Here is a 144,179-nt window from a genome sequence, read left to right on the forward strand (position 1 = left end):
ACATTTAGAATGTTTTGGCTATCAAAGTTTCTTCCTTTTTACTGGCGCTGATATGACCTAAATGTATTTCAAGCGCCGTAGGTAACTCTTAAAAACAAACACTACAGACGAATGAGATAATGTGGTAGTGGCGTTGTTAAGATGAAACAAAACACGATGAATGAAATACTACAGACGAATGAGATAATGTGGTAGTGGCGTTGTTAAGACGAATAAACAAAAACATTGATGGGCAGGAAATAATATGCTCCTTTCTAAGGAAGCACGAGGCGGGGAGGAACTGTGTAATGCAGTATAGAAAGTGAAATAAAATAAAGTGTAGACTATTGTTGGAAAATAAATACAATGGAATTGGAAATAAATATACTACTACTACTACTACTACTACTACTACTACTACTACTACTACTACTACTACTACTACTACTACTACTACGAGAACGACGACGACGACTATTACTACCTAACTACTGCTGCTACTACTGCTATTATTACTACTACTACTACTACTACTACTACTACTACTACTACTACTACTACTACTACTACTACAGACACGACGTACTATACTACTAACAACGACGACTATTACTAACTAACTACTGCTACTAGTACTACTACTACTACTAATACTACTACTACTACTACTACTACTACTACTACTATTGGTCCTTTTAAACTATTTTTATTTCCGGTGGACTGAAAACACAGTTCCCAAATTAATTTCGCACCTTTTATTATTTTTATAAATATCTATTTTTCTATTTTAATTCGTGCTTCCTTACAAAGGCGCATACTATTTCCTGCCCATCAATGAAACGTCCATTTTTTTATGTTTTCGTGTATTAAATTGAAGCTTACATTCAATTTCACATTGCTATAAATTTGTGTCTATCATATTATGGTTTCTACCGACTTACACAAAAAATGTTTACTTGTTAAACGTACGGAGTCATATAATTCAAAATTTATTCAGCCAATCAAAATCTAGGGATAGAGATTATTTCTTCTATATTTGGCTGTTATAAACACATGAAACGTAAACAACACGCAAGGGAGCAGCACAAGAACTGTGCAACTTGTTGAGTGGACGTCTAGTACGTGGCACATAAAAGTAAAAGTTCTCCACTTCAATCTTTTGTTTTGTCTTTAATCATTGGTTTGAATATTAAATTGTCTCAAGCTCTTTTTTAGCATAAATCTTCGACAACATTTACGCTAAATGCAATTTAATCAAGAAAGTAAGTCTAACTAAAGAGGAGCTTTTCGACTGGGAACTCGAAGACATCAACGGTGAAGTGAGAGTTCTGACTGTCCGTGAGAGTGACTTAGAACCAGACAAAAAAAAAAATTGTGAGTATTTATATTTATTTAACTAAATTGCAGTGTGAGGACCGGGGATTTAAATGCACCCTTGCATTGGTGAAATTTCTCAAGAATATTAATATTAGGGAGCGTTCACATATTACGTCATCAAAAATTTGCCCTTTTTAGACCCCCCCCCTCCCCCAAGTCATCACTTGTCATCATTGACCTGACCCCCCCCCCCCCAAACAGATGATGACGTCATCTAATTTAATAAAAACTAAAAGATAACTTTCATTTCACAATATTTATTATTCATTTTTCAAACCATAAACATTGATTATCAACGTTTGATAAAACACATTCAGACATTTTATTAATTTCAGAAACTGTTGATAATTTATGTTTTACGATACAATGGGGACATAAAATTTAAATTTGCAAAGATAAAATCTAACAAACATTATTTAAATTAGGCTACTTGGTGCAGGTGCTATTAAAAAAAATTCAGAAAGTGTAATTTAAAATAGTATAGGAGGCAAATTATTTTATAGCATATTAGTCTTTTAGTGGAATGAATTTCTGTTTCAATTTCCAAACATAAAATTAATTGATTCAAAAATGTTTCTGCCTTGGACCTCTGGCAATGTACTATAAATAGTATCATCAATTTCATCTTCATCGTCATCATTTTCTCCCATTTGCTGTTCTTCATGTATGCCGCATTTTCGTGAATGGTCTTTCATTGCTGTGATCGAGAAGTGATACAATGAACATTTAGGGCAAGTTCGCCTTTTGAGAAGTGATACCCCTTTCCCATTTTGTTTCTTGAGAGATGGGCAATACTTATCATAGCAATTTATCTTTAGCTGTTTTGAAAGGAACAAACTTTGAAATAGGCTTAATTTGCCTATGTTTTGATGACATCATCTTGGGTCTGACCCCCCCCCCCCCCCCCCTCCCCCATGTCAACACATGTCAACATTTGGTAGATCCCCCCTCCCCCCCTAGCTGATGACGTAATATGTGAACGCTCCCTTACTAATTCGTTAATTCAAATTGAATTTCAATGCCCAAGCTACTCTTTTGTATTTGTAGACTAGCGGTAGATAGTTATAAATTTTAGTTTTAAGAGTAAGGCAGTAGAGACCTAAGATATATAGAATAATATCTATAGAGGCACACTCGCAGAGAAGGAGAGAGAGTATACATTTGCAATAAATAGATTAATATTTCTTTTTGGTTTTAGGTACCTTGTCATACTTAAATTATTTATCTTACGGACTCTGACGTGAATCTGGTAGTAGTAGATGCCGTCACACATACTGCTACTTAATTTTTAAGTTTAATTTAGTTTAATTGTACTTAGTTACTTAGCAACAAAAGGAAAAAGATGAAACATTCATCCCAAATCAATTTTGTGAATGTGAGTGAGTCAAAGGTCTTTTTAAAGTTTAGCTTATGAATCAAATTATTTTTATCATGAGCAGGTTAAACCAAATTTAATTTTGGTGTACTTCTTTAATTGCATTTATGCAATGAAATGCAATCATAATTTTTGTTGTTGAAAAGAAAAGTTGGAAAATAAAAGAATGAGACAATTCTCTCCATGATTTGGAAAGCTTTTCCGATTATGCATTGGTTTTAATTGATTGTTTCAGACAAAGTTTCTATTTATGAGATTGATATTATTTCCATTTTCTCCAGATCAAGCAAGGCTGAAGAAGTTATTTGATATCACGCCAGAAAGACTTTTCACCATGACATCAAATTCAATGTCAGATAAGAAAAGTGATGAAGTCACAGGTAAGGATGCTCCTATGTAGATATTATAAATTTAAAAGTAAATAAAAGAAACGTATTGTCAATGTTGATAAGAAAAGATGTGTTTGTTATCACAAGTCATACAAAAAAAATTTATAATATTGGCAGAAAAACAAATAACTACAGATCTCGTGAACTAAGTCTTAAAAGTGAGAGGGAATTGAAATTTTGTCTGACTCGTGTTTTTCTTTGCAGTGCAGGTTTTAGTCTAACCTCATATGAGGCCTGATAACCCACAGATTGTACATAGGCCTCAAAACTAAAATTAAAATGATGTGCTTTGATCAGAATAAGTATTTTTTAAAATCTGATTACCTGATCCATCTTACCAGTGAATGTGTAGCGGGATTTAATTATTACTTTGTGACAGAATGATGTCCTTCTTAAAGGGTAGTAAGCAAGTATTTCTTTCCATTTGTTGCCACGGATCAGGACTAAGCATGACCCCATCGGTTTGGTGGTTCTAAAGGATTACCTTTTTTTTACCCATTAAATGATGGAAAATAAATGGATTGGAGTAATAGAGGTAAAAGTAAAATCAAGAACAACACCATAGGTGCAAGATCTAATGATCAGGTATTTTTTGTTAGAGGCATGTGTAAATAGGCAGTCAATAAAAGTCATCCAACTGTTTTTGTCGGATAACTCTATAAAAATATCACCACTTTGATAATAGTTTTGATCACGACCTCCCAGTTTATATTTGTTTAGTAAAACTCTTTTTGGTATCAGATATTGTCATAAACAGAAGATTATCCATCAATTAAAAAAATTTTACAAATAATATTACTCTTGGATGAAATGTTATCGATATTGCTTTTAATGCTAGAAATATTGGTGACTACTTTGACTCTTCACTTTTCATGTCTTTCCATCAAGCATCTTAGGATCATACTCATACCCATTGAAATTAGGAAAATTGATTAAATTTGTCATACTTCCTTTCAACATAGCTTATTTATTAGTTGATGCGTTAGTACACCCTGAAATAGACTACTGTAATTCCCTTTAATTGCCCATACATCGAAAGAATAATTTAGAAGTCTCCATGTTCGACGAATCAATGCTGATGAATGATCTTTGGTAAAGATAAATTTCCACATCTGCGCAAGCTCTCCTTCACCAATTAAGCTGGTTGCCAATAGAAAAAAAGAATTATTTACAAGATGATCACAATTGTCTATAAAACCGTCAATTGCAGTAACCCTCTATACCCTGACCATACATACAGACTTTCCACATGGAGGGAGTGGGACAATCATCCAAATGAAGCGGTTGAAGATCTGAGAGAAAAATGGCCCTATGGAACTGAACTCCCCAGGAATGAACAGAGCACGGGCAAAAATTGGGAGAACAGCTGGAAGCATGAAAAAGTGGGGCACATCCTTAGAGAATGCCAGGATGGGCCCAGCTGCACTGACCATGACCTAAGAGTCTACTCCACAGATGCTGTGGAGTGGGTTCGGTGTTGGAGCGACAAGCTATGATGATGATGATGATCCTCTATACATCAGGAAATTATTTAACATCTACACTCCAAATAGACTCCTCAGAACAATGAATGGCACAACCCTCTCGATAGTTAATCCCAAAGTAAACCGCAAAATTGATGACCAAACCTTTAAATTCTCAAAAGCTTATTACTGGAATTCCTTTCCGCTTCAACTTTGATGTTCTAAGTCACTTGATGCTTTCAAAGTTGGTTTGAAATTTTACATGTTCTCTTTGTAGGTTAGTAATAATAATACATTAATTGTACATTATATGTGATACCTCGTTTTGCAAACAATTTTACTGTATTTTTTCATTTTAGCCATTTAGGTGAAGCGATTTGTTATCTTTGGGGTAAAGAGCCATACAAGTGTTTTATTATTATTATTATTATTATTATTATTATTATTATTATTATTATTATTGTTATCATCATCATACTTTTTGTATTATATGATTTAGAGATAGCTAAGGTGACCACTGGACTGCTGACGTAAGGCCTGCTTGGTTGAGGGATGATGTTTTGGACTTGCTTATCGAAACACATTAAACTAATGGAAGAAACGTGCCCCATCTCTGCTGGACATCTGTTAGCTCTATGATAAGAGCAAATTGTCATGTTACAGGATTTTTTCATGATTACACATAATATTTTAACCATCCCTTGATTCAATATTTGGTCTTAAAACTGCAGTGAAACTATTTGTTTGTTTTTTTTTCATTTTCAGAATCAGCTCAACCGACTGGAGGTCTTTTGTGGCGAATGTCTAGTGGTCTCTATAACACAACTACAGGTGTAGTGGGCGGAGCTGTTGGGTACGGAGTAGGTGGAGTCAAGTGGGTGGCGGGGAAAACAGTGGATGTTGGATCCGCAGTAGCCCATAAAACAGTTGATATGGGTTCTGCTGTTGTCAGTAAAGTTCCTTTGCCTTCCATCCCTGTGCCATTTGTACACAAAAAAGATAAAAAAGAATGAAGGTATTTTTGATTGTTGTAATTATCTTAATGTGTAATATCTTGCAGGTGTGATTTGAAGAAGAAAAAATTGCTTGTCACTTTTTAAATGTAAAAATGAGTTAATGGTGGTAAATTACTGGCTTTCACATTAAAAAAAAAATAAGTGTCAATCAAATTTTGAATTAGTCTTTTTTTTTTTTTAAGCTATTATTTTGGAAATAAAAGTTTTAAACAGTTTTTTATAAGCAGCCCAAAAAATTGTTAAGACATAACTTTTGAAACGAAATATGCACTTTGTTTAAGATTTAAGTTGTGCTGGAACTGTTGTAACTGCCATATAGGTTGTTGTTTGATTCAAAGAAACAATTACATCAGATAACTGCTGATTCTAATTTAAATTTAAAAGCAGGAATGTTGTTGCATTGGCATTGATATGTGTAAAGATGTATAGAAAGTTGGATTTTACGATCAGAGTTCAAAAGTAGTCCTTCAGAGCCAATTTGTCCCAGTTTCTGTGCCATTAAACACTAAATAATAACAATTGCATTATAACTTCAGGATAGGATTATTGCAGAGTGCTTTATTCCAGTTACTGCTGGGTGGACAGAGAGGGATGAGAAAAAAAAATGATCCTCTTAGCCATAGATAGAGAATTGTTGTTTTGCTTGTGGAATTAGAGCATGGGGTTTCATTGTCAAAAGACCCCACACCTGATCCTGACTAAAGACAACCCAAAGCAATCTGAGCTGGTTTGGATTCAGTTACTTCTCAATGCTAGCTTTCCTGATATTTCTAGACAGGCATGTTTCCACATTCCTATGACAGGCCCTCTCATATTTTCTCTCTAAGACAATAGTTTTATATTCCCACCAAGAAATGTTCAATCCGATTCATGTACCTTCCATCAGTCATCAGGGTGAAATTTAATAACTATTTTGTTGTTTTGATGAAGACTTGTTTAACATAGTACCAAGTGATCTATAATCATGAAATTTTTATGTTGTGAATAAATGGCATTATAAAAATGTTAAATAAGTTGAATGAATTTGTGGTGGTCTATCCATAGTTATGCAAAGTGTCTTAAAGGATTCATATTTTTTCTTGAACTAAACAGATCATTTTATATTTGTTACAAAACATATTTTTGAGAATCATTGCACTATGTACATACATATTCTACAAATATTATACATCTTCTCTTATACAACACGATTATTACTTTAAAACAAATGCTTTATCTTTATATATGTTGCATTAAACCACATTTATAACCGTCTCAAGAAAATTCAATGTCAATATTATTTAAGTATTAGTGGTAACAGCAAAGAAGCATATCTGTAACAATTTGATCTCGTGCAGTGTCTCTAAGTATTTTTTTATTCATCCTTCTATCCAAATACTGCATAAGTGTCATATTGACTGAAAAGTTTCTCTTTGACTTTACAGTAGGGTCGTGGGTTCGAGTCCCTATTACCACAAAATTTTATTCTTTATTGTCTTCTGGCACTTTTCTACTCACTTGATTTCTTGTTATTATCAATATAAGTGCCTGCCCCACTCGTTGTTCTGAATTAATATTCACCCCTAATATAGGAGCTTAACCAATGTCTCAATCATCTATGTTATATATTTGTGTTGAGAATATAGCTATTAAGCTTAACTGCTGGCTAACAAACTTTGCAGCAATTGAATGTTAACCCATGACCTCTAGTCAAGAAGTCGGGAGAGCGGCTGAAAATAGACACTACGCTTAATACCACTTTTTTTTTTTTTTTGGAGTAGTGGATGGTGTCGATTGCAGAGCTACTCCCTCATGGCAAGGAGTTGTTGTCGTATCAGTATGGTCATGGGCTCGATTCCCCTAAAGTTTTTATTCTCTATTGTCTTCTGGCACTTTTTTACTCCCTTCATTTATTATTAGTGTTAGTCTCTAAAACCTCGATGGATTTTTTCTATACCCTGAGAATAGTAAAGTGAGCAATAGGACTTTTTTTTTGCTCAAGGACCAAAGGCAGTTCGAACTTGGGTGTCCCAGGTGGAAGTGCAATGCCTTATGCATTTGCCATCTTAGGTTGATTTTATTTTATTTTTTTATTTGTATTTTTTTTTTTTTTTTGCTTAATAGTATCATCATTTTTCCGGGATATTTTTTGTTTTATTTAATTTTTTTTTAGTTTGATAAGATATCTTAGTAACTAATGTGTGCCTGAATAAGGAGGAATCCCTTTTTACAAATCAGTTCAGTAATCAGACAGGCGGTCTGTAACCTTCATGACCTTTTGCCTTTGTACACTCGTCGATGCTCAACGTTGATTGTCTAGATTGGCAAAAGTGAAAAAGAAAATGAAAAATTTTGTGATTTTTAGGGGCAAGAAGGTTACTGTGCAGCCCCTACCTTGTTATTCAGTTGCTCTGTAACTACTCCAGGACAAGAGGGTAATGGAGCAACCAGATCCTAAACACTTTCATCGATAAAAGATTGATGCCATTAGACATATACCATTGTCTCTGCTTTGCATTTTACCCATTGTGGTGAATGACAGAAGGTATTTCATCTGTGACAGAGGATGTGCTCTTTTCGAAGTCGAAGACCAAGTGCCATTACTGTTACCATAGCCATCTTCTCTTTTAGTCATTGAATTGTTGTCATCAGAGAGAAAATAATCAGAAACTATGTCTCTGATGATGTCGCTTTCCCATAACTATGGAGATTTCATTCCCCGATATCATTAAGGTGTTTCACTAGCTTCATTGAAATTTTGTTTTCATAGGTGGTGGCCATTTTTTTTCCCCTAGTTACCATCTTGTTCATGATTTTCATTTTCATTTTCAGATATTGATTTTGACTTTTAGATATCTTATATTGAAACTAAGGGTATAAAATTGAAAGAAGAATGCCTCAGGTCGTATAATCATTTTGCTGATACAAAATTTCACTCAGGAAAGGAAATGGATTGTGGAACGATTGCTTGTTTATTTAACTCTCTCAAGTTTAAACCTCATTGAAAATCGAACAAATTTGTTCGATTTTCCATGCATATGAATTCGAGAGAGTTAATACATGTGCAATCATTCGACCTACTCTGTAGTAGCTAGTATTTATGTGTACTGACTTGCTTTCCAAAGAGTGGACAATGACAAAAAGAATGCAATGTAATGCGTTTGCGTTTGGTAAAACTTTTCATTCTCTGCATTGAATTGAAATCTTCTTCCTCTGAGACAGATTTTATGTGAGTTTTGTAGGTATTAAGCATTGATTTAACTCAGGGAAAAAAATCTAATTGAAAAATTTGTTAACTTCAAATTGTGAAAATTTTTCATGAGAATGTAGTTGGATGGGTTCTAAAAATGATGAAGCGAAAAGATGAAAATTATGCAGATAGCGATTTTTCACTATTCGCTCTCATCTCAAAACTGGCACGTGTGACATTTGACAGTTTTGTCAAATCACCACACATGTTGTAGTTATTGTTTTCTTTCTGGAAAGGGCCAGGTCTGTTGACAAAAATAAATGATAGAAGTTATGATTTTGATAGAAAATTAAACTAACCATTAAATGGTTACCACCTTCTTAAAGAAGAACATTTCGTAAGTATATCCTTTTAAAGATATGTATTTCTTTTATTGGAACAGTTGATGTTTCCTTGTTACTGTATTAAGTGTAGCTTTTTGTTTTCCTGAATCTTGTCTTCATGAAACTACATGAGGGGGAATGGAGAAGAATGAATGAATCATGGGTTTTACTTTGATTTTAGTTTTAGGTAGCCTATTCACGGCCAAGCTTTTCAATGCAATCAATTTTTTTTGTTCTATATATGACTCAGTTCAGATTAACTTGATGTGACTGTATAAAATTCCTTACCTTTTTGCTCTGACAAATAATTTGCCCCCTTTGATATAGTTCATCATATTGATATTATTTTCTAAATATGTTTTTTGTATGGATTCCTATGATATTCATCTGGGTGGTTTTCCTGACCTCCCATAGTGGGCAGGGAGGTACTTACTGTGTCTTCTATCCCCCTAAATCTGTTTTCCAACATGCTGTCTGTCTTTGTCTTGGAATGAGATTACTTGGTTTTGTCCTGGCCAGAAATCCTAGCTGTGAGGGAAACAGTCGGATGTATAGTTATTGTTTTGGGAGATGATATTTTTTTCTTTTGTAAATCATCTCACTGTTATGTACTGTATTAAGTTTTGTTTACATATTAGATATGATTTGTAAACATTTAAGTGTATTTCTCTTCGTGGGGACCTGTGCTCGTGTCTGGATGAGACTTAGGTGATCCCAAACTAAATACTTTGACAGTGTGCTCTTGGAATCTACATCTGTTTCCTATTTAAACCAATTCCCCTTTGCCTTTCCTTTTCTTGGGTGCTTTAATTGTAATTCTAGAAGTGTTTACTGTCCTGTTTTCTTCCATTTTACTGGCGCTGACATGATCTTAATGTGTTGCAAGCGCCGTAAAACCCTTAAAAACAAAACATACATTTTATATTTGTTATCACAATTGAATTGAATTTATTAAGCTCTGACATTAGAGGGTATTTTGATAAAGACAAACGATGAAGAGATTAATTTTTATGTTATGATGGAATATATTGGCATACATAATTAAGAAAGATTGCTTTTCAATCATGCATTTAATTTGTTTTTATCTATACATTACTACGCACATAAAGCTTTATTGATTTAAACTGCTTTGAAATTATGTGTCTTACTGTATTACTGCTAATTTTATTTAAAGCTTACATATTCTATACTTACATATTAAATTCTTCTACATTGATGTGTTCTTATATTAATTTATGACTTTAAAAGGAGTGATAGAAAAACTTTGTCATCAGCATTTATAAGAATATATGAAAATTATTATTATTATCGAGAACTGTTTCCATTAAAAGTTTGTTTTTAAGGCTTTGGTTAGACTTATTGCTTCGCTTACATCAAAACTAAGAACAAGCTTTTTCTGTGTTTTAATTTTAGATTTGTGAACGAGACTCTAAAAAGGAATTTCAGCAGTACAAATTATATTTATGCACACCTGTTGCAGTGTTTATAAGTAATTATAAACTCGTTAAAAGTTTTCCATGTCTTGTGAAATATCCATAAAGCATTCTTTGTTGTTCGGTCACATGATCTTAGCTTCATAAGTATAGTATTATAGATTATGGTGCCCTTTGAAAAAATTACCACGCCTTATATGTTGAACAAATATGGTTTAGGTTTTGAGATGTCAGAAAATGATGATTTGACAGTAATTGATATTATAGCTCATTTGATATAAACTTTTTTTATTTTCCACCATCTAGTCAACTTTTTGATAAATCTTTATTGATGCTACAAATTACGCTTTAATGAAATCCAAAGGATGGATTAAATCTTTTATGCCTTATGTCATTAATTGAATGTTATTGCTGAATGTGTTGCAAGCGCTTTAAAACCCTTAATAACAAGCAAACAATTAATCAATTCAAGATATTGTCATATATCTACATTTGATGTTAAATTTACAATAAGCATGTGCGACTATGTGGTCTATTTGTATGCCACTCGCTTTCAGATCAGAAGGTCCTGGGTTCGAACCTCACTCTGCGCATAGTTAAGTCCTTGGCAAAGACACTTCATTCACATTCTCTTCTCCATACTTGGGTGTAAAATGAGTACCTGGTCATTAACAGTGTTGTGTCTGTCCCAAAAAAAAAAATTGAAATATCACCTAACAGGCGTCATGTTTTGTCCTATGTGTTTAGTGTTGCTGATGGCCAGGGACCCCTTGTCAAGTGCTTTGAGCACGTTTAGTGGATATTGCGCTATATAACAGCTCAAGTTTTTAAGCTCATGTGTAATTTTATGCCTTTTGTTGCAGTCATGGACCCTATTGTTGCAAACAATTTGTAAATTGATTATCAGCTTCTCTCAAACAATTCATGCTTTAGAGTTTAAATCTTTTTTTTCTCCAATTAAAAAGAATATTTGTGTTATTATTATTATTATTATTATTATTATTATTATTATTATTATTATTATTGCTTTTGAAAAGTTTAAATTTTGTTTGTTTGATTGGTTTTTATTTTTAGAGAGAGAGAGAGAGAGGGGGGGGGGGGGGGTTTCTGTGCAATAAAAATAAATATTACCAATTTATTCGTTGAATACTCATGTTACATCACCAAATTTTTGGTTTGTCTAATCATCAAGATTTTGAGTTTTGTGCTAAAGGTTTATTATATAATTCAATACAGCTGTACGTTGTTCTTGTTCAACGAATATAACAGGGTGGGGTTCCCGACCTCCCATAGTGGGCAAGGAGGTACTGCTGTGTCTTCTCTCCTCTTGTATCTGTTTTCCAATTGCTTTCTGTCTTTGTCTTGGAATGAAATTATTTAGTTTTGTCCTGACCCTGGCGGGAGTCCTTGACTGGGAGGAAAACAGTCGAATGTATTGTTATGGTTTTGGGAGATGATATTTTTTTCCTTGTAAATCATCTCTCTGTTATGTACTGTTATTTTTTCATCTGTAACTGTGACATATGACTTGTAAAAATTTGAGTATATTCCTCTTGGTGGGATCTGGTGCTGGTGTCTGGGTGAGACTTTTAGATGGTCTCAAACTAAGTGCGGGTGGTTGGATGGGAGCATCACCCTTGAATCATATACCTATGATGTTCGCATGGGTGTACGATCCGATAGTGATGTCGTTTCTTCTTCTCTTTACTAGCCTATCCTGCTTCTTTGGTTTGTGATTGTATTTTTGACAGGGGATATTTTTTTGCCTGTTTGTTCTTGGTTATTTATAATTTAGCTTATGATATCTTTAGGTTATGCTTTTGATTGATATTTGTACTATTTTTGTTAGATTGCTTGTTTTTTTGTTTCAGCGGTCTCTCATGTAACCTCAATTGTGTTGGAAGAGACCTAAAGCAACAAACAAACAAAATCAAACTAAGTACACTGATAATATGCTCTTGGAATCTACATCTGTTCCCTATTTGAACAATTTTCCCCTTGTTTTATTTTTTTTAGTCCTTTAAATTGTGCATCTAGAATGCTTTTACTATCCAATTTTCTTCCTTTTTACCTAGCTGGGGTTCCTGGCCTCCCATAGGGGGCAGGGTGGCACTTACTCTGTCTTCTATCCCCTTATAGCTGTTTTCCAATTTATTTTCTGTCTTTGTCTTTGAATGATATGACTGGGTTTTGTCCTGGCCCTGGCCGGAGTCCTTGGCTGAGAGGGGAAACAGTCAAATGCATAGTTATAGTTTTGGGAGATGATATTTTTTTCCTTGTAAATCATCTGTTTTTTTATGTATTATTATATTTATTATTTTGAATTTATAATATAAGCATTTGAGTGTATTCCTCTTTGTTTGGATGAGACTTACAGGTGGTCTCAAACTAAGTACTTTGATAGTGTGCTCTTGGAATCTACATCTGAACCCTATTTGTTCCCAGTTCCTCTATTTCTTACTTTTTCTTGGGTGCTTTAATTGTAATTCTATAACTTTTTACTATCCCATTTTCTTCCTTTTTACTAGCGCTGTTATAACCTAAATGTGTTGCAAGCGCCGTAAAACCCTTAAAAACAAAAACAAAAACAATCTCTCTCTCTCTCTCTCTCTCTCTCTCTCTCTCTCTCTCTCTCTCTCTCTCTCTCTCTCTCTCTCTCTCTCTCTCTCTCTCTCTCTCTCTCTCTCTCTCTCTCTCTCTCTCTCTCTCTCTCTCTCTCTCTCTCTCTCTCTCTCTCTCTCTCTCTCTCTCTCTCTCTTCATCGTCATCATGTAAACAGTTATAACCAGATAAAGCTATGATTTAAAAATGGTTCTGTCTCACCAGTCAATTATTGTCTCTTAAGTTTATTATCCAATCCATATTCTGGTGGGTTTTGACTGTGACTTCTGAAGCTATGTTGATTTGATGTTAAACAATCAACATATGAGCAGTCTAGATCATCACATTATTATGTTTTGTCGTAGTCAAGGTTTAAAAAATGGAAACTTTTTTTAACAGCTTACAGAATAGTACAGCAGTATTATTAATTACTTAGTAACATTTTTGTCTATTGCGGTGGTGATTGGATCCATTTCATTTTGATGATTTTAAAAATACATTTCATGTCAAAGACTTTCTATCATGCTACGTTTATGACTGATTAACTGTGTTGTGTTTATGTCCAGGACTATGTGCACCTATTTGCAGATCTGATGACCAACTGCGATTATGTTATTATGTTATGGGGCTTGCTTTAATATTGTTCTAATGAGCAAAATTTTGTATTTGTTTAAGAATATTTTCCCTGAACAACAATGAAACCATAATGCATTAGGCTATCAGACCTGCAAATAAAGTCACGTCGGTCTAGGAGGATGTAGATTATGATATGATATGATATGTATTATATTAATTTGTTTGATAGCAAAAAGATTGAAATGAACCTACGTGCACATATTTGCAGATCTGATAATTTAACGCAATTACGGGCTTATTTTAACGTTGTTGGAATTTACAGTTGTTTGAAACTCCATTATAACAATGAGCCCATAACCAATTTGGTTATCAGACCTGCTAATATGTAAGTGTGGAAATGAACCGATTAAACTTCATAATTAATGAATGAGACCCATGTTTTTTTCTTCTTCTTTTTTTTATTCATCAAAAGTAATACTATTAATTCTCGTTTGTTGCCTTTTCCCCCTTTTTTCTTTCTTCTTTTAAAAGAGATATTACCTGGCCTGGATGGGGTCTTCTGACCTCATAAGGTGGGCGGAGAGGTCACTGAGTATTGTTTTATCTTCTGTCTCTCTTTATCTTTTTTCCTGGAGGGATCCATTGCTTGGAGGGTGGCAGTTGAATGTGTAAGGTTCTGTTTTTATAGAGTTTTTTTTTAAATTTTTCTTTTTTTTGAGAGATTAATTTTTTATTGTCAATCATCTCTCTGTTTTGTACTCTTTTTTCGTTTTTAGTTTTGAATCTATATTTTGTATTCATTTGAGGTTATACTTCATAGTGCAAGTCTTTATATTTGCACTTGCGTCAGTTGACATCATTCTCTGAAAGTGCCATTCCCGGGGTCATGTTAGGTCCTTGTTGGGAACGGGTGTCACCATTTAACAAACAAGAAATAACACACCCTTAATTCCATTATTATATTGGTGTCTCCCTGGGTGGGGTTCCTGACCTCCCATAGTGGGCAGGGGGGGTATATACTGTGTCTTCTATCCCTTTATATGTTTTCCAACATGCTTTCAATCTTTGGTTTTGTCCTGGCCCTAGCCGGGAGGGAAACAGTCAAATGCATAGTTATTGTTTTGGGAAATGATATTTTTTCCCTTGTAAATCATCTCTCTGTTATGTATTATTATATTTGTTATTTTGAATGTATAATGTAAGCATTTGAGTGTATTCATCATTGTTGGATTTTGTGCTTGTGTCCTGATCAGACTTATAGGTGATCTCAAACTAAGTACATTTGGGGTATGCTCTTAGAATCTACATTTGATCCCTATTTGTTTCCAGTTTCCCTATGTCTTACTTTTTCTTGGGTGATATAATTATAATTCATTTTCTTCCTTTTTACTGGCGCTTATATAACCTAAATGTGTTGCAAGCGCTGTAAAACCCTTAAAAACAAAAACAAACCATTATTATATATTTTTGACTGTTTTGATAACAATGATTTTTGGGCTCTGGTGTCGTGTTCATAAGGACGATTTACACCATTACTTCACTCAACACAAGTTTGAAGTGTAAAGGTAGTGATGACAATTTTAAGAATCTGAGGTACCGGGTGGGGTAGGGAGTTACTTTCTGTGTCTTCTATCCCCCTTTATCTGTTTTCCAACATGCTGTCAGTCTTTGTCTTTGTATGAGATTAACTTAACAGGTTTTGTCCTGATCCTGGCTGGATACCCTAGCTGGGAGGGAAACGAGTCAATTGTATAGTTAATTTTGGGAGATGATATTTTGTTTGTCTTGTTAATCATCTCTCTATTATGCACTGTATTATGTTTTATTTACATATTATATATGATTTGTAAATATTTTAGTGCATTCCTCTTAGTGGAGACCTGTGCATTTGTCTGGATGGGACTTTTAGATGATCTCAAACTGAGTACTTTGATGGTGTGCTCTTGGAATCTACATCTGTTTCCTATTTGAACCAATTCCCCATTATCTCACCTTTCCTTGGGTGCTTTAATTATAATGCTAGAGGTTTTTATTAATCCATTTCCTTCCTTTTTACTGGCGCTGATATAACCTTAATGTGTTGCAAGCGCCGTAAAGCCCTTAAAAACAAAAACAAAACGAATCTGAGGTATTGAATATAATCGAGATTTTGATTTAGGTATCGATAGTTTCCCGATATTTACAAATAACGAATAGTACCCATCACTGCTCACTTTGATCACTCTCGCACGTGGGAAATACAAACGAGCCTAAACCATTGCTTCTTTGGAGTGACGTTTGTTTATGTATCGAGGCGATTGAGTGTTGAGTAAAATTTCAACAAAAAAAAAAAAAAAAAAAGTTGAGAGGAACCAGAGTTGAAAAGTCATACTATACATGGTCAAAGTCAAGTCCCTAACTCTAGTTCTATAGTTCTGATTCTATACTGATTGTCTAGTCTAGTCTATGTACATTTCGATAGAAGACTTCAATTCTAATTGAAATTGTAGTTGTAGAGAGATGGGCTAAAGTTGTTTATGAAAAAAAAAATCCCTTATACTTATACTTATATCCTTTTTATCTTAGGCTAAGAAAATTGGTTCTCTGTCTCTACTTTATTCAGTTCGCTCGAGACTTACTTTTACCGATATGCCCAATAAATGCGTAGTTCCAGGATGTAAAACTAACTATAAAGGTTTCACCGACAATGCCCCAGTTTTCCGATTTCCAATTGATCCTGCAAGACAGAGGTTATGGTTAAAGTTGATATCTAGGGAAGATTTTACTCCGACGGAAAATTCTCGCGTTTGTTCCAAACATTTTCTGGACAAATTTTTGACAATATACAATGCAAAGTCTAAGCAATCTTCTAAGAAGAGAGCAAGGCTTACGAGTGATGCTTATCCAACAGTATTTAATGAGCCTTGTGGTAAATCACGAAGAACGATTAGGAAAAGAAGTATTCAAAAACTTATTGATGTTCAAAAAGGATGCAAAAATGCTGTTGAGACCTGGATGTCAACGGACAAAATCAGCAGTTTTTCATCATTCTGTCAAGAGGCCAAAGATTATTTAGGTGGAGACAGATGGGTATATAAGAAGTCCGAGTCGAGTCAAGAATATATTCAGTTTGGCTTTTTGCAAGATTTACTTCCAAATGACAATCAATATCAAAAGCATCTTTTTACTGTCACAGTTTTCTCTGATATGCAGCTAGAGGTGTTTTGCTCCACTACAGGTAATTTGATTTAAAATTGAATTCAATATGACAATATACAGTGTGGAAACCTGACATTGAGATGATGTAAACAAGACATAAATCTCCTGATTCCTGTTGTTTCATAGGAAGTAAAGTCAGAAGCAAGGGAGCGCTTTTCATACCACCACCTCCTCAACATAGATGCTCACTTTGAATTGCAGTTTTATTTATCAAAAAGAAAAACAAATTGCCCCGGGGCATTACAACTCTAAAAAAATAAAACCGCTATTTGTAGATGCAAAATTTATAAAACTTCAATTCCAGGTGAACTACTACGTAGAGAGGGGTGATAGTTTGAAATGGCAATCAGTGGGGATATAGTGTTTTTCCCTCAAAGCAGTGTTAAACCTTCGGTCAAATCCCACAATTTTTTTTTTTTTAATCTCAAGATTCATTTTTCAATATTTATATAGGAAAAATGTCTGCTTTCAAAATATTAAAGTGAAAATGTTCTTGATATATATGTGGGTTGAAAAATTCAGTTTTCAATGGAACATGCTTTTAAGGCATATCTCTCAAACTCAAGTACACTCCAGCAAGGTTTTCTTGAACTCTTCAGGACATGCAAAAAAAGTTCGAAGAAACCATAGTTCTAGGAAGCCGTGTCATAACGGCTTGACAGGAGGGGGGAGGCATGTGGCTCAGAAGTATTGGTATTTGCTTTTTACCTGAAAGATAGGTAGTTCAAGTTCAAGTCGAATATCTACTGCATTATCATTATGTGGCCTTCAGCAAGCCACCTCTCCCTAGCTCAGTTAGTTGCGATGTGCTGTGCTGACACCTGGGTTAATCCAGTCTTCCCTTCAAATAGACTCTTACTCTTAAGTCTAAGTAAGACAAATTTCCACTTAAGGATGAATAAAGGGAACTTTGATTTACTTCAGATATGTTGTTTATATACATGACATGTTACATGCATGGGGTTGATGTGTGTGGGGGAAGTCTATATCATAGCGTTCATTTACCGTTGTAGGCAACCATTAGCATATCATGGCATTCTGCATCGAAATTAGAACAAATGGTGAAGGGATAAGAATAAGCAGAGAGGTTTTGATTATGCGAAAAAGTGATGGAGTGTGAGTGCCTGTGTGTATCTGCATGTGTATCATACTGTATACACACACCTGCAGTGATACATACTGTGTCAATGTCACAGTAAATGATCAGGGGTTGAAATCACCAGGCGCATTAATAAACAGTTTGATTTTTTTAAAATTTTACCCCAGCTGGGTGAAATTAGTTTTAGGAAACAGTGTTCAATGGAATGATAACAAAGAATGATTAAGGAAAAAAATTAGGGACATTCTAATGAGTTTGAGGAATCTGTGTGTACGAGGAAACTGCACTCGAGTGTGGTAATAATTGTACTCTGTAGTCAACAAGAGAACTGGCTTAAAGTCAACACCCGATCGTTTCCTGCTTTGTATTTGATACCAAATCACAGAGGGAACCATGGGTGTCACTTTTTAGGGTCAACCAGGAATTCTGGGAGACGAGATTGCAGATACATGATGTTTCAGGGTTGTAAATTATCACCTATTTTGTTATCATCCTTTATGGTCACTTAGTATACACATTATGTGTGTCTACTTATTACCTTCAAAATGTATGTAGTTGATGTCAAATATAATAAAATAATATGTTGTAATTGTAAGGGGGGTCAACAACTGAGATATTTCATATTATTATGAATGCTACCTCCAATTGTTGATGTTAGTGTGTACTATTGGTTACTCACACTATGTAATTTTGGTAATTTGTGTATGTGTTTGCATGCATTGATTTTGATGTTTGGTGTGTTTGCATTGAGGGGGGGGGGGGGGGGGGGGGTGAGGGCACACATGAGTATTAGTATGAGAGAGGCTGAACCCCGGGTTTCCAGGGTAGGAGTGTAGACAGTCAAATTTTCAGGGGCAGAGATTTTTTGCAATGCACCTATGAAAGGAATTTTGCTTAAAGTCAACTCAAATAAGTAACTGAAATGAAATTGTGAAAAAGGAAGAATTAAATCACAGTATGAGTGAAAGAGAAGCAGGGTTGTTTTGTTGGGTTTCTGCAACAACTCCATTGCCAAAAGAAAAAAAAGTTTTCCTTTGAAAGAGAATAGTAAAATTTAGAGTGAAAGTGCTGAAATCTAGGAAAGCAAATATTTATAAAAGTTACAATTGGGGCATCTCAAAATACTTATTCACATATTTATAGTATAGATGCACCAATTATAGCAAGGCATTGATGTTTTCTTTCAAAATGAAAGTAGACTTATAAAAGTGAAGTTATGGCCTAACAAATGTGTGAAGTGGGGTAATGCAGAAAATAAATTATCAACAAAAGATCGACAAAATTAAATTAATCAAATTTTGCTGGAGATATAACTGTAACTTTTTTGTTCAGTCATATTTTTCCTAAGATTTTCATATAAGCTTCTTACATAACAAATTGAGAAGACTCTTTTTGGAATACCCCATTTTCAGTTTAAAAATTATTAGCCTTTAAAAATATATATGCTCTCTTTTCTTGACAATTTCTCAATACACTTATCATTTAGAATGGTATAATCAGGATAAATGAAAGACATTTTGTCCCCTTCCTAATGATAAACAGTGTTTCTCAAAATAATGACACCATAATTGAGGCCTCCATTAATTCTTTGCTGTCAATGATATTGCAGTTTGTTTCCATGCTGCTCACAATGGGACTCGAACTAGAGACCTAAAAGTCAGAAGCTGAATGTCATACTACAAGACCACAAAGCAGCGCAAAATTGAGTGGCAAGAAAAAAACAGAAAGCATTTCACAATACTGAGCACGTCTTCAGTCACCTGTTTTATAGACCATTTAAAAAAATGTTATAGTTGTTAAGTTATTGTGATGCTGTGTAATGTGGCCCTTTGTAAGCCTTAAAGGAAACAACAATTTTTTGTAAAAATCATATTTTATCAGTATCCGATTTTTATTTTGCAATAAAGTATTTTTTCTTTTCACATTAAATCTCTCTGTCTTTTTAATATTAGGATACATACCGGCACGTTCTTTGAGTGGGATATTTGGGAGTCAATCTCCTCCCATCCTAGTATATTGGTCACAGTTTGTTGCTGTCATTACCCAATGTTCTACTGGTTTCTGGTTCAACAGCAGTGATGTTTGTCCCAGTGTCTGTATTACTGATTGTCACCAGCTTTCTCCTTTGGAACCGGAGTATCAACTCATTGGTGGTAATATTCAATTATGATTTACCAGAACTTTAATCAAAGGCTTTTTTAAAGCGATTTCCTTATGAACAGGTCATTGAAATGGACATAATTTTGTACATTGAATAGAGATATATATATATTTCAATTTTTAATTTTTTGTCACTGATCTTAACTTATTGACACAAATTTATAATACTCAATATGCAAATCAATTTACACATTTTATTACTTTCACATTATCCATACTTTTATCTCCTAATTATTTGCTTATTATCATGTCTTCACAAAAAATTTCCTACGGATGAATAAAGTATTATTATTATTGTTATTATTATTATTATGATTATTATTATTATTATTATTATTATTATTATTATTATTATTATTATTATTATTATTATTATTATTATTATTATTATTATTATTATTATTAATGAAATCATTAAAGATAAAAAGATGAGCAATAATTTTTTAGAGTTGAAGCAAAGCAATTTTATAATCAATTCTGGCTTTAAGAGACAAGCGGCGAAGTTCTAAAGCATTGTAACTATGGATTCTCTTTTTTTTTATTTGCGTGGCTTGGTTTTGTAAAATCCTTAAAATATTATTAGGCAGATTAAAAGATAATTAATAATAATAGTCAGGTCTTGAAAAGATAAAAAAAAGAGACAGCTATTTGATAAGATTTTTGGGTTAAAATATTTGACAAATCAGCCATTTTTCGTAATTCATGGTAAAGAATTTTATAAAGATATGAAACATGTTTTTCCATAGACGTATTGTAATCAAATATGTGCAAGATTGTGAGCTTTGTCTGAAAATGGAATCATTTCATTCTGAACATCCAATGGATTTGATTTGGTCAAATGCACAAGCTTGCAATGCTTTATTATAAATACGACCTCCATTTTTTCTTCCTTCATTTTTAGTTTATTACAAGTCATTCACATCCTCAGCTCTTCCATACATTTCTCCGTCTTTCTCACTTAACAATAATTATCTTGAGGTTTAACTAAACTGAACAGCTTGAGTTGAAACCATGTGAATACTCTTTCCATTAAGATATGTCTTTAGCCTAATACATCACAAATATGATTGGCGCTAAATCTATCGTAGAAAAAATTCCTCCTAGAATTTTTAAAACAACCACCACAGTGCTACAATCCTGGATTTAAATGGACTTTCGCTATTTTAGGCTGTGTAATATTTTTTCTTGTTTTTTATTTTAAACATTTCCAGAATCCAATGAAGAAGATCCAGCATTCTATACATTTACCACAGAAACCATTGATGTTGCTGTTGCTACTGATTGTGAACAAAAGCTCAGAAATGAAAATTTACAGTTGACTCAAAAACTTCATAATGCTGTCTTTCAGAGGAATATGTTGTTAAAAAGACTTAAAACCATACAGGATCTAGCAAGGTAAAAATACAACTGAAGAGCTATGAATGTGACTTAATATTTTTAATTTGAGACAATTTGACTGCAACCTAAAGTTACAATTGAATTCCTTATAAAACAATTTGGTACGAGTGAAAGTAAAAATATAAGTTGTGTATCATACTGTGTTGGATTAAGCAGATCAAAAATACAAGAAAAAAATATCTGTCTAATTAGGTCTGGAGTTTGATCCCTAGCTGATGTATATTAAACCACATCATTGTGTGCCTGCCAAGGATTCAATGATGACTTTGGGCTAGGAGGTGGGAGAGAAGTACCCTGTTCAATTTTTTAGTATCCAGTTAAATTGGTTATAAGATTATACAAGTAATGTAACCTATTTTAAGAAAACATGTCACAGTAAAAAAAAATGTGTTTTTTTTAATTTTTTATAAATAGTTTTGCCAAGACCACTGCTGTCAATAACAGGTTTTTTATATGTTGATTTGAAATACAGTGCAATCCCTGGATAATGAAATCGCCCGGGATCAGAAATTATTTTGTTATTCCAGGGTTTTCAATATCGCGGATAAAGGGGGCACTGTGAGACCTGTGATAATAACGATGCAAACCAGTACCTATGATGATATACGTCCCAATCACATAAGAATGTGTATTTTTCTTGTCAAAAGGTTTAGCAATTACATTTTCACTCTGTGATGTATATTGTCATTGTTTTCAACATAAACAGTGCTCAAATGCCATTTTTCCTCTTTCGTTTATCCTGGCTTGGGAATGTGCAGCTGTTTTATTAAATGACATTTAATAATACAACGGAACACATCTTGATTCTTGATTTGTCAGTGGGGTTGTCACTGATTGGTGACCGGTAATTACAAATGGCAGGTACAAAGTTGTCGTCACTCTCTCTTTGTTATTGTTTTTATGATTAGTTCTCGCTAATTCTATCAATCGATCTATAAATGCTCAAGGTTACACATAGTTTTTTGTGTATTACATCATAACTGACTGGCATATATTGTAAGTATTTTACTCAAACACATAGCAGCAATACCACCAGATCTGCCTGGTGGCCAGAGGTCTTTGTGGTCAATTGCGACTTCAAAAGTGGCCAAATACAGCTTCACTTGGCCAACAGTTACAGAGATTTTTTCCCCTTTTGACAAACTCATTAATTTTGATAAACAGAAGACGACTAGACTAGGAAAACAATTTTTTTTAAAATTAAAGATTAAAACTAATGATTGAAACATCACTGTCTTTGCTGCCATTCTTTGCCAGTAGCCATCTGATGGCCCTGGATAACGCTGTTTACTATGCCTCCGATGACAACACTGATAATGATAAAGTGAATTAATTGGTAGGTAAACACGTGTTCTCATTGGTCGCTAACAATGTGATATTGTTGGCTATGTATGAGTTTTTTTATTGTCTAAGAGTGCGAGATGAAGCTGGAAATGATATTGCCTATTTGGCTAGATTTTTTGTATCAAGCATTGATGTCAATTGCCAATTATTGCTATATATGGATATCGCTAAACAGGGTTTTGCTGCCATTCTTTGCCAGTAGCCATCTGATGGCCCTGGACAACGCTGTTTACTATGCCTCCGATGACAACACTGATAATGATAAAGTGAATTAATTGGTAGGTAAACACGTGTTCTCATTGGTCGCTAACAATGTGATATTGTTGGCTATGTATGAGTTTTTTTATTGTCTAAGAGTGCGAGATGAAGCTGGAAATGATATTGCCTATTTGGCTAGATTTTTTGTATCAAGCATTGATGTCAATTGCCAATTATTGCTATATATGGATATCGCTAAACAGGGTTTTGCTAAAATGTATGTCACTATTTTGGGTTTTTTATTACTAGTAATATATAGGAAAGAAATCGAGACCGATGTCAGATATAGTCGGAAATTCACTTTCTGGGGTCAGTTTTCTTTCACCAATACTCTCTACTTGTTTTTCTTTTTTGTTTGTTTGTGGGAGGGGGGAGGGGTGGTTGTGTGTGTGTGTGTGTGTGTGTGTGTGTGTGTGTGTGTGTGTGTGTGTGTGTGTGAAACTTGATTGGGAGGAGAGATGATGAGCAAGGGTTGAATCAATTCAGCATATATTTTTCATTTCATGTAGCTCTTTAATATTAATTATTACCTCATTCTATCATAAATGATTTAACAACTTTCAGTTGATTATATGACGCTTGTTTTTCACTAAAACCTTTCATAATGTATTGGAGATTTACATATGCATATCAGCATCGAATATACTTTTTGTGTTCTTAGATATTATTCATTTTTTCACAATTTGTTATATTGTGTTTATTAAAAATAAAATTAAATCAACATCTTTGATTAACAGGTATTCAGTCAAAAAAATGAAATAATCATAAAGATTAAACATTAAAATTACTATTTCCCTTTATTAATATAGTATAAGAAATATAAACTCGATCACTTTAAAACATATCTTTTTTTTTTCTTTCTATTTTTTTTCAAGCAAGTTTTTATAACAGTTTCGGTTCAAGAGAAATAAGTATACTCCATTTTTAGGTGTGTTTATGTTGTCAAAGTAAATAGGTGGGGATTTTCCAATATTCAGAGGTTCAATTTACTACAACTACTATTACTTTTTTAAGACCATTATGTTGCATCAAAGGAAATATATATGCAATCGTCTAAGCCAATCTCCCTAATTTTTATCCCAAAACTCCCTCTCTTGTGATGTTCCAGGAGGCAGTTATGCATTACTAAACATCCTAAGTTATTTCATTTGTTTTACAATTGTGCTTGTGTATTGGTCCTTATCTAACTTAAAGCAGTTGAATTCTTTCTGTATTTTGTCTGTTTTTAAAGTGTTGATCTCATTGTGGAAAGTGTTATTTCATAACGATTCAAATGTGCCGGTACTAAACCTCATCATTTGGACTAACCCCTGTCATCTACAAGTTGTGAGGGCTGACTTTTATATGTTGCTATTCGATGAAAGTCACAACGATGATTTCCAAATGGATGCGTAGATGCATTGTTTTTTACATATTTGGGTGACTTAATTGCTTAAATTACAAGGTAGGATTATTTCCATGTCATCCCTTCGTCCCTGGCCAAATGGGCATTCCTTATTTTATTTTTGAAAAGTTGGCAGCTATGTTCAAGTCTATAATAATAATAATAATAATACACATTTATATAGCGCTCATTCTCGTGTAAAACACAAGCTCTGGGCACTTTACAATATAAATATCAATTTTAAGTGAGAAAAATAATAACAACAATAATAATTCATAGCCAAATCAAGGATGCATATAGAGTCAAGAAAAACAAATACAGTAAAAATGTGTCTTGAGATTCTTTTTAAAAGTAGGTAAAGACTTGCACTCCCTCAGACCACGTGGTAGTTCATTCCAAATCTTGGGGCTGAAACAAGCAAACGATCTATCACCAAATTTTGTTCTTGATCTTTTTTCCGAAATTTTCGTTTGGTCATTACATGATCTTAAAGTGTAATTTTCAAATTTACACATGACCACGTGATCTGTGAGATATGCCGGTGCTATACCAGCCAAACACTTATAAACAAGACACACTGCTTTGTAATATGTGCGCTTTTCAATGGGCAACCAGTGGAGAGAGGCCAACAAAGGGGTTGCATGATCAAATTTTTTTTTTGCCAAAAACTAACCTTGCTGCACTGTTTTGCAGTAGTTGTAATTGCTTAATAGAAGCCTGAGGCAAGTTGACAAGCAGCGAGTTACAATAATCTAGTTTCGAAAAAATGAGGGAAACAACCAATGTTTTACATGTTCCAATTGCAATATACTGACGGATCAAACTGATTTTCTTCAATTGAAAGTATAATGATTTACAGAGAGCAGAAATGTGAGTGTGAGCTGACATTCTCATTTCTGAATCAAAATAGACACCCAAATTTTTCACAGTCTTTGAAACTTTGATCTTTTCACCCCCAATCAACACCTCAAGACCATCATTCACCTTCAACTGCCCTCTATTTCCCACAATCATCACTTCTGTTTTTGACTCATTCATTTTCAACTGGTTTGCGTCCATCCAGTCTTTTACATCCGTCACACATTCTTCTACACGTTTCACAATATTTTCGAGATTTTTAGTTTTATCATTAGCATAAAGCTGCATATCATCTGCATAGAGATGATAGCGCGGCCCATGACCAGTATGACATTAGATAATGGAGAAGTATACAAAACAAAAAGAATTGGACCCAAAACAGAGCCTTGAGGAACACCAAAAGACAATGTATGTTGACGAGAAAGTTTATCTAAAATCATAACCTGTTGCTTTCTGCCATCTAAATAAGATTCAAACCACTGCAAGACAGTCCCAGACAAGCCAAAGGTTATATTAAGTCGTTTAATGAGAATACCGTGATCAATGGTATCAAACGCCGCCGAAAGGTCTAATAATGTCAGAAGAGAAACAGAACCTTTATCTAAAACATCAAACAAATCACTCGCAACACAGCACAGAGCAGTTTCTGTGCTGTGGTAAGAACGATAAGCTGACTGAAATTTTTCCCATAGATTGTTTTCATGGAGATGTTGTGAAAGACGTCTGAGTACAACTTTTTCAAGGATTTTAGAAAGAAATGGCAGATTTGAGACGGGACGGTAGTTACTAAGGTCATTTACATCGAGATTTTGCTTTTTTATGAGAGGCTTTACAATTGCATGTTTATAGATATCTGGGACTTGTCCTGAGATAAGTGACTGATTTATAATATAAGTTATACAAGGTATCAATTCAGGAAGACATAATTTCAAAATATTAGTTGGTAAAGGATCTAAATCACATGACTTCGAGGAAGATGAAAAAATTATTTTAGAAATCTCTTCTTCAGTTGTTTCTTTAAAACAAGAGAATCCCTGTGAACCCGAAAAGGGGTGGAAATTTATATCTTCATTTTGCACGAGGTCCAAATTGTTCCGAATTTTCGATATTTTTCCCGAAAAGAAATCTGAAAATGCATCCGGCTGCTTTTCTACCGGGATATTAGTGGGTAGACACATGCCCTTTTCTTCCCCTAAAAGTTTCTTTGAAACAGAGAAAAATTCCTTAGTGTCCCTCACTGATGACAATTTTGTGTTATAATAGTTTCTTTTTGCTCTTTTGCAGGTGGTTTTATACTTATGCTTTTTTGCTATATATATCAGCCGGTCAATCTCAAGGCCCGATTTTCTCCACGATGCCTCTGCATTCCTTTTTTCCCTTTTGGCAGTTTTTTCACTCTGGTTAAACCACGGAGACAGTTTCCTGGAATTTATTATTCTAGTTGTCTTTGGCGCATGCCTGTCGATGACGTTGCGCAGTACCTCGTCCGTTTTCTGTGCTGATGGTATATCCATTCTTCCTAGTTCCTCTGACAGATTGTTTTTGAAGGAATTAATGTCTATTCTTTTAGTATTCCTAGACACTATCTTGACTTTCTTTGCTTTCTCTTTGATGCATTTGAGAGTTGCCAGAATCAGATTGTGGTCTGAAGTTTCTTTTTTGATATTTTTAATTGATTCAACAAGCGAGGGTGTATCAATGATGAACCAGTCCAAGATGTGCCCCAATCTTTGAGTTGGAGAGGTCACTAACTGAGTCAGGCCATGTTCATTCAGCATATTTTTTATAATTTTAACGAGACTATTCTGATCAACATCAAACTGAATATTAAAATCGCCGATAAAATTTTTTCGCTTATTTGATGTGTCTTTTGATACAAAATCTGAAAATTCGTCAGCAAAATCATTCTGTCTCAGTTTGTTCTTTTTGCTTGGGGGTGGTCTGTAGATACAAGTGATTAAAAATGAAATTTGAGGGTAGGTCAATGTGGTTTGGACACACTCGAAACTTTTGAACGAAATTGGCCTGTTTTGTATTTTAGACGAAAGAGCGTGTTTGTATATGATGGCGATCCCCTTGGAATAGAACCGAAGACAAATTTCCTCTCGGGGATGGATAAAGGGAACTTTGTTATTTATTTTCTTTATTGATTTGTTTTGGGAAATAACTTTAGACATGGCCGTGTTACAAGGGATTGGGTGGGTTGGGGGGGGGGGGGTCTCTGTGTCACAGTATTTATTTACCGTCATAGCCAACCATTAGCAAATCATTGTGTGTGGCATTGAAATTGGAACCAAAGACAAACTGATAAGAATATGCAGAGGGGTATTGGTTATACGAAAAGGTGTTGGGGGTTGTGATTGGTTGTATATGCATCATACTGTATACACACAATACTCGCATACATACCTGTCAATGTCACAGTAAACCATTATTGGTCGAAATATTTTTAACAAACGTTTGCTGGGTGAAATTAGTTTGAGGAAGGAATGGAATGATAACAAAGATTAATAAGGAGAAAATCTGGGGGATTTGAATGAGTTTGATAAAACTATGTTCGATTAAACCATATCCAAGTGTACACTCATCTTTTCATAAGGAGACAATAGTACAAATTTTAGGTTTTAAGGTTTTTGGCTAAAATGTAAAAGGTGTTGTTTTAGTGTACGGCAGCATTGATCATTGCATTAAGGCAAATTGTGATATCCCCTCCTACACACATTCAGGGCCTTACAGTAAACTTGTAAAAAATTGATTAGTTAGTTGGATTTTCTGTTAATCAATCAATCATTTTCACATATCAACTTTGCCGCTTATTTTGCTTATACTGTAAAATTTAAGTTCCCATCAACATTTTTTCCCCAAGAAGAGTAGGTATGCAGCCAATAAATGTCTTGCCATTATATAATTGTCCACTTTCTTCTTTAAACACATGCATAGGACATTATGTTGATGAAATACCTGTCCACGTCTGCATTAGACACTTGTCCTTCATACAAAGAACAAACATAGGAAAAAAACCTTCTGTCATGCTCGACTACTGTGTCCATCACGACAAGTGTCTATCATACAAATGTGTTCACCTGAAGAAGTTACTTTATATTCATGGTCTCTCCATAAGCTCAATCTTTATTGATAATCAGTGTTGCCTTTATGTTATGTCTAAATCATTGGGTATTAACTAACATGCTTGCTTCAGGGTTGATTTAGTTCCGAAAACTGAATATTCTATACTGATGCTCTTGCATTTTTTCATTGAGGCCTAGTGAATGTTCTAGGATGTAGGTTCACATATTCGACCCAAACAAAAAGTACATGCAAGCTGTGAAGCTCCAGCAGATTAGTTAAGAACTAAATGAATACAAGAGTGTAAATATATTGAATGTAGTTCTTTAAAATCACTTTGTACCAAAGATCTGAAAAGCAGCATTTTAAAAATATAAAAGTGATAAGAAAAAGAAATGTCCTAAATTTGATAGCGGAACTGAATCAAAATTCGAAAATCTCATTTTTTAAAAACATACTCATTTTTTTTTTTTAAGGCCTTCCATTTGTTATTATTTTTATGAAATTTAAACATTAAATTAAAAAAAATATTCTTACCAATGCATTCTATCATCTTGGCAGTATCGATCTTGACCTGCTTAGTCTAGTTCAAGTCATGGATGGAAACCCAGAAGGTAGACATGAGATGAAAAAGGTTTATGAATTGATTGAAACCATCATGAATACCGATGAGGTGAGTGGAGAGCTTGAGGAAATTAAATATACACCCCAAATTCAAATGATTATAGTTATAGTTTTGATTATTTATTATCATAGCATTAACAGGTCAAAAATTTGCTTTGCAGATGAATTACCACGGGACATACCACTGGCGGTCGGTCAATAGAGCGAAGTTGTTTTGTCCGCCCTATATTTTCCGTAGATTAGCATGTCAACCAAACAAAAAACTTCAATTTTAAAATTTTGATAAAAATTAAAAATTTAGCACATACTGCTTTTTGTTTTGAATTTAATATTTGACGACTCGTGCGTCGCTCCGCGAAGGTAGCGTCAAATCGGCACGTTTCATCTTTCCCCCGTTGCCTGCGCGGGGTGACAATGAGCGGAGGGTGTGGTGTGGTGGGGAAGTTTTTTGTTTGTTTATATGAGCCAGTATTCGTTTGGCCGTCCTGTCCTTATCCTATACTCTGTTGTACCTTGAAGAAAGTTAGTTACCACTCCCCAATCTCCCTCCACCCTCCCTCCCCAACTAACTATTGTCTTTCACTGCTAAAATAATTAGGCCAAGACGGCCAATCTAGCGATGCACGCCCTGAGGTCCTACTTGGGATAAATTAAAACCATATCAGTTTTATCACTGAAAGAAGAGGCTTTGCTTCACTTAGATATACGGATGAAGAGAATGGCAATAAATATATATTTTATCATTGTTGGTTTTGCTTAAATATATTATTAAATATCAAAAAGAACAGTAAACAAAGTATGCACCGAGAAGAGCCCCATGGTACTATAAATAAAAATCCCTGACCCCACGGAGTCCTTCATCCCCGCACACTCCCAACGATCCTACTCAACTTGTATTGTGTGCATTGTCTAATAATAGTATATAAAGATGTCGCTGATTGTGTGTGAAGTTAACAAGTGCTTTGCGTTTGGAATTAAATGTGGATTTTTAAATTCAATTATTCTAAAGTTGTGTGTCATACCGTTAGTATTCAGAGAAAATGTATTATCGCTGTTGTCATTGTTTATGAAACCTACCTGTTTTTATCTTGAATCATTTTATTTTAAAAAGTTATTTCTGTAATTTGTAACCAATCATGAATCATGTTGATTTTTTAATTGATAATCAATTCCGACACTTATCCCCTCAAGAGAAAATCGTGGTGAAAGATTTAGGTCCACACAAACCAGTGAATTTTAACTTAGTTTCTAACACACCGAGGAGACAGCGCCGATTTAATAATGATTATTTTTAAAATGTTGAATGGCTTACTGCCAGTGAAAGCCGTAAAACGCTTCATTGTTTTTATTGCTTGATTTTTGGTGATGTATGCTATAACGGACAACAGGAGGATTCAGTGATATTGCGCACATCTCTCAGGCACTGAAGAAACATTCTGAATGAAATAGCCATGTCACAGATGCTGTTAAATATAAACTTTTCAACGTTGTAGATATATGAAATCAGTTGGAAACAGGACATGCTGCGTCTGTGAGTCGTTATAATGAACAGATGAAAGTTAACAGACAAGTTTTGTCCAAGATAATTGATGCTCTTTTGTGAGTACGTCTCGTTAATATTCTAACACACACACATACACGCACACACAAATACACGCACATATGCAAACAATGCAATACCCCCCTCCACACACACACACACACACACACACACACACACACACATACAAAGTAGGTCAAATTAAGTTAAATTAACTAGACCAATAAAATTTGATTCTGTATTTCGGATTTGTGCCGCCTTAAATACAATGTGACCAACCGCCCCTGGGACATACATAGGAAAATTATAACTTATTGATGATGTGACTTTGTGCTTTTATGATGCTGCTCTTATTGTGATCTGTAGCTCAATCATTCGAATCCCATTTTGGGTTGTGCAATGTTTCATTACTGAACTCCGATTAAAATTGTGTTTTATTCATTCATTCATTCACCATAAAAATAAAATAAAACAAGGAAATAAACATTTTTATATTGCTTTTCAACTTTCCCAATCTGCATTCCACTTTCTATTTGCAGATGACTGCAGAACACGATGTTATTCCACATTGGATTGACAAGAATTCGAAGTTAATTCAAGATGGTAAGTCTTTGCACAATAATATTTTAAAACATTTTAGATAAAACATTGTTAAAAGTTCCATATTTGGGATTTTGGCGCAGTTGCATTAATAGACATATGGTGAATGTAATGTAGTCCTTGTTCTGCTTGTCATTAACTCCTTGACTGCTAAGGTCTCTGGAGACTTCAAACTTCTTGGGGCTGCACATTTTGCCATGTTTTCAAACCCTAACTTTTTATATCACTAAAATGAAATTTGGCCACAATGTAGATCTATCATTGCATAGTTTAAATCTGTATTTTGTATGTAGGTCAAATACTTTTGCGGTTGCAGCTTTCAGAAATCCCAAAACATTCTGCATTAACTGTGGTCTGTATGCAACAGATACCTCAAAAGACAATAAAAATGAAAGCAGAGGTAGTCAACAATCTCAGTAAAAGTCATCAGATTGCCTTCATCAGCTCCTTGGTCCATGTCAAATTGAAAAAATCAAGGGGGCTGGCACATAAAGGCCTGAATGAGAGTTTTTCTATAGTGCAATATCCACTCGAAGTCTCAAGCGCTTTACAAAAGGTCTCAGGCCAACAGCATGACTTAACATGTAGGACGACACATGACGCCTGTTAGGTGATATTACATTCTTTTCGGACAGAACAACACTGTTAACGGCCTGGTACTCATTTTACATCTGAGTATGGTGAGTAAAGAGCCTTTTCCAAGGACTCAACTATGTGCTGAGCAAGGCTCGAATCCAGGAACTTCCAATCCGAAAGCGAGTGTCATACCACAAGACCACATAGTCGCCAATTGATAGATTCGTGCCTTTTTGTGATGCCCACCACCTAGAGCTAAACATAAGCAAGACAAAGAAGCTAGTGATTGGCTTTAAGAGAGTGAAGGAACTGATAGAACCGTTAAAATTAAAGGACCAATTCGTCCAGTGAGTTCCTCACAACAAATACCTTGGTGTCAATGTGCTCTCATATACACTGCAGTCCGCTTAAGATAAACTCTCACTTAAAATAAATTCTGAGGCTCGTCCTGATTTTTCATCTTTTAATCATTAGTAATTTACAACGTTTAAGATAAACTCCGTCCGTGAGCTCGTCTCGATAAGATCAAACTCATCAATCTGTAACTGCACGACTGGGACTGGGATAGGCAGGGAGTCTCCTCATCGCGCAATACATTCACTTGCTGCAATCAAGAAACAACACCAGCTAGCTGTATTATTCGAGTGTGTAGTGTGTGCAAAGATTCACTGAAATACACAAGTATTAGTATGTTGCCACATGATGCACACACTCATATACATGTGGATTTGTGCTTTTGTCATAGCACACTAGAGACTGTGGGTATGGGAGCCAGGGCAATTACAGTACTCGTGAGTAGAGTCTGGGCCAAGGGTCCGCGTAGCAAGAAAGAAATAAGCCATCCCAAAAATTCCGTCTACCTCGACTGGGGATCAAACCTCAAACCTCCTGATTACTGGTCAGACGTTCTACCATTACACCACAGAGGCTCCCGATAGTTGTGAAGAATATAAGTATTGATAGTGTCCCAACTATCGTGAGCCTCTGTGGTGTAATGGTAGCACATCTGACTGGTATTCAGGAGGTCTGAAGATCGATCCCCAGTCGGGGTTGACAAATTTTTTGGGATGTTTTTTTTTCTATTTTTCTTTCTTGCTTTGTCTGACACCTTTCGTACACACTTGTTGAGATCTTTATCTGGGCCAAGGCCTTTTTCTTTCATCCCTGCCCTTCCCTCACCATTGTATCATCTATGCCATGCACATCTCCACTCACCCCTCACTAGGCTAATTTCAAGGACTCACCAATCAGTAATCAGAGCTAGGCCAGCATGACTCTGATAGACAAATAATTGTCAAAAAAAAATGTCACTCTTACTCTTAGCTTAACAAGAAGCTGGGCTGTATTTATTAAAGGATAACATTTAGATTAAACAAATGTTTGTGTTGCTGAAACTTTATTTGAATCAATTAGTCATTGAGAAGAATGGATGCAGTTTCTCAAGCTACCGAAGTTTCAACTTTTTTTAAGTTCCAACCATTTCTACTGTAGATTCAATGTTTGGAATCTGGTTCCCCTTGAGTTTTGGATAAGACAAACTTTTTTTTCTGGTCCCCGGGAGTTTATCTTAAGCGTATTGCCGTGTAATCCATTCTGATGGGTTTGTCACTTTAACTCGTATGTCTGGGTGAATCAAATAAATTTGACTTTCAGGTCTAATTTGTAAAACTTTATTTGAATCAATTAGAGTCATTGAGAAGAATGGATGCAGTTTCTCAAGCTACTAACTTTTTTAGTTCCAACCATTTCAACTGTAGATTCAATGTTTGGAATCTGGTTCACCCTGGCATAATTTCAATGTGAAATATATTTTTTTAACAAAAATAAAATTAAGCATTGAAATAATCAGGAGCAATTTTGCCTATCAATATTGTCACAGTAAAGGTTGTTCACAATTATCTTATTAAATTTTATTTTATTAAGAACTGAATTCATCTCACTCCAGTTATATTTCGGTAGGCTTAGATAAACTTTACCTTCTAATATTAGATCGTCTTTCCTTTTATAGCCTTCCCTCGAATTAATTTCTAATTAGTGAATACTTTTCGTTCTACATTCTGTCACGTAGCCACTTATTATAAAAGCTGATAGGTCTAACATTTGACACTCACTTTCTCTCCACAATCTATGCCGGACGGCCAGTCGCTCTATTCCTATATATATACTGGAAGATTTTTATCTTTTGGGACTTTGTAGATATTATATCTACACCATTAAGACGCCGGAGCTTTTAACTTTGATTGTATAATCTTCAAGGATCAAACCCAAGCCCGCTGTCAAAGGACTACACAATAACCTCTTACCAATTGCCTGGAAGTGGAATTTTACGAGTCCGATCCTGTTATCAGAGGAATAGATCATCCAAGCCCATCAACTGCCTGGAAACGTAAACTTATGAACCTGACATATTATCATAAGTTACGTAAAATATTCATATCTCTATTTGTAACTGCCACGATCACTGGTTATCTCTTTTAATTAAATTTCATCATTATTTTATTTCATTGTAAACAAATCGTTAATTGTTTTTCATTTATAGTAACTAGTAAATTCTGGGGCCTCATTCTACATATATCTTTATGCATAGTCGAGTAGCTCTTTACTCACTTGAGACCATGACATTTTGGAGGGGACACATATAAAGAATTGAATTTATTTAGTTACTTATATCTATTTCATCTAACTTTAAAGTTTAAATTGTAAAACTCTTAATTGCCCCACTTGATCATATTTTAATTGAACTCCCTATTTACAGGATTAATTTTTTTTTCTTTTTCATTTCTTCATTTAAATGGAATAGCAATTTATCCATTCATTCTTTCATTCAAATTGAATAGCATTTTATTGATTCATTCCTTCATCCATTTATTCATTTATAAATCATTCATTCATTCATTGTTTCATTCATTTATTTTATTCATTCATTCATTCATCCATTCATTCGTTTATTCACTCATTTATCCAATCATTCATACATTTATTCCTCCCTTCATTCTTTCATTCATACATTATCCATTCATTCATTCATTTATTCACTCAGTTTTTCATTCATTCATTCATTCCTTGTCCACTTTGTTATTATATCACTCATTTCATTTTGTTGTTTGCCTCATTCATGAATTGTTTTCAATATGTTTACATTCCATAACGATTCATTCACCTATCATCCAATCACTCAGTGTTGTGAACACATTTTGTAACTATTGTAAATCTTACGATATTTTATTGTTTTGTATTTCAGACATCACTGTTAAACACTCTTCAATGCCTAATTACAATTGTTGAACAACCATTGAACAAGAGAGAGGTCCCAGCCACGAACTGAGTTGGTAAATATATCCTTCATTATTCTCTTTTACATGAGTTGGGCATCACATAGTAACTATAGACATCGTGATTTGTTTTGCATAGTGATTTGTTTTAAATACATTTTTGGCATACTACTGTTACCGAAAACCACTTATATATTATGTTCTGAAAAGTGAGTCTTTAAAAACTAAATAATAATAAAAGGAGTCTACTAGCCGTCGTGTTATATTTAGTGATAGATAACTTGGGATTATTTTGGCATCCTATTATTGTTATCACACTCTAGTATATTAGCGTCATTGCGAATAATTGTACACAAACTAACGACGAGTCACACACATTGGTGATACATTTTTCGTAGTAACATAGTTTAGAGTACACGCGATTGACACATTGTTATGGACTCAAGTCATAACTCCACATTGTATTGACACATTGCTTTATAAGATATAACGATAAAAGGCATCAAATTCAACATACATAATAAGTTGAAATAAGAGAGAGAGAGATTTCTAAAAATAGAACAGTTCATTCCAGTAAGTGTAAATAAATAAAACAGTCAGTAACAGTATCCTGTCAATATATATATATAAAACATCGTAACTAATTTATTGCAAAATGGAAGCATATAAAAGATACTTAAGTCTCGCAAAGGACTTAGAAATACCCCAGGAAAGAATATTTTCATGGTGCGAAGAGAAAATAAAAGAAGAAAAAGAAGAAAGAATTCGTAGAGAAGAAAATGAAGAAAGAATTCGTAGAGAAGAAAATGAAGAAAGAATTCGTAGAGAAGAAAAAGAACACGAAGAAAGAATTCGTAGAGAAGAAAATGAAGAAAGAATTCGTAGAGAAGAAAAAGAACACGAAGAAAGAATACGTAGAGAAGAACGAGAAGAAAGAGTCCAAGAAAGGGAACTAAAAAGACAAATAGCTTTAGCAGAAGAAGAAACCAAAAGGACCCAAATGATGCTGGAAATTGAAAAAACAAAAACCGGTCATGAAAGAAAACATAATAATAGTGATGAATTTTTCGTGAAACTTCCACGCATGCCAACATACGATGAACGCTCAGACTGTCTAGAATCCTTCTTACACCGATTCGAAGTTCAGGCTAAAGGTTATCGTTGGCCAGAAAGCAAATGGGCCACAGCCTTGATTAACTGCTTATCTGGAGAACCGCTAAAAGTTTTCTATACCTTAACAACTGAAGATGCAGATGACTATGGAAAAATTAAAGACGCTCTACTAAAAAGATTTAGATTAACGGAAGATGGTTACCAGGAAAGGTTTCACACTGCAAAACCGGAAAGTGGAGAAGACTTTAATACATTCGTGAACCGAATTACTCAATTTCTAAATCGGTGGCTTGAGTTGGCAAACGTAAAACAAGACGACTTTGCAGGCCTTTACTATCTCACGCTGAAGAATCGAATCTATCAAGCTTGCAACCCAGATTTAGTCGCATTCTTTAAAGAGAGAAAGCCAGAAAACTTGGACAAATTAAAAATCTACGCAGAAAACTTTAACAGCGCACATCCATCGACACCCCTTAGCAGAACATTGAAGGAACCATACTACGCTGCTGCTGCTCAGAGTCCAGGTACACCTAAAGTTCAGTACTCAAATAGAACGAGCCGATCAATCACTCGGAACACGCAAGTGAAACAAGATGATCATAGTAACAAACCATGGAACAAACAGTTCAATAGAGACCATAGCCGATCCTATCAAAACAAAACAAGAAATAGCACTGACAATAATACTGAGTATAAGAAAACCAACAAACCTATAATTAAATGTCAATATTGTGGAATGAAAGGCCACACAGCAGACAAATGTTACAAAATCGTGGGATATCCAAAAGAAACTGCAAATGCATCACTCCAAACAAGTGTAAACAATCAGACACGAGTAATGTCAGGAGAAAATATAAATGTGTATTGCGTGAAAGGTATGTCACTTTTAACACAAACTCACAAATCAGGATCGCTATTTTTTTGTGAAGGCAAAGCTAATGGAACTGATTGCAAAATATTGAGAGACACAGGATGCAGTACAGTAGGAATAAAAACATCTTTGATCAATGACGAAGACAAAACTGGAAAAAACGGTACAATGCATCACATTCAGTGGCACAGTCGAAACCTTTGAAACAGCTAACGTGTACATAGAAACCCCATACTATACAGGAATAGTGGAATGCTGTATACTTCCCAACCCCGTCGCTGATGTTATTGTTGGCAATATAAAAGGTCTTAAAGACAACCCAACAGATGTAAAAGAATGGTCATTAACCCAAGAAACAGCTTGTCTAGCAGAAACAAGAAAGATGACTAAGACAACAGAGAAGCCAATGACTATTTCTCTAGAACCACAACAATTTGACAGGAACACGTTCATTGAAGAACAGAAAAAGGACCCGACTTTAACATCATATTTCAATATCGCAAACAAAGGGACGAAATCAAAAGTTGAATACATCATTGAAAAAGATATTCTGTTCAGGTTACATAGGAAAAGAAACAAAATAGCTAAACAACTGGTCACGCCGAGTATTTACAGAAACAAAATCCTTGGAATAGCGCACGATTCAATAACTTCTGGACATCTTGGGAGCTCTTCCACATTGAAGAGAATATCCGAGAATTTCACATGGCCTGGAATTACTAAAGACGTCCGAGAATATGTGAAATCGTGTGACACATGCCAAAGAAGAGTCGCAAAAGGCAGAATACCGAGATTGCCATTAGAGACAACCCCAGTTATTGAAAAAGTTTTTCAAAAAGTTGCAATTGACATTATAGGCCCTTTAACAAAATCAGATAGAAACCATACACACATACTAACACTAGTCGATTACGCAACCAGGTGGCCAGAAGCGATAGCATTGAAATCAACTACATCGGATCACATAGCTGAAGCATTGATGACAATTTTTACTAGAATAGGCATACCAAATGAGATACTGTCGGACAATGGACCCCAATTTACATCACATATGATGCATGAAACCATGAAACTCATGGGAATCCAACACTCATTCACAACTCCCTACCACCCCCAAGCAAATGGTCTTTGTGAAAGATTTAATGGCACTCTAAAGAATATGTTAAGAAAAGTGTCAGCAGAAAAACCAGATGATTGGGACAGATACTTACCAGCAATCCTATTTGCATATAGAGAAATACCCCAAGAATCTACAGGCTACTCCCCATTTGAGCTGATGTATGGACGATCACGTCGCGGCCCGATCAATATAGTAGCCGACATTTGTAAAGGGAATGAGGAGGACAATAACGAAATTATGTTTGCTTACGAATATGTAAGAAACCTGAAAGACAGAATAGAGGACACGTGTAAGCTAGCACAGGAATCCGTCACTAAAAAAGCAGAGAAATACAAGGAATACTCCGATCGAAAAAGCAAGTCAAGAAAATTTGAGATTGGTGACAAAGTACTAATACTCTTACCCGATGACTCGAGTAAACTTTTAGCTACATGGAAAGGACCATTCAAAATAGCAGCAGTAAAATCTAATGTTAATTACGAGATTAAAATTAACAACACAACAAAGACATTCCATGCAAATATGCTAAAAAAATATTTTGATAGAGACACAGTGTCGCAACCTATGTTTACTAATATCGAAGCTTCAAATGCAGGATTGATCATACCGTTGGTCATGGGACACAGACACCCGAGACAGAAAAACAAACAAAAATCGCACAATTGCAACCACCTAAGACAAAAAAAGAAGTACGCAAAGTACTTGGGCTCCTAAATTTTTACAGGAAATACATTTACAACTTCGCGCACATCGCGACACCGCTAACAAATCTGACAAAGAATGGGTCACCGAACAAAATTGTTTGGACAGAAGTGTGTCAGAATAGCTTTAACCAATTAAAGGCATTACTCTGTTCAGAACCAATTCTTAAATTACCCGACATATCAAAAGAATTTGTTGTAAGAACTGACGCGTCTGATAAGGGCATCGCAGGTGTACTATTACAGGAACATGAGGGAACTCTAATGCCTTGCTTATATGCAAGCAGAAAATTATTGGACAGAGAATCACGATACTCTGTAATAGAGCGTGAAGGACTGGCCATCGTCTTTGCTTTAAAGACATTCAGCAGATATCTACTGCTAAAAGAGTTTGTGGTCGAAACGGACCATAAACCACTCACGTACATAAGAAATAACAAAATGAATAATAGTAGAGTACTAAGGTGGAGTCTATTTTTGCAAAATTACACTTTCAGTACCTCTCACATACCAGGCTGTGAAAATATTCACGCCGACCTACTTTCTCGATTAGTATAAACACGTGAGAAGGGTATAACTTAACCTCCCATGCATACTGTTAGTTACCTCGCAAATTATGCCAAATCAGAACGCACAATTTCGATAATTTTATTTGTAAACATGATGACCCAACTTAATGTAACATTGAGTATTGTTTGGATATATATATACCATACCCATTCATGATTTGGGAAATCTTCTCTTTATCTATTATTGTTATGAATTTTCACTCATTTATGATTAATAATTGAAATGTCAATATTCCATTTACATTTTCATTCATTTCATTCAGTAAATTACCTTCATATCATCGACTTAAATCATGCTTCATTGCCATCACTATTGTTTATCACAATGATTTGTAATCACATTGCCATCATGTTGTTCATCACAATGATTTGTAATCACATTGCCATCATGTTGTTCATCACAATGATTTGTAATCACAATCTTTCATTGTTATTGTCACCCATTCATATACCTACGTTAATATAAACATTTCCATGTCTAGTTAATAAATAATTTAATTGTAGCACAAATCATAACAATGGATTAATGCTAGAGTATCATGATAGTAAATTTACTTCCGTTTGTAAAATCTATCTTTCCCATAATGGTTAAAGAGCATATTTTAAACGTGGGTGGGGGGTGTCACAGTAAAGGTTGTTCACAATTATCTTATTAAATTTTATTTTATTAAGAACTGAATTCATCTCACTCCAGTTATATTTCGGTAGGCTTAGATAAACTTTACCTTCTAATATTAGATCGTCTTTCCTTTTATAGCCTTCCCTCGAATTAATTTCTAATTAGTGAATACTTTTCGTTCTACATTCTGTCACGTAGCCACTTATTATAAAAGCTGATAGGTCTAACATTTGACACTCACTTTCTCTCCACAATCTATGCCGGACGGCCAGTCGCTCTATTCCTATATATATACTGGAAGATTTTTATCTTTTGGGACTTTGTAGATATTATATCTACACCATTAAGACGCCGGAGCTTTTAACTTTGATTGTATAATCTTCAAGGATCAAACCCAAGCCCGCTGTCAAAGGACTACACAATAACCTCTTACCAATTGCCTGGAAGTGGAATTTTACGAGTCCGATCCTGTTATCAGAGGAATAGATCATCCAAGCCCATCAACTGCCTGGAAACGTAAACTTATGAACCTGACATATTATCATAAGTTACGTAAAATATTCATATCTCTATTTGTAACTGCCACGATCACTGGTTATCTCTTTTAATTAAATTTCATCATTATTTTATTTCATTGTAAACAAATCGTTAATTGTTTTTCATTTATAGTAACTAGTAAATTCTGGGGCCTCATTCTACATATATCTTTATGCATAGTCGAGTAGCTCTTTACTCACTTGAGACCATGACAAATATCTATGTGAATATTTTATTTATTTCATTCAACAGATGATCTGCTCCAAACGAAATTTCCAACTTTCCACATCAACTCATCTCCCATTTCAAACAAGGCAGAACCCAGCATTGAAGATGATACCAGAGAAACCATTGGAGAGTATAATCATGATGATGGCGTTGATAATATGGCTGATCAGTCTTTGGTTGATAATGTTGCAGTTCCTGATAATGAAGAGTCAAATGGTGATGAACAAGAAAATGGATTAGAGAATGAGAAAAGGGCTAAGACTAAGAGATTCCCTTGTGAATATTGTGGAAATACATTTTCAGGGCAAAGAGCAGTTTCCCTTCATATATTTTATGTACATAATGATAGGGTACTACCTCAGAAACAGTGTTGGGTTTGTGGAAAGAAATTTCTGGACAGGAGTCGTCTCAAAGCACATATTGTGGTACACTCGAATGATAAAAATTATCTGTGTGATATTTGTGGCAAAACTGTCAAACGTTCAGGTAGTTTAGCCAAGCATATGAAATATTCACACAGTGAGGAAAGGCCTTACATATGCTCATTATGCGGCAACTCTTTTAAACGAAATGACTTTAAATCTCTCCATGAGAAGTCGTGTACAGGAATAAAAAGGGAAGTGCTTCATTGTAATTTTTGTGACAAACAATTTACTACAAAAAGGGCATTTGAAAAGCATTTGGAAAGCCATCCTGATGAAAAAGCCTTTCAGTGTAATGTGTGCAACAAACTGTTTAGGTTAAGTTCTTCTTTACGAAGACATTTAATTGGTCACAAAGAAGAGACACCTTTTGAATGCTCTTTGTGTCCTGCAAAATTTAAATTCAGAAATAACTTTAAAAGGCATCAGTTAGAGCATGTTGATGTAGGACATTTTACATGTGATGTTTGTGGTAGAAGATTTAAATGGATGAAAAGTCTAAAGAAGCATCAAAATTTTCATAAAAGGCAAAGAATTGAAAATAGTGAAGAGTTGCATTAAAAGGCAGATGGCAGGACCTGGATTCATGTGTATGCAAAGTCTTAAAAATAAGAACTGCCGAGGTGTTCACGTAAGACAAAGGGAAAATGCAAGTGAATTTTTTCCTAAAGAAGACGAGTGTATTTAACAAATTGTATTGTAGCATGAAAGTGGAATAATTGAGGATTGAATCACACTTGGCACTGGAGGGTCTGTGTCAAGAAAAAACTGAAATAACCCAAGTGTCACATAATAACGATTCACCTTTATTTTTATTAAGGTTTTATTTTAGTAATACTAATACAAACATAAGAATGGAGTTCATCACACTGCAGTTATATTTCGGTAGGCTTAGAAAAACTTTACTTTCTAAAATTAGATTATCCTTTAATAGCCTTCTATTTGAATTCATTTCAAATTAGTGAATATTTTTTATTCAACATTTTATCACGTAGCCACCTATTATAAAAGCTAATTGATTTAATCTTCGTTACTCACTTCTCTCAAGAACTTATGCCTTAATGGCCACAATATTCCACTCCTCATATTACCTATATTTCAAAGGTTTATATCTTACTCTCGAGACTTTGTGGAGCACTTCACTAATTTTGATTTCCGCCATCAAGACGCCAGAGCTGCCTTTATCACCTTTGCCAGTTGAAATGTTGTCAAGATTCCATCAAGCCCGGGTCCTGACGAGCAAGAATTGCAAATACTGGAAGTGGAACCTCACGAGTCTGTGTAACAATATCATCATCTCAACAAGATTAATAATAATAGATCTTTATTGTCCATAAATATGGCGATTTGTCATTTAGTTACACTTGTTATAACGTTAAATGATCACTATAACATTGAACAGATATTTCACTCCTACCTATTTTCTCTCTCTCTCTCTCTCTCTCTCATTCACTCACTGTCTCTCTCTCTTCCTCGCTTTCTTTCACACGTGCGATACACAACATAAACATATTCATTTCGTCTTCAATTTACAATTGTGGCAATTCGACACCAAAAATTATCATCATTATCAATTGGTCAGTTAATCTAACATTAAATAAATTAATCAGTTAATCAGTCAACGAATCAATCCTTGGCTTTTCTGTACCTACCATATGAAATATTCAATATTTTTATTGCTGATGGAACAAACGTTGATTTATACTTGTCTGTCATCTGCATTTTTTGCGGCCGCAAATATCAGGGCGATCCGCAAATTTTGGCAAATTTCCCAAAATTGGTAAATCGTGGCAAATTTTGGGTAAATTGGCAAATCGCGTGACAAATTTTGAGAGAAAAAAAGCGAAAACAAAATAACGAAAAAAAAAAAGTGCGAAACTTGAGAAATGTTGCAGCTTTGCCTGGGCCCAAACCAAGGGAAGCTACTCTCTACGGATAATGATCCTTTAAAATTTTTGTAACAACGCTATTCATAATGTAGCCTCCTTAAATGTAATAAATTGTCTTTTATATTTTTTTTTTCTGTATCGCGTGTTAATTTTTACTGAAATGCTTAGTTCTCCTGGGCAAATTTTTTGGCAAATTTTGGTCTTTTTGGCAAATTTTGGTTTGTTTTTTGGCAAATTTTAGGTCCCAATTTGGCAAAAAATGCAGAAGACAGACTTGTTAGTTCTACATTTAATCTGACAAAACCTTCTCCCAGATGGTATAAAATATGTTTTTATTGTTGGTAATTGAGAATGTACAGGATTGGGGAACTCACGCAGCCTTGGGGACATCCGTTTGACAACGTTCTCTTGTTGGAGATATGTTCACCCAATTTTACACATACGTTATATCATCATATTCTCATTTGTAACTGTGATCACCAGTCATTTATAAGAATACGCATTTAATTAAATATCATCTTTCTATTCACATCATTATCATCTTAAACAATTCGTCATTTGTTCTTTTTTTAAAGTATCTAGTAAATTCTGGGGGCCTCGTTTATCACATTTTTGTTTTATATATAAATGTAGTCAACTCTTGAGTGCTCATCAGACCATGACACCAAGCATCAATCGTAGTGCAGCTCTACCAAGTAGGCAATTGTTATACGACTTGTTCAAGACCAAATAGTCTGACTGGTAGGTGTGTGTTAAAATTAAAACCCTGGGTGGGGTTCCTGGCCTCCCGTAGTGGGCAGGGAGGTGCTCAATGTGTCTTCTATCCCCCTATCTGTTTTCCAACCTGCTTTCTGTCTTTGTCTTGGAATGCGATTACAGCTTACGTGGTTTTGTCCTGGCCGGATGCCCTTACTGAGAGGGAAATAGTCAAATGTATAGATAGTTTTGGGAGATATTTTTTTCCTTGTAAATCATCTCACTGTTATGCACTGTATTATGCTTTGTTTACTTATTATTATTATATATGATTAATGATTTGTAAACATTTGAGTGTATTCCTCTTAGTGGGGGCCTGTGCTTGTGTCTAGATGAGACTTTTAGGTGATCTCAAACTAAGTACATTGATAGTGTGCTCTTGGAATCTACACGTTTCCTATTTGAACCAATTCCCCTTTGTCTTACCTTTTCTTGGATGCTTTATTTGTAATTCTATAACTTTTTATTAACCATTTTTTTCCTTTTTCCTGGCGCTGATATGACCTTAATGTGTTGCAAGCGCCGTAAAACCCTTAAAAACAAACAAAAACAAAACTAAAACCCACTGCCTTCAGTTACATAGAGTAAGGCTGTATTACCCATCGAGGTCACTTGCTGGGTCTTCTATTCTATCCCCCTATATTTCATTTTCCAGATTGCACCTTTGCTTTGTCTTCTATTTCTATCCCCCTTTATCTGTTTTCCTTTTCCGTGTTTTTGCTCTGGATTGTGATTGCTCAGGTGTTTTTTCCTGGTCATGGTGGGGATCTTTAGCTGAGGTGGAAGCAGTCAAATGTATAGTTTATTTATTTGAGAGATGATATCTTTATTCCTTGTAAATCATCTCTGTTGTTATACTGTAGTTGTTTTGTTGGGTTATATTTTTTTTTTGTCCCTATCACTGGGAAACACTATAATTATAAAAATAAAAACAGACCGGGCCTTCTGCTATGCCACTCCTGGCCCAGCCCCCAATATTTATTTTTATGCCTCTATCACCTGTCAAGAGTGATTGTTTAAAACATATTGCAAAAATAGTTGCCCCTACAATGTTTGCGGCTCATTGGATTAACTGGACATTGAAAATAGGTCGCAACTAGCGGCCACTTAACCGGAACACCTGCTTTATTGAAATGATCCATCTGTGAATTATTTTTATATATATAATTTTTCCCATCTAATCAGATGCAGAGAGGCCACTTTTGTTTCGTCTACTATCCCTCTAAAAGCAAAGTTCCCCAGTAAACTGGATTTCAAGAAAGAACTTTTGCTTATCTTACATACATTGTTTTTGCCAATGTTAGAGCAGAAATGTTCTGGCCTGGGTGGGGTCCTGACATACAGTACAGTAGACTCCGGATAAGACGATGCCAAAAATCAACTTGACCGGAGTGTAAGTGAATGAGCAAAAATGCATGTCAACAAAGCGAGCCAAATTAGAATAAATATGGCCCTTCGTGATTCATGTTGTGCTTTCCACTGACGTTGCTTGGTCGCATCAAATTGACCAGAGAAGTAGAGGTCCCTGTACTGTAGTGGTCACGCTTCTTGTAAATCGTCGAGACTGAATGGGCTGGTGTGCCAAATTCCTCTGTGATGATTTTCTGTAGCTTGCCAGAGTTTTCAACTTCACTGATCTTTCTTTTCAGCGATATTGTAGTTGTAGTTGTAGACTTTACTCGAATTCTTGATAAAATTTATACTAATTAGATAGGGTGGCCTGGGTTTTGAAAACTAAAAATAATCTTGACTTGGAATTTGCGATGATGTGAGTGGTGAGAGTGATATCGATAAATCAAACCTATTCCTTACTGCTTATGTACATTGAGCACGGACGCCAGGCAAAGCACCTACGCCACATTGGTGTGTGCCAATCATCACGGACATTTTTAACTAATGAAAATTCTTACTGGTCGATTTTTTTTTAACTAATGGAAATGTTTGTTTATGATTTTATTGTGGGTCTCGAGTGATAAAAGATCATCAACTTATATGGAGTGGGTTTTTTACTAATGTTATATAGGAAGAAGGGGGAGGGACATAATGATATTATTAATTACTTGGTTAAGAAAAAAGTGTTATTCTTTGTTAAACTTCTCGATCTCAGTGCGGCCTTTAATATAATTGATCAACATATTCTTGTGCGGCCTTTGATATCATCTATCAACATGATCTCGTCAGATTAAAACGTGTATATGGCATTGATGGGGCAGTTTTAAATTGGTTTTATTCTTATCTGAGTGGTAGGGGGAAGTTTGTCGGCATAAATCACAAACATGTCTCTGATACTGTTCCCTTATCTTTTGGCATTCCACAAGGCTTAGTCTTAGGGCCTCTTTTATTCACAATGTACACTGCATCTCTTAATGATGTCATTAGCTTTTTTTCTGCTGGCTTTCATTTTTACGCTGATGATACTCAACTTTACTTTCCTATTGACTTGTGTGATGAGCATGAAGTTATTTGAAGGTTAGAACAAGATATGAAGTGAATAGAAAAGTGCCAGAAGACAATAGAGAATAAAAATTTTTCGCGGCGGTGGTGGGGTTTGAACCTGCGACCTTATTGGTACGACAACTCCGCCTGGCAGGTGAGAGCGTGGCTCTACCGTGTGAGCTATCCACGAACACAAAATATTCGTTTCAAATCAAAGTCATTACTAGATCCCTCTCTCACCCACTTCTTGAGACCGCCGATTCATTCGTACACCACCATCGCGAATAATTTTGACCAGCAGTTAAGCTTAGTAGCCAATATTCTCAACACAAACATATAACATAGAAACGATTGAGACATTGAGTATGCTCCGGTGTATGGGGTGAATTTTTTAATTCAGAAAAGTGAGTGGAGCAGGCACTTATGTTGGTAACAACAAGATATGAAGTGAATAGAAAAGTGCCAGAATAAAAATTTTTCGCGGCGTGGTGGGGTTTGAACCTGCGACCTTATTGGTACGACAACTCCGCCTGGCAGGTGAGAGCGTGGCTCTACCGTGTGAGCTATCCACGAACACAAAATATTCGTTTCAAACTCAAAGTCATTACTAGATCCCTCTCTCACCCACTTCTTGAGACCGCCGATTCATTCGTACACCACCATCGCGAATAATTTTGACCAGCAGTTAAGCTTAGTAGCCAATATTCTCAACACAAACATATAACATAGAAACGATTGAGACATTGAGTATGCTCCGGTGTATGGGGTGAATTTTTTAATTCAGAAAAGTGAGTGGAGCAGGCACTTATGTTGGTAACAACAAGATATGAAGTGAATAGAAAAGTGCCAGAAGACAATAGAGAATAAAAATTTTTCGCGGCGGTGGTGGGGTTTGAACCTGCGACCTTATTGGTACGACAACTCCGCCTGGCAGGTGAGAGCGTGGCTCTACCGTGTGAGCTATCCACGAACACAAAATATTCGTTTCAAACTCAAAGTCATTACTAGATCCCTCTCTCACCCACTTCTTGAGACCGCCGATTCATTCGTACACCACCATCGCGAATAATTTTGACCAGCAGTTAAGCTTAGTAGCCAATATTCTCAACACAAACATATAACATAGAAACGATTGAGACATTGAGTATGCTCCACTCACTTTTCTGAATTAAAAAATTCACCCCATACACCGGAGCATACTCAATGTCTCAATCGTTTCTATGTTATATGTTTGTGTTGAGAATATTGGCTACTAAGCTTAACTGCTGGTCAAAATTATTCGCGATGGTGGTGTACGAATGAATCGGCGGTCTCAAGAAGTGGGTGAGAGAGGGATCTAGTAATGACTTTGAGTTTGAAACGAATATTTTGTGTTCGTGGATAGCTCACACGGTAGAGCCACGCTCTCACCTGCCAGGCGGAGTTGTCGTACCAATAAGGTCGCAGGTTCAAACCCCACCACCGCCGCGAAAAATTTTTATTCTGGCACTTTTCTATTCACTTCATATCTTGTTGTTACCAACATAAGTGCCTGCTCCACTCACTTTTCTGAATTAAAAAATTCACCCCATACACCGGAGCATACTCAATGTCTCAATCGTTTCTATGTTATATGTTTGTGTTGAGAATATTGGCTACTAAGCTTAACTGCTGGTCAAAATTATTCGCGATGGTGGTGTACGAATGAATCGGCGGTCTCAAGAAGTGGGTGAGAGAGGGATCTAGTAATGACTTTGAGTTTGAAACGAATATTTTGTGTTCGTGGATAGCTCACACGGTAGAGCCACGCTCTCACCTGCCAGGCGGAGTTGTCGTACCAATAAGGTCGCAGGTTCAAACCCCCACCGCCGCGAAAAATTTTTATTCTCTATTGTCTTCTGGCACTTTTCTATTCACTTCATATCTTGTTGTTACCAACATAAGTGCCTGCTCCACTCACTTTTCTGAATTAAAAAATTCACCCCATACACCGGAGCATACTCAATGTCTCAATCGTTTCTATGTTATATGTTTGTGTTGAGAATATTGGCTACTAAGCTTAACTGCTGGTCAAAATTATTCGCGATGGTGGTGTACGAATGAATCGGCGGTCTCAAGAAGTGGGTGAGAGAGGGATCTAGTAATGACTTTGAGTTTGAAACGAATATTTTGTGTTCGTGGATAGCTCACACGGTAGAGCCACGCTCTCACCTGCCAGGCGGAGTTGTCGTACCAATAAGGTCGCAGGTTCAAACCCCACCACCGCCGCGAAAAAATTTTTATTCTCTATTGTCTTCTGGCACTTTTCTATTCACTTCATATCTTGTTGTTACCAACATAAGTGCCTGCTCCACTCACTTTTCTGAATTTGAAGGTTAGAGTTGTGTATCATTGCCATTGAAGACTGGATGACAATTAACAAATTAAAATTAAGCAATGACAACACTGAAATACTTTAGCTGTAATATCTATCCATATTAATATTGGAGATTGTATTGTAAAGTAAGCATATCTAGAAACATTGTCCGAAATCTTGGTGCTTCTTTTGACAGTAAAATTAATGTGCAAACTCATATTTCTAAAATGATACAAAATTGTAATTTTTATTTAAAGAGAATTGCCAAGTGTAAGATCCATGCTGGATATTGATATAACGAAATTACTAGTATTTTCTCATATAATTAGTAGAATAGATTATTGTAACACTCTTTTGTTTGGTTCTATCGAAAGACTTCAGAAAATACAACCTCAGGTACAGTGGAACTCCGATACAACGTGGATAGTGAGACTAACAAAAAATCCCTGTTGTAGTTGTAGCAGAGTCCCGTTATATCCATGCATACGGAATTTGAAGGGAAGTAAAAAATACAGGCAATGAACACATTTTGAGTTACCTCCCTAAGTAAATTAATCAGACGAGACTGTGACCGTCATTCCTGTAGACCTCCCCATCCCCAAATCACCATACCTCACCCCCTTTCCAACTGCGCTACTGACAACCACTAAGTGCACTTCAGAACGCAAGTAGCGCACAGTCCTAGCCACAGGCTTCACTTCATCATCTCACTTCTCATTTGGCATAGTTACATAATCAGTCAAGAGATGCACATCCCTCTCTCTACGTGTATCGACATGTTGATTGATCAGTCACATGTCTCTTTGTTGCGTTTTCGTAGGTATCCCAAACTAAAATTTCAACTGCAGAAAACTGCTGTTATTTTGAATTGAACAAATACAGATTGTCAAACCATGAACAACAGTCTTTAAATGATTAAAATCGGACAACAAATAAAAAAGTTACGAATTTTTTATTTATTTAATAACTTGTAATTTTCGTACACCAACAGAACAGGCTACCAAACAGCAAGTTTAAGGTGCATCAAAACAAACAAAATAATAACAAAATTGAATAATTTGCAAGCAATCGCAAGCCATGGACATAGAGAATAAGAAAAGTACTCGAACAAATATTCACCTAGTATAATTCAGTTGCTATACAGCATCAAAATCAAGAAAAAACATGACGCGCGTAAAAATAATTTCACCGAAATCGCCAGATGTACCATCTTCGGCACTTTGCAGACTCGTCAGTAATCTAAATTAAGGCATGAAACTTATCTGAGCCTTAGAACTGGCACCATACAGTAAGCCCAATTTTTTTCAGAGAGATAGAGGCAATAATTACTGAGATTTTACGTCTCAAAATTCGAAAAAAGGCCGAAATCGCCAAAGGAAGACATTTTGAGAAAAAAACAGTGTTTCCGCTACAAAAAATTTAAATGATGAGATATAGCTATGAAACTTCACATACAAATGATTTGAGGGATGGGGAATCCAAATTTTACGTCCTTTTCACAATAAGAATGACAAAAACAGAGTTATGAAAAGAAATCAAGATTTAAACTCTCGAAAATCAACAGAAATATATGTCAAAAAGGGGGGAAAAGTCAAAAATTCATACCACGATCTAACACAATAATGGAAGTTAATGCTGCACCTACTGGTGGTGCACAGTCGATCAAATAAAATAAATAAATAAAAAAATTAGACAAAAAAGTCAGTACACAAAAGCATACAATATCCAATGCAACCCATGAACATGAAAAATTTATACCTATCCATACGTACATATTCTGAGACAATCAGCCTAAAATTCAACGCCCTGCCCTAACACATATTAGTTTATATATCTAAGGCAACGGTATAAGGACACGCTTTAATGCATATAAATGCACAGACGCCGGGCAAACCTATCTTAGCGCTCTTGTTACTCATCATGTTGCGAGCAAGCAAGATGGCTTTCTATTATTTCAACATTTTTAACACGCCTGAGTGTACTTAAACACTTTAATATGTTTTTTTTACCCGGAAGTTCGTATTCACACAGGGAGTCCAATATAATATCGAATAACAGATTATACATACGCGGACTCTGGAAGCTGATCATATCCACATAGCCTATAAATTATAAAGATTAATTTAAACACGGACTATAATATTGCTCTTATGGTCGAATAGCCCAACATCAGTATGAGTATAAGGGTTATCATTGGCTCTCCACTATACACATTTTAAATGCATTTATAAAATGTTTAAATAGAAATAGATATTATATTGGACTCCCTGTATGAATATGAACTTCCAGGTAAAAAAAAACATATTAAAGTGTTTAAGTACACTAAGACGTGTTAAAAATGTTGAAATAATAGAGAAAGCCGTCTTGCTTGACGCTAAACATGGTGAGTAAATAAAACAAATGTAATAATCAGAAAAACTACATGATAGGTACATAATTATGAGAAACAACAATGGTTTAAACAAAGCATGTCACTGATCAAATGTAAAGTGATGGAAATAGATACATAATTTCATGAATCAATATAATGTAAATGTTGCTACTCGAAGCGATAAACAACAATGTGAAATTGAATGTAAGCTTCAATTTAATTATAAAAACAGATAGAAGAATGGATGTTTCGTGTTTCCCCTTTACCAACAAACACATTCAACTTAACGGCACTACCACATCATCTCATTCATCATCTATAGGTTTGGTTCATCCTGTTTGTTGACAAATGAGAAACCTGAAACGTCCATTCTATCTGTTTTTGTAATTAAACTGAAGCTTGAATTTAATCTCATAGTGTTATTTAATCAACATCTGAAACCCTACTTCGTTTGACAGCAGTTGACAAAAAAGATGCATCTGCTTCATCATCATTAATCAACCTTAACAAAGAATCATAAAGAGTGCTAATGGTCCCCGTTATCTTTAAATTCTTTTCACCCAAAAATACCTTTCTATATCTTATTTGATTTCTTAAACTTTCAGCTGTGCCAATATTCAGAAGTCTATCTAACTGATCTTTAGTTTTACATATCCCACCATCTGAAATTACAGCATCTAATATATCAGATTTCTGTTGCCTATCTTTTATTATTTTATCACATCTTTTTCTTTTATTTTCACTCATCTTTTCCTTAACTTTTACACGTACATTAGCTTCATCTTCCTTACTAATAGACTGCAGGTTTTCAGAATTCCTTTTAGCTTCCTCTAAAATTTCATTTTGTTTAAATTCGCTTAATGCACAAAACCAAGAAACTGTCTTATTATGCTTCCACATATTAAGTGTGGAGCGTAAATGCAAGGAGGCCCTTTTTCGTTTATTGAGATCATAATCTAAATCCCCAAATAACCTTTCCCCAGTCAAATTGGTCAATGGACATCTATCTAAAATATTCCTAACATCAACAGCAATATCACCACCATACACACCACCGTCAAGAAAGTCATGTAATTGCCTCCTTAAAACCAATATACAATTCCGTACAAAATCTTTAAAAGCCGACAACACTAAATCAATTTGGCATTCATGCTTCACAAAATCTAAAGTACACATGTCATCAAAACAAAAATCATCAAACACGGAAACAAATTCATGTTCATCAAATGAAATCATGGACATAAATTTCTCAAAAATAACATCAATCTTTTTGACATAAGAGGAGAATGACCCATAAGGAATTTTACTTTTCATCAACTCCCAGTATGGCCCAGTGATAGTCAGATTAAACAGTGAAATAGCAGCAACTAAAGAAATTACCCTACTATCCCTCAAATCTGCAACAATACTTTGAAGCTTTAAATTGTCACCTGAAACTTCATTTTCTAAAAAATCAAGAACATGTTTATGATGGTACAAAAGAGCATGAGCATTTTCAAATATATTATTGAAACGATTACTTCTAAAACTGCAAAACTGAGACTTAATATTATTAACTTCACAATAATTTAGCCATTCTTCCCTTGCCCCATTTTTCTCATCCCCCGAGGTCCCAATACTTCTGCAGTTAGTCTTATAGCACGTAAGGCTGCACTTTCTTTACCAATACTAGACTGAAAATGATTAAACTTTTGCTGACTGTCCCTCCCAAGTGAACCCCCCTCTTTAATTACATCCCTCTCAAATTCTAACACAGCACTCTCAACAGCTTTAGATAAACCAAGCAAAAAATGAGCGTTACAATACAAAAAATGTGTACATATATCCTCATCATGCAAAACACTCTTACGCCATTCATGAATTTTTTTATTTAAAAGTTTCATATTTGCCGCTCTATCGGACATAACAGAATTCATTTTATAAACAATTTCTTTTAAAAGCTCATCTCTTTCTTCTTCCTTTAGGTCACTATTAATTTGAATTAAATCATCAAAAACTTTAATTATTTGTTCTAACATACTATTTGCATCATCTGAGGCTATAGTCTGAAAACCCAAGCTAATTGCTTTTCCACTACTAAGAACAATATGTTTTTCCATGTAATGTTTCTTTTGTCTTGAAGTACCATCTGATGCAAAAGTAAAACAATCAGTATTTTTAATTTCATCAACAATTTGACATTTTGCTACATGATTGCCTTCAAACATTATATTTAGAGCAGTAGAAGAGGAAGGTAATTCTTCAAGAGAAAACGAATGTCCAAACAAATGTTTGGCAACTATTTGTACAACTTTTGAGCAATTAGTTGCAGACACATTCGCTTCCCCTTGGAGAGCCATATATGCAATACGGACAGAATTTTTAAATTTATTATATTTGTCACATTTCAATTTGAATTTACTGTCATCTTTATCAAGATTGTTAACCATGTTTAATGTGTAATGCAGAGACTCAGACTTTTCATTCAACAACAAACATCTTTTCTTTGACTTAGACAAATTTTTTTGTAAAGACAACTTGACTTTCTGTAAATCATCACATTCTTTTTAAGGACAGAATTTTTCATTTCCAAGTCCGCAATTTTTGTTGTTAAATCTGAATTAATTTTCCTCAGGGAACAATTGTTCTTATAAGTTTTGGATTTTTTAAATTTAACAAGATCCTGTGACAAAGTTTTGTTCTTTAATTTTAAATTAAAAATTTCTCTCTTTAAAATACTACATTCTGATGAAACGACTTTAGACTTTTTAGATGAAAACAATTTTTTAGAAGAGACAGACTTTGATAATTTTTTAGCATGGTCAACATTAACAATTGTGGAAGGAAGTGGGATGTGGGACTCTGAAAAAGATTCTGGCAATAAAACAGAAGTGATAGGTGCAGGGGTACATTCAGGTTTGGCTGGATTCTGAGTAGCAACAGATGTAGAGGGTAGAGGGGTAGAACCAGATCCAAAAGTGAATGACGATGATGGTAGTGGTGCTGAACATGAATCAGGTGTGGACACATTCTGAGAATTAATATTCACGGAGGGATGAGGGGTAGAACCAGATACAATAGAAATGCAGGACGATGGTGTTGGTGGTGGTGAGCTGAGAATCTTAGTAGAAGTGGACACATTCCGAGAATTAATATTCGTGGAAGGATGAGGTAACGATACATAGAATGCGGATGGTGTTGTGGTGAGTGAGAATCTTAGTAGAGTAGAAGGTTGACTGAGATGTAGACAATGAGGAAATAAACGGTTGATGAGGATCGTGTGCAGTCACGTAGACGAGTGGTGGTGAGCTGAGAATCTTAGTAGAAGTAGAAGGTTGACTTGATGATGGTAGTACAGATGAAGGAAATAAAACGGTTGGCTGAGGACTCAGTGCTGGCCAGTCAACAGTAGACGACGGTGGTGGTGAGCTGAGAATCTTAGTAGAAGTAGAAGGTTGACTTGATGATGGCAGTACAGATGAAGGAAATAAAACGGTTGGCTGAGGACTCAGTGCTGGCCAGTCAACAGTAGACGACAGTGGGGGTGGTGGTGGTGGTGGCGATGATGAGGGTGGCTTTGTGGCTGTGGCAGGAGGAGAGTTTAATTGAATTTCCGTCAGATGACAGGGAAAGAAGGGTTTCCTGAGCCATGCCTGAAGTGCTGCTGGGTCCCTGCTGATACTTTTTATCAGCTTCCCCTTCTTTGTATCTGCAGCGAGATACATGCCTCGTAACTTCTCTCTCGTGCAAATCACAGGAGAAGGCGATATGTTTTCTAGAAATTTATGGAAGTCTCCATAAGTATAACCATGTTTCAGGAGAAAATTGCCGAGGTCCACAGCAATTTCATTTGACACAACAGTCTTTTTAAAATTGTTTTTCTCCAACGTCATGTTTACACCAATGGCATTGAGGGCATCACTGATGTGGTGAAGATCCACAGGTGCATTCAGAAATGTTTTATCTTTCCCTTTTGCCGCCTTCACAACCTTCAAAATTTTCCGCCAGATACTGTTGACTGGATAACTTGAGTCTGGACTCAACTTGGAGAACCATTGTTCCACCTAGAAGGGAAAAAATAACCAAAAAATATTGAAGGGCTTATAACTAATGCATTAGTATATTAGAACAAAAAAAAACAAAAATAGAATCTTATACAAAAAGATAACCCTTGATAATACACCAGAATCCAATAAGTTTTTAAAAAGATAAGGATTAGGTATGAAAAAATGAACATACTTTGCTAGAGAGAAAAACACGGGAATGGTTTAGAATTTAATTGTATTCCATAGCAAACATCTAGTCTTGTCTAACCTAGTAAAGACCTTTTCAACAAGTGCTAATTATACCAACAGCACACTGCCCATTGCTAATTGCTGACTGTTGCAGGCATGCTTAAATATCATAAAGAGAGCCATAAACACGACTTTTACTTGTCTATGTCACTCAGTCACTTGTAACTACAATATTTATCCAAAAAAATATAATGGTGGCCTGTGACAACAAAAAACAGATGTGTCATATATTCATAGAAACCTTACCTCAGACACTGTCGTTTTGGCTTCAAAGCGCAGATGATAAAGCTGGACTAACAGCTTGTTTGTCACTTGCACAAGTGGCAGTGCAGGTCTACGACCTTTCCCCTTCATCAAAAATGAAGCCCTGAGACGACTCATTTGTTCGTCATCTGAAAATGGAGAATTAAAATGTTCAAACTTATTTGAGATGTGATAATAATAATAAATAGTTTCTATACACCGCCTTACCTCGTATTTCAACAAGCTCAACGCGCTAAATGATTACTCATTACCATCAACACTATCTATCAAAACTCAACTGTCAAATTCAAATAGGCAGGATTCAAGAATTTAATATAAATCTAAAATATCTTATACTATACTAACATATCATAAACAAGCAACCATAATCAAGTCAATCCCATAGCATCAAATCAAAACAAGCCTTCTACCAAGTAGTATACAGTAAAAGGTTAAAAGTTAAATTTAAACTGGAGTTTGAGTTACTATAGTATAGTTCCATCATGGCATAATTGAAACTGGATCTTACAAAAACGATTGAAAAACAAACAAGTAGATACCTACTACTCATTGATGACACCTGATGAAGAATGGGGCCGCCCGGTTAAGATTATTATTATTATTATTATTATTAGTAGACGTCTAGATCAAACAATGTGCACTCAGATTATCAATAATTTCTTAATGAATGAGCTTGGTTTAATCTAAATTTCAGAAACAACTAGACTTAGATGTCAATAGTGTGATACTTTCCATTTCCTAGTACTAGTAGGACTCACAATCACAAGCACCAGTCTAGTAGTCAGGACGGACACTGACACTGACACGACCAGTATTTTATTTCTCATCTGAATCTAGAAGTAGCAGTGATAATGACACGTTCATTCTTAGCGAACGGTGGGCTCCGATAATAATAATAATAATAGCCTTCATGAATGAACACGAGTTGTCTAGCGGTTACAAACATTATCATTATCATTAATTCAGAAAAGTGAGTGGAGCAAACTCAAACTCAAACAGTATCATGAATAAGACAAGATAGAGAAAAGCTTCGATCTACTCCAACACCGATCATAATAAAATACAAAACAATAAAATTTACTTACCACATAATTCAAGTAAGTCCATGTCCATAATTGAAATACGTTTGACTATTCTAGATGGCTTTAATGTTTGGAAACGTTTGTGTTACTCCAACTTACAATCGGTCTCGGTCACCGGCAGTTTATCAACTCACGCGTCGGACAGTAGGAGAGAAAGAAAGAGAAAGCGGAAACAGAGGCTTTGCTTTTAAAGATGGCGCTATTTGTTGAATCAAGCCAGCATGCTGGATTTTTGATATTATAGCCTTCAAATGCTGCAGATTTTAATGGTGTAATTTTTTCGCCGTTTATTAACCGTTAAGAGAGTCAAATTTTCACTCAAAAATAGAGCAAATTCAGTTAAATTTTAATAATATTTTTGTTGTGTTTATAAACGAAAAAATTACACCACACGAAAGGGCATTAAAAGGAGATTCTCCCACACTTGATTTCACAGCTGTTGGTCCGTTCAGCTTTTAGCGCGAGCAGATCTTGTGACGAGACCCGAATTTCGGTCGATCGGCACGCAGTTTTCACAGCGAAAATTTGCAATCGGATCTCTTTATGAGGGCGTTTTTGAATAGCTGTTAAAAAGTTCACATAGCTTGAATAGTTTAAATATTTAGCTCATCTTATAGAGCAGATATTGAAATATAATATTGTCCTTTTTTTTTATTAAATAAAGTTTAATTCAAGAGAGACAGATATTAAGACCCCACTTTTTGATCGATCACGGCAAATTCGCCTGCCACACAGCGGTAGTTTGGGATACCTAGTTTTCGTGGATACACAAAGTAGACAGAAACATCAATGGTACACACAATAACTGCAATTCGCACACTCCCACCTCATCTCTGCTCCCTATAAGTTACATATGTGTGCCTTCCTCTTTTTTTCTTGAATACGTAGCTTTTCTCAACTGGGTGCAAAACTTTCAACTTTCAACTCGCAGCCCCGTTGTAGCCGTGTTCCAAGAAATATTTCCCCTTTATAGTCGTGCATAATTTATATGAGTTATATAGGCCATAGAACAGGAATTTTAACATTTCCCGTTGTAGCCAAGCACCCGTTGCAACTGAAGCTGTTGTCGCGAGCTTTAGCAAAATTGAATTTGTAATTGTATGCTTGAAATTTGAAAGAGGGACTGTATCAATCAATAAGGCCAGGACGCCTCTCAAAAATATAGACAATTTTATCATCAACATTAGGAAAGGAAGCTGAATGATATCCACATGATAGATTACAGACCCTATACTAATCAGTTCTTGAAATTTACCAGAATGCCTTGCTTAACCACCATATCAGACTTTCCAATTAGAAGGAAAACACTCACATGTTTTATCATACTTACTACTAATTGTATTCAAATAGAGGGATGATTTACAAGGAACAATTTGTAAATTCCCATCAAAGAACCCCCCCCCCCCCCCCCCCCTCCCACACACACACACACACACACAATCAAATACTTTCACCCTCTTGGTAAGGGATCACAGCTTGGGACAATCACTTTTAATGGGAAAGATTTTGAATAGAACAATGCATCAGCAAAGCAGGCTGCACACACACAAAATTTATACTTAAAATAAAAAAAACAAAGAACTGGTGGTATAAGTCTGTTGCAATGACCTTTATAAATGATCCATGACAACTATATGCCATTTCCCCTGCTGATTACACCTGCATCACCATTCCAATTCCACTTGTCACCCATCATTGTCTCCAGTTTCATCGTCATGGTTTTTTCTTCTAAATTGTTTCCTGACATTTTTTCGAGATTTAAAAGTGGGAACAGAATCATCCTTACCCTGCACGTCATCATTACAATCATCTTGGTTAGAATAAGAAGAGGAAAAACCAGATTTATGCTTTCCAGAATCAGAACGAATATTTTTTAACTCAGCATCTGTACTTGAAGATAAAACCTCATTATCTTGTTCACTAAATGTTTCACCCATTGTTATTGCATCGAGACTTATAGGATTTGATCCAGATTTATCACAACTGTCTGCTTTCTTTTCTTTTGATTTCTTGGAAAAAGATATCATTCCCTTAGAGCAAGCAGCAGTTTCACTTTCAAATTTCACCTCCTCAGCGGGAAGACCAGCATCAAGTCTTTCTTGCCGCTCTCTCTCATTTTTTCTCTCCCACAAAAAGTCTAAGGCAGCTCTTGTGTTTGACTTCTCTGATAAATCCTTCTCAGAAACATCCTCTAAAGAATAACTTGTCCATTTTTCTGGGTGTTTCTTGAAGTCTGGAATTCTTTTAGTTCTGAGAGGCAGTCGTCCAGGACGACGGAAATTGTCTCGAGGAAAGTTTCTATCCCTTCTATCATTGTTGCAAGACCTGGGAGGTCTGTATCTGTTTCTTCTTTGGTGACTGGGCAGAGACGCACCGTCTGTAGAAGTAGAAGACCTGGATTGGTTTATTCTTTGTGTTTCCAAGTTATCACGATCATCGATTACGGGGTCAAGTTTGATAACACCTGTTTTCTCCAAGTCCTGAGATGACCCTAGGGTTTTTTGATGAGCTGCATGTTTTTTTTCAAGAGCTTCAAGTCCACCAAAGATGTCATTACTCCTATTAGAAAATGAAGAACTCTCTGAAGTTATGCTAAAGCTTGCACATGTTCCATCTTTTCCTTCTTTAGTTTTGGAACTCATTTTGATGCTCGACTTTTGACTATTTCCTCTGAAAAACAAAGAAATAAAGAAAAAACTATTAAAGATGAAGCAATCATGACTGCAATTTTGCATTATCACCACTATTCAGTGAATTTTGGATTCAACAAGATAATTTAAATAAAAGAAAAGCTTAGGCATGCCTCATAATCATACCAAAAAAGTTATTTTATCTTTGAAAAAAAATATTAGAAGTTCAATGAAAGAAATACTATCATGAGATATATTTCAAATAATTTTTACTCCAGAACAGAGAATATTTTCATATATATTCATATTTTCATCATCATAACAATAATAATCATAATTTATAATAGTATGGTAATACACTCAAACACGGAAATCTCGAACAAGTCGGGACCGGGCCTATTTGTTAGAGATTTCTGTGTTTTCTATTTTTCCGTGTTGAGTATTTTACAGAGGATATGAGGGAGGTAAATGTGGGTGGTCTTGATAAAAGTCATATTATTATAATGATAGGAAGTCCGGTTGACATGACAAGTGAGCTAGACTCCAACGCTAAAAACAATCTCACTATAGCCACTAGCATTAAAATACTTTCCCTAAATATAGAAGGAATACCAATGGCTAAGTGTGAGTACCTATCACATGTACTAAACAAAATATGATGTTGACGTTGTCCTCCTCCAGGAAACCCATTCTCGATGACACTGCCCCTTCCTCAAGATACAACATTCAGGGCTATCGCATAATAAACAAACAGCCACTGACCTGGGAGGCAGCACAGAAATCAAAGGCACACAAAGAATCACTATTAAATTTGGTGACACTGAAATTACTGATGTATACAAACCACCAAATCGTAACTGGGTCTCTTACCCTAAAGATCAAGTAAATCACCCATCCATAATCATGGGAGACTTCAACAGCCACCATTCCAATGGGATTACAACAAAAATGACACTCCAGGGAATGAGATCTCACAATGGGCAAACCTTAATGACCTAACACACATTTACAACCCCAAAGACAAAGGAACTCTAAGATTGGCCCGTTGGTGCAAAGACTATACTCCAGACCTTGTGTTTGTAACAAAGGACCCAAATGGAAATTCGCTGAAGTCAACTAAAGAAATCCTGGCAGATTTTCCTCACACACAGTCAACATCGTCCAGTCCTTGTTAGAACTGAAATCCAAATTCCAATCATGAACACCCTGCCCAAACCAAGGTGAAATTTCAGAAAAGCAAACTGGAAAGCATACGCTGATGAAATTGACAATACCTGCCAAAGAATCCCCCAAAAGCTGAGAATATAGGGAGATTTAACAAAGTTGTTCTAACCTCCGCAAAGAACATACCCAGGGGTTTTAGAAAACAATACATCCCATGCTGGAATGAGCGAAGCAAAGAATTGCTGAAAAAATATGAGGAGACACATGATGAACAGATAGCAGAAGACTACTAAACACATTAAATGAAAGCCGAAAAGAGAGATGGGTAGAAACTGTTGAAAACTTTGACCTCAGTCACTTCAGCTGTCATGCATGGCAAACCCTCAAAAAGCTGAAGCTCGTCAAACAAAATCAGCCCCCCAGATTGCAGCCGACGAAATTGCCAAAGAAATTAAACAACAGGGACAATACATCCCAAACCATCAATTTGAAAAAGAAAAAAGAAAAGAATATCAATAGACCTTGAAACTTTGCCTGACCATAGCATGTTTTTAAGTGTCCCAATAACGACTAATGAAATGAAAGGAGCTATAAAGAAAATAAAAAATGGCAAAGCTGCTGGCACTGATGGAATATACCCCGACATGATTACTAACTTTGGACCAGAAACAATAAACTGGCTGGCAAATACTATGACAGACATCATGGAAAAGGGCACATACCCACAAATTTGGAAACATGCCAAAGTAATCGCTGTATTAAAATCAGGCAAACCAATGACTGAACCATCCAGCTATAGACCAATATCTTTGTTGCTTACACAAGCTCCTGGAAAGAATCGTACTAGAATGAATCACCCCATATGTAAATCCCTCCATAAAACCAGAACAAGCAGGCTTTAGACCACAAAGAAGCACAAGTGAACAGGTCCTTGCACTGACCTCGTACATTGAAGCAGGCTTTGAGAACAAAAAGAAGACTGGTGCAGTCCTTATATTATCTGCAGCTTACAACACTGTTTGGACTAATGGTTTAGCTTTCAAAAATGATTCCTTGTAGAAAGACGTTTAAACTGCTGTCTACCATGACTGGCACAAGATAATTTCATGTCATATTGGGAGAAAGCAAAAGCAAAACATGGAAAAATTAAAAATGGGGTACCACAAGGTTCAGTTTTAGCACCAACTTTCTTCAATGTTTATGTCTCCGACATGCCAAACTGCGAAGCACTCAAACTTGGAAACGCTGACGACAGCCTTAGTCTATCAATCGAAAAATGGGAAAGAGATTGAAGAAGTTCTAAGCAAAGACACCACCCGCCTGAAACAATACTTTGATAGGTGGTACCTAAAAATGAATACCACCAAATCAGTATCCACAAACTTCCACTTGAATAATCGAGAGGCAACAAAAGAATTGAAGATCACAGCCAGTAACTCAATACTACCCCCAGACCCCAATCCTAAGTACCTCGGGATCATATTGGACAACAACTAAATCATCGCAAACACATTGAGGGAACTGCATATTATAATCGCAAAAAGAAACAGCCTGATGAAAAAATTCGCAAGTACCACTGGGGAGCCTCACCACAGGTACTGAGAACGTCTGCTTTGGCACTGTGCTATAGTGTGGGAGAATACTGTGCCTCTGTTTGGATGAGGAGCCCACATGTAAACAGCATTGACATCCGAAAGAGAATCAATGAGAAGTATGACAGGATGTCTCAAGTCAACTCCAACTCAGTTCAGTGGCTCCCAACAATGAGCGGCATTGCACCACCAAGTCTTAGACGACAAGACACTAATCAAAGGATGCATGCAAGAATTGATGAAGCCACAGATAACACTCCAATAAAAATAATCATAAAGGGGGCACCTTCAACAATCTTTTGTCAGGCGTTTATTTATTAAATTTGTCAATATATAGTAGTATTTTAAAAACTCTAGAACAAACCTTGATATATTTGTGAAAGTTTAAAATTTCCTAATATGACCATTGTTTTGGTTCTCCATCGCCGTTTTTTTTTTTTTTTTTTTTTTTGAAGTATTGAAATGTAGTGGACAGCAGTCCTAGGCGTTTGGGTTGTTTTTTTTATTAGGGTTAGCTCGAGGTCAGAGGATTTCTTTTTTTGTTGTTAGGGTTAGTGAAGGTGCTAGGGTGTTTGTTTTTTTCTATTAGAGTTATATCTTCTAGATAGGTTTTCTTTTTTTTTTTTTAATGGGGGGGGGGGGGGGGGGTATGATTAGTTGAGGGAATATTTGGAATTTGGGTTGTTTCCCTTAGCTCGAGGGGCTTCTTAGTTTGTTTTTTTTAATCTGGCGGTGGTCTCCGCATAAACAAACATTGCACCGGTGTATCAAGTCAAAGCCCTGAATTGAGAAGAAGAAAAGAATGTGTTAAAGTCAAGTAAACATTTCAAGTTTCAATAAGGCAGTTCAGTAAGTGTAGTGTAGTGTAAATAAAGGTAAAGGGGAGGGAGTGTCCATGCCGGAACTCACCATGGACCATATGACCATCCCAATCTCGATTTTAGATAACTGTGGTCCGACTAAAAATTACTAACAAAATTTTACTTTGATGGGTAAGTACTTAAATCTAAAGTTGTTAGTTTCCAATATCCAATCAAGTAAATAAATTTGATTTTGCCATTTTGGGGACAGATGACAGTTTTTGCAGTTTGCAGTTCTCAAAGAGTTGCCAGATTGGGCTACTTTTTCCTGCTGTTTGCGCCAAAATAAATATAAATTTGCGACGCGACTTTTTGGGCTACTTTCTGTAATGGTCTGCGAATTTTGGTCTACATCTTAGATATTATAACTAAATATATTAAGAAAGTGTTAAAATAATAATAATAAAATCATTGAATTAAAACACTTGATAATAAAAAGGCCAAAATGGCAGAATGTATACATACATGAGAATAGAGTAGAAGAGTACCAGAAGACAATCATCATCATTCATCATCCGTCATGGCTTGTTGAGCACGTTGCCGGTCAGCTCTCTTCACGAATCACTATCTTCTGCGGTGCGCATGAAATCTGCGTTGCTTTTAATCATTTTTGGCCATTCTTAGGTTATTTAGATAGCCTATGTCATTCTTTATCTTCCTCTAGCTCTCTTTCCTTCGATCATCCTAGATGTTACCAACTTTTCTATTCCGTCTCTTCTCCCTAAAACCGTAACTGCCCTTTTGATGGTGTCGAGTATCGATCAGCATTCTTCCCTTTCTCACCTTCGTCAACACTTCCTCGTTCCTATCCTTGTCTGTCCATGTTAACCTCATCACTCTTATATATATATATATATATATATATATATATATATATATATATATATATATATATATATATATATATACATTGTGGCGGGTTTTGTGGTTTTATTGTGGGTTCGAGTCCAAACGATAAGCTCAATGGTCTGGATTCGAACTAGTATGCGCGCTATGGCTCTCGTTACCAGCTGCGCCACTCAGCCTACACCACAAACGGCTCAGGTTTAATCTAGGGGTGATTAAGAATAGCCTTAGGGTCCCTTATAACGAATCGTATTTATACAAGTGAGTCAAGACAATACCTGGATACCTATACCTGGATACCTCTGTATAGAGCTTTTAGACTTGGTGTAGTCTCCTTCGCTCCTCCTCATCTATTAATGATTGGACCAATTTTTATAATTGAACTTGTTTCCTAGGGTGTTGCTTATCTCCAACTCTGCTTTGAATTTATTCAAATTTTTTGCTGATACTGTGGTTTCTTGTAGTTTATTCCAGTTATTTACAATTCTAGATGAAAAAAGTTCCTTCTTTCATTTGTTTTAAAACGTTCTTTTTTCAGTTTCTTGCTGTTTCCTCGTGTCTGAATGTTCTTGTTTGGTTTAAGGAATCCTGCCTCTACCCTGTCTATTCCCTTTACTATTTTATATGTTTGGATCATATCTCCCCTTCTTCTCCTGTAATCTAAGGTCGGGAGATTTAATTCTTTCAATCTCTCACAGTATGTTTTGTCTTTCAGGTGTGTGATAAGTTTTGATGCTCTCCTTTGCACTCTTTCCAAACAGTCTTTGTCTCCCTCAAACTTCGGATACCATATGCAGTTAGCATATTCCAGCTTTGATCTAACCATAGTCTTGTAGATGGTAGTCATGTGTTTTGTTTTCAGATTCTTGAAATTTCTTTTCACTATTCCGAGTGTTTTACTAGCCTTAGATTGAACATCTTTAATTTGCTTCTTGAAGTTTAGCTTCCTATCAATAAATACTCCTAGGTCTTTTTCCCCATTGGATTTCTGCAGGGGTTTTTCTTTCATTATATAGTTTGCTTCTCTGTTGTTTTTTCCTAGGTGAAGAACTGCACATTTATCTACATTGAACTCCATCTGCCATATTTCGGACCATTCTTCAAGCTTTTTCAAATCTTGTTGTAAGGTGTTTCTTTCTTCTTCTGTATTAGCTACTCCATAGAGCTTAGTATCATCGGCAAAGATTTTACATTTAGATGATAGATTGTCTGGCAAGTCATTGATATAAATCAGGAAGAGAACTGGTCCCAGTACACTTCCTTGTGGAACTCCACTTGTTACCAGTCTCTCTGTTGATGCTGTTCCATTCACTATCACTTTTTGTCTTCTATCTTTGAGGAAATCTCGGACCCATTTGACTGTCTGATCATTAATTTGATACTGTTCCAATTTCCTGATTAGGCGCCAGTGTGGAACTTTGTCAAATGCCTTTCTGAAGTCGAGGTATATGACATCTAAATTGTTGCCTAATTCCAGGTCTCTCGTCCAGTCATCCATTGTTTCAAGTAGGTTTGTTACTGTAGACCTTCCCGCCATGAAACCATGTTGATCTTTGCTGAATAGTTTGTTCTTGGTCATATGATCAACCATTTCTTCTCTAATCAGCTGTTCCATGAGCTTGCAGACGACAGATGTCAGGCTCACTGGTCTGTAGTTTTCTGGATTTTTTCTGTCTCCCTTCTTGAATATGGCTGTGATGTTAGCTTCTTTCCATTCCCTTGGTAGTCTTCCTTCTTTCATCGACTGGTTAAATATCTTGGTTAGGGGTTCTACTAGCTGCTCTGCTAAGTTTTTTAGGATGTAAGGATGAAGTTTGTCAGGTCCAGGTGATTTACTCTCCTTTAGGTTTTGTAGTCTCTTCATTACTCTCTCTTCAGTAATCGGCCATTGTGTAGTATCTATATTACTTGTTTTAGCAATATCTGGCAAGTTTTTCTGGTTCTCCACTGTAAAGACACTTGCAAAGAAGAGATTTAGCACCTCTGCCTTGTCTTCATCTTCAGATGCCCAAGTGCCATCTTCTTTTTTTATGTCACAGGTTCCCTGTCTTGTCTTCATTTTACTGTTTACATAACTCCAGAATACTTTAGGATTTTCTTTCGTTTCCTCTGCTATCTTGTTCTCATACTTTTGATGCGCTTGTCGGACTATTTTAGTAGTTGCGTTTCTCACTCTTTTGTATTTGTCCCAATCCTCTTCCTTTTTGCTTCTAGAGTATCTTCTATTTACTGCCTTCTTCTTCCGTAATGCCCCTCTCACTTCCTGCGTCATCCAAGGTTGATTTCTTCTCCCAACCCGGTTCCCTCTGCTTTTCGGGATGTTTTTCTCGAAGCATTGGTTAAGTACTCTGGTAAATCTACTCCAGTTGTTTCCTACGGTGTCCTCGATTAGTATTTCCTCCCATTTTATATGCCCCAGTTCCTCTTTCATACTCTCTAGATCAGCCTTCCTATATCTGAGTGTCAGTTTTTCATCTACAGTCTCTGATGTCGCCCTCAGTTTTAGGAATATGGTCGCGTGGTCGCTTTTTCCCAGTGGGTGGCTCAGTCTTAAGTCGATTATGTCATTTTCTTCCTCCATCAATATCAAGTCCAATACGTTGGGCTTTTGGTTTTTTCTCTGTCTCGTGGGTTCTTTTATTTATCTGTTGTAGGTAGCAATCTTCAATGGTTTCTATGAAACTTTCCTCCAGGCTTCCCTCTTTTGGTTCGTCCATCCCTTTCCACTCCAGTTCCGGCATGTTGAAGTCTCCCATAATAATTATCTCTGAATGCTTTTTTTGTGATGCTCTCCTTATCATCTCCAACATTCTCTCATTATTTTCTCCTGTGCTATTTGGGCTCCGATAAATCACTCCTACTAGTATCTGACTTTGTCCAGTTACTCCAATCGAGCACCAAGCGCTCTCCCTAAAGTCGTGATCTGTGAGTTCCTCTATGGGGTTAACCTTGAGGTTCTCTCTCACCAATAAGTATACTCCTCTGCCGGAAGTTTCAAAATCTCTGCTAGCTATTATAGTGTATCCCTCAATACCTAACTCTGCTATGGTTGGGTGTGTTGTTGCATTCTTTGGCTTAGCTTCTGTTATTGCTATTACATCTGGATCTTCTTCTTCTGCCATAGCCTTTAGCTCCTCTCTCTTATTCATCACACTGTCTGCGTTCGTGTACATGAACTTCAGGGTATTTTTCATATTCACGTGCTGCCCCTCCTTATCATTTACTGGTACTTCTCTTTTTTGAATTTTCTTGTTGTCTTCGAGTCCTTGCTCAGAAACATTTTGGGCAATTGGACTGACACGTTTCCAATATAGTCATTCCTCATCCCAATCCCAGTCATTTCCTCCAACATCGCTGTCTCTCTTTCTTATTTGTTCACTAAACTTCTCCCTGAAAATGACCCTTTTCTTATATATGACTACATCTTCCCCTGCTTCTCGTCTTCTCTTCAGCTCCTCTCTTAACTCCTTGGCCTGCTCTCTTTGCATAATTGTTTGGTCTGCTCCAATATACACCTTTTGTAAGCATTCCCGTTTATGGTCTTTCAACTGTTTGCTGTTCCTAAGAGCAGTGTTACGCTGATCCGTTGACATCAGACTTATTTTCATGGGTCTTGGTCTATCTTCTCTTCTGCCCAATCTGATCACTTGCTCTATAGGGTTGAGGCTGTCTTTGTTTCCATGAACCTGCAACTCTTTGAGTACCATTTGGGCTTTTCTTATATCTTCCTTGTTGTCGCCATCTTTAGCTTCTGGTATGCCATACATAATTACATTTTTCACCCTCTTAGCCCTTTCATTTCTCTCCTCTTCTAGTTCCGGGTTCTTTTTCACCATTGCCTGCTTCTTCTCCTCAGTTTCATTGATTTTCCTCATTTCATTTATATCTTGTCTTACTCTATCTGACTTTTCTTCTGTACTTCTCTTGAGTCTCTCCTTAATCTCACTCGCCTCAGACATAGGGTAGGCCTCTATCTCATCCTTTGCTGTTGATTTCACTATTTCTATCATCTCCTCTGTGAATTCACCTTTTTGAATGATATTCACACTTTTATCTACGTCTTCTACTTTTTTCCTGAGTTTATCTACTTCCTTTTCAAGCTGCATGAAATTGCCCAAGAACTTTGAGGCCACTTTGTTGCAGGACTTAGAGCAGTAGTAATGCAGCAGCGGACATTCTTTTTCTGAGTCTTTCTTCAACAGTTGATAGGTGTCATCATCTATCTTTTCACACAAAGTATGAAACCACTGGTCACAGAGCTCGCACTGTAAGCATTTCTCAATCTCTTTGCATACATATTCACATTTTCCGCAAGTCTCAGTCTCAGCTTTTGCTTTTGCCTTATTTGTACCCATCGGTGCAGGGCTTTCTTTCCTACTACTGCCACTACTAGTACTGGCACTGCCAGATCTACCTTTCCTACTACTGCTGTTTAAGCTCATCTTCTTACTTGTTAAATGACCAGATCTATCTAAGTCTTAGCTGTACTGTATCACTGTATCTTGTTGTTCACTCCAATCTGATAAGTATCTAACTAATCTCAACTAGATATCTCAAGTACACACACAAGCCGGAATCCTCTCGAAGGCAGAAATTACATAAATCCAATTCGAAAATGAACAAGTTTTGATGTCCGATATTTAATTCAAGTTTTGTGTTTCTGGTGAGGGGAGCGAGAAGATTCAATATCAATATTGAATAATAATATTGAGTACTATTGTCACTGCCTAAATATTTCTAGAATTTAGATCAAGAAGATTGAATCAGGAGAGAAATGTAAACACGGCCTAATTATTTTTTTATTTACAAATAGATTTCGTTAGTATTCTAATTTTGTGAATTTCTTGGGCTTGACTTAGCGCTTGACCAAGGAGCCGGTCTATGGTGAGATGAGAGCTTACTCAACTGAATTTATGATTTAGTGCAACTGAACTGAAAACTGAAAATGCAAACGACGTTTTAAATTCAACTTATCCTCTTATTGCTACCACTTCCAGTGATATTGACACTGTCATTGCATTTTAACTAACTTGCATCCACGATAAATAAAATTAAGAAAACATTTGGCATACACACTTCGCGGTTTCCCACTCACTATCTACTCTTTACTTTTAGTAAAGTAAAATAGTAACGCCCAATACAATAATAACAATTCTATACATAAGTTTAATTAGATTGTTACAGGAAAAGATAGAGAGAATAAGTGAAAGGTGGAATGAAAATTATGGCTAATGGATGATATATAATTGACAATTTAATTGTTATTCCCGTATTCATTTAATCTCAGGAAGAATGGCTCTAATTGAGTGGATCTAATTTATTTATTTATTTTATTTTATTTTAATCGTCTGTGTCCAGTGCTATGTTTGTGTCAGTATGTGATTCATTTGAAAATGGTATAAGCCCGTTTGGCTTATCCTTTATACAACCGGCTTGCTTGATTGAGGCTAATGACGAGGCTGTATCAGCTAGTTCAAGAGTTGGCTGCTGGTTCCAGGGCTGTTCTTGACTTCACAACAGTGTGTTGTGGCTACGGGCTGACAGGAAAGTTCTGGTGTCGGTGAGGACTGACATCAGGGATTGGGTGCTAGGCAAGGACCTTTAATTAAGAGTTTAAACAAAAAGGTCTTAGACTTAGAGCCAATATTGTTTATCTTTCGTCACCGGGTCGTCCTTGAGCGACACATCATAATAGATAGATTGCGCGAACGGGGCCGATTAGAGATAGACGACGATTGGGATTGTTTGGAAGCTTTAACTCTGCCCATTTGTCATTAGGACATCCGAAATGCTATCGCCGTCTACATCTACGCCAGAATAGAAAGAGAGGGTTTGAGCCTATCATGATATAACATTTTACAGAGCCCTAATTTCATCATAAAAGTTCTGTCCACTGACAGGTGGGTGGATATCGCTTTCCAGATTTGATGTCCTTATATGAGATCCTGAGATTTTTGACCAATCAACGCTTGCGCTTGTCAACATGTCTCAGCTCATCCCTTGATTTATGATCAGGCAGCACAGGCGGTACATGTTGTGTAACTTCAAAGACCACGTTTGACCGAAAGCGACGAATGGTTGTGTAATACCAACAGCAATGTGGCTTGGACCACGAGCCTTGTGTGTATAGTTACGTCACTATCTCAACTATCAAAACCACATTGTTGGAATCAGCTTGAAAAATGGAGAAAATTTGTCTTTGTCTCATAAAAATCGGTCTAGAAATAATCTTATTTTGTAATAGATTTTATTTTGAAAATAGCTTTCTCAAATTTTATAATTTTATGATAATTTCCTTATTGTCTGGTTGACGTTCTTGATTTTTCATTTCTCAGTGAGACGAACGCGCTCGTGTACCTCGTTTGATTCAAGAGATTAAAACACAGATTTCGTTTTTTGATTGTGAGTCCCGCCTTACTAAGGAATTCATGAGCGTTGAGATAGTGACGTAACTATACATACATAGGCAGACAGATATATATATATATAAGAATATAGATAGATAGGCCCGTAGGTCGGTCGGTAGATGGATGGATGGATAGATAGATAGATAGATAGATAGATAGATAGATAGATAGATAGATAGATAGATAGATAGATAGATAGATAGACAGATAGATAGGTACAGAAATAGATACAGAGATATAGATGGAAGGGATGTGACAGTGACAGGATAACTACATCAACATTAGAGTAGGCCGATATTATTTACAAATCACAAATAAAGATCGTGGTAAGTTTGTAATCGTGATAAACAGATTATTAATAGCACTCACGTAGTCAATTAATTAGACTAAGTATTTTCCTCATGACAGATACAAGTTATACATGCACAGTGCGCGTATTCAATTTACTGTCATTACACAAAGGCATTAACAATCCATGGAAATGAAAACAATAAGAAATCACGATGTCAATAATTATAACAATAATAACAGTAGCAATAATAATAATGATAATAACAATAAGAGTAATGCATAGGCCAAGGAATTCGTTTAATTCTATGGCATAGGCATAATAATAAAAGTTCAATATACCTGTTAAATAAAGAAATAGAAATAACACACTATTAAATTTTACTATCCAATAGTTTTATTTAAATTAGGAGCGCTCTCAACGTGAGTCGGAATGACGTTGAAGCGAGGTGCGCCACTAGTTTTATCCTTCCAAGATGTGCGTGGTATATGCGAAGGCGCGTCTCTATTGTCTTCTGGCACTTTTCTACTCACTTCATCTCTTGTTGTATACAGCAAGACGAATAGAAGGAGACCATAACAGAAAGTTCTTTTTTTTTTTTTTAAGGAGTATGAAACCATCATACTACATAACTACTTGATATACCTAGACAAGATAATAAAATAAAAGCCAAACATAAACAAGCCACATAAAAATGCGAGATGGCCTGAAATATAATAATTTTGGCCAAAATTATTTGTCTTCCTCCAGGCATCACTTTTTCTTTCCATTTTCACAGAAAAAGTGATGTCTGGAAGAGAAATAATTTTGATTAGCTTTATTATCTATTCAGACCAGCCTCTCATTTTTATGTGACTTGTTTATGTTTGGCGTTTGTTTTGTTGTTTCAAAATTAATGTGCCCTCCGTGTTACTAACTACAAGAAGTATGTGGCACAACGGGAGTTGAAAGTTGACAGTTCATGGCTAATCATGTTCGGAGTCTGATCGGGTCAAGGTTGAATCTATTCTGTTTCAGCTGTAGGCAGTAATGTTACACACACATAATTTGTTTACCTGTTTGGCACCTGTGTATTAAGTTAAATACAACAAATACACCCCTAAGAGAATCAAGAAAATTATATGATAGTGATCGTTCTATGCTTTCCCCCCATAAGTTTGGATTATCTCACACAGGTACGCACGCAAAGGGACTTACAGTAGGCAGTAGAGGTAAAGTCTAAGGCTAACATCTCAAGTGAGTAAGCCGACTCTCAGTCAGTTGTCGGTCCATGCCGTAGTCTGGCATACTCTTTCACTCAGTATTGTAGTATATATATATCTGCATAGTAGTACATCGAGTGTGAGTAGATATTCTTTTTTGGGGAGGCCTTCCGAAAGCTCCTACATCCCCAATATTCTTGTATTTTATAATTATAATGTTCTAGTAGGGGGTTTGGGAGGGGGAAACTTTTTTTTTTAAGTCTCCCCCCTCCCAAACCCCCTACTAGAACATAATAAAAAAAAAGTTTCCCCTCTCCCGAACCCCCTACTAGAACAAGAATACTGGGGATGTATGAGCTTTCGGAAGGCCTCCCTGATTTCCTTAAACTTACAACTCTCTCTCTCTCTCTCTCTCTCTCTCTCTCTCTCTCTCTCTCTCTCTCTCTCTCTCTCTCTCTCTCTCTCTCTCTCTCTCTCTCTTTCTCTTTCTTTCCCCTCTTCTTTCATTCATTCTTTAACTTCTGCTTCCTCCTCTTCCTCCTTCTCCTCCTCTTCTTTTTCTTCTTCTTCTTCACTCCACCTTCATCTCCCCCTTACCTCCTATCATTGTTTCTCAGATTCTCTCTTTTAAAAAAAATATCCAGTTTACTCTCTATTGAAAGCAATTATTGCTGTCGTGAATAGATTTTAACATCTTATTCAGGATGGTATAAAATAAAAAATCAAAATCTCCATGAATAGGGGAGGAATGTAGTGAACATATTTGTTGTGTACTAGTTTGCTGTAATTTCCAGCTGTGTCGTTGTTGTGAACTGTTTTATGTCTGTGAATCACTGTGGGTTTGTGAGTCTTGCGTGTTGTTTCTTCTTGTGCGGCTATGTGGTATGAAACTCGCTTTCAGATCAGAAGGTTCTGGATTTGAGCCTCACTCGGCGCAAGTCCTTTGATAAGGCCCTTTACTCACATTCTCTCACTGTACTCGGTTGTAAAATGAGTACCTGGCTGTAATGTTAACAGCGTTGTCTCTGTCGAAAAAAATTGTTATATTGTCTAACAGGCGTCATGTCTCGTTCTACATGTTACGTGTTGCTGTTGGTCAGGACCCTTTGTAAAGCGCTTTAAGCACATTTTTTTTTGGGGGGGGGGGGGGGGGGAATTGTGACATAACTGGCCATAAAAGCCCATGTATGCATTCAGTCTTTCTCTCTTGTCTCGTGTTCGAATTGTAAATACTATCGTGTGTCTCCTCCTGCTACTGATTGATATTTTCTATATCTAAGTATGTGTGATTAGGGTATTTTGCGTGCCAGGAAGCATGCTTGAGATAGCCAGAAGATTTATGCTATTGAGATGCCCATATAGCTGCAATATGGAGATTCCCATTGACCTGTTAGTATGTCTTTGGAGATTCCCACTTAATTTTTGACTAGTATGTGATGCCCATTTAGATCTCTCTAATTGGAGATTCCCAACTGCCCATGTCGGTGAAGATTTTATAATTAGTATTTTATTTTATTCCATCATGAATACGATGTTAAAATCTATTCACAACACTGCCTTTGTGCATGATGCGCAAAAAAAAAAGTTGTTGAATTCTTCATATGATGAAATTGCTGAGAAGTTATTCTGTTATTGCCATTGCATGACTCTCTGATGATGGCTTGTAAAGTAAAAAAAAAAGAGTACCATCTACATTTACACACCATTAGTTCACAGTTATGAAGTTTCCCAATACAGTAAAAACTGGATAATCCTAAAAGATCGCTAAATCGAAAAGCAATCAAAATGTCATTTTTTCCTCTATGCTTTTGTTACTCAGCTAGCAATAAACTGAAAGCCATTACGACCAAACTATTGTTAAACCGAAAAGAAATTGCTGAATCAAAGGCTCAAAATAGAGTGGTGTGTGAAGCAACAAGATGATGGGTTCCTTGCAGCATACACATGATTTTTTGTTTGTTTTTTCTTTTATTCATCTATTTTTGTTTAGGTGATTTAATTTGATTATTGTTGTGTGTAATTTTTATTTACTAGCAATAAATGTAATATAAAATATGGTTAGATAGAATGGATTTCAGTATTAAAAAAAAAAAAGAAACAATTACAAGAAATATTTTTTAAAAAAAGAATGAGGTAGACATCACTTTGCAGTTTATGGTAGTACTAGAAAAATGCAATATCAGTACAGTATTTCAAAGGGGAAGAAGAGACCAACCATCGAACTATCGCCTGATATCCTTCACCTTGGTGTCATGTAAGATCCAGGAACACATCATTCATCACCATGTGATGAAACATCTTGAACAGCACGACATCCTTTCATACTCATGGCACGTTTTCCAGAAGAAACAATTAATAAACACACTTGGAGACCATAACACAACTTTATGACATGAAACATCAAATAGACCTTGTAGTATTGGACTTCAGCTAAGACTTTGATACCTTAGCACACCGTCTCTGCTTAAAGCTGGACCAAGTCGGCATAAGAAATATCAGTCATCATGATTCTTGTGAAAATTATTGTTGTCAAAGAGAATGTGAGAAACAACTTTTTAAGTGGTTTCAAAGCTGGTTATGTGGAAGAATTTGACAGGTAAAATTTGAGGGGCAGTTTAGTGACGTCTGCCACATGATTCTGGAGTGTCACAGGGTACTGTTTTAGGGCCACTACTTCCTCATCTACATCAATGACATCACATAAAACCCAACTAAGACTCTTCGCAGACGATAGCCTCATGTTCCGAACAAGATCTAACTCTGAAGATTCAAAATATCATTTCAAAGTGACATTGTCTCATTATCACAATGGGCGGAAAAATAGCAAATGAAATTCCATCCTTCTATTCTAAGTGCCAAGTCATGACTGTTTGTCGCAAAAAGAAACCCCACCACCACGACTACGAGATGCAAGGACACTTGCTAAGTCATGTGGATAACATCCAATACCTGGTCGTCAACATCCAAAACAACTTGAATTGGAATAAGCTTGTGAGTCATGTGACAGCTAATGCCAACAGAGCACTCAGATTCGTTACATGAAATCTTTACCAATGCCCACAAAATATGAAAATGCACGCATACATTTCCCTTGTAAGACCAATTTTAGAATATATACACACACCACAGGGGATCCACATACAAAAACTCACATAACCAAAATAGAAAAAGTCCAAGTCCAAAGAAGAGCAGCTCGTTTTACTTCAGGTTGCAGGTCTAGGGAGGAAGGCTGCATCTCAAATGCACTAGATCAGTTTTGATGGAATCCCCTTCGTACAAGAAAAAAAGAAGCAAGACTTTAACAAATGTATAAATCGTAAACGGGCGCAGACATCAATAACAGTCCCATCTTGCCTCAGGCCACAACAAAGCACCTATTCAACAAGAAATAACTACAGCAGGAAATTTACAAACGACAAACACTGATGCACAGAAGTTCAGCTTCTTTGCTCAGACCATTGATGACTGGAACAATTTGTTAATCACAGTCATCAACAGCTTTCCCCAGAATCTTTTAGAGAGACACTCTGACTGTTTTATTGATAGTTTGCATGGATTTTATGTTACACAATTTGGAACTGTAATTAACATTTGCATAATGGACTGCAATGCCTCGTGCTTCTTAAAATATTGGATTGGATTGGGTCTTGAACTGATTAAATGATCTCTACAATGTCTTTATGTTCTCTGACAATACTATGAATATAATTGAAATAAATCAAGATGTGATACATGACACAGATAGCATTTCTTCAGTCAGTGAGTGATTGATCTTTGGAATAACCTCACAGTTCTAGTCGTTGAAACTTCAGACCTCGACAGCTTCAATAATTGCTTAGACAGCCTTTTGTCAGATCATATGTTCAGTTTAGTTAAGCCTCCCATCAAACTGGAAGTGATCAAGGAACCAATGGCCCTTTAACTTTAAGGAAAGTTATGTGACTGCGAAAGACAAAGATCAAAAGACCTGTCAAGGATATGGAATGATATGCAAAGCTGAACACCCAAGATCAGCAAAGGTATTAAAAGCCTTAGTCTAGGGATTGACTATGCTAGCTGTACTATACTTATTACAAACGTGCTGTGGGATTCCTTTTACTTAATAACAGTACAGTCTATTTGTTGTGACCATTTGGAAATTTCAGTAATCCAGCCACCTTTTGGCATCACTCACTGGCTCCAGACAACTGGTTTTATTGTTGGGTTTTTTTTTTCTCATTGTTTTTTTTTCAGCCATATTTGAATTGAATTACTTCCTATTACAGGGAAAGTGGTTATGAACTTCTCTCACTGATTTGTGACATAGATTTAAAGGTAGATCGTAGGTATTTTTTGCTTGGAGATTGCGGGGACTTGATTGAGATCAAAACTTTGTTTTCTGCCTTATTCGGGTTTTAAATTTTACACATTTAACCTGTAAGCTGAAGTTAAAATGTTTATCATTTCAGTTACCCAACAGCAATTATTGGACAGGTCATGGCCCAATCAGGATCATCCTCTATCACATCCTCACCCAACACAACAAACATTACGACAATGAATTCTCCCAACAAAACAATGAGGTGAGATGTTCTAAACAATAAATTATTCTAGAATACAGTAGAAAGTAGTTTGATTAGACTTTTGGATTCATGATAGCACAATTTTTAAACACAGACGGGTGGGCCCAATTTGACCAGGAAGTTCTTTAAAAGTTTTTTTTTAGTTTTATTTTTTGTTCATTCAACAGTGATTGGGCATCTGAGTCCAATAGAATCGCAATTAGTACTTAATTAAGCATCCTCCTATCCCTGTCCAAAGGAATTCAGTAAAGTTACATCTTATTCACATTGACATTATTTCTCGTTCTGACAGACTGAGAGTCAGTTCATTTGAAGAAGGGAGAGGAAGACATCAATTTGTTATCCTGTGTTTTGCACAGTAGATGTTGTCCTTCAGAGCCTGAAGCTCATAGACTGGAATATGATTGCTTTTTCTGCAGTGGTAAACTGTTACAGTAACAATTACCTGCTGTCTGTGACTATTATGTTTGTCTTTCAGCCAGATATAACAGATGTACTTACCAAATCACTGCAGTGTAGACAGGTTTGTATAACACCCTTCTGCAAACCATTGTAAAAAGCGTTGTCTTTTAGTAAGTTATTCCATGAATGAATACAGATATTCATCTCAACATACACATCTGTGTTGTCTTAAGTGAGCATGGAAGAGAATAATCTTCCCCAATGATAATAAAACAAAAAATTGAAAATGCCTGAAATGGAGCTCAAAACAAGGACCTCCCTCCCCTCCCCCTAAATTACAGGCCAATGCCGTATCCACTAGCAACGCGACTCCAGTTGTTTAGACAGAGATAAGAAGACATCTCAACTCAACATCAGAACTTGTCCCTTACTCGTGAGCTCTTGAGATATTCTGATACAGTGGAATCCTGATAACATCAACATTGCTGGACCAGAAAGATTAGATGACTCTTAAGCAAGATTGACTTTATCCATTATGAATTGAACATACTTACATAAAGAACAGACAATTTAGGACCAACAAGAGGTGTTGAATTTAAGCAGAAGTTGACTTTAAGAGTGTTGACTTAATGTGAATTCCACTGTAGTAGTGATCCGGAACCATCAGGCCCATGGACCAGGAGTTTATCCCAGTTTCAGTAACATGTGGACAGAGAAGTTCCAAATGAAAAAGTGACTTAACCTGAGATTTAAAAAAGTGTTCTTTCAATACAATCAGAAATATGCCTTAAAGTATTGCTATTTGAATGTGTCTGTCCATATAAATATATATATATATTAAAAAAATTTTTTTTTTTTTCAATAAATGGTTGTTAACAACAACAACAACAAAAATATATGTATAGATATATATAAGTAAGATAATGTGATTTAACAAATTTCATACTCAAGGTTAAGGCATTAATATTGTATCAAGAGACTGAATGCAAAGGTAAAGAACTCAAACATGATTAACAGAAGGACATTTATTTAGCGTGTTGCATTTCCAAAAAAAATTTTATTTTATTTTTCATTCATTTTTAACCCAGTTTCAATTCAATGATTCTTGACATTGCTGTTTTACAACTCTGCCCTATACCATTCACTCCTCAGGCCCCAACCTAAAAAAAAATCCAACGGCATTTGGAGTAAAGTGGAAAGATTGTTTAGTTATGTCTGGCTGCTCATCCAGATCCTGTTACTTTTGGCTGGTCTCACCGTCCTCAACTTTGCCATCCTGATGGTTGTCCTCTCCTATTGCATCTATGGATATTTCGTCAGACGTGAATTCTTGTCATACAAATTGGATTAACTCTTTCTCTAAATGTGGAGAAATTGATGAAGCCAATCTGTCAGCTAGTAACATTGAAACATTTAATAGGATGAATATAAACAATTAACATTATATAATTTTTGCACTCTCTCTTTAGAAATTTACTGAATAAGTTCTCAATCACAACATAATTTTTGGAGAAATTGTCTTGGGAATGCAGAATCTTTTCATTATACCCTCCCAGATAAGTTTGAATATGATATTGCTGTTTTAACGATTCTTATTCATTCCTCTCGTCACCTGCTTGTTTCGGCTGAGAACAGGATTGATGGCTTGATCTCACAAAATTATTTTGTTAAAGATAAAAATATGAGTAAGTTATCCCAATAAAAATCAGCCTTCCTCAAGGCAGAGTTCCTGGGGGGTGATTTTTTTTTCTGTGATTATTTTCTTCACCTTTGTCTGGTATAGTAGTCTCATACACATCTTTTCAGCTTTTTATTTTAACACAATCATCTGCTTCCCAATTTTCCACATATGAATTTGATATCATTGTCTCATATTTTTTATCTTTGTATACCAAAGAACTTTCGTTACCTCTACTTTTTTTAACAGTTTGTATTAACCAATCACAAACCAGAACATATATATGAACATTCATTCAATGCCTGTTTGATAGAATGATAGGCTTTCCGCAATGTGGTTTAATAGGAGTCTGTTTTACTGATAAATTCTGAATTTCTTAATGTTATTTTTCTTATGATTCAGATACCAATAACTCAAATGGCATCCCTTCCACCAAAACCTGTTAAAACAAATTTCGTGGTTTGTTGGGAGTTTTAAAAAAAATTTTGTTTTTCCTTTTTGTTTTTGCTTGTTTTTGTTCACAATTAAGTTCAGATATACCTATGATATTTAATCTCACTTCCTGAAGGTCACATGAAATTAATTTGTGAAAGGAAATTCTTCTTTATCTATTGCCCCTTCCTTGAGGCTTTGCTACCTTATTCTGAAACAAGACAATTTAGTTTTGCCTTTCACGCTCAATCTTTTTTGCAGAATATGATTATTCAAATGGCTACAGTAGAGATGGTGGGCAGGGAGGTACTTGCTGTATCTTCTATACCCCTATATCTGTTTTCCAATTGCTTTCTGTCTTTGTCTTGGAATGAGATTACTTAATCTTGCCCTGACCCTGGCCGGGGTTCTAAGCTGGGAGGAAACCGTCGAATGTATAGTTATAGTTATAGTCTTGGGAGATTATTTTTTTTCCTTGTAAATCATCTATGTTATGTACTGTTACTTTTTTTAAAAACTATAACATATGGTTTTATAACATTGAGTGTATTCTTCTTAGTGGGATCTTGTCCTGGTGTCTGGGTGAGACTTTCAGGTGATCTCAAACTAAGTACCTACACTGATAGTGTGCTCTTGGAATCTACATCTGTTCCATATTTGAACTAATTCCCCTTTGACTTACTTTTTCTTGAGTACTTTAATTGTAATTCTATAACTTTTTACTATCCCATTTTCTTCCTTTTTTCTGGCGCTGATATGACCTCAATGTGCTGCAAGCGCCGTAAAACCCTTAAAAACAAAAAACAAACAGAATAAATATGAAATATGTAAGTAACAAAAATATTTTAAGGTGAGATTTTCCATTTTGAGTGGATCCAGTGCTCACAGCTAAGTAGTGACATCTTTTTTAAAAAGTTTATGACTAGACAGATGGATAGATTGCTCTCTGTTTTAACTGGAGATAATTTTCAAACGATTTCTCAGCTCACGTCTGCTTTAGACTATTTTTCATTGTGAAATTTTAAAATAGAATATTTTTTTCATGAATAAAACCATTTATAATTTAAGGAAAGTATTTATATGTCATGTCATGTTGAATTGGTGACCTAATGGGAATATGATGTTGTATTAGGAAGAAGTCTCCTTATTTCTGGTCTTTGAGCACAAATAAGGCGAATAATCTTATGATATTTTCCAGCATTTTCCTCTCTACTTGTGCTGATACTGATATTATGACCTATAGTTGTCTCAAATGTTGTTAAACTCATACATATATGCATGTTCAACCAAAAATAATATACAATGCAGAATGGAGATATCGACATCACACTTATATCGATATGACATCAAAGTCCAATTTTTTTCGCTATATAACATTAGTAAATATTGATCGCTTATATCGACAACAATTTTACCACAAGACGGTTATACCATCATGCAAACCATTGATACTGGCAACAATTTGTCTTTTTTTTTTTAAATGTCAAAATATCCTGCAGTGAAGTAAAACACATCAGTCAATGAAAATGCAGAGAGATGCCTCTGTAATGTAAAATAACAGTCGAAGAAAAACCAAGTTTATTGTATTGGTACTGATACCAGTATTGGAAATTCCCAATATCAATGTTCTTGGCTTTCAACAAATAGGCTAATGAGAAACGCTCCCCACATCCCCTACTATGTGCGAGACTGTCTTGTCTTTCTTCGCAAGCTGCCCAGCCAATCCTGGTCTGGAACTAAGACTGAATTTCTGTAAATAAAGAAAAACAGCAAACAAAATTACAAACAAAACTATTTCTCAACAATTCTAAAATGCAATTCCTGATGCTCAACTTATCGATCTCGATATTATGGGCATGGTCAATGCCACTATCACTGGTACTCAGTCTCGATACCACTCGACAACAGTTAATTTTTAGAAGAGACCATTGCCGATGTGGAGTCAGATGAGATAATAAACCATTGGGACCAGTGTCCGGCCATTCCACTATTGTAGATTTCAAGACCCTCCACTGTTTTTCACAGCAACTTCATGAGGGCGCTTTCTTATTTGAGGTCCTTGCCAGTGCTGAGGAAAGGGTCCATAAAATTATTCTTGCCCTTCAGAGACAGACCACAATATTAGGCTATTAAAGTCATAAAATTGAACCGTCATAAATTTCAATCTCGGTCCTTTTAAAGGCCACTAAACCATCAAGATTGACTTCCCTTGTTATTTTCTGGCATTTTCTCATTTGTTTCCCTTTAATTTTTTAGAATGACTGATATATCGACCATTTTACCAAGGTCCCGATGACGTCGATAAATCCGTTCTCGCCTGTAGTAGTATCATACGTATAAATGCATCGTTGGGTTGGTGAAAATATCATCAAGTAGTACAATATGGAAATAATATTAGCTCTGTACCCTGCAAGCACACATTATTGCTAAGCACACATTATTGCTATCATTATCACACTGTGTGTACTCATGACTTTTTCTAGGTGGTGATATTATAATGGTGCAATAACCTAGAATATATCATTTTCCGCACAAAACGGATGCAATGATGCTGGAGATTGTGTTTTTCTATTCCTCCTTTTTTTTGCCAGCTATAGCTATAGCTACAAGTACAAGACAGAAGCTAATTGTGTGGTTTCTATGACTATTGCAATCAATAGGAACGATATGATAATTTTAAAAAAATTTGGGGGTAAAAATTTTTTGAAACAAGACATAAGACATGTTATTCATAGAATTGTTGTTATTTTGGATCTTTCATTTTTGTGTCAATAGGGCCATTCCAAAATGAAATGCAATTATTAATACAGAAGATAATCACAATTTACCAAATGAAAATTTATTAAACTATGTAAGATATGCCTGAAATCACGAATGTCACAATTTTCCAGTATCAGAAATTTTTATTTATTAATTTATTTTTATAAGGACGAGGGATGAAGACTATTGGTCTTGTCAATATTTTCATGTAAGTGCAATAACAATCTTTTAAAACTACTCCATTAAAAAAACAAGAAGAGAATTGATTTAAATGTTTTGTTTTTGTACTGTTGTTTTTGGATGTTGATTTAAAAGAGTAATTTTTTCACCTTTTATTATATTTTTGATCTCGTCCATACGCATGTGATTTAATCAATAACTGCTGATTTCACACCAAGCCTTGGCTGGAGGTCTATCCCGTCAGAGTTGGGCAATATTTGCCACCTAGCTGAAGGCCTTTATATCTTTCCAGTCAATTCCCATATATATATATATATATATATATATATATATATATATATATATATATTATATATATATATATATATATATATATATATATATATATATATATATATATATATATATATATTGTATAAATTATTATTATTATTATTATTATTATTATTGTTATTGTTATTATTATTGTTGTTGTTGTTATTATAATTAAATATTTCACTTGCTGATGAGAGCAAATACTCGAAACAATATTTTAGAAGTTGATCAGATCATAATTATACTTGAAATATTTTATATATATATTAGCTTTATATATTAGCTCTAACCACCATTATCGAGCACTTTCGTACCTACAAGTACCCACCAACACTCATATATATATATATATATATATATATATATATATATATATATATATATATATATATATATATATATATATATATATATATATATATTTCCATTATTTTTATCTGTGTCTTTGTCATAGAACTATCACTTGTTGGGGCATGAATGAAAATTCCGCGAATGTGATTGGGAATGTTGGCCATTCTTGACTGGTGTTCTTCATCAGCCTGCCATTTTTTTCTGTTCTGTTATATAATTGGACCTTACCATGTGGCTTTATGTCCTTGTTCAATGACTTTGGCTTCATTATTGAATTTTGCCATGAAAGGAAAAACACAAGTTACGTCTTATCATCATATTTGATTAACCATTCCCACTACTCCAACCCGGTACTCTCGAGGACAGTTTCATCGAGCTTATTCATATATCCTGAATTTTTTCCCCATGTTATTCTTTGCTATACTTCAGGGGAGCAAAGGGGGTAAGAGTGGTTAAGGCTTTGCACTGTGATTCGGAAGGTCCCAGGTTCGAGCCCCGCTTCAGGCACTTTCTGTTTATTCCTTGGGCAAGATTATTAACCCCCAGTTTGCTCACTTGGACAATATGGGTGATTCCTGTTGACATCAGACATCTTGTTTGATGGATTATCTATATTCCTTTGTGGAATGCCTTGGCAATGGTATCCAATGATATTGTAGTGGAAGGATGTAATTTTGATTTATTTTGATATCATTCCATTCCTTCCTTTAATTAATTTTTACCTCCACACGGTTTCCTTGAACCAATTTTACCCAGCCAGTGTAACAAAAAATATATAATATGGGTCTGGTGATTTCGACCACTGATGATTTACTGTGACATTGACAGTGTCGTATGTGTGTATTGTTATCTTTAATGGCAACGGAACATTGCAGAGGGGATCCTGACCTCCCATAGTGGGCAGGGAGGTACATGCTGTGTCTTCTATCCTCCCATACCCGTTTCCCAATTGTTTCCTGTCATTGTCTTGGAATGAGATTACTTAGTTTTGTCCTGATCCTTGCCGGAACTCCTTGGCTGGGAGGGAAACAGTCGAATGTATAGTTATAGTTTTGGGAGATGATATTTTTTTCCTTGTAAATCATCTCTCTGTTATGCATTGTATTATGTTGAGTTTACATATTATATTAAATGATTGGTAAACATTTGAGTGTATTCCTCTTAGATGGGACCTGTGCTTGTGTCTGGATGAGACTTTTAGGTGATCTCAAACTAAGTGCATTGGTGGTCTGCTCTTGGAATCTACATCTGATCCCTATTTGTTCCCAGTTCCCCTATGTCTTACTTTTTCTTGGGTGCTTTTATTGTAACTTTAACTTTTTACTATCCCATTTTTTTCCTTTTTACTGGCGCTGATATAACCTAAATGTGTTGCAAGCGCCGTAAAACCCTTAAAAACAAAAAACAAAAACAGGTGTGTGTATACAAAAGTTAAGTTTATCTCTTTTTCTTGGTGGGGTTCCCGACCTCCCATAGCGGGCAGGGAGGTACTTGCTGTGTCTTCTATTCTCCTGTATCTGTTTTCCAACATGCTTTCTTTGTCTTGGAATGAGTTTACTTGGTTTTGTCCTGGCCCTGGCTGAGAGGGAAACAGTCAAATATATAGTTATTTTTTGGGAGATGATGTTTAGAAACATTATCAGGCCAAAAATGGCCAAAACATTCAGACAATATTTTTTAAAAATCATCTGTAAAATTTAAGTGGCCAAAGTTACCGTTTGATGGTACTTAAAAGTGTTTCAGTTGCAAGCGCTGTGAAACTCTTTAAAACAAGCAAAACCATATTTTATGAGAATTTTACTGCTGAAAAAAATTTCCAAATATCTCATTTTAGCCGTCATTACAATTGTTTTGATGCTTGTTTTTGATGATTTTTTATTTAAAATGAAAAATTGCTTTAACAGGGACTTAATCATTAAAGTCTTTTTATCCAAAGGTATAATTTTGAAATTGCATAATAAGTGGGAAGAGAGGCCAGACTGGATAAGACGAAGAGTCCGGCTCTGGACATCTTGTTTTGTCTTTGAACAAGAAATTTATCCTCTATAGTTCACATAAGATTATCTTTTATACGCAATAATTCTGATGATGGATATGATGACACTGACTTACTCGGTATATTATTACTATTATTGTTATTATTGTTATCATCAGCACATCATCATGATCATCATCATCATCATCATCACCATCATTATCATCATCGTCATCATCATTATTATTATTATTGTTGTTGTTGTTATTTTAATTAAATATTTTACGTCTTTTTGAAGCTTTTCTCATAGTAAAATCGTTGATAGAAGTAATTGCACAATTTTTGAGTTCATTTTCTTTAAAGCTTATTTGGGAAATTGATCTCTCTATATATATACACTGTGTATTTACTTATTTCTATGCATTTGATAACTATCCGGCTGGGTGGGGTTCCTGACCTCCCACAGTGGCAGGGGGGTACATACTGTGTCTTCTTTTCCCTTAAATCTGTTTTCCAACATGCTTTCAGTCTTTGTCTTGGAATGAGATTACTTGGTTTTGCCCTAGCTGGGAGGGGAACAGTTAAATGCATAGTTATTGTTTTGGGAGATGAAATTTTTTCCTTGTAAATCATCTCTCTGTTATGTATTATTATATTTGTTATTTTGAATGTATAATGTAAGCATTTGTTGGATTTTGTGCTTGTGTGTCCGGATGAGACTTATAGGTGATCTCAAACTAAGTACATTGGTGGTGTGCTCTTGGAATTTACATCTGATCCCTATTTGTTCCCAGTTCCCCTATGTCTTACTTTTTCATGGGTGCTTTAATTGTTATTCGTGAACTTTTTACTATCCCATTTTTTTCCTTTTTACTGGCGCTGATATAACCTAAATGTGTTGCAAGCGCCGCAAAACCCTTAAAAACAAACAAACAATAACTATCCAGGTAGCCTTAACAGGGATTCTGTGCTTTTGTTTTGGTCATACTTTAAGAGGATCTAAAACTAAAACAAGACGCGTGGATGTATTGCTCTTGGAGTTACTTCTTTTCTCCTTTTGTCTTCTTTTTTTTTTTTTTGTGCCTGTAAGTGTAGATCTGTTACATGTTTTAAAATTTGTTCTTTTCCTCTTTTTAATGATGCTGAAATTGTGCACTAAATGGGTTGCAAACACACTAAAAGCAAACGTTCTACTTGATTTCTTCTCAGCTTTGGTTGAGGTATGGGGTCCCGATAGCTCAGTTGGGAGAGCATTCGCATCACAGGTGCAGTCGAGATTTTTTTCTGACCACCTTGTCCTTCCAAGGTAGGAGGTCGCGCTGTGTCTTTTATCCCCTTATATCTGTTTTCCGAGTTGCTTTCTGTCTTTGTCTTGGAATGGGATTACATAGTTTTGTCCCAGACCTGACTGGAGTCCTTGACTGGGAGTGGGAGGGAAGCAGTCAAATGTATAGTTTTAGTTTTGGGAGATGATATTGTTTCCTTGTAAATCATCTGTGTTGTATTGTTAGTTATGTTCTGTAAACATTTGATGTGTTCCTCTTAGTGGGATCCTGTGCTGGTGTCTGGATGAGACTTCAAGGTCCATAGTGTGCAGGGTGGCACTTACTGCGTCTTCTTTCCCCTTATATCTGTTTTCCAATTTGCTTTCTGTCTTTGTCTTGCAATGAGATTACTTGGTTTTGCCCTGGGCGTGGCTGGGAGGGAAATAGTCAAATGTATAGTTATTGTTTTGAGAGATGATATTTTTTCCTTGTAAATCATCTCTCTGTTATGTGTTGTTATATTTGTTATTTTGAATGTGTGCTGTTGGAATCTACATCTGTTCGCTATTTGAACCATTCCCCTCTGTCTTACAAATTCCTCAAGTCCTTTTGATTGTAAATTTTAAATCTTTTCACTATCCAATTTTCTTCCTTTTTCTGGCACTGATATGACTTAAATGTATTGCAAGCGCCTTAAAACCCTTAAAAACAAACAAAAACAAAACAGACTTTAAGGTGATCTCAAACTAAGTGCATTGATAGTATGCTCTTGGAATCTACATTTGTTCTCCATTTGAACCAATTCCCCGTTGTCTCATTTTTTCTTGGGCGCTTTGATTGTAAATCTATAATATTTTGACTTCCATTTTCTTCTTTTTCCAGGCGCTGATATGACCTAAATGTGTCGCAAACACTTTTAACTCTTAAAAACAAACAAACAAACAAACAAACAATCAATTGTCCACCCAACAGTGATTGGGTAGCTGGGTCTAATAGCCGAAAGTACATTGCTATAGACTAGCGTCATATCCAAAGGGTAGCAAGCAATTGCTATTGTCCATTTAATACTATAGAAACCGGAATGAACTCCGGCTCCACAGGCTCTGGACCACTACTTTTGTCGAGGTCCTTTGTTAAGAGAGAAACTGTTTGCAACTCCTTGTTCAGGAGTTTGTGTTTGTGTCCACAATGAATTATTAGGTTGTCTGAGACTCAGACAAAAGTATAAGTTGCTGCAAATTGAACTCTGTTCCATGTTGGATTAAGACCTTTTATCTTTCTTTCCCTTAGGTAAATGGAAAAAAAAAACCCTCGCGATTATAATCATTATTCTATCATTTTCCTTCCCAAAGTCACTGGCATGTGTACGACAGAAGTGTCATGAAATTCCTCATTGGAGTGTCACAATAACACAAAAACTTAAAAAGGAAGGAAATTTTGAACGATTGTCTTTAAGCCCCATTTTTACTGCACTAACTCCAACTTTGTGAGTAATTGAGATGGTAAACTATCTAATATACTCGGCTAACTTTTGGAGTGTTAAACTGCACCTATTTGTTCCACTACACGTCGAGTCTGCCAGTAATTTTGATTGGGGGAAATGTAATTTTTAAATAGGTGGAAATTCCCCCGCTAAATCGTGGATCACAGGGAAATTATAATTGATAAATAGAGTATTCGCTTCATCACAACCAAAGGAACTAGTATCAATCCTGGGTGCTGTTGATTAGGGGTTTTTCTGACCTCCCTGACTACTTAGCAGTGATTGATTGAGTAGCTGGAATTGTTAGAATAGCATCCTATCGAAAGCAGGACAAATTCCTGGGTGGGGTTCCTGACCTCCCGTAGTGGGCAGGGGGGGTACACACTGTGTCTTCTATCCCCTTATATCTGTTTTCCAACATGCTTTCAGTCTTTGTCTTGGAATGAGATTACTTGGTTTTGTCCAACAGGACAAATTCCAGCTCTATGGTCCTTATGGCTTTGAAGGACTGATTGCTGGAATCCTTCACTCGAGGAACTCTAGATAGATTTAGAAGTTGCCACACTCGCTTTAGTCACATACTCTTGGGAAATGGTGTAACAAAAAGGAATGCAAAGTAGGACTCACCAGCAATCTACCCTAAATCATCTTTTATCTGGTAGCAGAAGAGGATTTGGGGAAGTGGCAGCTATTACATTTGATCTGGCAACTTTTGAGGGTAGGGGGAGGGGGGAAAGTCGTAGGAGTGTATTTCTAATGCACGACCACATTAGTAACAATGAACAACCATAGAATCCTCCATGGTAACAACTAATAAAATTTGAATTTGAGGTTGCTCCAATTTGTAGGAATATAATAGCTATCGTAACCACTTCGAAGTCACCTCATTCCAACACCGGAACAAAAAGTCACATTGAACAAAATGGGGTAGGGGAACTTAACAGGCGCCCCACTCTCCTGTAATGCAATTGCATAAAGTTACTTAGAAATATGAAGGCTTAAAAGCGGTGGAGAGGACAGTCAAGAGTTGAGCCCTGCCTTCAAGGAAAAGTCGAGGACCCCTAGTAGGACCAAATAGTCCATTCTCTATAGTTTTGAGCATGTAATGGCTAGGATTGCCAAAATTATGTCACTATACATATCTAGCTGAAAGTCATAAAATCAGAACAATACAGAAAATCATGGAAGATTAAAGGGAGAGTTTTGGGGTTATTTTTTTTTATTTTTGTTTTTTGTTTGACGTAAAGAAAATAATCTTGAATTAATGATGTTTTTGCCTTTAAAAGAGTTACTTGAAGAGACATTTGATTATCAACTGCTTTTCCTTTTTTTTTTTGTGCGGTCATTTCACACACCTTGTCTTCAGCTTCTTCATCGTCGTCTTGTGAGTACAATTTGTAGCATCGGGAGGACCAACACACACAACAGTCCATGTTGACAGTAAGAAGTTCTACACAACATACCGACATCCTTGTCAATCGATTTCAAAACAGTTTTGGAATTAAAGGGAATGCCTTAAACTGGATTCAATCTTATTTGACATGTCGAATGAGAGTAAAAGAAGATATATCGGAGGCCAGGAACCTCAAATATGGAGTCCCGCAAGATTTTGTATTAGGACCTATCCTCTTTACATTATATACTCAGCCACTCATTAAAACTCTAAGAAAATATAACATCAATTACCATCTATACGCAGACGACACCCAAATATATATGGCATGTGAGCAAAATGATCTGTCAAACGTTACTTACCATCGAAAGTGCGTACATGATATAAAAAATTGGATGACAACAAATAAATTTAAGTTGAATAATGAAAAGACTGAAATTGTCATTTTATGTCATCCCAATATTACAAATTCTACTGGAAATATCAAATGTAACTTATATGGCTCGATTGTGCAAAGCTCACCGATTTTAAGATATGGTGGCTCCATTTCAAGTTCTCTATTAAATGAATGCTGAGATATTTAGTAGATCTCGCTTTTTCTTACTTTTGGCACTTTTACTTTTAGTGCTCAAGTTCTATAGCTTTTGCAATCACTTCCCAAACAATACCATTATTATAAAAAGCATAACTTTATACAAGACATTGAAACTTAAATATCGTTCAGTAATAGTAGTCCAGAGCCACGAGGGCCATGGAGCCGGAGTTTATCCCGGTTTCTATAGCGTGAAACAGACAATAGCAATTGCTTGCTACCCTTTGGATAGGACGCTAGTGTATCGCAAAGTACTTCCACCACATCTAACAGACCCAGTTACCCAATCACTGCTGGGTGGACAGAAAAAAAAATCTCGACTGCACTCGAGATCGATCTCGGTCCCTTTGCTTGTGAAGCGAGTGCTCTACCAACTGAGCTATCGGGACCCCCTAAATATCGTTCAATCATATATTATTTCCTATCCAATGGCATTCAAGATGTTGGTACAAGTTGACTGCACTTTCCCCAGACTTAATATATAACAAAAGAAGACCAAAAGTTGCTTTATATTCAAAAGTAATTGCTTTTATTAATTACCATGCATAATGTCAAGATCTTGATTCCATACAACAAAATGCATGCTACACGGGTAATAACCATAACATCGTCAACATCAAATAAAAAACCCTGCATTCAAAAACAACAGTCAACTATCATCATCCACACTCCAGGCGCAACTTTTCATTTTCATACCAATTAGTATTGGTACATTTAACCAATATTTTTTTTTTTAATGTATGAAAAATAAATCAAAGCAGGCATTACAATTCTGATAAATGCAAGTGAAATTTTGGGAAGAGAAAAAGAATGTTTTTTTGTTTTTTTTTCTTTCCAGGCCTTTCCCCACAATCAATACAACAAGAAGAAACTTGATTCCTGATGGATATCTGTGACAAATTTTCAAAATTCTTTGTTTTGTTTTTTTTCCACAGTGCTAATTCGTTGTTAAGGAAACTTATTTTATTATCATTTGTAATCATTATCATAGTTTGCTGACAGACATGCCAACCACAGGACCAGGCAAAGTTCCCCCCAACACACACACACACACACACACACACACACACACACACACACACACACACACACACACAATAAACAAACTTGCTGCAAAACAACCAGTTCTAGTTTCTATTTTTCAATCACCATTTTTTAAAAATAATAAAATATGTTCAATGAAAACATTATTATGACTGTACATTATCGGTACACGGTATGAAAGCACATGTCAAAGATTGGAAAGTAATGGTAAGTATCCATCATATTCAAGCTTTTGTCCTCAGACGTTTCTCATATTGCCACCAGGAAATCACGTCAAAACACCCATCCACGCACAGAAAAGCTAAATCGTTATTGATATTTTAAGCAAGTTGCAAAAAAGAAAAAAAACCCCAAAAAAACATAAAGTGCGTCTGAACAAAGAAAAAAAAAAATGGTGATCACATATTATCATGAGTTGGGAGAAAGGAAGCGATAGGAAAATCACTGAAGGTGAAGAAATAAAATTTACTATAGTACAACAAAATAAGTGGCGGATCACAAAGGAAAAAATTGAATGGAACAAAAGGAAGAATTATATTAAAACCCGTCAGTGACATTGTAATGGTAATTAATCAGTACTAAGTCTTAAGTACTCCAAGGCGACCACCTGTAGTATTAGTTAAAATAAGACATCCAATTAGCTTTTTCTTTTTTGGGTTTTGTTACGGTCGTTACCTTCGTTTTAGTTTTAGGGGTTTAATTGTGCTTGTGACACTTTAAGGTCATTTCAGCCCCCAAAAAGGACGTGAAAATCAAAATTTAAAAACAGCAGTTTTGCACTTTCAAGCATCTAAAAGAAAGAAAGAAAATGGGGTTAGGTGAAACAGGAACAGAAGTAGATCCAAATGCATTCTATCAGTGTCTAGTTTGAAAAAACCTGAAAGTCCCACCATGGCACTAGCACAGGATCGCACCAATAGGGATAAATACTCAGATTTTACCCCAAAAATGAGTAAATAAATGCATATACACACAGGGGTTACTTACAAGTGAAAAAAAAAAACATCTCTCACTAAGATAAATTCATTTGTCTCATTCTTATCAACAGATTCCAGACAGGGCTACGAGAAACCAAATGGTCTATTTCCAGAACAAGGACAAAAAGCCAGATCCAGAGAAAAATAATATAAGGGGAGAGAAGAAATAAAATAGCAATGGTGTAGACTGATAAATTCATTTGTCTCATTCTTATCAACAGATTCCAGACAAGGCTACGAGAAACCAAATGGTCTATTTCCAGAACAAGGACAAAAAGCCAGATGCAGAGAAAAATAATACAGTATAAGGGGAGAGAAGAAATAAAATAGCAAGGGTGTAGACTGATGACCCATGCCCCCCCTTTTCCCCCAAGATTAAGGGGACTTTCGCCCATCGCTTTATCACTATGAAAGGGGTGATGCATGTAAAGTCAAAATAAATGAGGACATCCTGAACAAGATCACTCGACAGTCAACCAAAGGTTTTTTTGTTTTCTACTTTACTTTTTAAGCTGTCAATCAAAATGTAGTTAACAAAACGTCTCTTGAAAGGGCATGTATTGTCTATGCATTTATTACATCCCTATAATCTGGAATTTGGGTGGGGTTCCTGATCTCCCATTGTGGGCAGGTAGGCACTTACTGTGTCTTCTTCTATCCCCCTATATGTTAGCCAACATGCTTTCTGTATTTGTCTTGGAATGAGATTACATACTTGGGTTTTGTCCTGGAGTGTGTTCCTTTATGTGGGTACCTGTGCTTGCGTCAGGATCAGACATTTAGGTGATCTCAAACTAAGTATGTACACTGATAGTGTGCTCTTGGAATCTACATCTATTCTCTGTTTGAACCAATTTCCATTTGTCTTACTTTTTTCTTGGGTGCTTTAATTGTAATTTTAGAACTTAAAACACTCCCATTTTCTTCCTTTTTACTGGCGTTAATATGACCTAAATACCTTGCATGCCGTAAAACCCTTTAAAATATAATCTGGAATGAAAGGTGGTCGCCCTATACTAGTTGAACTATACATTATCACAAATACGAGGAATAATAAATTTAAAAAATCATCATCACCATCATCATCACTGAAGACATCCAAGGAGTAAAAGAAGAGATCAATAGTTTTGATTGGTTAGCAGAACATTGCATGACAACAAAGATAAGCTGTAATGTAATAAATGAGTGATATGTCACAACACCATCACGACTAAACCAAAAAAAAACAACTTCAAAACCATAAAGGCAGATTCAAAAAATATCTTTAAAATTAAACATATTTTTCTTTGTACACTCAATTATTAACACCGACCAATAGATTGATAATGAGATTTTATTCTATTGATTGCCATCTAATTTAGAAATATCGTCAATGAAAATCAACAATAATAGCAAGAGCTTGCAATCTAAAAATAATAACTGAAGACATTGAAAGAAATTATTTGCAACTGAAACTACAGATAGCAACAAATTGCAATCATAGATGAAAGTATTAATAGTAAGAGATTGCAATCAAGAAAATAGCTGAAAACATACACAAATCACACAAACTTGCACACTGACATAGACAAACCCACATTCACACACACACACACACACATGCATACACAAAATACATGCCGATTCAATCTGAAGGTTGGTTCACATAAAATAAGGGATAACAATCCAATCAATTGTTTAATGGTCGGTGAAAAAAAATATGACCCAATTCAATAATCTCTTCATAACTCAAAGAGTAAAATAAAAACCAATACAAAGTCAAAATTATTATTATGGACACTTGAAAGACCAGGGATAACATAGCAATCATTTTTCGTTGGGTTACTGTTATTTACAGTTGGGTAAATTATCAACTACTAGGGGTTTGTGGAACTCAAACGAGATCAGATTGCAAAGGTCTATCTAAAGACTTTGATCCATATGCAAACATCCACTTCGAATTAAAATTTAAAAAGAAAGAAAATTCCTGCGCCCCAAGAATTTGGAGTCTTTGGATTGTATAATGGATTGCCAACAAAACTTTCCTTAAACCTGACAAATAAAAAAAGGAAATGTGAATTGAAAACTGTACATGTAAGGGCAGTGAGGAAAATAAAAGGTCACATGAATAAGGAATTTGAGTTTAGTTCGATTTTTCCACTCATGTGAACTTGAAAGAATTACCCTACCCTTTTAGGAGCCCTCCTAAACATACATTGCAATTAGGTCAGGTTAAAAACTGGTCAGACTATTTAGGAAAACTGATTGTCTAATCACAAACTCATGATTAGACAGCCAGCCAAGGGAGAGTAGGAGATACTAAAATTAAATGGATCGAGATGAAGATTTTCTCTCCTTAAATGCCGGATCGAGTTCAGAAATAAATGGACCATGAGTTGATATCAAATTTTCAATTACCTCTATTCAAAGCATAATTTTTATCGACTACGGAAATATATCCGATGACTTTATATCATGCTGAAGAGCATACTACAAAGCCTTAAAGTACAGAAAAGTCAGTTTTTAAGTCGATCTGTTTTTTGGTAAACATTAAAATACATGTTTTAAATGGCATTTTGGTAGTGATTCAAATTAAGTCATGTGCCAAAGTAAGTTCACACTCATTTGTATGCTCACAATGTTGAGTACAAAACAATTGTTATCATTTGTTACACATCAATGGAAAGCACATTCATTTCTCTATCTAATTTATATAAATATCTTAATTTAAATGCCCTGTATAAAATGATATCGAAAGTTTAAGAAGCATCACCAAAAAATTGAGTTTGTAAATTGGCACAACTTTATTAATACTCTGTGCGCCCTCCTTAACTTGATGCAGAGAAATTACTCGCCGTAGCATGGACAAAGTGAATCGTTCAATAAACTCTTCAGTGAGAGTATCCCAAGCATGTTGGGGAAGCTGGTTTAAATTATCTCCATTTTGATGAGAACCAAAATGATGTACTTCTTTCTTCAAAGTATCCAACATGTTATGGATTAATCTGTATATAGCCTTTCGTGATATACCAAACCTGCATGAACATTGTGCAACAGACAGCCCAGCCTGAATATGCTGGACCGACAAACGGGCATGGTTCTCAACACTTAGTCTTATTATGATTTTTGTTCAGGACAGTATACTTTCAGTTAAAAGAGAAATAAAAAATGACATATTATTGATTGTTTAGCAAATCATGTGAAACTACGTTGATTTCAAGAAGGTTATTGGATTTCAAATTGGTGTGAAAATCCTATACTCTAAATGCCTCTTATTACCCGCGGGTTGCTTTCCCAAAAATTCTTAACTGCGCACATTTTAGCAATGTCAAAATTTCAGTGTGTCAAATTCTAAGAATTGTATTTTTTGATAGAGCGTAAAAATAGAAATATAATTACATTAATTGAATATGTAATTAATTAACCTTTAAAATGATACATAACACAACGTAATGCATGGTTTGAGTCAAAAGATATAAAGGAAGAAATAGTGTGAACATACTTTTGCACATGACTATATAACAAAAAAAATGTGGGTGACTACATTACAGAATGGTTAAAATGATTGATCAATATTGAATTCCTTAAATGTCTATTACTATTAATCTATCTGACTCTGACTCTACTATAAGACATCAAGGAGGACAGGGTGGGAATCAGACTTAGTCTGGAACATAGGACTGTTATGATAAGGCTGCTAAACTAAAAGGGCAATTGGGCTGGTCAGTCAGATTATCTAAATTTTCATCTTCTGCTACAATCCATTCCATATGATTTATAAACAAATTAAATCTAAAAAGGTCCACTGTAACAAATGAAAATTATGACTGAGGTAGTTGAGGTAGAGGAGTGATAATATGGTAGTCATAGCGGTCCTTATTGTCAGTCTAATGGTTGTAGTTGCAGTGGTGATCAAAGAAGAAAAAAGAGGAGAAAAAGGAGGTTGTCAGTGGTGACATTAATATTGACAATAATATCTTATGAAATTTAAAACAGGGGGAAGTGGGAGTTGGGTCAACAGAAAGGAGAGGCAGTCGGATCAAATGTCTTAAACAAATCTTTCACTTTGAGATCAGGTTCCGCAGCTTCCCCTGGTTGTGACACAGAGAGAGGAGACAGCTCTGGAAGATCAAAATCTTGCAAGGTATCTGGAAGAGAAGGGCTTGGTGCATTTTGGCGACGAGTGTGAGCATTACTGACTGGGAGAGGAGCGGAGGATACTGATGGTTTAGGTCTGTTATAGCCGTTGTATTGAGGAGAGCCTGAACCAGTGTCTGCTTTCAGCCCTTCCTTGTCATCCTGCCCTCCAAGGGGAGAGCTGTAGTCCATACTGCTTTTTCTTTGACCTGTTCTTTTGACCCGTTTAAAACGTGGGTCATTGCGATAATCAAATTTTTTGGCAGGTGGTTTATTGTCAGATGCACCATTGTTGTTGTCAGTTTCTTTGGAGGTAGAAGAGGAAGCAGGATTATCGACAGATGGTTGAGGGGGGAATGACGGTGGGGAAAGAGATGGGAGGGGAGGGAGTGAGGCAGATGATGATAGTGGGGGTAGGGGTGGAAGACCACCTGACATTTGCGGTATCACTGTGCTATTATTGTCATTCTTAACACTGAATGGCAGTGATGAATGTTCCATTTGTGAACTATTTGGACTTCCACCTCCTGTCTGGGTACTGTTTCTTCTCCTCGGATCTCCAAATGCTGACCTGGGGTCCCTTTCTCCAGGCCCTGATCTGGGGTCCCTAGGATCACCTGGTGCTGATCTAGGGTCCCTTGGATCTCCAGGCCCTGATCTGGGATCCCTCGAATCACCGGGTGCCGATCTGGGATCCCTTGGATCTCCAGGACCTGATCTGGGGTCTCTTCGTAGCCTAGGGTCTGTTATGTTTCCTCCCCGAGGATCAGCAGGGTTACTAACAGATCTGGGACCAATACGAGGATCATTGAAATTTGCATTATTGTTCATATTACTAACTTCACTATTTGGCGAGGACGAGTCAAAGTTGTTAAATCCTCTAGGAGGCCCACCTCCCATTCTTTCCACAGGATTGTTCATCATCATCTGTGTCCGGTTTCCACCCATTAAGTTGAGATTATTCCCCTGAGGACCACCCATGCCGCCATTGCCCAGCATATTTCCTTGTAGTCCTCCCACATTTCCTTGAGGGCCACCCATATTTCCTTGAGGGCCACCCATATTTCCTTGTGGACCACCCATATTTCCCTGTGGAACACCCATGTTACCTTGTGGACCACCCATATTTCCTGGTGGACCACCCATATTTCTTTGCGGGCCACCCATATTTCCTTGAAGACCACCCATATTTCCCTGTGGACCACCCATGTTAGCTTGTAGACCACCCATATTTCCTTTAGGACCACCCAAACTACCTTGCGGACCAACCATCAAATTATTATTCATCTGAGGACCACCCATGTTGTTTCCCTGCATAACACCCATCATATTCCCTTGGGAACCGCCAATCCTATTATTGCCTTGTGGTCCAACCATCATGTTATTCATATTCATATTGTTCATCAAAGGGCCACCCATAGGATTTGGGTGCCCTCCCATAGCCACCATGCCCTGGAACGCAGGTCTAACTGGTCCAATCCCCATGTTATTATTGCCACTGTTCATGGGGCCACCATTTCCCATCATCCCACCACCCATCACATTCATATTGTCCATATTATTCATATTCATGAGACCACCGATGTTATTACTATTCCCAATAGGCCCACCCATATTATTTCCCATGGGCCCACCTATGGCCATATTAGCTACCATACCACCCGCGCCGGTCATAGCATCCTGACTTATCTGACGATTCAACCTAGGATCAACAACATTGGGAGCTCTCTTAGCCAATCTGGGGTCCATTGCTTTTTGTTGGGGTGGCTGTTGGTTAACACCACTACCCTCTTTATTTTTCAGACGCGGGTCTAAACGTGGATCAGCCCTGGGGTCTTCTAAACGAGGTGAGGATCCTGTTGCAGCCTTTTGCAGTCTGGGATCTCCAGTGGGTCGTTTGTTGAGCCTGGGATCAACAGGTTTGGCAGAAGGCTGCTGTTGTTTGTCTTTTTCTTCTGTGCTTAGTTTTCTCTCCAGCTGGTTATCCTTCGGCGAGGCAGATATGGTTGGACTGCTGGCTTGGAAGTTGGGCTGTTTGTTGATGAGCTGAAAGTGTCTTTTGACCCTTGGGTCATAGCGATATGTTGGATCTGATGTGTTGACACCTGCGGGCAATACAGTATAAATCCTAGGCAAGTCGAGGGCTATTCGGACAATGGCATAGACAAGGGGTTTCTTGGGTGTGGCACTGACAACTGAAGGTTCAACAGGGGGTGGTGGTTTGGGAAAGACTGACTGTGGGAGGGGTGGGGGTGATGCAGGTGATGAGGTTTCTTTACTGTGGTCAGGGAGACTTGTGGAGGTGGTTTCTGGCTCAGCAGAACTGGAAAAAAAAATAATTAATCAATTAAATATGTACATCTACATTAACGACACTTTTAACTCACACAATTCAGCATATTTATGTGGTGGTTGTTATCAGCAAGTCTTTTAATTTTTATTCTTTACCTTTATTTTTATTTTTTGGTCGTTAATTATTTAAGATTCCTTAGATAACTTGGTATGTTTTACAGGAAATATGTAACCACAATATTAAAATTTACTTTTGGCTTGTCTACCGCCGACTTAAAATAATGAAGAAAATTCGAATATAAATGTCTGAAATGGATATTTAATTTTCCCCATTTTGACGCAAATTTTAATCCCATGATAGCCTTTGAAAATTCACACAGGTGAATTCTTAAAAAAATATATATAACCTTTACAACTTATGTATTCAACTTTAATTTAAACACACCAAACAAAAACCAAAATATGAGCATAGGAAACTTTCAAGCCTTCAAACTTACATATTTTCTTTGGCAGTGGTGGAGGTATTTGATGTGGAAGAAGTTTGTTTGCGAATGGCGTTGATCATTTGCATAATGTTGATGGTAGACGTGGATGACTGTGATGTCGAGTCTGATGATGACTCTGATTTTGATGCTGATGATGACACTGCAGCTGCCATGGAAGTCAACAAGGGAAATGCTGATGATATTGATGATGGAAGCGATGGTGTTGGTGATAACGATGATGATATTGATGTCACAGAACATGATCCAATGGACACGGAAGGCGTGACTTGAGCTGTTGTTGATGAAGATGCCTCTTGGTTTTTTCTGACCAATTGTTTTGTTGTTGTAGGGGTGGACTTTTCACTTGTCTCTTCATCACTGTCCGAATACCAGTCATCCTTCTCTGCTGAACAATCAAAGACAAACGTTAATGAAGAGTACCAAATCATTGTCACAAAACTAATCATTGCAATAAATATATTATATCATTATCATCATTGCTGAAGTTTTCAAAGGGTTTTGTTTGATTTTTTTAAACTGGTCTTATGGCCAGGTCAGTATAAATATAAATATTAAACAAGGACGGAGCACATTAAAAGTTTCTTAAAATCTGGCTCACATACCTTGTGCACAACAAGAACCAAAAATACGATTTTATCAATATTGACTGGGAGAACTTTTTTTAAAGTAATGAAGGAGAAGAGGAAGAGATAGAAAATCTCATAATACTGATAAATAGGCAAAATGAGACTTTCCAAAAAAAGAAATTCTCCCAAAACATTTCAATATAACTAGCCCTTCACACAGCGATAATCAAATGTATTTTATACCGACCTTTAACCTCAGACTGCTCTACAATCTTGAGGGCCTCCTGCTGCTCTTTCTGTTTTTCCCTGAGGAGATGTTGCTGCTGTATTCTCATAAATAATTCCCTCTGTTTTTTGGGCAGGTGAGCCGGCACCTCAATCTTTTCCAACTCTTCCTGGGTCAAATTCACCACTGGTGGCTGATTCTCTTGCTTGACTTCCGGCTCTGTCATTGAAAATAGAAATAATTCTATTTAAATTTATGTATCTATATATATCATTCAAATGAATGAAAACAGCAAAATCATCAAGATGAGCAGTGCTTTCAGATGTTCAAAACAATAGACAAAGCCATACCTGCCAAATGTAAAATTTCAAAATCAGAAGCCAGCACAAATTCATCAGTAATAAATGATAAAACTTTAGAAATATTATACTAAACCAAGCCAAAAAATGCTACATACAACCTTTTGTACATAAACAAAACTTTGTAATTGGCGTCATCATTTTGAGTTAGCAGAGGCAGTTGCAATAGAAGCCTCACTGTGACACCTCACCTCTGTTTTTCAGCAAAACACTTTAAAACTTTCCCACACTGTCATTTTCACAGACTCAAAATCAGTTCTCCAAGCTCTGGATTTAAATAAACTCTCCTCAACCTTCAATAGCTTAAGATCTAAACTAGATGAATTCCTTACATAATACAACATACATAGTAGATTTATCTCTCCAATGGATACCAGGACATTCAAATATACCAGGAAATGATAATGCAAACAAACTAGCCAGACTCGGATCAACACTTTTGCAAACATCAATTCCAGAATCCTTAGAAACAGTGAAAACAAATAATCAAAACAAATAAGAGAGAAGACTGGATGAACAGTTGGGCAATAAGCACCACGTGTAGATGTATGTTTACCCATATGACCACTCCTGTAAAGATAATAGCCTAATTAAGCTCAGAAGACAACAACAAAGCATCATCTTTCAACTAAGATCACAACACATACCACTCAATAGCCATTTAAGCAAAATTACAAAAGACACGTCCCCTTCCTCCCCCTTATGTCAACTCCCCAATGAAACAGTAACACACCACTTGCTTGAATATCAAACTCTTGAAGACCTGAGATGCACATTCCTCCCAACAACTCCAAGCATCAATATCACACTGTATAGTCACCTGGAACAACTACAAAAGATGTCTAACTAGACATTAGACCCCCTCCCCTAAACCCAGTTACACAAACTGTCTTAAATGTATGATAAAACTTTATGTTAAATCACGAAACTAAAATCAAAATAATTCACTGCTCTCAGTCTTTATCGAGATCTGAGACATTTTTTTTTTTCATTTAATTAAAGATAACTCACCCTTCTTTGTAACCTCCTGTTCGTGTTCAGGGCTGAGTCCTCCATATTTCTCTTCCATATCTACAGCTACTGACAGTTTTCCCTCTCCATCCTCATCCTCTTCTCCTTCATCCTCCCCTTCCCCCTCCTCTTCATCACCAGACTCATTGTCGATCTCAGCTTGGATACGGCGACGAATCAAATCCAGCTCCGATAAATCCCTACTCCCATCTTGACTTTCATCAAAGTTGGCAATTAGATCATCATCAACCACAACATTTTCCCCATCCCCTTCTCCATTACTTCCTTTATCCAACGACTGAGGTACCTCGGTATTTTTACCACTATTATCACTGCTGCTTTCCTTCAAAGAGACGGCATCTCTGGCACCTGCTTCTGATATTGATGCAGATGATGGTGGCAAAGGTTGTGGCCCTTTGATCCGATAGTCAATATCCTGCATATCAGTTTTAATTCCATCAGAATTCATTCCTGTGTCCTGATTTATATGTTGGTCTAATTGATGCCTAGGGCCACTGGGACAATCTTCTGAAACACCACTAGAACCACCAGCCATTGCGTTATTCTGATTCATAGATGTAGGTACATTGTTATTGTTCATCCTGATATTATTGTTATTATTATTATTATTATTATTATTATTATTATTATTATTATTGGAGTTATTATTCATCATCATTTGGTTCATTCCACCAAACATAGCACCATTGTTATTATTACTAATGTTGTTATTATTATTCATGTTCCCTAAATTATTTAGATTGTTATTCATAGTGGAAGCCATTGCGTTCATCATAGCTGGTGCCGCATCTCTGATGAGAGCTCCCAGTATATTTAAAACAGGATTGGGTCCTGGAGCTGGCTGATTCCCATTGAAGGGGACACGATTTCCTGCAGCCGCTCCTAGCTGTGCCATTAACCCTGCTGCAGCTGCCTGTCCTGGTCCCCTCAGCAGACCTGCAGGGGGTAATTGTGGTACTCCTGGTCTTATGAGGCCCATGTTATTGTTGACATTATTATTGTTGTTGATGTTGTTGTTGTTGTTATTGTTATTAGTGGGAGGTGTGGGTGAATGTTGAGGTCCCCCTCCACTACCCGGTTTTGGAGATTGGTTGGTCTCATTGTAAAACCCGGATGGCCTGGATGAAATAGAAGGGAACAATAATTCATCATATTTTTTTCAAACAAAGGTACTTTCTGTCAGTTTTAAAATAACAATATTACGACTTTTGATTAATCTTTTCCCAAGTTTCTTACAAATGTTATTTGAATATTTATGTGCACACTGCCATATTCATATATAATGAAAATAGCCCAGAGGATTGAATGTAACTGCCAATATATGCTAGTCTAAAATTGCAACGACATTTACAATTAAATCTAAATTATAAACTGAAGTCACAAAGTGTGACATAGAGATTAGGGTATGTTTGTTGGATGTAGGTACATGGTGTGTGTGGTAATTTGAGTTTGAGATGGATGTGAGAGAGAATGTCTTGGTATTTATTGCACATATCTAAATCATTGGGATCACTTTAACAATATCTCTCTTCACAGATTACTGGCCATCTTTGACATATTATTGGAATGTTTGATAATGATCACCAAAAATTACTTTCTCCCTGAAAAGTCACCTTATAAAAAGACAAATAAGAGGAAAGAGAACAAAGGCTCCCTTATACCAGAGAATGATAGAATTCAATAGTAATAGTAACTTTGATTTTTTCTTTTTCTGCCTCTTAAACAACAGACTGAATTTCTTCCAATCATAACTTCTTCCATTATTTATCTTGTTCTAATTATCAACTTGACTATTTTCACCAAGACCACAGTAACAGAGATCCACTCTGACTTCAGTATGGCAGACCTGCCATCACCCCAGCACCCTGGGACCTGTGAAGTCAAAAACTGGGATTTTGCGAGCAAAACTGGGATTTTATTTTTCAAACCAAAATAATTAATTTTATGGCATAAATCTAATTTAAAAGGGAACCACAGGTAGCACTCCTGATCTTCTTTGAGAGTTCATACTCCAACGCGACTGATAAACACTTCCAGCCTCGTGCAAGAAGGTGTGTTTTCATCACCATCAATGATGATAGGGTCACTGTTTGACAGTGATGACCCAAATTTAATATATTTTATACAGTACCCGATACCCATCCACAAAATTGAGATTTTAGACATGAACTCGGGGCAATGGAATTTCACCTCAAAAGAACAGGATGATTCCGGTTTTTCTGGTATGGTTAGCAGGTCTGCTAAGTCCCGAGTCGCTGTATCCTGTTTCTAAGGTCTTGATAAAAATGTCAGGTTAGAATAAAATGGAACCTGTTGTATGAACAATAAAATTACCTTTGAGGTTGAGGAGAAGGTTTGGGTGATTTTCCGGGTGGATGAGTCTCAATGTCGAAAAGGGATGGAATTTTTTTCAAGTCTGGATGTCTTCGTGGAGGAGAGCCTAAAAAGATAGCAAACGGAAATACAATTACACTGGAAATTGCATAAAAGATAACAATAACTGACTTTTTAAATCAAATATACAAATGAATTCTAGAGGAAACTCAGAAGATCATTTAATAAGCTTAACCTTTGCTGTGTTTTACTTTAAACATAACAATCAAAATATATTTATCTCTCATCTATAAAATGAAATGGGGGCCCAATAGCTCTGTTGGTAGAGCAAGCGTTTCACATGTGCAAAGGGACCAAGATCGATCCCAGTGCAATCCAGTTTTTTTTCTGATCTCCTTGTCTACCTAGCAGGTAGCTGGGTCTGTTAGATCTGGCAGAAGTACTTTGTGATACACTAGCATCCTATCCAAAGGGTAGCAAGCAATTGCTATTGTCTATTTCATGATATAGAAACTGGGATAAACTCCGGTTCAAGGGGACTAATGTCTCCAGACTAATTTTTAAAATGAAATAAAATAATGAAGCAATAAAAGAGCAGATACTGCATTTTTTCATTAAAATTTCAGAACATTTTTGTTGAAGTTGAAGTTCACATATTTTCTCTAACCATGTAAGAAAATGGCACCTTTTAAACAATACTTACCTAAAAGACTTGGTCGTCCTCGAGACTCATATCTCTTGTCATGTCTACTGTCGTAGTCATGATCATAATCAGAATCTTCCATATCAATTATCTGAAACAATTATAAATATACTTGATAAATAAATTAATTAAATAATTAATTAATTAATTAATTATAACCTAACCAAGGACAACAATTTAATATGGACTTTAAAATATCAATACACAGATAACGACGTTGAAAAAGTATATAGAAAAGTATCACACAAAAAATGATGAGATTCCACAAGAGAAAACAGGAAAAGCAGTGTTGTAATTGTAAGACAACCTTGCCAGTCGGTGTGTCAGAGACAATATCATATAACACTATATTCTTTATTTTTTTAAAAGAAGAATTTCAAATTATATTTAAAACAAACCAAAAAAAAAAAAAAAATTAAAATTGACAATTTCTCCACGCCAAGGCCAGGACAAAACCAAGTAATCTCATTCCAAGACAAGACAGAAAACAAGTTGGAAACAGATATAAGAACTTTCATTCTGTTCGTTGAATTCTTAAAATAAATCGTTCCCATTTAAGGAGTCTCTAGGCTCAGAACCAAAGGGATCACTATCAATACTGGTTATAATCGAGATTTGGTCAAACCCCCTGTCAACCCAGCAAAGAATGGCTGGCTGAGTCTATTAAATCTTTAGAAAAGTACTTTATCAGACTATCATCTGATCCAAGGGCTAGACAACAATTTCTACTCTGTATAATGCGATTGAAACTGGAATAAAATCCACACCAAGGCTCTGAAGAACTCATTTTATCACTTACTAGTTAAAAAAATTTAACACAACAAAAAAAACAAAAATGTTAGAACTACATTAAAAATTCAAAAGTCACAGCCACTCACATCTTCAGCTGCTACCCTCATCTCAAGAGCTCTCCTTGTCTCATCAGTGAGGGGGTCATGTGAAAACTTACACCGGTCACCAGAAAAGCACTGTTGACCTGTGTGGTAATACTTGCATGGGAAATCTTGTGGGGTTCGTTAAGGTTAAATTATATTGTTTCTTCACAAAAAAATATGTTACATTATAAGAGACTGTCTCCATCTGGCTTAAAGCTAATGATAAGCATATACAGATAATAATAAGGAAGTGTAAACATGAATTGAAAATATATTTTGGGGTCAAAAATGCCCAGTCATAAAGCAATCACCAAACAAGCTGAGGGACCACTCAATGGAACGTTCTTTGCAATAGACTAGCAGATTGCAAACGGGTTGCAAGAAATTGTGGATCTGAACATTTTTATAGATACAGTACACCTCAGATCCACCCATTAAAAAAAATCTTGCATCGCTTTCTGCACTCAGTGAGCTTTATTACACACTAAACCCCCCCCCCCCCTAGACCATCCAGTCATGGGAATGAGTTAGTGATGGCTAGCAATGGATGACTCAAAGCCTGCCAAGTCACATCATGACAATTTTGTCTCTTTGTGTGGTTGTATGCGTGTGGTGGTTTGGGTGTGTATGCATTGCATCATTGCAAAAGGAGACGAGTGTTGGTTGTGAAAAAGAATGGGACTCATAAGAGTGTGAAGATGACATTTCTCAAGCAATGCAAGATGTGAGAAGGAGTGGGTGGGGTCAGATGGGAAGATGTCTCTTTAACTTTTTAAACCTAGTCATGAAGCAGTTAAGATCAATCCCACAAGAGTTGAATGAAGAGTCGTTGACCAACACTGTGGTGCTTGCAGGGCAACAAGGCAATGGGAGGTAATCCTTTCAAAGCCTTTATTCACAAGGAAAAATCATTTGCATATTATTGTCAAAAGTGACTCCGCAGATTCAACAAAACCTCAGTTATAACGAAGATTTACCTATGCACTGTATTTACAAGGGGATGATAGGAGGTAAAATATTACTCAGAAGAAGATATTAATTCTTCAGTGACCTTAAATTAAGGGGGTACTGTCACAATAAGGACAATTTTATTAAGTTTTATCAAAAATGATCTTTTCAATGCTTTTTCTGCAGTATTATGTGTGTCCAAGCATATTTCTAAAGACTTTTTGGAATAATTTCCACTATCGTGTGTATGAGGTGGCATTTTAGGGGTACCCCGCCCCGAAAACTTCAGATTTTGGGAACAACTTTTCTCAAAAAGTGTCTATTCAATTTCACTGAAACTTGCTATGTAGGTGTCTTTAATACTGCTCTACATTATGTCAGAGGGATTTTTCTATTCTTATCCTAGTAAAGATTTTATAGCATCCGGAAGTCTTCAATCCGTAAAACTGTGAAAATTTTTCCTTTTTCGCAGTTTTTACCCTCTTTGGACCCCCATATCTAAAAATATAATGCTTATATTGCCAAAAGCCTCTGACATAATGTAGCCACACTATAAACACACAAGTGTGTGAAAGGAAAAAGAAATTGAATAGACAGTTTTTGAGAAATCTTGTTCCCTGCTATCCCACCCCCTAAGAAAATGACATTTTGAGAAAATGGGAAAAAACGAACCTTCTCGTAGATTATACAAAATATAGTGTCATGAACCCCCTAAACTGTGTTGTTTTAAACCCAAGAATCATTCTCCTGTGGAAAAAAGATACAATTAGTTATGAATTTATAAAAATGGTACTTATCCGTTTGAGGTAATCCATCCAATGTCACGTGTCGTCTGGGACTCCGCAATCAGAAGCCGCCTGCAGCATACTGCTCACCGCCTTCCAGTTGATGTAAACGTTCTTCCTCCCTTGTCTGTGCTAACCTCCTCATCTCCCTTTTCCTTTTAAAGACAAATTCACCTGCTCTGTCTGCATTCTTTATCCTAACATTGTCCCTTTTAGTCCCATGCTCCACAAAATGTCGTCCCACACTAAGTCCTATTGCCGAAATGAAATCCTGCGATGCCTTTGCTCCTTGTTGAATTCTCCTACTCCAATCCCACATGAAATTTCCAAACGCTGTCTCCCTACAAACACATGTTTTGGACACCTAGACCAAATCAAAGCATGGATGCTTTCATTTACATTCTGAGTCATTCCAAATAAACATCTCCCCAACAAATCATCATCAGTCAATCTAACATAAACGTCATGGATGTGTTCTGCTACAGTCGGTAGAATAAATGTGGTCATATGTCTGTCGTGGTCAGGTGCTGGCAGACCATTAGCCTTGGCTTTCATGTAGAAGCACCAAGAATCAATTCCTTCTGGGCAGTACTCATGGCGTGGCTGTTTATTGGTTGAGGTGCAGTGATAAAAAGAAGCCCAAATTGCGCGTCGCATGTCGTCCACAGTACTGTTTGATCTAATGGCCCGCGTGTAATATTTCTGAAGTCTGGCGATCTTTGCCTTTGTCAATTTTCCTTTTCCATTCCCTCCTAACGTTACCTTTACCTTCTTCTTGTTGTCCACAGTCTTCCGCAATGCTGTTCCTAGTCTCTTCGCTACATGATTTACACACTCCCTCTTCTCAATTGTCATCCCCTCATACGGTCCCGAATTGTTTAGCTGCTTGATGGTGTTGCTGTCCCCGTCACTAATCATTGTTCTATATCTAAGTCCATTCCGCTCTACAGATCTACTCCACATATTCACAGCCGCTACCTGTTCCATACTACCTGATGATCCTTCATGGTTCCTATCACACTCCTCCTTATGGCCACTCAAGAATTCTGCATACCTATCACTATCCCCCTTCAGCTTGTCTCCTACTGTCACACACTTATGGCAATACTTAGAAAGAACCTCATGGTCCACTACAAGTCCTGTTCTGTTCTCTATCACACATCCTATCCCTAACATTGATTTATGTCCCCTCGTGTGGCCAACTACCATCATACGAAACATCAACATCAACAATTGGTTGCCCTGCCTGCTCAGGATACGCTCGACGAACAACATCAACAGCTTCAGAACGGAGACGAGACGAATAGCTGGCGAACTGGCGGTGGATGGCCTTCTGGTGGCGAAGAAAGGTCTTATGATGTAGTACAGGCATATCCATCATGCCGCAAAATGAGGCTAAGCCAGCCTGTCCACTTCCATTAGCCAAGGATGAAGCGACTCCACGACGATTAACTTCAAAATATTTATCTTTTTTACGAGATGTATAAAAGGACGATATAACTTTTGAACATGATTTACAAGACAAATGTAGAAGAATGGCAAGACCAACAGAAGAATCACGTGAAACCTCCAACGTAGACTGGAAACAAAAAGGGCAGAGAAGACAATCAACAAGATCCTGGAATACAATCAGCTGCACGATGGTCGAACATTCCAATGAAGACGAAGATGAAGGCTCAGACGTAGAGGCAAAGAAATCCAACTTACGAGCTGATGATGAAGAAGCAGAAGCTGAAGCTGTTGGTTGCGGCGAAGAAAAAGATGATGGAAATAAAGGTGAAGTCGCTGCGTGGGGCGAAGATGTCACAGAAGATGTGGATGCTGGCTCTGGTTCATTAAAAAATTTCTGCTTCTTCGCATCCCTTGCCTTCTTCAAAACATCTTTCCGTGACTTCCTTTTCATGCTGCTAATGGAAGCATTGAAGGTGGAAACCTTGGCTCTAGGCATGACAATCTGTGAAAATAAATAAATATAAATATACCATAATAAATAATTTAAAAAAAAAAAAAAAAAAAAAAAATATATTATATATATATATATATATATATATATATATATATATATATATATATATATATATATATATATATATATATATATATATAAAATAAATAAATCGGGGGTTAGCTTAGCTCAGCGTTACGGTCTTTGCTTCGTACCGGAAAGGTACCGAGTTCGATCACCAGCCTCTGTGCTGTGTGGACTTGAGCAAGCCATCTCGCCCTAGCTCAATTTGCAGCGCAGCACTGCGGTTGACGCCTTGGTTATTCCAATCTACCCTTGGAATAGACCCTGGAGAATAATTTCCACTATGGGATGAATAAAGGGGTTTTAAAAAAACAATTTTATTATAACATTTTTATTGCACCCCCTACTGCTAAGCAGTGTTGGAATCAGCCCAAAGTTTTGCCTTAAAAGCACAAAAGATACCCACACATAAGAATTCTGGCTACCAATCATAGTTAAGCACAGATCTGGTATTGCTTTGGATCAAAGTAAAAAAAACATTAAAGAAATTAAAAGAGCAGGCAGAAAGGCCGCTTTCTGGGCAAAATGAATTCCTACCACAATAAGGTAACTAAAAGTCACAGTGGGCTGACCACCTGCTTGGCTAATGCCTTGGTCTAGAGTAATTTCACTTTAAAGTGGCCCTACACTGAAAGGTGAAAAGGCAGAAACTATAGATCAGAAAGAAAGAAACGCCTTTAGGTCAAGAGACGAGAACCATACCTCAGAGCATTGAGAGCACCCCCCCCCCCCCCACACACACACACACACAGACTCTTGTAGAATGATGGTTATAAAAAAAAATAAGCACAATCTAGATAATCTCTAAGTTCTAACTCACTGACGTCAATGGTAATCCAAGTCTAAGTTAGCTTTCGACGTCTATCTGTCTGTCTAAGATCTACTATAGATCGGCGTTTAGTTATCTCCTTATTTAAGCTCAATGATCTTCACTAGTCTAATGTAAATCAAAGAAAACAGTATGGTTCTTAATAATCGTATTAAAAATAAAATAAAAACAAAAATTAGCCTTTAGAATTATTTACGAGCAGCATTCTCTTTTACTATCGTCAATGTTTACATTTTAGAATGGAATGCACACTTTGAGACTGTAACCGGTCAATCTGATTTCACTAGTAATAAATAAATAAACATACTTACTGGCTAAAGCGGTATCCAGGCGTCGAAATGATTATCTACCAATTTTTGGTTCTTTGGAAAATGATGATAAAACTTTGCAAATAAGTAAATGGAGTGAAGTTTGTCATGAAACGACCAAAAATCAGTTCGAATCGAAGCGTAAGTAAACGTAGTCGAATGCTCCGGAAATGTACCCGTTGTTATGTCACGTGACTGAAAACCGGGTTACGATTGGTCTTGGAATGTGAGCTAAAATTTTCCATGACGGTAATTACTAAAAATAACTCCTAGACGTCTCTTCAGCCAATCAAAGAAAGGAAAATAGGCTTGGAATTTCTCGATTTCCCCGCCGACCTGTGACACATACGCGAAAGAATGTGAAAGAACGGAAATGCCCTTTCCCTGACATTTCTGCTAATACCAAATAAGCCGGGGTTCAGTGCGGGTTACTAAGGACTATCGAACGTTGATTCTGACGAAAATGACGGAAAAACTTTGCGTTTAGACGATAGTTGCGTCACAAAAAAATTATTTAAAGCACTTTTTTGTAAAAATTTAGCCTTTTGAATGTTTTCAGTGTGTTAAAGAAAGGTTGAATTACCTGAAAGTGCCCTAATCTCATTTTCGATAATTTTAGTGGAATTCATAGTAAAACCGTCCTCTCGACCAGCGCGTACCCCCTTAAAGTGCTTGAATCTGGTTTTTGAGAAATAATTATCGATAAATAGAGAAATAAATTTATACAAACAAACAAAATTGCATATTTCTACTCTTAAGTGTTTTCAGCGAGATTTGCATTTTTCTGATATATCTAAGACCACTGATAAAAATTACTGGAGGGAAAAAAATAATCCACGCATTTAAAGGATATCATGCATGTAGCGACACTTCTCCTTGTGACAGCCCTTGACAGTCAGGTGATATTTACACATCTCCATACGTCTGTTTTGTTCCACATCATGGTTGAAGGTACAGCCCACACCCTGTAATTTATGAAATAACGTTACATACTTAAGAGAATGAATATATCAATTGAATAGAATAACATTAACAATCAAATTCTACTGATTAAATGATTTATTACTATTATTATTATTATTTCTGATTTTATTCATAATTCTAAGAGACATTAAAGACATCCGCTGCCACTGATGATGATGATGATGATGATGATGACAACCACAAAAATGACGGCAATTTAATATAATCCATCTTTTAGGTTCAGTTACAGACAACAATATATCACTTTTCCATTTCATTTCTACGTAACCGTTATAATATCAAAAACCTGTCAAAAATTCATATCTTAAAAATTCATAATAATGTCTCTCCTTCTAAAAATAATATTGACATGCTTCCACTTTGTCGAAAAAAGTAAATGCTGCCCTAATCTCTCATCGTGTATTGTCTCTAATTTGAATTGATAAGACAAGATATTTTTTACTATTGATAATTTTCTCAAAATCTACATTACACCTAGAGAAATAAAAGGAAAATTCAGTATCTCATTCAGAAAAGAAAAGGATGTAAAATAAAATGTCAGTTACCTTTGAGCATTTTCCATCACGATAAAATTTGCATACAGGGCGTTCAGGGGCTGCCTTTTTGTTTGGGGGCCCATCTCCTTTATTGTAATCTGTGTTCTTCCTCTTACCCTGAGAACGCTCTCTTTTCTTCTTCTTATTCTTTGTGGGCATATTACGTTTGAAAATACCCTGTAATAAAAATAGATTGGAGATATTTTTTCCTTTAAATAGATATAGCAATTTATGGCTCTCCTGGGGCCATTATAGAAAATTCTGTCCCTGAATCACTACATACTTTCTATAACAGCCTCACTCAAATAAAATAAATTGACAAATATCATGGTCTAAAAGTTCTGTCACACCCAAAACAAAAATTAAATATCTCTTTTAATATCCTTTCTTTTTCATTGAAATTTGGTAAGGGCCAGGACACACATGTCTGCTATTGAATAAAACGCTACATATCAGCTATGTCAAAGGAGATAACTTTACTCAGACTGACCCGGGGGAATCCCAAGTGATGTGCTAGAAAAGATTAAACATATGGGGTGATGACTTAATTACATGGTCTTCAGTAAAGATCAATGAGTGTGATAAAGTACAAATATTCCACCCCACACCATAACACTTCAATCAAAATGTAAAACTTGCGGCTAAAATTCTGGAGAAATCGTTCCCCCTCCCCTAAAATCTTGCTCTCTGCCAATAATCCGATTAACCAAAATTTGCATTGTGTCAGTAAAGAGAACTTTATCTCAGTTCCTGTGCAGCCATGTGAGATGCTCCTGGGCCCATGCCATGTGATTTTGCAAGTGCACTGGCGTATGTTACCTCAAACGGGTCGAAATGGACGAATTCCACGATCAAGTAAAATGTCTGATGTGACAATGCAGCAAATCCAGATGATTGAGCATTACTCGTAAACGGGTTTGATAATCGCATGATCCATGCCATGAATTTTAAGGCAACCACTTTTTGGCAGTCTTTTGCAGATCCATTTTCATTAAAACACTGATATAAATGTGCACAGTTCTTTAGCAAACATTAAAAAGCACTGCAACTGTGGAAATTGATAATACAGAGGAAAACTTTCCTAAATCACAATCATGCTCTATCATTAATACAGATTACAACGAAGAAAATTAAAGTTTTGTGCAAGCTTTGGGTACACATTGGTAACATTATGACAAAATAATTAAGACAGTATTTCTTGTTATTACTAAGAAGTTATATGAATTTTGTACACACTCAAAATACAAGTGCCACCAAGGAGCCATGTGCAGACGATCAAATGTGACCACTGCTGAGTATCAAGTGAATGCCCCTCATTGGTGAACGGTCTCGTGCCATTAGTTGTGTATTAACAATTCACACCGTAAAAATATTCATTTTTTGGGGGTGTGATAGAACTTTGGGAACTTGGTTTACATTAAAAAGTCAAATTGACATTTGATTTCACCAAAAGATTATTAGAGCTGGTTTCCATTAATTTCTCACCAAATGAAATAATGCAGTCTTTCAGTGCTAGAACCTGAACCTGAATTTCTGTAGCATTAAATAGACAGTAACAATCATTTAGTGCCCTTGGGAAAGGCTGCAAGCAGTGTTAGAGAGTAACCAGAAAATTAAGATCATCTTAGCATAATTACCTCTCTCTCATCAGCTGCCACTGATACATCCATGTAGTTATCTGACAACATGCCAAATGATTTCATCGACCTGGAGAAGTAGAAGATACATTAACAAGAAATTACTTGGATATTCCTCAAAAATAAAAATAAAAACAAAATCTCTCCACAATAATAATAATAATAATAATAATCATAATAACAATAATAATAATAACAAAAACAACCGCGACAATAATAAAATTAATATTAATAATAACTATAGTAATAACACTATTACTACTACTACTACACTACTACTACTACTACACTACTACTACTACTAACAATAATAATAATAATAATAATAATAATAATAATAATAATAATAATAATAATAATAATAATAATAATAATAAAAGTTTTTTAAAACTAAGACTTAAAGTTAAAATCAGATAAATAATGAAAAAAATTATGATTTGTAAAAGAATTTACTTAACGACGTAGGGTTGAAAATCTATTACCGGTTGTGTAATGAAGTTTAATTTGAAATTTGAAATTCAATTCAAGCGACTTACTCTTCAGGTTCTGAGTCTTCCGAGTAGGATGGACTGTCATACAATCCTGGTGGACTAGCATTGCCCAGACTAGTGTTCCTTCCTCCTTTAACTGACTTGCTATAGGGGGACAGCAGACTACTACCTTGTTGAGAGGTCCCTGTGCCTGGTGATGTCTTTGCCTTCTTTCCCCCAATTCCCTGGTAACCGGACCCCCAGGCTGGAGTGTCAGTACTACCACGATTGTTTAAGTCATCCTCACCATCTGTTTTATCCAGATCAACATATTTTTTGTGCTTTCTCTGTGAAGATGAAATGGGAAAATAAAATGGCTATTAATAGTACGGTCTGCTTTAAAGTGCGGCCATACGGTGCATATATATTTTATAAACTATTTTATTAGTAGCTTAGCATATGATGCCAGTTTAGTAGAGTGTGAGGTTTCTCAGTAAGCAGCAAAATGTGATACTATTATTAAACTTCTGACCTTACTAAGTGGTACATTCTTTGACTGATGTGATTGTCATTCATTTTTTTGTTTTCTGAACACTTCAATCCTTTACAAGCAAAATTCAATTTGCCTCTAAAATGACATTCACCAAGATTGCAATTGTTCCCAAAGTGGAAACAATTATATATGCAGTTATAATAAATAAAAAAATAAATTGGGATTTGTGGGAAATCCAAGCTCACCACTAATTTGTTTTAATTTTATGTCAAGATTCATCACATATTCCTTCTTTTCCCTACCTTGTCATCTTCTTTCCTCCTGTCTCTGAAATCCCGACTGTTGCTCTTCTCTCTCTTGTCATCTTTTCTGGAAGACTTAACTGGAGATTCTAATTTGAAAGAAATAGAAAAACTTAGTACAAATATATACAAAACAGAACACGAATTTTAAAAATGATATTAAAAATAAAAAATTAATTTCATGTTTTAAAAAACTAAATTGGAATCCTGATAAAGTCAAGATTGCTGGACCACAAAGATTGGTAAGGCTTTATCCATTATCAATGGAACACACTTAGATATAGAACAGACAATTTGGAACCAACAATGAGTTGTTGACTGTCGGCAAGTGTTGACTTGATGCAGATTTTCAATGTAAATAAAAGCAGAATTTGATATGGCAACTACAGTCAAAGGCCTGCTATTTAAATTTTAGCACGAGGAAAAGTAAGCTCAGATTCATATCAAAGGGAGAATTGGAGAGTGGTAGAAAATAGAACTAAATGTACCTCAACATCTCATCTGAAATAAAAATCACCGCCTCAACTGGATTGTTTGCTGAAAATGGGAATATATTTGAAGTAAGACGAGTCTGAGGCAACAGTGGCCATACCCTTAAGATATGCTATGGTCTCCTATCAGAATTTTCTACACCCTTTGTGTACTCGCCTTTTGTGCACATATCTAATCAATCTATATAGCAAATAACCTCAATAGTTTTGTCCCACTATACTCTACATAAAATAGTCACTGTAATCTAGTTCCAAATTTGACAGAAGGGAATAAAAAAATAAAATCCAGAGCTGCCAACCCACAATGCAAGAAATCAGGAAGATTAATTAAAATATTTTTTCCCCAAAGTAAAAATGAGAAAAACCTATTATTCTTGAATAAATCGGGTTCATGGAAATAAATGAAATTACAATAAGAAGTATTGCCATTGAAGTCCAAAAACCAACTTTAAAACCCTAAAACCGACCATATTACATGTGTAAACATTACTAAATCATAAAGGTAAAAAAAAAAAAGAGAAAAAACTTAATTTTTAAAATCCTGTCAGGAGGACTTGTTTAATTCAATATCCTAAAAAAAAAAAAAAAAAAAAAAAAGAAAAAGAAAATCCATGGAAAAAAACAGAAGTTGAAAATGTAGCAAAAATATAATCCAGGCAAGATTATTCGGTAGTGGGTGTGGCTAAGTAGTACAGTGTCTCGTCTGATCACAAAAGCCAAGCAATGTTAAGCATGGTCAGCAGCCAGGTGAGAGACAGTTGTACAAAATACTGCATCTTTGGATAAGGCACTTTATAAACAGGGGCTCATGTGTGAATGGGTATCTGACTATAGAAGAGACGGATATTGCAAACATGGGCGCTTGACATGTTGACAGGCAACTTGTACTTTATGAAAAGGTAGAGTTGTTTCATGTGGCCAACTGGGGGGATAATTGAAGCATTATAAAGTGCATTGAGCATATAAAAGCCATGAAATTCCCTATTATATAAATGCTCATTTTATCCATATTTTATTTCATTTCAGCATTGGACATTTACAAAGGATATACTGCTACTATAGTGTTTGAAGTTTGTTTTTGGTTCAACATAGACGTATGTGAAAATGTGGAGAGCAGTCATTGGTTCCAGATAAAATTATGAGAGTGGCTTATGATAAAGTGCAAGAAAAAATAGAGAGGGAAAAAAAAGTTATTTAGTAGAGCCATAAGGCCCATGAGCTGGAGTTTATTTCAGTTTCGGTAGCATTTAATAGCTGATAGCAGTTGCTTGCTACCCTTTGGACAAGAAGCTCCTCTATTACAAAGTACTTTTTGCCAGATCTTACAGACCCAGCTACTCAAACATGGCTACTACCAACAGAGCTAAAGGGGCCCACCAAAATAGATTTTAGGGGGTGATTTTTATTTTCTTTTGCTTTCTATCAGATTTGCATAGCATTGTTCATGAATCACTCAACACAACTTTCCAGATTATTAAATTTGGGTCATTAATTTGTTTTTGCTATGAAAAGAGAATGATATTTTACTTATACTATACCTCTTAAATCCTCTCGACTTGTGTCCGTTGTTGGTGGGGCATGTGATGTGTCGTCATCATCATCATCACTTAGCTCCCCTTCCTCTAAAATTTCTCCATCTTCAGCTTCTGCATTATCTGTTTCAACAACAGACTGTTCCTTCTTCTTCCCTCCTTTCTTCTCTTTCTCAATTTTTTTAACAGGCCGAGAAGGAACTGGTGAGGTTGAAGACTCCTCTGAACTGCGAATGTCTTTATCCTTGGAATTTGAGCTCCTCTCCTTGGTCCTACTCCGACTACGGCGCCTACTGTTTCCATGTTTATTATTACTGCTACCTCCGCCACTACTGTATTTTCTGTCTCTAGAACGAGATCTTCTGCTTCTACTTCTATCATTCCCTCGCTCAGAATGTGTAGACCGCCTATGAGAGGAATGTCTGCTTCGATCTGCACCATTGTCTTCCTCACCACTATGAGATGACCAACGTCTCTTTCTATTGGTGTCATCACTGCTACTGTGATGATGATGGTGGTGATGATGATGGTGTTGATGCTTTCTGTAATCTGAAGAACTAGAACTATTTTTTCTTTTATGAGGTGAATCATTGTTACTTGATGAGTCTTTTTCAGAGTGATTTGAAGATTTACTGTCCGATTTTTTCACACCCGTATCATCTTTTTTACCAGCATTAGTTTTTCTACTACTGTTCTTCTCAACGATCTCCATTTCTTCCTCTTCCTCTCCATCCTCTATCAATTCTCCATCCACACCTTCATCATCCTGATTCACCTCAGACACATTAACAACATTTCTGTCAGGCAATTCAACCATTTTTGTCATGGTTGTCTCACTATCTTTTTCTGGTTGTGTCGTCATCTTTTCAAGGGTTACATCACTTTTCTCTCAACTTCTCTATCAGAAGATAAAAACAAAAATAAATGTTGATAACAAAATGGTTACAATTAAAAGGTTAGGGGACGAAAATAGGCATAAGACATTAACCTGCAGTGGAAATAACAATTGTAGACAAGCGAGGGGGGGGGGGGGGGGGGGACCCTAATGAGAAATCATTTGCATGGTTACTGAATACTTTAAAAATAAAATCTGATGAAAACTAATGCACTCTAGACATAGTCATTTAAATATCTGATTCTCAAATCTGGCATATCTAACATGTTTGTTTCGCTCCTAACTGTATATATAATATATATTATTATATATATATATAATATATATATATATATATATATATATATATATATTATATATATATATATATATATATGCCATTCCTCTGTTATTGAACAACTTTGAATTCAGACCAAATTAGAGGAGGAAAGGTTGAAAGTTGGCAGGGGTATTAGATGGTAAAGGTGGGGAAGGGAATGTTTTAATAATCAGGGTTGGGTTCCCAATGAGTTATAAGTCAATATTTAGCAGGTTCAGTTGATTATTCTGACAAACTAAATAGTTTGATAAAGTATGTATTTTCACATATAATGTGAACGTGTATTATTTATCCGCTGTAAAAGTGGTGAGCGAAAATCCGTTAGCGGAGTCCGTGACAACAGAGTGTGACTGTACAGAGAGAACCACTTATACTTTTACAAGAGGCATGATCCATTCATCTATCTTTATCCAAGATTTAAATTTGTCTGGGCCTTTTGTGCTCTTAGCTTAGTGATGAAAATGACCAATGCAGTTTTGCCTATGTGCAGTCAAGTGTAACAAACAATGCAAAAGAAACTAGATGTGTGTTGACTGACAACTCAACCAACGTTGTGAGTGTGAGGGAAGGGAAGCTGTGTTCAGCATGCTCGATGTTGTCACGAACCCCCAACTCCGCCCATCGTGAACAACGAATCGACCAAATAGCTTGGCCTTACAACCTTCATGAAAATAAAACTACACACTAGCCTCCACTACCAACGACACACGTGTCGACTCAAGTGTGTAAATACATATGTGTAGGTATCGACGCAAAAAAGCACAAAATTTATGATAAAATCTTTTATAAATAAAAAAGGCGAGACCAAAATTTTCAGGTCATTTACTTCTGACTGGCTTTTAAGTATTAAATTTTTATGATTAAAAAAATATTGGGCGAAATACGATAAAATACTTTTAAAATGTCCGTATTATTAAGGACACCCCCACCCCCAAGTAATTAAGTATATATCTCTCATTAAAAATGGCTACGATCTAATAATCCACGGTGGAGGGTGGGGGTGTAATGTATAATTCCGTGAGATAAATGGAATGTAACTAGCTAATCGAATGGCGCGACATCCATTAGGCTATGCTAGTGATTCTAAACTCTGCACCATCAAGCTAGATGTAGCTTAGCCGATCATAAATTCTAGCCGCAAAGGCTGATTGATGTTTTGCGTGAATTGAAATGAAATTCAACAGCTGTCATCTGTAATTTCGAAAATTATTCACAATAAACAGAGAGCTACTTCCACCCATTCATACATTAGACAGATCCTAGAAGGAAACTAGCTAGTACTATGAACAAGAAACTGGATATCTTGAGTAACCTAAATAAATAGCACAACCAAAAATAAGTGACAAATGAAATGAATATATGGCGCCTCTTCTCTTGCTTACGTTGTAACGTTCTATGATAAAAACTGTTCATCTTCACTGGCATTCCGATTAGACAAAAAGGTTGATTAAAGAGGGAAATAAATTGATTTTCTCCTTCCTTTTTGTTCTTTCCGCTTTTTCCTTTCTCACATTCCCGCGACCAAAATAGCTAAAGCGTAGGAACTAGAAAACGAGTTGCAACTACTAAACAAAACAACGCCCAGCAGAGCAAAGGCCGCCGGGCTGTGACGAGCCTACACACACAAACACACACACACACACAATATCTCACATACACACACACACACACACACACACACACACACACACACACACACATCCACGCCGCAATCGAGGAGGGGAGGGAGGCACGAGTTGTCAGCAGTAAGAGCACATACAGCAAAATCTTGTTGTACCGCCCTCCACGTTGGATGGGATTTGGCAGTCGAGGCAAAGGGGGGGGGGGGGGGGGGGGGGGGGGGGGGGGGGTAGCGAAGTTGCGCTGTTGTTCGTTGAAAACATTGACCTATTTATGACAAGGTCTTGACAGCTGACCGGATTATTTTATCGTGGATAGAACCATTATCAGATCTTTAACCCATTGTCATGTGCTGCAAAGTTGCCTTGCTAACTGACTGACTAATTGCCCAAATATTCCCACCTTCGGTATCTCATACTTCTGTATTATGAAGCAATCCACAGTCTCATTGCATCATAAATATGTAACGTATACATTTGTCACAGTGACCAAATTCAGTGCAACCCTCGTAAGGGACAATACCAACATAGACATTAGACAGAAATCCCCGAATAGTATAACACAAGCTTTAGACCACACCAAGAATGAGAAGTAGACCGTGGAAAGCCTGAACAGGATATGTTTTCTTGACGGTTTCTGCTGAAGAAAAGCATCTTATCTTTAGTCCTATCTTTTATGTCTCCTTTTTTTTTTTTTTTTTTTTTTTTTTTTTTTTTTTTTGGTTTACGTATGGCCCGTTTTGTTTTTTTTATGAAAGCGGACTAGCGCTTAGTTCTTTAGTCATGGACTTGAAAAAATCGAATTTTATGTGAGTTGGCCAAGCAAGTCCCAGACTTAAATCACGGCACCTTCCGACTAAGATGGCCAAGTTTCAGTAATTTGCTGAGGCAGGACTTCAAGTTTAGTCTGAGACTGGTTACTACGAGACATCATAGCAGCTATATTTAGATTGAGAGAGCTTCGATTTGGAAGGAAAATGCGTCGGTTATGAATGACAGGAGGCAAAAAGTGTCCTGTTGCTATTGACACTGGCTTTAAAAACTGTAAGATAAGTGTAGATCGTCGAAAGTACACATTTTTGAGAGTAAAAACGTTTTAAAAATAACCCGAATCTAAACGGGCTTGCGAGTTGCGAGTGAATGGAGACTCGAAGTTCGCTTCAAAGAACAACAACAAAAACGATTAGAAAGTACAGTGTTATTCTGCTGACAGTGTAACTAACTGAAATGAGATTCATCAGAACACCCTTTCTGTTTTGTTTGTTTCTTTTTTTGTGTATGTGTTGTGTGTGTGTGTGTGTGTGTGTGTGTGTGTTTGTGATTTGTGTGTTTGGTTTTGTTTTTGTTTTGTGTTTGGATTCAATTTGTTCGAGTTTCAATGAATCTTTCATTGGCCTAAATATAGAATTGACAGTTGACCATGGACTATGGACATTGTTGTAGTCTGATCAGTCGACAGTCAATATCACGAGATTTGATTCACCACGACAAAGTAAGTTCAAATATGAAACGGAACGAAATATATCTTCTAATAATAATAAATGGAGCTCTAAGCGCTTGTCTATACCGGATGTGTTGTTAATTTCCTCTTTGGAAATCTTTTGCGCTGAAAGAATGAAGGCTGGTATCTTACCCGCCATCGTGTACAAGAGAGCTTGTTACCGCACAAAATAACCGAATTAGTCGACGTCCTTACAACGCCCACTTCTACTTCTAGGCAAGAGCCTAGCTAGTCAGAGACTATAAAGATTTAATAATATTCGATTTTTTAAAAAAGCTTCTCTTAGACTTAGAGACAAGCAGGCCATTTACTAGACTAGTAAAATACTAAATCTAGTCCGCTTACGTCGGCGACTACAATTGTAAGAGCGATTGCGATGAATGGAATAATGGGACTTGGTAGGGTATTTCAATGCGAGTTAGCTGACCAATTCGGGAAACAATAGGATTGCTATGTTTCATCAACTTTAGCCTCAAGAAGAAAAAGAAAGGGAAAAAATTATAAAATAAAATATATATTTTAAAAAATCAACAAAACAATTCATCAAGTGCAGGTAAATTTGAGGTCCTAAAATTAAATGGCAGTGACACACCTAAGAAATTGCAGAATGACCATAATTAAATGGAATATAGCCGTGAGTTTAACCACAATTTTCATCACAATGCCCTAAAACTAAAAGCATCCTCAAAACATAAAACCCAACACAAGGTAGGTTTCTATAAAGACGACGCATGCTGTACGATAAAGGCTTTGACTTTGATGCCATTTTTTTCGCATCGACAATATAAGTGTTGTCTCGCACCAAAGGGACATCCGAATTTCACAAACAAGGAAATGGGAGAAGGGGGGGGGGGGGGGGGGGTTACACGTAATATCCCACAAGGTGCCGAGGCAGAGATTTGAGCTCGTGACCCTCGTTCTAATAAACTAATAGTTAACGATACGTTCGCAACCAACAACGACGTGGAAGAAATCAAAGATCTGTCCTCTGAATGTGAACAGTGCCTAACGCGTCACACGTACGCACATTTATGCACATACACACACTCACATAATAAATACACAAACACACACAAAAGAAAGTCCCAATCGCTTTTTTTTAAAAGCCAAAACGTGGTTAGAAATGGATGCTGTACGTTTAGGTAAAATACTCACAACATCCACCACCTAGTTATAACATACCAACACACTAAACGACGTGTATAACCTTGACCGTTTATAGTCTGATTGACATAATTATTTAGTAAGAAGTGATCACCAAAATGGCTGTCTAAAAACAATAACAAATAACTGAGTGACGTCAATTTCGTTCCCTCGATAGAGGAACACGTCGCTTACTAAATCATATTGTTATTCCAGCTGACTAAGACAAAGGACGAACTTTACTGATAATACAACACTGTCGATCAATACACGATGTTAAGAACAAATAAGTTGAAGTAGCACGAATGAAATTATTGACAACAACTAATAATATTACTAAGTTCTGAAAATGGTGCAATGCTAAACAAAATATACAAACGAGAACGATTTATTGGTTACTTGTAAATCTTATGTTTAAAGAAAGACCTTATAATAATATGACGTAATAAAAATACGTTGTTCACCAGGGTCAGAGTCTTTGCTTTAAAATCTTTATAAAAGAAAAATACAAGGAGAAGGGGGGGGGGGGGGGGGACGAGGGGGGGGGGTAGAGGAGGAGAGAGATATATATATAGAGAGAGAGTACACACACAGAGAGAGAGAGAGAGAGAGAGAGAGAGAGAGAGAGAGAGAGAGAGAGAGAGAGAGAGAGAGAGTCGTTTTAGTTATTTGCTACAGACGTATGAGCGCTTATATTGACAGCTGTTGTCGGGCATATAACATTGTTGTTGTCGTAATAAAAAATTAAATTAAGATGTGATCAACACAATGTTGTTTTTGTTTTTTAATTAACAACATTAACAACCTCAACTGCGTTCTGTTATAAGCTATGCGAATAGTGTGTGCACTTCGTACCTAACATAGTGTGCAAACATAAGTACATGTCGGTGCAACCCATTTCATTTGTAATTAGGTACGATATCCTTTAATTTTAATTACGAAAACCCGTTTCGTCTCACTTTGATTGTGATCAGGACCGACGTGTACATATATGCAGGTCTGACATCCGAACCCACTCATGGGCCTAGTTTAACATTGTGTGTGGAATATGTGCACCTAGATCAGGACCTAGGTGGACAGGGCACAACAATCAATTGATAATAATCTGTAATAATAATAATAATAATAATAATAATAATAATAATAATAATAATAATAATAATAATAATAATAACAATAACAATAATAATATAATAATAATAATAATAATAATAATAATAATAATAATAATAATAATAATAATAATAATAATAATAATAATAATATAATAATATAATAATAATAATATAATTAATAATAATAATAATAATAATAATAATAATAATAATAATAATAATAATAATAATAATAATAATAATAATAATAATAACAAAATCAAAATTTAAAAGCGGTTGCTGCAATGGGTTACAGTGAAAGAAATAATGCGTAATGCAGCAGCAACTTTTATCAGATTTTACATCAAACTGCGCTCATTAATTTAATTACAAATTTCCGCCTTGTTAGGATTTTGTTCTTTGTGCATTTGTTTTTGTTTTAAATTTTCTTGGTTTGTGTTTAAAATCCAAATACACTTTCAATCTGATGAAAACCGTATGAAATATATGGCGATGTCATTTTTAATTTGCTCATAAACTAACTACATTAATTTTATCCATAAACTACCCTTCCCAGTGTCCACGAGAATGAGATAAAAATCCCATTTCCGAGTCTGGCTATCCCGCATTAAAATTTGACTCCTTCAAAGGGCCTTCATTCAGTGTGAAGGTACTGATTATTAAAATTATAAATGAGAAGGGGGACAAGAAGCGACGACGACGACGACCGAAGAAGAAGAAGAAGAAGAAGAAGAAGAAGAAGAAGAAGAAGAAGAAGAAGAAGAAGAAGAAGAAGAAGAAGAAGAAGAAGAAGAAGAAGAAGAAGAAGAAGAAGAAGAAGAAGAGAAGAAGAAGAAGAAAGAAGAAGAAGAAGAAGAAGAAGAAGAAGAAGAAGAGAAGAAGAAGAAGAAGAAGAAGAGAAGAAGAAGAAGAAGAAGAAGAAGAAGAAGAAGAAGAAGAAGAAGAAGAAGAAGAAGAAATGTACTATGACCGGGGTGGGGGGGGGGGGGGGGGGGGGGATTGACCAAGAGAATATGAATAAGGCTACAATGGAATAAAATGAATAAAAAAATAAGGGAAGCCTCTGCACGATCTCTTGTTCTTTCATTGCGAACCGTCGACAAATGAAGAGAATGCGGCAGAACCAACAGAGACAAATATCTTGTATTTTTGCTTACTACTATGTTGCCCAGGACAAGAGGGGAACTTTCAATATTAAAACAAACAAAATGCCGTGAGCGAATTATCAGTTGTCATTTAGGGTAATCATTTGCCACAGTTTTAAATACAGTCGTCAGTCTTCTGCTTTAAAATCGTAAATCCATCTCCAAATTCCAATTTGATATTATGGACAAAGGAATCGATAAAAGAGAACTGACGACAAAATGACGTCATAAGTTAAGAGTGCTAAATTGGTGCGTCAAAGTGCCAGAATTTATGGTCTGTGACGGCAAGTGCGCACACTTTTTTTTTTCTTGAGAAGTATAATATAGGTGTCCAGTGAAATAATGATATAAGTCATTTTGAGTTCCCTTTTACAACAAACAGAACAATTCATTTGAGAACCTAAAGCGGGAAAGTGCAAACGTAAAAGTGGGGAGAGAAACAAATTCCGCATACAGGTATTTTACCATACCTACCTCTAAAGCGAAAAAAAAACCCCAAAAACAAAACATATTAAAACAAGGAAAGTTACGACTTCAATGCCCCGTGCCTATTTTCAGACAAAGATAAATAATTAAATGGTGGCGTGATACGATTTACGATATCCGAGTATACAAATCAAATATTGAATTTGCAATACAAAGCAGTATACAACAAACAAACAAAAAACCCCAAAAAAATAAATCAAAAGGTGCATGGAATAGTGTTAAAAAAGACACAGAGAAAGGTAATCTAATAGTCAATGAAAGGATTTGAACCAACGCCGTAACATGAGTTAATCAATGAGTAATCTGAGTAATCAAGAAAAGATGATAGCATAATGTGTACACAAGTAAATAGAGCATTATCATAGTTTTACCATGCTTAATGTACTTCAGAATCTCCAATCCAAGCAGGTCACATATAAATTAGAGGACCAAATTTTCATTTCATATAGCATAAGTTGTCTGTTAGGCGACCTTTTGTTATAAGAACTTCTGCTTCTAAGTAGAGCTGTGGTGGGAGCCGGAACAGCGAGCTGTTCGCGAGACCCTTGCGGCAAATCGATTCATATGAGTATTGAATCGGAACTGTATCGCTTTCAAACCAATTCACATCCAATAATAAACAAGTTACCCGTGTCTTGGTTTTAATGGGAGCGATCATTCATGTTTTCGTGCAACAAAGTCATCAATCACATGATTTGTTGCTGTCTAACGATTTGATATTTCTTCAGAAATGTAAATACGCTGCTTTGTTTATGAATGTTGTAAACATACCCATGTGTCAAGCTGAACAAAATGACCAATCGTGATAAAAAACTGTGAACACTTTTCACTATGTGGGTCACTTTGAGCACATATTCCAATGTGACCAATGACCTCGAGCACATGGAAATGATAGATCATGCCCATTGAACGAGAGAAAAGACAATTCACAATCCCAGCTGGAAATTCCGTTTTACCGTGAGATTGGAAGATGAGGGGACGAGGCATGTGTGTGTCTTGTGCTACACAATGTCTGCCTGCAGCAAGGCCCATAATATAGATAGAACGAAGATGACGTCACTCAAGTCTTTGTTATTGTTTTTTTTTTTTTTGCCATTCACGTTTATGAGTACTTCTCACAAAACTGTATTAACCAGATTATAAAAGTTCATGGTTACACATAGTATTGTGTGTTGGTCCCTTATACTTCCGGATGGCAATGTTGTGAGCTTCTTAGTCAAGCGCATACTATGTATATATTGTTTTTTGCCATCCATGTTTTTGAGTAATTCTCACTTAACCGTATTAACCAGACTATATAAACGTTTAAGGTTACACATAATTTTGTGTGTTGGTCCAATATATACTTCCGGATGGCAACGTTGTGAGTTTCTTAGCCAACTATCCATATTTTGCTTCTAAAATCAACCGATGACCGTGATCCGAAGACCCATCGGCACACAAAGAACTTGCCTATCATCCGGAACAAACAAACCACAGATCCTGAGCATCGCTCACTCACAAATTTAACTCAGATGATTGAAAAAAAATGCAGTATTGTCAAGCATTGCGATGCTTTTCCTTTCATTGTGTAAAAATAATGTGAGAAATACGCACTGGGCCTCATCGATTTGTATGTTTGGCACGTACTGAAGGTAGCTTCGGCCTTTTTTGTTAACAGGAAATAAATAGTCAAGGGGACGAAACGGGGTAAATGGTCGGAAATATGCTGATTGGTTAATGCTTAGTCACGAGAACCATCAATTAAGTAATTCTTTTTTTTTTAACATGATAACTTGAAGAATTTGCGGTTTTAAGGACAAGTCTATCGTACTCTTTAAAAAAAAACATTAAAAATTAATTTTGGTCAGAAAACTCGTCTTTCAAATATCAATATCGATCGATTAAAATGACCCTCATCTTTAACGAGATGAGCGAGGGTCATTCGGAGGTCCCGGTTTTGAGAGACAAACTGACGGTGATTTTAATCGATCGATATTTGAAGGACGAGTTTTCTGGTCATTTAAATTTTTTTTTTTAAAGTACTGGGGTTTTTTAAACAGTAACAGTGAGTACAGCAGAAGTGGACTTCCCAGAAAAGGCTTTGTCAAAGTTACGTGGACGTAAATGTAGATGATGTTTTTATTTAAAAGTTGAAGGAACTATTCTTTTGTTAAGATTAAAAGTAAAAGGGTAAACTAGAAACTTGTGCGCGCTTGATTGTAAGTGTGTAAAGTAAAAGTTTTCCGGCCATAAAATAAATAATATATATAAATAAACAGTGGAACAGTATAACTGATGGCGGGACCAGTCTAAAAAACCCTGCTATAACCGACACCTGTTATAGTCGAATTTCAAGGGAAACAGTCCGCTTGTTCTTGTTGTTTACTTGAGTGTATGTGTGTATGTGTGTGTGTGTGTGTGTGTATGTTTGTTTTGAGCAGTAAACCCAATGTTGTACTGAAAATAATGTGTAGTATAGTAGTAAGTAGCCCACAAATTTACACACACGCACACACACTCACACACACACATAGTATTTACGAACTTGGCCCAGTTCTCCATTGCCGTTAGCTGAAGGCTTACAAACAGAAAAAAAAGAGCTTTTGTTTTGCGCAATATCCACATAATGTGCTCAAAGCGCTTTACAAAGGGTCCCTGACCAACAGCAACACGTAACATGTAGAACGATTCATGACGCCGGTTAGATAATATTACACTTTTTCCGACAGAGACAACACTGTTAACAGCCAGGTACTAATTTTACACCTGAGTACGGTGAGAGTGTGAGTAAAGAGTCATTTCCAAGGACTCAACTATGCAAGGCTCGAACCCTGGATCTTCCGATCCAAAAGCTAGAGTCATACCACAAGACCACACAACCGCACGATAATGTACATATAAAACATTCAGTGAGCTTACTGGAGCGCTATATGGGCTAATGCATTGTATTTGAAGATATTGGGTGGGTTTTGATGCCCTATTATAACCGATAGGGCTCTTAAAAGTTTCTGTTTTAGCCGCAAAGAGGGAGGAAAAAAATCAAACTAGGATTTTTAAAATCCTCTTATAACCCAGTCCCTGTTATATCCAAATCTGTTATACAGGGGTTCCACTGTAAATAAATAAACAAATAAACAGTCGGTTTTCGTCATTGTACGAGAGAGAATGTGTAATATAATATTATTGAACAACTGATGATATGCAGTGCAGCTTAAATATTAACATCATGTTTGCTGTGTTACTTCAAGCGTGCGTTAACTTGATAATCGATTGCCCCAATCAAAATGGAGGTATCTTTCCCGCCTTGCTTTATCGCATTATTAAAAAATCAATAACAGTAACAGTCAGTCTAATGATCGCGATCAAGTGTGTGTATGTTTGAGAATGTGTGTATATGTGTGTGTGTGTGTGTGTGTGTGTGTGTGTGTGTGTGTGTGTGTGTGTGTAAAGCGTTCATTGTAAAATATGAATGGAATGGAGTTGAGTTAATGTGGTACAGTTGCAGATAATGTGTGGGATGTGGGGTATGCGCAATTATCGAATAATGGAGATATTACGAAATGTATGAGGATGAAACCGTAAAGATCTATAAATAATTGTTCAAAGGCAACAGGTACGATTTAACAAGAAGAGAGAGTAGGAAAAAGAAGGAGAAAGAAAAAGAGGGAGAGAGAGAGAGAGAGAGAGAGAGAGAGAGAGAGAGAGAGAGAGAGAGAGAGAGAGAGAGAGAGAGAGAGAGGAGGAGAGAGAGAGAGAGGGAGAGAGGAGAGAGAGAGAGAAAGAGAAAAAGAGAGAGAGAGAGAGAGGGGGGGGGGGTAGGAGTTTTATATACGGGGAATACTAAGATTAAGAGCACATTAAAAAGTATAGCATAAGATATCTACACATTAACAATGAAAAATTAATGTACCTCGACTTCTCCACCACCCCCTTTACAAATAAACTCTCCTCGTGTTCACATGAATGAACAATCGACGAATGTTTGGTTAGGTATAGGTAATTTCTAATTTCTATTCATAATGAACACGTCACAGTTAAAAACTATACAACCGACAGCGACAACAAACCGTTGAGCCCCGATTAACTCATGAAAACATTTATCCCCTTACTACTAGTCACCTGTTATTAAGCACATTAAAAAAACGGTACTCTTCTAACTTACTAACATTATAAATTATAGATAGTATGCGCTTGGTTAAGAAGCTCTCATGAACTTTTATAGTCTGGATTATAAAGCTAAGTGAGAATTACTCACAAACGCGGATGGCAAAATACATAACAAAGGCTTGAGTGACGTCATCTTCGTTCTATCTATACAGTAGTATTCCGCCAATGCCAATACAAGATTCCCACTTCCCATTGACATCAGATTCAAGTCGACTCGTATGTGTAAGGGCGCAGCCATCGTTAACTTATAGCCCGACACTGACCAAAAAATGACGTCAAAAGACAAGTCTGGCCACAAGAGAAATCGTGAGTTGTATTCACTAGTTCAACCAACGGGATCGCTTCTTTCCTTGAGTACTACTAATGACAACTCACAAGGAGCTACAGAAACCTTAAAAATGACGTCAAACTGTAAGTCCTATTGGGTTCAAGTGTCTGGCTATAACTTATAGTATAAGTTAACGTGGCTCCGGTGAGGGGCTGTTCACAATTGGATTCAATAGTCTGATGTCACGTCGCCCAGCAACGGCGGGCATCGTGGTTCTAAATAAAGAAAATCGGTACTTTTTATTCTTCATGCTGGCTAGAACTTTTTGTGTCTTGTGATCAGAATGTGTAAAAGTCAAAACATGATCAGATTTATTATAATGATGTTTTTTTCCTCTGGATACGCTTTTATGCTCGTCGGAGAAATATTTCATAAAGGCGTCCGCCATTGTTCCGATAGTTTAGAGCCAGTTAGTTACTAAGTTACCATGCGTCATTACGAGGGAAGTGACGTTAGCACTGTTGAAGCGTATTCATTTATTCGCATGCTTAAATTAGCCTCATCCATTTTATTTACAATTTTCTCTATGTATCCAGATGAAAAAAAAAAACCATTATAAATCTGATCATGTTTTGACTTTTACAAATTCTGATCACAAGACATATGAAAACTAGCCAGCATGAAGAATAAAAAGTACAGATTTTCTTTGTTTAGAACCAAGATGGCCGTCGTTGCTGGGCGACGTGACATCAGACTATTGAATCCAATTCGCAACGATTGTGCCAAGTGGAATCAACGAAACTCACAATTGCAATTTAATTCATTGTGTTATGTGTTTGTTTTCACAATTTCGAATTTCGAAAAAAAATTAATTTTTGTTTTATACGAGCCCCCTGAAAAAAACATGATTTAAATCAAAACAAAAAACAAAACAAAAAATCGATCACAAGAGCAATCAGTTACGTTCCCATTTCACTAACCTCAAAATTTGATATTAAAGCATCACTTCGAGGTAATTTAAGTATAAAATCAAAAGCATTGTTTAAAATAAAGTTACATTGCTCCTAAACGAGCAAGGCCCAGCGTGTACTTATATGCAGGTCTGATAACCCAAATGTGGGCTCGTTGTTTAAACGGAAATACTCGAAAATCAACGCAAAATAGACCGTCCTATCTTCCATTACAACAACGTTGAAACAACCCAATAATTGCGTTCGATTATTAGACCTGCCGATACATACACGCAGGCAAGACCACATCTTATCTAAAACAAATGGAATAAGTATAAGGCTAATAACCAGAGTAAACTGATGACTAAAGACAGCTTTTCCACGTATCTAATTCTATTTTCTAATCTTCAATAAATCAATACAAAAACTTGCAGTAAAAGTTCGTTGAAAAGAATATCGATATCAAAGGAGACACGATGATGAATAAGAAGAAAAGCAAGACAAAATAATAAGAATGGCCAAACGTCGCATCAAAATACGATCAAAAATCTTGTCTGAGTCTGACGGACAACGAGTGTGAATGTGAGTCGAGGTAAACAAGCGACCCTTCCGAGCCATATCCCATTGAAGCCATTCCCTGTGACTTCCGGTTTCAAAAGCGTCGATAAACAAATTTCCCATCCTCAGAATAGGAAGCTCTTACTTGTAAACATTACTTAAATAAAGAAGAGTACTTTCAGTCATTTCAAATAACACATAAGTAACTCATATTCCGTTCGTTTTAGGGTTCATAAGAAAAACAATATAAGTATAAGGATTCGAGACCAATCCCTTCGCCAGTGTAGTATAATCTGGATGCCTTTGGCCGTTGGGGAACATCAATGGCCAGGCTCAAGTGTCGGACAAGAAAAACTGGCAGTCAGACAGTAAAAAATAGGGAGAATTCGAAAATACGTCAATAGAACAATAGACAACCCGTCTAACAATGAGTACACTGTACTAAATGGATAAGCATGATGACTGAAACTTAGCTAATCTATCGTGTCACAGCTACTCGAATAATATCCGCCCGACAACTGCAATTCTTACGCACATTTAAAAGCATTGTGGCACCTAATCACTAAAATTTGAATCTAAAGGTCGGAGTTTGAATCCCGAGGGAGACAGCGTATTTTTTTGTTTTCAAATAGAAGGAACGACTACGTCACTCAGCTCTTTGTTGTTTTCAGAAGGCCATTTTAATGATAGGTTCTCGCTAAAATAAACCTTTAAGTTTAATGTTACGCAAAGTGATGTGTGTTGGTGCGTTATATACGGCTGGCGGATGTGGTGAGTATTTCAGATAAATGCACAGCAGCAATGTTGTTTTTTTCGTTTCATTCATATAAGTTCTTTGACAGATTGCCAAAATCTTAAATTCAGTGTCCTAACGCAGATGATTTTAGGAGAAAGGATGAAACATTTTGAGGTTCCATACAGAACATTTCGAACGGAGTCGCCTGAAGACAATGACAATACGCCATGTACATGCGCGACTTCCCCGATGATCCTACTAATACGAATACGAAACTACGGACCATTGCAACGAACCGCAATGTGGACAGCGTCCCGTGTTAGGTAAAGAGGTCAACTGAAAATGACCTTGACCTTTGGATGTGACTTACGTCATTTGTAATTTTAACGATGTAGCTGGAATTAATCCACCACATCAATGAAAATTGAGTGATAACTACAACACTAACCATGCAAATATTTTTTAAATAAATAAAAAATAATAAAAAAATCAATACCTAATGAAAAAAGGGTATAGTATAATGGGTTGATGGATAATAGAACACTAAATTCACAATACCTGCAACTGATTAGTATTTAAAAAGAGGATATTAGTAATTAATGACGAGGCAACACCTGCGTTTTACAATGAGCAGGGTTGATAACCGTCTTTTGATATAACAAAAACAGAACCATGCTGATATAAACAATTATTATCACTCTATTGTTGGAAACTTTAGTTGTAAGTAAATATGGGTAATTCCTATTAATTTATATTACCTTATATTACGGTATACCAGCTAAGTAAGTAAGCTATAAGAAATATTTCACACAGCTGCCCTTAATTTGTGCTAACTTGACCCTTGCTTTTTCTTTACAAACAATTAAGTCGAAAGAAAAAAAGCAAATCTATCAGTCGCATTGCTTGCTCAAGCCAAACGCGAATCCATAAAATTCAGAATAAGTTTTCTTCTCTGTTGTCAATCGTGAAATCGTGAACTCAAGTCAGATTCAGATTCGTCAGTTGTTTTTTTTTCGTTCAGGTTTTCAAGTCTAGCCTAGCCTAGCCTCGCCGTGCCGTCAGCCACCCATCCAGCCAGCAGCTTAGCCTAACCAACCACTAGCTAGCAGGGTTGCCAGATTATTTTTCAACAAAATGCCAGGGGAAGACTCAAAAAATGCCAAAACACTCAAAAAAATGCCAAAGTCTGTTGACTCCCACCCCCACTAAGAAAACTACTCACTTTTGATAGACAATTTACTATCATATCCTGGTGGCTTGCGTGTTTTCTTTTCTTTTCTTTTTTTTTTTTGAATTACACTTAATTTCCTGTTGGGGTAATTTTTTACCTACTGACTACTAAGTGGAGTGCTAAACCACTACACCACGGTTGGATTTTAAGAATGAAAAAGAAATACATTAACATGAAAGGTAAATACGTAAACAGTTAAATAATTATTGACAATTAAGAAAACTTACTGTTTCGTGTTTCTTATGAAACTTAATTAAGAAAAGGTGTCATTTGAAGTATAATATACAAGAAAAGAAAATGCCAAATGAAAATGCCAAATGCCAAATGATTTTTCTAATGCCAAACGGTTTTCAAAAATGCCAGATTTTTGGAATCTGGCATTTAAAATGCCAAACTGGCAACCCTGCTAGCTAGGCTTTAACTGCAGTGCGTTCACGATCCGGTCCGAACCGGTTTTGCCTGCTGACCCTGCTGACACCCCTAATTTGCATAAAATATTATAATGACCTTTACTGCAATAATAACACTTAAATTAGATGAAATACGTTTAAAATCCATCTATTATGATTTAGCCACAAATATTAACTAGTAATTGGTCTGAAAATTTCAATTTAACAAACTAACCAACAATTTTTCATTACAGCTACCAGTGTCTTCTCCTCTCTTCCTTCCTTCCACCTCACATTCAAATGGAGGTGTGAAAGGGTCTTGAAAGAAAAAGGGTGGTTTTGTCGATTAATTTGTGTAGTGGGTCAGACCAGACAGAAAACTGATTTCACAGATAGACTAAACAATGAGGAAGATAGTAAAGATGCTGAATTGTCCGGTTCACTTTGGATTGTTCCCATGATAAAGTGTCCCATACTCACAGCACTACAACGTAAATTTCACGATCATGGCGACTTCGTCATTCAGTCGCTTCCATCAGCTCCGCTACAACCAGTAACTGAATCACGTGGTGTGTAGTGTAGCAACGAACGACAAAAGCTTACTGAAGTGGGCAAGTCCATTTGTAAATAAAGAGAGGGGTGGAAGGTTTTCTAAATTTTGCCATTGGTATAGAACTATTTTATTAATGAGAACTATCTAATGAAAAATATTCCCTTTCAAGATTGAAATTGTATAAGGATTGCTCTAGATCGTATAGTTGAATTTCAAGACGCTATAATACTCTTTAAACAACACTTAAATTACTTTCCACACCCGGTTTCAGTTGAGGCAACAAGCCGACTTTGCTTTGCAAGTTCGCAGTTTCACTGAGCAGAGGAGCAGGGTTAGCTAAGGCAACAGTTTAAAAATAGTGGATTCGGTGTTCGGGCTTCGGTTGCCATATCTCGTTGCTCTGGCGGCGGCGTGATTCAGTGATTGGACTGCAATCAGTGACTTCTTATATCAGTAGACAATGACTGCAATGGATTGAAATTTGAAGGTGCGAGCCTACATTGTCACTTCACTCAGGCTTAGATATCCTGCCCCTGCAAGTTGGGTCCATGACCGTGAATACGAAAATGAGGATAACTTGTATGGAAACAATGTTTTGAAAGGCTTGATATTTCTGATAGTGAACAAAACTCACAAATCGCACACTAAAAAATACAACCCCAGACCTCTCTGATTACCGGTCTGACATGCTACCATTTGTTTAAAAAATAGAGCTTTTATATAGCGCAATATCCACTAACTGTGCTCAATGCGCTTTACAAGTGGTCCCTGGCTAACAGCAACACTTAACACGTAGGACGATACATGACGTCTGTTAGGCGATATTACAATTTTTTTTTCCGACAGAGACAACGCTGTTAACGACCAGGTACTCATTTTACACCTGAATACGGTGAGAGAATGTGAGTAAAGAGCCTTTTCCAAGGACTCAACTATGCGCCGGGCGAGGCTCGAACACAGGACCTTTCGATCCGAAAGCGAGTGTTACACCACAAGACCACATAGCCGTACATCACTCCGGTTACCCAATAAGACAATTTAGGCCTAATGCCTATGTTCTTCATGATGGTACGCGTTTCTGCTCTGAACATTGAACAGGAGACATAGAGTAGCTCCATTTTTTAAATTTAATTTGTCCCTTATTTTAGGGAGGAATCAGAACAATAACAAAATTATGAGCCACCCCTAGTATCCGACATGTACTTATTTGCAGGTCTGATTTCCCGAATTATTTGGGTCCGACGCGAAATATTGTCCGTTACAATATAAATCAAGCCCACGATTGCGTTCGGTTATCAGTCCAGGAAATATGTGCACATCGCTACCATCCTTTGAAAAATATGGATAAATAAACGAATAAAACCAAAACCAAAAAAAAAAAAAAAAAAGGTGGGGAGTTGTAGGGTCAGGGCCGGATGTCATGCCAACTTTAAGGAAGGTGATGTGCAGTGACTGCACTGCCCACGTTTTGCCCCTCTGGCCAGGCATGAGGCCTGTTAAAATGGCCTTTCCTTCACTGCTATGTTCATACACCCAGCTTCTTGTAGTATTCCCTGTCTTCATGATTTTTGTATTGGAGCGACCATTGGCGATATATCCAGGTCTTAGGTAGTAGGTGGACCGCTAATTCTAAGGTGTCGGAGACATTATATCACCGTGGTAGTGGTAGATGCTCTGATACTCTCACCAATCCACCCCACACCCACCCTGCGTTGTAGTTGTAGTGTCTTCTGTGCTTTCAGTTTCAGCTTACTTAATACTACTCCTGTACTTTCCCTTATTCCCTTGAATTATTAATATGGTCAGAAGGGCATCAATAGCATTGGTTGGCAACCCATCTGGAAGAAGGAAAATTTGGAAATTTTAAAAACCCGGAAATGCTTGGACGGATTATGGCTAAGGCAAAAACCCCGACAGCGGACTCTTTTGCTTGTGAAATCAGCCCACTGAGGAGATTGAAACTCCAAAATCGAAGCTCACCGGCACCGTGCCAACAATCCTATCAGTCAAAGAGCAACATAGACAAACCAGAAACAACATGACTTGGGAATGGTAGGGAATTTTTGTTTGTTTTGTTTTGTTTTGCCGCCGGTTTGCTGTCCGAAACCATTTAATTCTTTAGATTACTACCGTTGAAAAAAAAAAGGGTACAAAGAAGAAGAAGAAGAAGAAGAAGAAGAAGAAGAAGAAGAAGAAGAAGAAGAAGAAGAAGAAGAAGAAGAAGAAGAAGAAGAAGAAGAAGAAGAAGAAGAAGAAGAAGAAGAAGAAGAAGAAGAAGAAGAAGAAGAAGAAGAAGAAGAAGAAGAAGAAGAAGAAGAAGAAGAAGAAGAAGAAGAAGAAGAGGAGGTTGAAAATAAAATAAAATAAAAACACAAACAAACACACACAAACAAACACACACACACACACACACACACACACACACACACACACACACACACACAACAATTTTTTAAAGAGAAGACAAATAAGAGTAACAGTTCGGAGGAAAATGACAATAACGGGAGGTAATAGCATAATTGAGTACAATGGTACAAACATAATGGATTACTTTTCTTGATTGAAATGGATGGCCACCACCACAGACTGTGTAATCTGTGGCCACCATGGAGTAACTCGTCTACTGTAGTTACGTCATGATAGCCATCAAATACACCGTTTTGCATTACATTTATTGTTTGTCTACACAACTTTATCGGATTTTTAAAATAATACACTGGCCTCTTCAAAGGAATAATTATAGGGCCATGATTACACCAAAGGGTCGAGCGCCATGTAATGTCTCGCTTACAGTATTTGGCTCGCTTACAGTGTTCCAAGCCATCAATCAAGCCCTTTAATAATAATAATAATAATAATAATAATAATAATAATAATAATAATAATAATAATAATAATAATAATAATAATAATAATAATAATAATAATAATAATAACAACAACAACAACACTTGTTGGGCGCTATCCACGAACCAAACATCTCAAAGTGCTTGACAGATAATGAATGAATTACGTTACGAACACATAAGTCAAAATTAACCATTGAAACAAAATACAAATTGTTTAAATAATAATATACAAACATTACAGTCGGCAGAGTGTAGTGCAAAATGAATTTCGAAAAATTGGGTTTTTAAATCAGATTTAAAGTTTGAGATATTCTCGATTAGGATAGGATATTCCAGGTTTAGGCCCATAATATTGAAAAGAACGATCACCAAAAGACTTTTAATTGCTTTTTGATATCGATAATAGAGTGGTGTCACGTGATGATCGAAGGCGTCTGGTTCGAGGCTCAATAGTTTAGAAAACAAATAGAGTAATTTTGTAATCTTTTTTATAGCGAACAGGAAGCCAGTGCAAAATTTCCAAAAGTGAAGTGATATGGTCGAATTTTATTTTTATTATATATTATGCGGGCTGCCGAATTTTATACCCGTTATAATTACCAGTTAACTCTCTCCTTACCAGCTATTTTCAGAATTATACCGAAACTTCATACTCACCCAACACAAAGATAGATTTTTCAAACAGATAGTAACGAGTAAGACCTATATTCTATAATATCATGTTCACAAACATGAAATCTGCAACAAAGTGTCGAGTTTTTATAGCTTAACCAAAACAAAAGAAATCAGAATAACAATTTTCCTGTGGGTGGTAAGGAGAGGGTTAAATTCAGTGGAAGTGGAAGACCCGACAAAAGGGAATTTCAATAATCAAGTTTTGATAAAAACCAAATGTAGTGATTCGAAACCACACATAACTGTTTCACAGCACCACCTGCATAATTTATAATAACACTGCATAAATTAGAGGCAAGCCCTCTTGCATAATTTTATAACGCTTCATAAATTACAGACAACCAAGACAGAAAAAGTGTGGAGCTAAAAGAAACAGAGAAGGGAATGTGTTTTAAAGGGATTGAAGACACAACCAGGTGGCCTGATATCAAATCCTCTCGCTCATGCATTCACTTTTAATAAAGAAAAAAAATTGATTCAAAAACTACTGTAGATGGCTAGCTTGGATTAATGGAGTAAATAAATAAATAAATGAATACCATAACAAAACCAACAAAAAACTAAATTTTATATCCAATGGCTTTATTATAATATTTAAGCAAGACTATTCTGATGTTGATGATGATGGAGATGATGCTTAATGTGAGGATACTAAATGTTCAATAATAATGTTAATAATAATAATAATAATAATAATAATAATAATAATAATAATAATAATAATAATAATAATACAGTGCAACCCCGATGTAACGACATCCGTTATAGCGACATTCCCTGTATAACGACATGGTACTCAGGCCCCATTTTATTTTACTATATATCATTAGTAATAAAAACCCCTCTATAACGACGTACATTTCAGCAAAACCCCTGTATAACGACATTTCTGGTCCGACAAACCTTGAAGGTGTTTGTCTACCATGAAATTGTTCGTAACTATTACAAGTGGTATCTTCCATTCTATGTATGTTGTCTACTCGTAATAAGCCCAGAGCTAGTTTTTATTGTAGCCAAGAAAACGCTTCTTTTTCAGCCAATCCATAGTCACATTTGTACAACACCGCAGCCAATCAGAAGGCTCGCCTTTCACCAATCAGAAGGCTCGCCTTTCACCCAATGAATGCCTGTGACAGGTCAACACTGGACTGTTTATAAATCCTTTGTCCACTCTCCATTCATTGCCGGTCCCAAGCCCGGATAAACTACAGAGGGAAAATGAAAAAGTATACATTCACTACACAAGACCCAAAACACCTCCTGATATACACACATAGGAAACCTCTCTGTAACGACATCCCTCTATAACGACACGTTTTCCCGGTCCCGACGATGTCGTTATATCGAGGTTGCACTGTAATAATAATAATGATAATAATAATAGTTAATCACTTCTGTTTATAAGTATTAGACTTATCAAGTGTAGTCTATATTCTTTAAAGTAAAGGGTAAAATTTGTTGAGGTTTCTTTTTTTCACTCTTAAATTTAAATCAACATTTTGCAATAATTATTTCGACATGATAATCCTTTTTTTCTCACGTTTTCCTTGAAAATGTCAAAATGGAAAGCTGATGGATTGATTTTTTCCCCAAGCTTAAGATGTTTAACACTAATGTTAAAGCAGTCCTGCTCTATGGGTCAGAGACTTGGCGAACAACCTTGACCACATCAGCCAAGATGCAAACTTTTGTCAATCGCTGTCTTTGACAAATCCTCAAGTTGAAATGGTTTGACAAAGTGCGAAACACTGACCTTAGGACAAGAACAAACCAAGAGCAAATGGATGTCCAGGTCAGGAGCAGAAAGTGGCGGTGGGTTGGCCATACCCTGCGGAAAGAGCCTTGTAATTGTAATATAACCAAGCAGGCTCTTGTATGGAACCCGCAGGGCAAGAGGAAATGGGGTCCAAAACATACCTGTAGGAGAAGCCTTCACCAAGATTTTAGTGTCTCCAATGTTACACGAAGTGAGGCAAAGGTCTGTGTGCCAAGTCAAGGACAGGAGAAGATGGAAGAATGCTGTTGGAGCCCTATGCTTTGCCAAGAGCCAAGAGGCATAAGTCTTGTCATGTATTTACATATTTTGGCTTTAAATTTTCCTTTTCAAATATGTTTTCGTATCAAAGATGTTAATGTCATTCTGTAGTTGGAGTCCAAAAATATCGATGGATTGAATTTCTCCCCCCTTTATTTATTTACATATTTTAGCAAACTTTCCTTTTCAACACGTTTTATCTCACCAAAGATGCTAATGTCATTCTGTGTTGGAGCCAAAAAATCTCATTTCTACAAAAATTTCGTGTAGTTGACAAGCCTATCTCTTAAAACCACCATTTTGTTGAAGTAATTCAGATTGGATGGTGTAAAAAGCTTGTCTTATTATAAATGAGTGAAATCAAGCCTTCTGTTATCAAATGGTATGACACTTGCCTTAATATCGGAAGGTCCTGGGTTCCAGTACCGCTCTGAGTGGCATATAGTTAGTTGAGTCATTGGAAAAGGCTCCTTTACTCACATTCTCTCACTATACTCAGTTGTAAAACGAGTACCTGCTGTCAACAGCATTGTCTCTGTTGGAAAAAAAAATAATATCGCCTAATAGGCGTCATGTCTCGTTCTATATGTTAAGTGTTGCTGTTGGCTTGGGACCCCCCTGTAAAGTGCTATAGCATTAGTTCAAATAAATAGGAAACAGATGTAGATTCCAAGAGCACACTAACCAAATACTTAGTTTAAGATCGCCTAAAAGTCTCATCCATACACAAGCACAGGTCCCCACTAAGAGGAATACACTCAAATGTTTACAAATCATAAGTAAACAATACATAGTACAGTGCATAACAGAGAGATGATTTACAAGGAAAAAAATATCCTTTCCCAAAAACTACTATAATTTGACTGTTTCCCTCTCAGCCAGGGTATCCGACCAGAACCAGGACAAAACCAAGAAATCTCATTCCAAGACAAAGACAAAGCATGTTGGAAAACAGATACTGGGGGATAGAAGACACAGTAAGTGCCTCCCTGCCCACTATGGGAGATCAGGAACCCACCCAGGAGATGGGGAATTAAAACGATGTTGATGATTGATTAAAAGGAGTGGCGAGAACTGGAGTCGATGGCTGATGAAACAGTAAACAAAATTAAAGCAAACACTCCATGCATTTGACCACAAAAGTTGTACATTATTCTATAAACCAGTAAAACATTCTATGGATTATCAAAAACTTCCATTTTTTTTTAAAATCGTTTATTTCATGAATATAAATTATTCAAAAGAAAAAAACAAAACAAAACTAAACGGTGAAGGTAAATTTTCACGTACATGTAAATGTACGTGGATACAAACATAAAATATTATGTAGCTTATTTACTAAATACTATTACAATAAAAATATAATACAGCAGGATTAGTGATTTCTTCATTTCTTAAGTAAAAAAAAAAAAATTTTTAAAGTAGTCCTTCAGAGTCAATAGGCCCATGGAGCCGGAGTTTATCCTGGTTTCTATAGCGTGAAATGGACAATAGCAATTGCTTGTTATGCTTTGATCTCTTTGCGTGTGAAGCGAGTGCTCTACCAACTGAGCTATCAGGACCCCCTCATTTTCGTAAATCAGACGCAAAAACTTTAATAAACTAAATTTGATGGACAGATTCTTAAACAGCAGCAGAATTAAATTGCGTAACTTACAATTTAATTCTTAAACACTAATAACATTAAAAACATTCGTTTAGTTTTCTATCAAAAACAGTGTAACCTGTGATTAAGGTATAATAAAAAAGAAAAAAGGATAACATCAATATAAAATAATTATTTACCAAATATAATGATAAAAAAATAATATGGTAAACGGACAGTGATTAATGAAATAAAATGTATGGAGGTTAAAAATTAAACAAAACAAAACTATGAAATAATCATTTACAAAGAAACAAATAGGCCAGCATAAATCTGGTATTGCAGTCATGCCATGACAATGCTTATTGTTATTAATTTACTGTTTAACATAATGAATTTACACATCTTACTCACTTGTTAACCAATGCCATAATATTTTGCTTGCTAGTCTATTTTTTTCCCTCTTCTTTTTTTGAGATTTAAGAAGTAACAAGGATGTAGAACGATGAAGAACACTCATATGGTAACAAAATATGAAAGATGATTTACATTAAAAAGAACATATTATCTCCCATGATTGTCTTCCTCCCAGCAATTACGGCTGGCAGGGCACTGCCCAGGCAAAACTAAAAAGCTCCATTAAAATACTTAAATACAAAGCTACTACATAGGAGATTCTTTCTGAGAAAAAAAAGACTCCCTTCCCGACGCCCCCCGCCCCCCAACCACAACCATCAATGTGAATTCTATTGTTAATTAGGTTGGCAAGATGGATGTGAAAAGCAAAATGCCAGTTATCAACAACAACAACAACAAAAAAACAACAAACAAAACAAAAAACAAAAAAAAAACCGAACAAACAAAACACAATCTGCATTCTTTTTATGACCCCTATACAGCTGGCCTGATTACATTTCAAATCACAATCATTCCCCATCTGTAACAGCTTAATCAAAAATATACATTATCAATAAAATGTAGCTACCCCAGTAATTACTGTTGACAAAGTGCAATCCGTGATGGGCTATTAAGGCAACGGCATACTAAAACTACAAATACAACGCGAATTAGGGCCGAAAATGATTTTATATTAAAGCTGGCAAAGTGAAATTGATATGATGAAAAAAAATATTTTTTAAACCCCTAAAAAACGAAAGTTGAAATCACTAGATATTGGGTGGAATATGTATAAACTAGTAAATAAAACTATTATATTGGACAGGGTAAATTATTCAAAACACAACACCTTAGGACTCCAGCATAAAATTGCCATTGCTTGTATCCACAACTATAAAGTGTAACCCACGGTTACATTGGTTATAGTGTCAGAATGAGCTGCATGTCCAAAACTGGATTAAAGCGCTTTGAGCACATTTAGTGGATATTGCGCTACATAAAAGCTCTTTTTTTTTTTTAGAGCCACATGTCCGAAACTGGATTAAAATCAAAACACTTATCCAGTGAACAGCCATACTCTGATACCAAACTGAGGCAACAGGTCACATGACTAGTGCACTCTACAACAGTAGGTAGTCCATAGGTCCATGGAGCTGGAGATTATCCCGGTTTCTATAGCATGAAACGGACAATAGCTGTCATTGGCTACCCTTTGGAAAAGACGTTAATCTATCCCAAAGTACTTTCCACCAGATCTAAGAGACCCAGTTAACCAATCATTGCAGGGTGGACCGGGGGTTCAGAAAAAAAATCTCGACTGCACCCAGGATCAATCTCAGTCCCTATGCTGTTGAAACGAGTGATCTACCAACTGAGCTATCGAAACCCCCTACCCTACAACAGACAAAATTAAATTGTCAAAAAAATTAAATTAATGATGAAACAATTTTTTGTCATTTTTTGTTTGTTTGTTGCTTTAGGTCTCTTCCAACACAATTGAGGTTATATGAGAGACTGCTGAAACAAAAAAACAAGCAATCTAACAAAAATAGTACAAATGTAAATCAAAATCATAACCTAAAGATATCATAAGCTAAATTATAAATAACCAAGAACAAACAGGCAGAAGATTTACAGAAAAAAAAATATCCCCTGTCAAAAATACAATCACAAACCAAAGAAGCAGTATAGGCTAGTAAAGAGAAGAAGAAGAAACGACATCACTATCGGATCGTACACCCATGCGAACATCATAGGTATATGATTCAAGGGTGATGCTCCCATCCAACCGCCCGCAATTTTTTGTCATTAATACACAACACCAAACTCGTACACGCCAGGTTAAATCCAACACCAATGAAATGTATCAACGTATTATATTTTTATTTTTATTCTTAAAATTTAAATTATAATCTTAACGTCTGTCAAAAAAAAGGACAGTACCTGTTGAGTGAATGCATTATCTACCAAATTCAGTCTCTTGATTGGTGGACGATGAATAATTACACGAGACTGGTATCTCGGTGTTGTTTTAATGAATTTATTTGATTTTGTGAGCTTTGTTCAATCATAGAAACCATCAAGCCACTCCCAAAAAAGAATTACATGTGAGCTATCCTCTTAATAATGTTCACTGTGTTGGACACAACTAAGGGACAGAAACTGTGATAAACACATTCACGTAATAAAAATATAAAATGTCAAAGATCTAATAGCATGCAATTTGTTAATGGATATCCATTTGAATAATTATTATGTTTGTAACTTTGGATAGATCATAATAATATATTTATTAATAATAATTATACCTAATTATAATAAAAATCATAATCATAATGGAAATACGGATATATTATTATATACATGGATGTTTTAAAAACATACACAAACAAACAAACATATTGCATAGCAGCCAACTGTTCAAAGAGCAAAAACAGGACATCATAACACACAATACTCTCGTGTCTTAAAACAGTAGTATGTTTGGACAATTATACAATATAATCTAGATTAAGAGCTTTTTCTGTTTCTTGTTATTTGCTTATAAAAAAAGCATAATCCTGGGACGTGCAAGGGACATTTCCATACATACATATAAGCAGTCCAAAGTTTTTTTTCACAGACAGGACAGTTGGCCGCTATGACATTGTATCGTAATGCTCCAACCCTGAGATTAAATTACCATCAGTAGAGATAGAGATTTACAAATATTCAAGGCTTAACATCTTCCCAATAGTAGTGATTCAAACAAGAACATAAAACACCACGAACACGACCACAAGAATAGATTGGATCAGAGAAGAAGAGTTGTTTGCTTTTAGGGGTTTTTACAGCGCTATTAAAACATTTAAGTCATTTCAGCACCACTAGTAGTAAGGAAGATGACAGGGGAAAAGTTGTGGATCTAAATTTAAAATTATCAAAGAAATAGAAAGACAAAGGGGACTAGTTCAAATAGAGCAATGAAGATTCCATGACCAATCCATCAATGTGTTTATTTAGACTTTACTACGTAAAAGTCTAATCCATGCACAAGCAAAGTTTCCCGCTTTGAAGACTACACTCAAAAATGTTTACAAAGTAATATATTCAAAGCTAAAACCTATAATTATAGATAACAGAGAGACGATTTCCAAAAAAATATATCATCTCTCTCAAAACAAAAAAAAACAAAAAAACACAAGAACTTATGTTTGACTGCCTCCCTCTAAGGTAAGGATCCCTGTTAAGGCCAGGGAAAAAACAAACTAGCAATCTCAATCCAGAGCAAAGACAGAGAGCAATGTGGAAAGGGAAAAACAGATAAAGGGGAATAGAAGAAACACAAAACGTGACATCTCCACCTGTCTTGGGTGGTCAGAAGAACCCCACCCAAACTTTTGTTTGTTTGTTGCTTTAGGTCTCTTCCAACACAATTGAGGTTATATGAGAGACCGCTGAAACAAAAAAACAAGCAATCTAACAAAAATAGTACAAATGCAAATCAAAATCATAACCTAAAGATATCATAAGCTAAATTATAAATAACCAAGAACAAACAGGCAGAAGATTTACAGAAAAAAAAATATCCCCTGTCAAAAATACAATCACAAACCAAAGAAGCAGGATAGGCTAGTAAAGAGAAGAAGAAACGACATCACTATCGGATCGTACACCCATGCGAACATCATAGGTATATGATTCAAGGGTGATGCTCCCATCCAACCACCCAAACTTGAAGCATTGGATATTCACTTAATTAAATCATATGGCATATAGAATAATACGTGGTAAAATTTAACAGACATAGAGAGATTTATTTATTATAGAAATAGTATCAAAGTGATATATGAAAATTGATGTATAGAGTTAAAATATTTTTCTTTGAAACATTTTTTGTAAATATCATCACAACATCTAAAGAACACTTCAAAATTGGCGGAAATGGTGTGGTGGGGGTAGTGGTGGTCGTGGTAGTAGTAGTAGTAGTAGTAGTAGTATAGTAGTAGTAGTAGTAGTAGTAGTAGTAGTAGTAGTAGTAGTAGTAGTAGTAGTAGTAGTAGTAGTAGTAGTAGTAGTAGTAGAAGTAGTTGCAGTGTTGACAATCTTGGTTAATTAAAGAATA

The 144,179-nt window shown here is 36.0% G+C and overlaps 6 protein-coding genes, 1 long non-coding RNA gene and 1 pseudogene across 17 annotated transcripts in view; 3 read left to right on the forward strand and 5 right to left on the reverse strand.

Moving 5' to 3' along the window:
• Positions 1-998: 998 nt before the first annotated feature.
• LOC144978252 (uncharacterized) lies at positions 999-7,928 on the forward strand. The gene is made up of 3 exons (XM_078924091.1): positions 999-1,353; positions 3,013-3,111; positions 5,349-7,928. Exons 2-3 carry the CDS (start codon positions 3,066-3,068, stop codon positions 5,594-5,596), a joined length of 294 nt encoding a protein of 97 aa, XP_078780217.1. The 5' UTR covers positions 999-1,353; positions 3,013-3,065; the 3' UTR covers positions 5,597-7,928.
• An 8,053-nt stretch (positions 7,929-15,981) lies between these two features.
• LOC144978254 (uncharacterized) lies at positions 15,982-43,741 on the forward strand. 3 transcript variants are annotated; one of them, XM_078924093.1, is made up of 7 exons: positions 15,988-16,140; positions 16,409-16,978; positions 20,011-20,211; positions 21,430-21,613; positions 29,088-29,199; positions 31,230-31,293; positions 40,921-43,741. In XM_078924093.1, exons 2-7 carry the CDS (start codon positions 16,756-16,758, stop codon positions 41,877-41,879), a joined length of 1,743 nt encoding a protein of 580 aa, XP_078780219.1. In that variant the 5' UTR covers positions 15,988-16,140; positions 16,409-16,755; the 3' UTR covers positions 41,880-43,741. The 3 variants fall into 3 exon arrangements, with proteins under 3 accessions (XP_078780218.1, XP_078780219.1, XP_078780220.1); XM_078924092.1 differs by having other exon boundaries at positions 15,982-16,978; XM_078924094.1 differs by lacking the exon at positions 40,921-43,741 and adding an exon at positions 34,123-38,563 and having other exon boundaries at positions 16,007-16,978.
• Positions 43,742-54,233: 10,492 nt separating this feature from the next.
• LOC144978941 (uncharacterized) lies at positions 54,234-58,117 on the reverse strand. Its single transcript, XM_078925559.1, has 3 exons — positions 56,729-58,117; positions 55,626-55,771; positions 54,234-55,148 (listed from the first exon to the last, which is right to left on the reverse strand). The coding sequence occupies exons 1-3, from the start codon at positions 56,754-56,756 to the stop codon at positions 54,234-54,236; spliced, it is 1,089 nt and encodes a 362-aa protein (XP_078781685.1). The 5' UTR covers positions 56,757-58,117.
• A 70-nt stretch (positions 58,118-58,187) lies between these two features.
• On the reverse strand, positions 58,188-63,197 carry LOC144978255 (uncharacterized). Of its 2 annotated transcripts, none has more exons than XM_078924096.1 (2): positions 63,021-63,197; positions 58,188-59,395 (listed from the first exon to the last, which is right to left on the reverse strand). In XM_078924096.1, exon 2 carries the CDS (start codon positions 59,365-59,367, stop codon positions 58,411-58,413), a length of 957 nt encoding a protein of 318 aa, XP_078780222.1. In that variant the 5' UTR covers positions 59,368-59,395; positions 63,021-63,197; the 3' UTR covers positions 58,188-58,410. The 2 variants fall into 2 exon arrangements, with proteins under 2 accessions (XP_078780222.1, XP_078780223.1); XM_078924097.1 differs by having other exon boundaries at positions 63,112-63,183.
• An 8,082-nt stretch (positions 63,198-71,279) lies between these two features.
• LOC144978256 (uncharacterized) lies at positions 71,280-82,031 on the forward strand. Its single transcript, XR_013646490.1, has 4 exons — positions 71,280-71,688; positions 76,164-76,277; positions 76,756-76,800; positions 77,832-82,031. It is a non-coding gene; the product is annotated as an uncharacterized LOC144978256 (long non-coding RNA).
• A 7,578-nt stretch (positions 82,032-89,609) lies between these two features.
• Positions 89,610-132,548, reverse strand: LOC144978258 (uncharacterized). Of its 6 annotated transcripts, none has more exons than XM_078924103.1 (14): positions 132,462-132,548; positions 115,484-116,375; positions 113,455-113,543; positions 112,726-113,006; positions 112,190-112,259; positions 110,562-110,729; positions 109,885-109,997; positions 104,137-104,263; positions 103,259-103,349; positions 102,556-102,661; positions 100,201-101,339; positions 98,852-99,049; positions 98,030-98,420; positions 89,610-97,563 (listed from the first exon to the last, which is right to left on the reverse strand). In XM_078924103.1, the coding sequence occupies exons 2-14, from the start codon at positions 116,337-116,339 to the stop codon at positions 95,118-95,120; spliced, it is 6,075 nt and encodes a 2,024-aa protein (XP_078780229.1). In that variant the 5' UTR covers positions 116,340-116,375; positions 132,462-132,548; the 3' UTR covers positions 89,610-95,117. The 6 variants fall into 6 exon arrangements, with proteins under 6 accessions (XP_078780229.1, XP_078780224.1, XP_078780228.1 ...); XM_078924098.1 differs by having other exon boundaries at positions 98,030-98,423; XM_078924102.1 differs by having other exon boundaries at positions 98,030-98,423; positions 104,137-104,264; positions 109,886-109,997; positions 132,217-132,524.
• LOC144978257 (uncharacterized) lies at positions 105,131-109,688 on the reverse strand (annotated as a pseudogene).
• Positions 132,549-139,494: 6,946 nt separating the features above from the next.
• The window catches only part of LOC144978260 (CD9 antigen-like), a 55,887-nt gene continuing 51,202 nt past the window's right edge, over positions 139,495-144,179 (reverse strand). For all 3 annotated transcript variants that reach the window (XM_078924106.1, XM_078924104.1, XM_078924105.1), the window contains one exon: positions 139,495-144,179. This exon is cut by the window's right edge. The gene's annotated coding sequence lies outside the window, so the exon portion shown is untranslated.

The sequence above is a fragment of the Berghia stephanieae genome, chromosome 8, assembly GCF_034508935.2.
Source record: "Berghia stephanieae isolate SIO BIC M18660-M18661 chromosome 8, UCSD_Bste_1.3, whole genome shotgun sequence".
In the NCBI taxonomy this organism is placed as follows: domain Eukaryota; kingdom Metazoa; phylum Mollusca; class Gastropoda; order Nudibranchia; family Aeolidiidae; genus Berghia; species Berghia stephanieae.

Excerpts from the sequence above, each read along its gene's own strand:
- LOC144978252 (XM_078924091.1), top strand. The coding sequence starts at position 3,066 with ATGACATCAAATTCAATGTCAGATAAGAAAAGTGATGAAGTCACAG. Across the intron at positions 3,112-5,348 it reads GAAAAGTGATGAAGTCACAG|AATCAGCTCAACCGACTGGA; the intron begins GTAAGGATGCTC and ends TTTCATTTTCAG.
- LOC144978254 (XM_078924092.1), top strand. The coding sequence starts at position 16,390 with ATGCCCAATAAATGCGTAGTTCCAGGATGTAAAACTAACTATAAAGGT. Across the intron at positions 20,212-21,429 it reads GGAGTATCAACTCATTGGTG|AATCCAATGAAGAAGATCCA; the intron begins GTAATATTCAAT and ends AAACATTTCCAG. Across the intron at positions 21,614-29,087 it reads ACCATACAGGATCTAGCAAG|TATCGATCTTGACCTGCTTA; the intron begins GTAAAAATACAA and ends TCATCTTGGCAG.
- LOC144978941 (XM_078925559.1), bottom strand. The coding sequence starts at position 56,756 with ATGGACATGGACTTACTTGAATTATGTG. Across the intron at positions 55,772-56,728 it reads GGACTTACTTGAATTATGTG|ATGACGAACAAATGAGTCGT; the intron begins GTAAGTAAATTT and ends CTCCATTTTCAG. Across the intron at positions 55,149-55,625 it reads CCAAAACGACAGTGTCTGAG|GTGGAACAATGGTTCTCCAA; the intron begins GTAAGGTTTCTA and ends TTTCCCTTCTAG.
- LOC144978255 (XM_078924096.1), bottom strand. The coding sequence starts at position 59,367 with ATGAGTTCCAAAACTAAAGAAGGAAAAGATGGAACATGTGCAAGCTTT.
- LOC144978258 (XM_078924098.1), bottom strand. The coding sequence starts at position 116,339 with ATGACGACACAACCAGAAAAAGATAGTGAGACAACCATGACAAAAATG. Across the intron at positions 113,007-113,454 it reads GGAGGAAAGAAGATGACAAG|AGAAAGCACAAAAAATATGT; the intron begins GTAGGGAAAAGA and ends TCATCTTCACAG. Across the intron at positions 112,260-112,725 it reads GAAGACTCAGAACCTGAAGA|GTCGATGAAATCATTTGGCA; the intron begins GTAAGTCGCTTG and ends CTACTTCTCCAG.